General features: G+C 48.0%; 2 protein-coding genes, 1 long non-coding RNA gene and 1 pseudogene across 4 annotated transcripts; 3 read left to right on the plus strand and 1 right to left on the minus strand.

Annotated features, from left to right (window-relative positions):
* The first annotated feature begins 15,827 nt into the window (after positions 1-15,827).
* BAIAP2L1 (BAR/IMD domain containing adaptor protein 2 like 1) lies at positions 15,828-96,210 on the plus strand. The gene is made up of 14 exons (XM_003587844.5): positions 15,828-16,101; positions 43,154-43,229; positions 48,737-48,823; positions 75,485-75,546; positions 75,639-75,710; positions 75,917-76,054; positions 76,696-76,848; positions 78,991-79,158; positions 80,069-80,216; positions 83,385-83,592; positions 84,305-84,382; positions 85,746-85,926; positions 93,811-93,848; positions 94,357-96,210. The coding sequence occupies exons 1-14, from the start codon at positions 16,051-16,053 to the stop codon at positions 94,430-94,432; spliced, it is 1,536 nt and encodes a 511-aa protein (XP_003587892.2). The 5' UTR covers positions 15,828-16,050; the 3' UTR covers positions 94,433-96,210.
* On the plus strand, positions 20,719-43,140 carry LOC132343879 (small ribosomal subunit protein uS12-like; annotated as a pseudogene).
* Positions 96,118-110,261, minus strand: BRI3 (brain protein I3). Of its 2 annotated transcripts, none has more exon segments than NM_001040583.1 (3): positions 96,118-96,527; positions 102,083-102,185; positions 102,677-103,018. In NM_001040583.1, coding segments are annotated over 3 exon segments (375 nt in total). In that variant the 5' UTR covers positions 102,816-103,018; the 3' UTR covers positions 96,118-96,394.
* Positions 110,262-110,411: 150 nt separating this feature from the next.
* On the plus strand, positions 110,412-113,209 carry LOC132343881 (uncharacterized). Its single transcript, XR_009492889.1, has 3 exons — positions 110,412-110,660; positions 110,831-110,985; positions 112,714-113,209. It is a non-coding gene; the product is annotated as an uncharacterized lncRNA (long non-coding RNA).
* Positions 113,210-121,896: the final 8,687 nt, after the last annotated feature.

Below are 121,896 nucleotides of genomic sequence, written 5' to 3' on the forward strand. Positions count from 1 at the left end.
GCCCCCCCTCAATTAATTGATTTAAAAAATAAAGTTCACTTGCCTTCCCCTTGCAATACAACTTATCATGCTCAGCAGTTTCTTTTCCCTGTGGTTCTAATCTCCTGGCAATCTTTATAATTTCATCATGTAATTTACATACTTATTATTGTATCAATCAAAATAGACTGGGTTATGTTACAGTAACAAAGACCCTCAAAATTTCAGTGACTTAAAGAAACAAATCTTGTCTGTCCTGCTCTAGAGTCTCAGGGACCTAGGCTGACTACACAACCTCCATCTGCAATGTGTCCAGTTTCCACATCAGAGGGGAGGGAAAGCTCTGGGGGCGGGTTAGGGAGAGGGGTCTCACATCAACAACTAAATGCTCTGGCCCGGAAGTAACATCACGTCTCGCAATTCACTGGCAAACCAGCCGCGTGGTCTCACCCAACCACAAGACCAGGGAGCAGAATCTTACCGTGTGCCCAGAAGACAGAGAACTAGGACCATTTAGAGCAGGGCTCCCCGGCCTCCAGGACCTAACGCCTGATGAGCTGAGATGGAGTTGATGTAACAGTAACAGAAATAAAGTGCACAGTAAGTATAAGGCCCTTGAATCATCCCCAAACCTCCCCCTCTGTCCGTGGAAAAATTGCCTTCCACAAAACCGGTCCCTGGTGCCAAAAAGGTTGGGGTGATTTATTTACAGCACTAATAACCACTACGACTTTGCCTCTTTTTATCATTTGTTCCACACCACCCCGCCTCCCACCCCAGGACGTCAGCTTCACAAAGTATCTCTAGCACCTGGAACAGTGGTTTTCACGTAGTAGGTGCTTAATGAATATTTCTCGAAGCAATGGATGGATTACATGGTTAGATGCTATCTGAAACAAAGTGTATAACTATAAATCCCACATCGCATGCATATACTGCAAACATGCAGGAAAAGAGTTCTTAATCTATGCCTGGCCCTGTTCTGGAAGCCCATGAAATTCTTTTCAATTTTTTTTCCAAGGAAGGGTCCTATGGCTTTCACCAGGTTGGCAAAGGTGCCTTTAACACAGACCAAGAACAGGTGGCCCAGAAAGAAGGGATTTGGGGTATGTCGGGTACAAAGCCAGACCCCAGGGCCAATGTTAGTATGTTAAGGGCAGCAGGTGGGTCACCTCACCTCTCTGAGCCTCAGTCTCCTCTGTGCTTTGGGCCTGCAGTGGGGATCAGCTGAACAGGTGGTCTCCACACTGGCCAGCAATTCAGAAAAGCTGGGCCCTGGGAGGAGGGGTGGAGGGGGCACCATGCTCACCCGCGCGGTCAGTGCGCCATCTAGTGGACAGAGTGGGCAGTAAGGGCTGCTGGCACACACCTGGCCCTCCTGGATCCCAGGAGCCAGCTGGCGCTCAGGAAGGTTTGATGTCATGCAAAGAGTTGTGCTCTTTGCGACCCCATGGACTGAAGCCCACCTGTCTCCTCTGTCCGTGGGATTTTCCAGGCAAGAATACATAAGAAGGTTCATCTATGCACATCGTAGAGAAAGGCCTTTTGACTTTCCCTGCAGGGCAGGCTGAAACTCCAGGACTGGGCAGCCTGGGGCAATCATCTCCTCTATCTCTCTGACTCATGGGCAGCAATGGGAGATCATGCAGGAAGAACAGGACTGGACGAGTGAGGCAAAGGAGGCAGCTGACTTGGCATCAACCTGAAGGGAGCGCCAAGTGAGTCGGTGATCGAGATACCTTAATGCAGCATTTTAGAAAATCAAAATTATTGCAAAAAAAAAAAAAATCTATGATGAACAAATTAGCAAATCCTCAAATAAAGACAGAATCTGTTCTCCGGATCTTTCCATCCGCCTCGGGCTCCAGGAGGGCTCACAGGGCAGTTCTGTATCTCACCAGTCTGGCCCCGAGGAGAGCCCCGGAGCTGACCCAGGGGCACTGGCCACATCAGCCAGGGGCCGGGCGGCACGAGGACCTGGGGTCCAGAAGCAGGTCATCACCAAGAATTCCATGGCCCTGAGGAAAACGGCAAACTCCAGTGCCAACTGTGACTCCTTCAACCCCGGGGGAGAAGACTGGCTCACGCACGTTTCTCTGCCGTGATGGAGGTGGGCACTGGGCTGGGAACCCACCCTGCCCTCAAGGGGCCACCATCTTTGAGCTGAGGCCCATATGGACAGGAACGAGGGATTATGGGATTCTCTGGTTGGACTTCAAAGGAAAACAGTGACGCCAGGGGAGACTAGAGCTCAGCTTCAGAGCAGTGAATCAGGTGAAACAGGCCTGGCTGCTCCTGGGTGTTCTTTCCCCACACAGCCAAGGATGCAACTTCCCACCTCTAGATTCCTGAGCAACGTGACAGGACGCCCCCCGAGGATGTCTCCCACCCTGAGATGCTGGGGTCCCTCCACAGACATGTCATCACACCAAGTTGACACCCGGGGCTTGGCATCCTCCGCCTCGCCCACAGAAGCCCAGCTGGGGTGATGGGGTTTATCTCCAAGGCAAACAGAGCCACCCCCATTATCCATGACTGGCTGTGTTTACTGATGACATCACATCCATCCCGGGCTTCCTGGTGGTGACTCAAGGGTGAGCTGCTGGTCAAGATGAGTCTTGCTGGGACCCACCCAAACAGGCAAGCATCTGGAGTCACCCAACTGGAGTGAAACCCTACAGGTGAGACACGGCTGCTGATGTAAGGAAGGTCAGCGAGGGGGCATCTCAGAATACCCACCCCTGGGACTCTCTCTCCCGCGTGCATGCGCTCTTTTCTTTCTCTCTCTCTCTCTCACTCTCCTGCTATCATCTAAATAAAATAGAGCTATAAAAAAAAAAAAGAATACCCACCCCTCACTCAGCATTTCGTGGCAGCCTCTGTCCATGCCCTGTGTATAAAACTCACAGCGTCTCATTCCCCTGTCTCAAATGAGAGAGAGAAAAAAAAAGGCTCACAGTGGGCAAGTGTCCTGCCCAAAGACCCAGCCAGCAGGTGACAGGAGGGTCTGCTTACTCACTGGTGGCAGAGGCAGCCAAATCCAGCCTGGAGAAATAATTTCAAAAGGCAGAGAGAGCAGAGAGATATTCCACAGAGAGGCGGGCAGACCAGGTTGGAACAAATCCATCCGGGAACTGAGATCTCTTAGATGTGGGTTCAAATTCCAGCAGGCTCCCAGCTTCTTCCAAAGAAGGCTTCTCCAAACAGAGGCCCAGGAATGACGGCTTTCAGCCTGGTCATCCAGCCACTCTGTAGCTCATCCCTTTCTCTCCCATCACAATTGCTAAAGGTCACTGACTCAGATGGGTGGGCCATCGAAAAACCTAATAAATCTACAAGTGTTCACTCTGCTGAAAGTAATGATAACAATAATTAAATGTAAAATGTGTCTGCAGGGTAGTTGCACAACCTGTGAGGGTGTGGAAATTCCATGTCTTTCGACCAACCAGGCTCGAGGCCTGAAGGTGAAGGGAAAGAACATGCCAGCAGGTCTCTCTGTTGACAGTGGAGCCAAAACAGGCTGGAGATCAAAGGCAGCCTGGCAGGGGAGAGGTGGGGAGAGGCACCTGCAGCCCCAGCACGTGAACCCGTGACCTTCCTGCAGCCTGGGGGCCCTGCAGTCCCTGGACAGGGCCACGGCCAGCCCCACACAGCTGCTTCTGACTCCTGCGTATTTTGAGGGGGAGCCTGGCCGGATAGCTGCCTCCCTGGAGAAATGCCGTGAAAGGGGGCCCTCGCTGCCCTGGGGGTCATCTGCAGGACTGTCCACCCTCCTTCCAATTGATCAGGACCCGGAGGCCCAGGGACAGAATGTGACTTGCTCCAGATCACCCAGGGGCTGTCATCATTATACAGAAACGAAATTCACCGGGCCTGCCGTCCAATGCCCTTCCAGCCATATCGGGCATGCTCTGTCCCCTTTCAAGGGCAGCAGGAGACTCCTGTCACCAAGCCACCGTGGGGACGGGGCCCAGGAGCCTAGGGCTACCCCGATGTCGCGTCAGGAGACCACAGCCTGGAAACATCACAAGGCACCAATGCCATTACTTTTTCCAGCTGTATGGAGGAAGAATTCCACTAAGGTTACACCCAAGAGTTGACCTAAGAGCTCAACATCTATCTCAGTCAGAAGGAAAGGAAATACGCACAAATATTTGGTCTGCTTAATATCAAAGGTCTGAATGACCTCAGGAGTTGTGGTACTTCGTTCCGAAATCTCATCTCCTTTCATTTTTTGAAGAAAGCTGCTACTATAGGTCGGAGAAGGCAATGGCACCCCACTCCAGTACTCTTACCTGGAAAATCCCATGGACGGAGGAGCCTGGTAGGCTTCAGTCCATGAGGTCACTAAGAGTCGGATATGACTGAGCGACTTCACTTTAACTTTTCACTTTCCTGCACTGGAGAAGGAAATGGTAACCCACTCCAGTATTCTTGCCTGGAGAATCCCAGGGACGGGGGAGCCTGGTGGGCTTCCACACGACTGAAGTGACTTAGCAGCAGCAGCAGCAGCTACTATAGGTTAAATCCTCCAAGAATGATGAACTCAATTACAGGCCTAGAGATGGATCTCTTATTTTAGCTAATAATAATGCAGGAACACTTTCTACTCAGGGCCCCTGGGGACAGTGCCATTGTTTTTGTTTTTGTGGGAATGATGGCTGACTCAGAAGTGAAGCAGGTGATTTATCTCAACGAGGTTTTTATTTGCCAACTTTGAAAAATGATTCAGAAATATACTTCTTGGGAAAAAAAAGTGAGTATAAAATTGTGTTTTGATTTCAGTAAAATAAAAATGCTCTGGGAAAGTGGCCTAAGGATATAAACTCACAATAGGGGATTTTCCAAGAGAGTCCTAATTTTAATAACATTCTCCTCTTTGGTCTCCATAATCACGTTCTTATTTGACAGTTCATGGGTCTTTTTCATTGTATTTCCGAAATCTGCTTGTTCTCCAGATGAAGAAATGTAAATATATTGAAGGTTTCAAGAAGCCCTTTTTCACCATTTGGATTTTTCATCTGAAGATATAATAACTTCAACACAATCCCAAATTCTCCCAAATTTTAATGACAATATATATGTCACTTAGGGATGCTCTCAACTGCAAAGAATAGAAAATCCAGTGCTCACTGCCGGGGTCCCATTCATTCTCTCTCCATCATTTGTTGATGTCACTCTTGTTTGCCACGTTGAGCTTGCAAGACGGCATCGCTGATGTCACACCTGCTTTCTGGGAAGTTATCTGGGCGCCAAGCAATTGGCTTCCTAAACCCCCAACTGTTTTGTTTCTTCCCCCAACCCCAGTAGATCTTTGTTTACTTCATTTCTTTGGCCAGAACTGTGTCTGTTTTGGCTTTCCCAACTCCAGCCCGCATAGAAAGCGTGCCCTTCCGTGCCTGCTTCTTGCCTTACCAAGGTCATCGCAACTGTGGACTTTATTTATCCGTCTATTTAGCTGCGCAGAGTGTCACTTGCAGCATGTGCAGTCTAGTTCCCTGACCAGGGATGGCACTCGAGCCCCCTCCCTTGGGAGTGGGGAGTTTTAGCCACTGGACCAGCAGGGACTGTGTGTGTGTGTGTGGGCTCAGTCGTGTCTGACTCTCTGCAGCCCCGTGGCATGTAGCCCGCCAGGCTCCTCTGTCCCTGGAATTTTCCAGGCAAGGATACTGGGGCAGGTTGCCATTTTCTGCTCCAAGGGATCTTCCCAACCCAGGGGTGGAACTCAGGTCTCTTACATCTCCTGCATTGGCAGGCGGGTTCTTTACCACTAGCACCACCTGGGAAACCCACGAGGGACTTCAAATACCTCTAAATATTAATACAACAGAGAAGGCCTAGAATGCAAGCTTTTAATTGGTAAGTGCATCCTATGGAGAGTATTAAAATAGCAAAGCTCTTTCCACCATGAATTTGGGCCCCAGGTACTGCCTGACATCATAGCCAACGCATCCTAAAAGTTTTATAGTCGTGGGGTACTCAGGGGACGTTACAAACCAGCTTACATGGCAAAGTCTGCCTTTAGGGCTCAGCAGGGTTTCCATTGATCTTCAAGCTTTCTTGTACTTCCTGGTCAATGTCAATAGGTTGGGGACATTTTTAACGAAACACATAAATTACTACTCAAGGTCTTTGCTAAATTATTTATCGTTGTATGCATTTGCCTAATGGAAATTTTCACTTTGTGCTGAATTTCAAGATCCCCAGGGCTAATACTTCCCCTTTTAGGAAAAGGTTGCATTCTCTCATTGTTTATTACTCTCACAGACCCGTGGAAATTCAGAGTCAGAGCAGAGGCTCTGTGTAGACAGAGGGAAATGTTACAGAAGGTCTGAGTTGTTCTGAAAACAAATTACTGAAAATGTCAGGGCCCAGCGCTGAAGGGGCCTGCATGGTGAGGTGGCACCTCGCAGGCGCACGGATCCAAACACGGGTGTGTGACAAGTGGGCATGCAGAAAAAGAAAAGTTCATCAGAGACAGGCTTCTGCTCTCCCTGAAAGAGAATTAAAACGTTGAAAGACATCATCCTGGTGGAAGAGACTATTATATCACACCCCTCAGCGCCCCCTGCTGATCACATTGAGGAACTGCTTGACAATCAGGTGGTGTGGCTTTCCTGCTGTGACGGCAAGGTCGTTGCTCAGTCACTCAGTCGTGTCCGACTCTTTCACGACCCCATAGACTGTAGCCCGCCAGGCTCTTCTGTCCATACGATTTCCTACGCAAGAATACTGGAGTGGGTTGCCAAGGACAGGAAAGAAAATGAGAATTGCTTATCTGGCTTTGTAGACTTCTGTAAAAGCATCTCAGAGCATCTTTCTCCAAGTTTTCTCTCTCAGAAAAAGCCCTTGGTGAACGTAAAGTTGTTCTAGAATTTATTGCACTTGTTTATCAAGGGAAAATATCAGGTATACAGGGCAACACTTTATTAAGTTCGAAGAGGAAGTTTGCAGTTGTGGTCGATGTTTGGAATTTGCTAAACACAGAAAACAAATCTGCTTAGGAAAAGACAGTCTGGAACTTTTTCTGCTGATACTTTCCTGTGGAAAAAATCAAGACAAGCAGAAGAAGATAGGCCAGGCAGATCCACTTCCACAGACTGGCCATTTGCCCGTGATGCCAACTCATAGTGGTGTCTTCAGAACAACAGACCGCTGTCCTCCTTTCTGCCCTTGGGCCTTCTCGAGTAAAGAATGCTCAGGTTATCTTGGCCTCTGGCAGAGTCTCTCTTTATACAGGCCAGCCGCACCTGGAGACATCTAGACATCTGGACAGAAGTTTAAAAAAAAAAATCAGACAATTTTAGAACTAAAACTAACTTGAAGACCAACTACCCTATTTTCAGAGGTGGAAAAAAAACAGGCCGAGAAGTGAAAACTGCCTTGCCGGGTCCTGCACACGGACAGACAGACTGGTACAGAATCCTTCCTCCTCCCCCAGCCCTTATCTCTCCACGAGCAGTCTCACAAGGAAACTACAGAGGCGGTTTTAGGTTTCCAGCTGACTGGACTACCCAGAATTTCTCCAGTCACAAATTCCTTAAAGGATAGATAAAACGTAACAAGAATATATAATACACAGCTGAGTTTGCAAGAAAAGAGACACCAAAAACACAAAGGAGGAAACCAAGCCCCGGGACAGAGGGTATGGCCACCCTTAGGGGTGTGCATGGACGTGTGGGAGCTGGAAACGCTCCCAGGTGTTTCAAATGTGAGGTGTTTTATCTGTACGCTTCCGTGCTAAGTTGCTTCAGTCGTGTCCAACCTTTTGCGACCCCATGGACTATACAGCCCACCAGGTTCCTTTGTACATGGGATTCTCTACGATAGAATACTGGAGTAGATTGCCATTTCCTCCTGCAGGGGATCTTCCCCACCCAGGGGTTGAACTCTCGTCTCCTGCATTGCAGGTGGATTCCTCACCGCTGACCCAGCGGGGAAGCCCATTTATCTGTGCAAGAAGGAGAGCAGACGCTGAGACCCATTCATACAGTGGGACCCTCCAAAGACCACATGTCAGTAAGAGGGGCATTTGAAAATACTTATTGGCCCCGGTAAGGAGGACAGAGGAGTTTTACTTAGTTGGGGTCTTTTTAAATTGATTGTATTGATAAAGATAGAATGAATGTTCTTTCTTATTTATTCTTTTATTTTATTTGTGTATTTGGCTGTGCCGGTTCTTGTGAATAACTGCAGCACGTGGAATCTTCGGTCTTCACTGTGGCACGCGGGACCTTTTAGTTGCAGCACGTGGGGTCTAGTTCCCAGACCAGGGATCTAACCCGGACTCTTGGCACTGGCAGCACGGAGACTTTCCTGGACCACCACGGAAGTGCCTTAAATGGGGTCTTAAGGAGAAAGAAATATCCTAAGAGCAATCAGGAGCCCAGGCCTGTGACACTGGGCAGGTGCAGAGCCTGAATTTTACCTTTTTCAGTGGTGAGCTGCTTAGAGTGCCTAGCAGGGACATGTACAAAAGTTTCCTGGAGGAGAACTTTACAACTCATCCCACCTGGGCTTCTTAATGACAAAAATGGATCATTAGTGAAGATGACCCCATAATAAAACATTACCAAAATAGATAAGGAATTGATGGAGCCTCCATGATAGACAATCAGCAGAATCAACCATGCTGAATGAAACAAAAAACAACCAAACCAGGCAAGATTAAACAAGCAAAAACCACACAGAACTATCTGGTAGAGACTATAAAGTAATACTGTAAATGATTCAGAGATGAAGGAATAGAAACCTAAGGAAATAACACTCTGCAAAAAAAACACTGGAAGATCTATGGCAAGAGATTGGATTAGTAATTTTTTAAATTCCCACAAAGCAAAGTTCAGACCTCAGTGGTTTCACTGGTAAATTCTACTAAACATTCAAAGAAAAATAAATACCAATTCTTCATAAACTCTTCCAAAAAATAGAAGATGAGGGAACACTTCCCAACTCCCTCTATAGTGCTGGCATTATCAAAATCAGTCTAAGACATCAGAAGAAAACAATACACCAGTATTCCCTATGAATGCAGACATAAGAGCCATCAACAAAATACTAGCAAACTGAATCCAGCAACAAAAAAGAAGTATTATATATCATGACTGAGTGGAAAATTTCCCAGGAATGCAAGGTGGATTCAACACATAAAAATCAACCATTGTTGATTATTTCACAGAATAAAGGTCAAAAAACACACGATCATCTCAATGGACACAGAAAAATCATTTGACAAAATCCAATGCCCTTTCATGATAATAACTTTCAACAGACTAGGAATAAAAGGGAATTTCCTCAATCTGATAACTTCTAGAACTAATGAACAAGTTGAACAATGTAGTGAGTTATAACATCAAATAACAAGAATCAATTACATGTCTGTATACTTACAATGAACGGTCTGAAAATGAAAAAGCAATTCCATTTACAATAGCATCCAAAAGAAAATACTTAAGGAATAAACTGAGCAAAGGAAGTAAACTTATACTCTGAAAGTCACAAAGCATTGTTTAAAGAAGAAAAACCTAAATAAATGGAAGGACACTCCGTGTTCATGGATCAGAAAATGTAATGTGGTTAAGATGGTAATGCTTCCCAAACTGATTGACAGAATCAATAAAAACCCTTATTAAAATCCTCAATGCTTTTCCTGCATAAACTGTTAAGCAAATCCTAAAACTGATATGGAAGTACAAGACACCCAGATACGGCTTCCCTAGTGGTCTGTTGGCTAAGAATCCACCTGTCAATGCAGGCGACACAGGTTCAATCCCTGGTCCAGGAAGATCCCACTGGCCACGGTGCAAGTAAGCGGCTGTGCCAGAACTTACTGAGCCAGCGCTCTAGATCCTGACAGCCGCAACTACTGAGCCCATGCGCTGTAGCTACTGAAGCCCGTCCGCCCAGAGCTCATGCGCCACAAGAGAAGCTACCGCAATAAGAAGCCCACGCACTGCAATGAAGAGTAGCCCCCGCTCGCCGCAACCAGAGAAAGTCCGCTTGCAGCCACAAAGACCCAGCACAGCCAAAAATTAAATAAATAAGCCTTTAAAAGAAAAAGACACCCAGAATAGCCAAAACCATCTTGAAAAAGATTTAAAAAAAAACAAAGCATAAAAGACAAAATTAGAGGACTCACACTTCCTGATTTCAAAACTTACCACAAAGCTACAATAAGATAGGGTGGCAGTATAGTGGTAGGATAGAGCAATTGAGCAGAACTGAAAGTCAAGAAATAAACCCTTACAGTTTATCAAAGCCACTGGGGAAGCTGACAGTGGTGGTCAAGTGATTTTTTTACATGAGTGCCAAGACAATCCAATGGGGGAAAGAGTCATCTTTTCAGCCAATGGTGCTAGAACAACTGGATGTCCACAGGCTAAAGGATGAGGTTGGACCCTTTTGCTACACCTCAAAATTAACTCACAATGAATCCGTAGACCTAAAACTATAAAACTCTTAGAAGAAAATATCGGGGTAAATCTTTGTGACCTTAGTTAGGCAATGGTTTCTTAGATATGATACCATAATCAAACGCAACGAAAGGAAAAAATAGGTAAGTCTTAAAATTTTTTCGTGCTTCAAAGGACAATATCCAGGAAGCTAAAAGACAACCCACAGAAGAGTGGAATATAATTGTCAATCCATATAGCTGACAAGGGACTTGTACCCAGGGTATATAAAGTATGGTGACAGCTCAGTAAGAAGACGAAATACATTCTGTTCATGCCAGTGCTTTGTTACCTATTGATAGCTGTGGAATCTAGAATCTGTATATTCTCTTCTAGACTTCAGACCCATGATTTGTTTTGCAGTGGTCTATTTTATTGGTTTTTTTTTTTTAACTGAAGAAAGCAAACTCTGATGCAGCTGATTTCTCATGAAATGAAGAGCATCTTGGCTTTCTGATAAACTCATCCTCCTAACATTTATTGAGCAAAAGCTATGTGCCAGGGACTGGGCAGCCTGCAATGAACAAGTCAAAAATCAGCCTGCCCTTGGGGCACTGAAGGGTGTCTTAAGTTCTTCAGATGGGTTGTGGGTGGGAAGAGACAATCAACAAAAAGACTAGCTAGTGTCTTCGTTTCCTGTTGCTGTTCAGTTGTTCAGTCGTGTCCAGCTCTTTGTGACTCCATGGACTGCAGCACGCCAGGCTTCCCTGTCCTTTACCAACCCCAAGTTTGCTCAAATTCATGTCCTTTGAGTAGATAATGCCATCCAACAATCTCATCCTAGGTCACAACCTTCTCCTCCTGCCCTCAATCTTTTCCAGCATCAGGGTCTTTCCCAATGAGTCAACTCTTCGCATCAGGTGGCCAAAATATTGGAGCTTCAGCTTCAGTATCAGTCCTTCCAATGTATATTCAGGGTTGATTTCCTTTAGGATTGACTGGTTTGCAGTCCAGGGGACTCTCAAGAGCGTTCTCCAGCACCAAGTTCGGAAACATCAGTTCTTTGGTGCTCAGCCTTCTTTATGGTCCAACTCTCACATCCGTACATGACTCCTAGCTCCTGTAACAAATACTACAAATTCAGTGGCCTAAAACTGTACACAGTTATTCTCCTGAAGTTCTGGGCAGATGTCTGAAAAGTCTTGGCTGAAACCAAGATGTCAGCAGGGCTACTGCCCTCTGGCCCTAGTTCCTCTGAAGGGAGAACCCACATACTTGCCTTTTCCAACTTCTAGTGGCCTCCTGTGTTTCTCAGCTTGTAGCCTCCTCATCCCTCTTTAAAGTACATCACTCCAGTCTCTTACATCATATTTCCTCCTCCTCCAGCTTCTCATGTGTCCCTCCTGTAAGGAATTTTGTGATGCTAACTGGTCCATCCAGAAAATCCCAAACAATCCCCTCCTCTCCAAACCCTTACCTTGATCACATTTGCAGAGTCCCATTTGTCATACAAAGTAGCACTGACACGTTCCTCCGAGGATTAGGGCTTGAACATCCTGAGGAATCTTTATTTTAGCCTACTATAGTGAGCAATAGGGCTTCCCCAGTGGCTTGCGCTAAATCCCTTCAGTCGTGTCTGACTCTGTGAGTCCATGGAATGTAGCCTGCCAGGCTCCTCTGTCCATGGGATTCTCTAGCTTAAGAACACTGGAGTGGGTTGCCATTTCCTTCTCCAGGGGATCTTCCTGACCCAGGGATGGAACCCGCTTCTCCTGCATTGGCAGGTAGGTTCTTTACCACTAGCCCCACCTGGGAAGCCCCTGTGGCTCAGTGGTAAAGAATCTACCTGCAGTGCAGGAGATGCAGGAGACACAGGTTCGACCCCTGGGTGGGGAAGATCCCCTGGAAGAGGGCATGGCAACCTATTCCGGTATTCTTGCCTGGCAAATCCCATGGACAGAGGAATCTGGCAGGCTACAGTCCATAGGCTTGCACAGAGTCGGACACGACTGAAGCGACTTAGCACAGCATGTAGCACAGCTAGCTAGTGGCAAGCACTATTAGAATTAAAACAGAATGCTGTGTTAGAGATGGCTTGGAATACTACTTCAGGTCAAGGAAGGTCCCTCTAGGCCGAGCTTCACATTTCCAGGAAATACTGTAGTGGGGAGAACATTCTAGACAGAGGAAACGGCAAGTGAAGAACTCTACAGCAGGGGAATTCCCCAGCAATCAATGGTTAGGACTCTGTCCTTTCACTGCAAACGACAGGGTTCAATCTCTGGTTGGGGAACTAAGGAAAAAAAAAATAAGGAAAAAACTCTACAGGAGAATCGATTTGGAATGGGGCAGGAGTCAGCGCTGTTTGCATTGGAAAGGTAAGGGAATTTTCAAGTCACATTTGCTTTTTCAAAATAAGAACACTTAAAGCCCCATCCCCTCTCTTGGTCTTTATCACGTGTGTGTGTGTGTTCTTTCTTGCATTTTTATTTTTAATTGAGGATAAGTGCTTTACAATGCTGTGCTGGTTTCTGTCACACATCAGCATGAGTCAGCCACAGGTATACATATGCCCCTCCCTCTTGAATCTCCCTCCCACCCCCCACCCCATCCCATCCCTCTAGGTTGTCACAGAATGTTGGGTTGAGCTCCCTGCATCATACAGCAAATTCTCTTGGTCTTTAAATGGGAATTTGCCCCAAACTGCTGTTATTGGCAGGGACCTCTTTGGTCACAAAACACAGTACAATCCTCGTGGACACCCCAGAGCGCCCATCAGGGCAGACAGCCCTTGGGCAGGCTGTAAGCTCAGCCACAGAAAGTTCAGAAGAAGAAGGCAGACACCCCAACACAAGAGCCTGTTTGGAGTGTGGCTTTCAGAATCTCATTGATACTGTCACCAGCAATTGCATCTTGCAACTTTCATTAACGTAAACAGGATTTTTGGTTATTTAAACTCAAATAGGAGCCAAGAGCGGAGAAGGCAATGGCAACCCACTCCAGTACTCTTCTTGCCTGGAAAATCCCATGGCCGGAGGAGCCTGGTAGGCTGCAGTCCATGGGGTTGCACAGAGTCAGACATGACTGAAGCGACTTAGTAGCAGCAGCAGCAGGGGCTAAACGAGAAAACCTTGGTTGTCTGCCCCTGGGGAGGTGTGGAGCTGATTTCCAGTGAGGCCAGGCCTGCTCTTCAGGCCTGGGTTCTGGGCAATTGGAGAGCAGCTACAGTGCTTTCTCAGCAGTTACAACTGGCTTCTCACCTTCTCCTGTGTCATCCCTTTCCATTGATTCACTTCACTTCACATTGAGCATCATTAAACCTCAGAACAACGAAGACTGTGGGTTTTCAAGTTTGCATGAAACCAACACACACACCTGAGGAGCCTAACATATGTGGATTTTTGAGGGTGTTCTCGTCTTTGTAGACTTATAGTACATTTGACTGTACTACAGCGTTCGTTGCAGTCCTCCTTAAATTCTACTTCCTGCACTTGTTTTAAGGTCTTGAGTCAAGGCCAGTACACTTTGTACTTCACTATGGCCCTCAGCAGGGCGCCTGGCACAGAGCAGATAATCAATACTCATTTGTTCTTGGGGACTCAGCGGCACCAGTCCTAATATTGATACAGACCAAGAGCTGACCATTCTCTAAGACTTCTAAAGGAGCAACCAGGAAATTATTTCCATAAGGGAGATTTCATTAATATAGATATCTGTTAGAAGGTCTGCCTACACTTGTGAACGTGGCCCTTCGATCAGATTCCAGTCTCAACAAACAAACTGGGCCATCTGAGATGTGCTGGTTTTAAAGCAGTTTGTTAATTGCTGTCTCTTCCTAGCTGAGCTGTGGGGTGTTAAAGGTTAAGCCTCTGCTCTCTTTCTGGCTCCTCGGTTGACTGCCTTGCAGCAGAGGGTGAAATGATCCCATTCATCAGAAGGCCTGGAGGGAGGTTCTAACACAAAAGGTGACCGACCCGCAAAGTTAAGGAAGCGATTTTCAAGTTTAAATGAAAGCTGACAGACATCCTTGAAGAGCCCAGTACGCAATGCTGATAATGGTAAGGTCATCAGTTCACTCAATATGGTAAATAAGACCCACCAGGCAAATCTCATGAGTCAGATGCTGGAAATCTGTTGAGGAGAGGTAGCTGCTTCCACTGCCCCAAACCTAAGGGCTCCAACACCCAAGGATCCATTACCTTTTGGTTCTCAATCACAGTACGCTTTATAGCTTGGAGAACACGATGACCTTGTCCCGGAATCCAAGTGGCTGATTCTGTCCTAAATCTAGCTGCATCTCATGCTTTCATATTCCCATCTAGGCCAACACAGTGCTTTCTTTGTGTATGTTTCCCAGTGAATTTTATAACGGGAGCATTTAGAAGCTTCATCATAGCCCATAAAAGATGAAATTCCACCCAGATAGAAGTTTTTTAGATACAGAAGATCTCCTGCTCTGGCTGGGTGAGGATCTCAGATACCAAGTAGTGTTTCAGGCTGGGAGAAGCCTGTTTGGGGTCCTCAGGCTGGGGTTGAGGTGGAGATAGAACAGGGAGCTTCAGGAGCCACCCTAAGGAAGAGCATTACCTCCACTATACCTGCGTTCACTGCTGCTGCTAAGTCGTTTCAGTCGTGTCCGACTCTGTGCGACCCCATAGACGGCGGCCCACCAGGCTCCCCCTTCCCTGGAATTCTCCAGGCAAGAGTACTGGAGTGGGGTGCCATTGCCTTCTCCAACCTATAGTAGTAGTGAACCTGTGTTCATTAGGGGCTTCTAAATCTTTTAACGATCTTGACTAGCACGGTTACATTGCACTAATTTAAAAGTCCTTTTTAAATCTAAGTTTGAAAACGTACTGCCATTTCTGTAACCAGACCGTGGCATTTTATTGATTTTTTTCACATTATCAGGAACTTCCAAAAAGGATTGCAAGCGGCTGCCCCTTTCCCCCATCTATGAGAGCCTTTGTCCTGAGGTCCCTCAGATCTCTGAGGTCGGGGATACGGGAGGGCAGGAAGGGGTCAAGAAGGGAAATGAGTACAACTGGGGGACACAGCACCCGCGGAGAACGTGGGCGTCAGGGCCCCTGTCGCCAGCACTGCGAGGGGCACTAGAGAGCTCTAGGGCCACAGAGGTGTGACCGCCTACGGTGCGGGCTGAAAGCGGAACAGCTTCTCGAGCCCGCCATGGACCCCTCACGCGGTCGGGGTCCCAGCTTTCCAGCGCCTCAGGTGGAGACGCCCCGCCCACTTGGCCTGGCGCGCCTCCGCCCCGCCCACACGGGGCTCACTGCCCCGCCCACCACGGCTCGGCCCGCCTCCTCCCCACCGCCCAGGGCGCCTCAGGTGGGGCCGCCCCGCCCGCCCGGCCGCCCCGCCTCGCGGCCGCCCCGCCCACCCCGCCCGCCTCAGGTGGGGCCGCGGGGCCCGCCCTGCCCGCTCCGGCCGAGTCTGGCCGAGTTTCCTCAGCTCCTCGCCGGCGGCCGCGTCAGTAGCGCTTCAAGTTTTGACGTTTTGGCCGCCGGGTCGCGCGACTTGCACTTCCCGGCCGACAGCTGTGGAAGCAGCCGACGCTTGAGGGCCCCTCAGCCGCGCCCCGGCGCTCCACAGCCGCCCAGGGTCGGGCGGCCACGAGGCCCGGCCGCGTCCTCCCGCGTTCGCCCGCCCGGCGGCTGCAGCCATGTCGCGGGGGCCGGAGGAGGTGAACCGGCTCACCGAGAGCACCTACCGGGTAAGCGGGCCCGGGACCCTGGGGGAGCCGGGGTTCGAGGGCGGGAGATGCGGGGACTGGGGAGTGGGGGGCCGGGGGTTCGGGGGCGAAGAGGCTGGGACCGTGGGGGCGTCGGGGTTTGAGGGCGGAAGACTGGGGCTCCAGGGTTCGAGGCTGGGGGTGCGGGGAGAGGTCCGGAGCCTTGGGGGAGCCGGGGTTCGGGGTTCGAGGCCGGGGAAGCGGGGACGCCCCGCCGGCGGCCGGCAGTCCTCGCCCGGGGGAACGGTCGGGATCCTTCACCTTCGAGGTGAGGAGGGGACTTTACACGGGAATGTCCTCCCCTCCCCCTCCTTTCTTTACCCGGTCCCCTCCTCTCCCTCCCGGCGCAGGAGACGCCCGGCAAATTACACATTTCACAACCAAACGTCTTCGGGGCGGGAGGGTCCTGTGTCGCCCCTGGGGCGCGTCTTCCCCACATCTTCCCCTCGGGGTCGGTGGCCTCGCCGGTGCGGCTGCGGCGCATGACTTCTCGGAGAGCCGAGCTTGAGTTTCCTCCGAGAATGCAGGGGGAAACTCCCAGGTAATTAGCCAGCGCCAGGTGAGCGGGGCTCGGCCCTGGGGCCTGCGGGGGGCGCCACCGGCCCCAGAACTTCACTGGGAAGGTTTGAGACTCGCTCCCTCCTAGAGACCCTGCCTCACTCAGCTTTACGTTCAATTTGGCTTTCAGATATCGATTATTTGGGGGAGGTTAATGGGAGTCTAAGAACGTCCGAGGTTTGAATAAAGTTGACCCAACCTTAAGCAATGCGTTGATGGTCATTCTCTTAACTTGCACTTATTACGAGAGAATGTTTTCAGAAACACAGATTTAGGATTAGTGGCCAGTTTAGTAAGTTTAAGTACGTATAAATGAATTCCAGTTTGAAATAAGATATGTGTTTAATCATCTGCTATTAATAGAACACAAAACAACTTTTGTTTTAATTCGGCTTAGGCTCATGGAACCCAAGTTCTCCGAATGCATTTGTAGCCATTTTTAAGACCCACAGTTGGGTCATTTGTATAGATTACTTTTTTTTTTTTTTAACCCTAAAATTTAGTTCCTAGATTTGCGATTGAATTTGCAAGTGAATTCCTGAAATCAGAGAGGTTTATTGACTTTTGTTGGGTAAGAATAAAAGCATGAAAATAGGTTCATAATCCTTTGTTCAAAAGACTGGTTCCCTTTGTTTGAATACACAAGTCCTGTCACATATGGACTATACTGCATTCACACTAAACACAGTAGATACAGTTGTCATAGCATTCTCAGCTAAGTAACCGTGACCAAAATCTGGTCCTTATTCATGTTTCCTTAGAAGAAGGCAGGTTTTAGAAATCCCAGAAATTTGAACGTTAAGATTTTACCTTTCTGTTGAGATTGTTTAGATGATCCTGAAGATGGTGGGGGTAGGAATGTGTGGGCTGTTGACTGTGTTAATATCATGTTGTTACTCTTCGACTTGGGAGTTGTGGCTATTCTGATGACTGTCAATAAAGGACAGTAAAACTGTACGTTATTGAGGAAAGGAGATCATTGCAAATTTGAGTAGAATTGCACACACACACACACACACACCCTGCCCCCGCGCCTCCAAGACACAGGCTGGTATATCTTTCCAATCTGAGATGAGATATGACTCAGGCATCTAATCCTGAAGTCACTCTTCTCTGCTTTTTCTCCCAGTTCTTCTTCACTGTCACTTTTAGTGGTGACTCAGCAGAGGGGCTGTGCTCAAGTGAATTACAATCCCACAGATATCAATTTTGCATTACCCAAAGAACTGAGGCAAGAGGAAGAAGGTGTGGATTTCATAGTTTGGGTTATGCATGTTTATCGGCACTGTTGCTTAGTCGCTAAGTTTTGTTCAACTCTTTGTGACCCCATGGACTGTAGCCCACCAGGCTCCTCTGTCCATAGGATTCCCCAGGCAAGAATACTGAAATGGGTTGCCATTTCCTTCTCCGTAAAACATTGTAAATCATTTTCGTATTTTGAAAGGCTGTGATACCCTGACGATCAGAGACCTGTACGTTATTGCTTTCCATTCCCAGGTGTCTTAAAACATACTAAAAGCTCACAGATGTTTATTGACTGACTTTAATCACCATTTCCTCGTTAATGTTTTAGGGTCAGGTTTAGGTTGGGATGGCGGGATAATAATTTACAGCCCCAGACAGCAAGTTTATATATAATCTATAAAGTGAATGCCACTAGCTCATGCCTTGACTATGATAGAAATGCACAGTGAAATTTCACAGATCTGATTGAAAGCCCATCATCTTTTCACCACCTCCTCTTCAGGTTCTTCCTCCCCCAAACCCCTCAAAACCAAACCTGAAAACAATTTAAGTTTAATATGGTAAGAATCTCCCAGCAATGTGGATGAACCTGGAAGAGATCTTGATGTTACCTGGCAAGTTAGAATGTTTTACTAATAGAAATGCAGTCTAACCAGGTGCATTTACAAATGCCGCCTACAAATGAGATTTTATGACTCGCATGGGTTTTGATGTTTTTTAATACTCAAATTTCTTTAACTTTGAAATAAAGGAATAAATTCTTTAGAGAAAAAGGGGGGTTTTGAAGTAGTGTGATCCTCTGTATGCAGTATCAAATATCTTTAAATATTTATTTAAGCATTTGCTGAGTTTTTTTCAATGTGTACTTAGACAAATGGTTACCAGAGAACCATACTAAATCCCAGGAGGATGTGTGTTTTACGACCTTACGAGCAAATGGCAGGATAGTAAGCCCCAAAACGTCAGGTAGTGTCACTGGTGCTAATTAGAATTAAGCCAAAGATCCCTCCCCACACTTCAGTCTATATGACACCCATAATTTCCCTCAGCAGCTTGCTTGTGATTTGGCATGGGTTTTCTGATGAATGCATGCTTTAGTGGTACAAGGAAGAAGTAAAGTTTAAAAAACAAAAACCCTTAATTAAAAGTAACCACACACACACCGAAGTAACCACAGCCTTGCTCGAAGTTAGACCTGTTGGTCTGAGGAAGTTAAGGAGGACTGGATGTGATGTCACCCCTCCATTAATCTTGCTGAAGCAGCAGTGATGGGGGGAGGGACACAGAGGTCTTTGTTTAAATGTCACCTCCTCCGAGTTCCACTCAGCTTTAAAATTGAAGACAACCCCATCCGTCTCCCAGCGACCCCCACACTCACACCTGTAGTGCTCACTGCCTTAGTATATATTGTTGTTCAGTTGCTAAGCCTTGTCTGACTCTTTTGTGACCCCATGGACTATAGGCCACCAGGCTCCTCTGTCCACGGGATTTCCCAGGCAAGAATACTAGCATGGGTAGCCCTTTCCTTCTCCAGGTCATCTTCCTGATCAAACCCGAGTCTCCTGCATTGGCAGACAGATTCTTTCCCACTGAGCCCCCAGGGAAACCCTTAGCATATAATATATATTTATTTATCATGTATGTTTATCTCTACTCCAGCTCAAATGTGAGCTCCCAAAGGAAAGCAGCTTTGTTTGGCTCTGAGCACCTAGCACACAGTTCCTGGCACCTAACAGGTGTACATACTTGATGAAGAAATGAGCCTTTAACTGATTTAGTAAGCTCCTGTCCTGTGCCAGGCTCCCCCCTCCCTCCCTTGACACTTCATAGAGCATTTGTTTCATTCTAATTACACATCAGCCCTCTAGGTGGGCCTGTTTATTTACTGTTGAGAAAGTGAGGCCCAAAGTCTGAGATATCAGTGCCCACAGGCCAGTTCCCCTGCCAGCCTCCATCCCCATTCCTTGGTATAGGAATTTAGTTTGTGGTAGCCAACAAATGTGCAAACCAGTTACATTTTCATACTTTGGTGCCTAAGGTGTCACCCAAAGTTTGTTGTGCTAACTCATCATCAGCAGCATATTGTGAACAAACCTTCAGGTAAGAAAATGAGGGACTTTGGTTCTTTCACTGGGTAAAGCAAGCAGTCTACACCTGTGTGCTCAGTTTTGCTTGTGTAATGGTGGCTTATTTTCTTAGCTTGGGTTTAAGTGGGGATGTTTCAGTGAAAGTCCTGCCTGGTTGGCTTCCATTGTGGCCTGTGGCATATAGATCTAGCCTTTGAAGCTGGTGGTTCAGACAGTAAAGAATCTACCTTCAATTCAGGAGACCCAGGTTCGATCCCTGGGTCGGGAAGATCCCCTGGAGAAGGAAATGGCTACCCACTCCAGTATTCTTGCCTGGAGAATCCCATGGACCAGAGCCTGGTGGGCTATGGTCCATGGGGTCACGAAGTCGGATGAGACTGAGCAACTAACACTTTCACTTTTTTTTTTGGAAGCTTTTGGTCGCTGTTTATGTTTATGGCCATTGCTGTGTTGGCTGCTTGGTATCTTCATCTGTTCCCATAACACTGCTTGCTTCAGGTATGCTGAAGATAAAATAGCATCTGCAGAAGCTTAGACAATTTGGGCTCCATGATGACTAAAAAAGGGAATTGTAAGAATAAGGTGCCAGGTAGCAGAAAGGGTTGCCAGGTATCAAATATTAAACCGCACAGCCCAGTGTTATAACATCTTGTCTGTAAACACAAAGCCAAATAATGAGTGTCTTTTCCTGTCATAACATCTCTTTTTTTTTTTTAATTTTTTTTTCATAACATCTTTTCTTGATTGGAAAGAGGTTTTAGAACTATGATAACATTACTGTGCGGACAGAGCAGCATCCTTTATTAACAAGGCTGGGGCCACTCAGACTTGTGACACCATGCACAAGTTCCAGGTTGCCTCTGACTTTACATGTATGATGTTATTCCAGGCTTGGGTGTCAGTTCTTACCCTGCACTTCTGTCATAATGAACTGCACACAGACCTGCAGGGGAGACTGATGAGTGTGCAGTTGCAACCATTTGGATTGCTTTTTCCCCTCAGAATTCCACACAGCTATTTATTCTATTCAAATGTAAACTCATTATAAAAGCAACACAAATATTCGTTGAACTTACCTATTTACATTTGGAAATACATTTTTATTTCTAAACCTTTATTTTTTATTTTTACTGAAGTACAGTTAAAGATTTACAGTGTGTTAATGTCTACTGTATAGCAGTGATTCAGTTATATATATATGTACATTCTTTTTTAAGATCCTTTTCCATTATGGTTCACAGGATATTGAACATAGTCCCCTATGCTGTACAGTAGGACCTTGTTGTTTAGTAGGACCTAAAACTTTTTATTGAACTTTAATCTACATACTGAAAGGTTTGCTTAGGCTTTTATAGCTCACTGAATTGTCACAAACTGAACCCACATGTGTAACCAGCACCCAGATCAAGAAGTAGACCGTGACCAGCCCCGAAGCCCCTCTCATGCCCCCTTCCAGCCATTGTACCCACTCCAGGATAGCTACTCTCCTAACTTATAGCAGCACAGGCTAGTTTGGCTTATCTTGTCTGCCTCCTTTCACTCAATATGTTCTTTGGATCCATCCATCCATATCATAGCAGTAGTTGCCATTAGTTTTTCTTTCACTGTGTAGTATTACAAGGTGTGACTGTATCACAGTCTGTTCTTCTTTGAGGGGTGTTTGGATTGTTTTCAGACAACTCAAGGATATTATGAATAGTACGAGTCTGGTGGGCATAGGCCCTCATTTCTCTTGGGTGTCTACACAGAGGAGTGGAGTTCCCGGATTATCAGGTATTTAAATATTTATTCAGCTTTGGCAGAAACTGCTAAGCTGTCTGCCAAAGTGGTTGCATCCGTTTACATTCCCACCAGAAGTGTGTGAGAGTTCCGGTTGGTTGCTCTACAACCTCACCAACAGTTGATATTTTCCTTCCTTTTCATTTTGGCGGCTCTGATGGGTATATGCAAAAGTTAAAGAAAAAATAAATTCAAGGTGAAACAGTTTGCCCCAGGCTTGCTGGTTGGAGGTCTGTAACCGCAGCAGGAACGCCATCTCCCTGGGGGATTCGAAGACAGACTCAAAGACAGAATAGAGACATAGGGATCAGATGCCTGAGAGAGGCATCAGTGGTAGTGTTCAGTAGAATAAAAGATAAATTTCAGTTTATGGACTCTCAGACTCTCATAGCTGAACACATCAAAAGGTTTTCTTGTGGGCTCAGGCCCGTGGCACCGGCAGGATGGACAAGTGTTGCAGTCTTCATACTGCCAGGAAGCTCCGTAGTCACCGACGAGACCACAAGTGGCATGATGAACAGTACAAGAAAGCCCATTTGGGCACAGCCCTGAAGGCCAGCCCTTTTGGCGGCACTTTCATGCCAAGGGAATTGTGCTCAAAAAAATAGGAGTTGAAGCCAAACAGCCAAATTCTTCCATCAAGAAGTGTGTCAGGGTTCAGCTAATCAAGAATGGCCAAAAAAAAACGGCTTTTTTACCCAATGATGGTTGCTTGAATTTTATTGAGGAAAATGATGAAGTTCTGGTTGCTGGATATGGTTGCAAACAAATGTCATGTTGGTGACATTTCTGGAATCCTTTTTAAGGTTGTCAAAATAGCCAGTGTCTCACTTTTGCCTTAATACAAAGGCAAGAAGGAAAGACCAAGATAATAAATTTTGGTGACGAAAGCACGGTAGTAATAAATTCTCATATACCAAAAAAAAAAGTTTTCTTGTGTAAGAGGTTTGGGAGGCATAGATGAACCATAATTAAATGAACTAGACTGCTGGGGGTATAGAATCAGAGTTATTTGAACTTTCTAGTTAATTGAGTATTAAGAGTTATGACCAACGAAGATCATGGCATCCTGTCCCGTCACTTCATGGGAAATAGATGGGGAAACAGTGGAAACAGTGTCAGACTTTATTTTTCTGGGCTCCAAAATCACTACAGACGGTGACTGCAGCCATGAAATTAAAAGGCGCTTACTCCTTGGAAGGAAAGTTATGACCAACCTAGATAGCATAATCAAAAGCAGAGACATTACTTTGCCAACAAAGATTCGTCTAGTCAAGGCTATGGTTTTTCCTGTGGTCATGTATGGATGTGAGAGTTGGACTGTGAAGAAGGCTGAGCGCCGAAGAATGGATGCTTTTGAACTGTGGTGTTGGAGAAGACTCTTGAGAGTCCCTTGGACTGCAAGGAGATCCAGCCAGTCCATTCTAAAGGAGATCAGTCCTGGGTGTTCATTGGAAGGACTGATGTTGAAGTTGAAACTCCAGTACTTTGGTCACCTGATGCGAAGAGCTGACTCATTTGAAAAGACCCTGATGCTGGGAAAAATTGAAGGCAGGAGGAGAAGGGGACGATAGAGGATGAGATGGTTGGATGACATCACCGGCTCAATGGACATGGGTTTCGGTAAACTCTGGGAGTTGGTGATAGACAGGGAGGCCTGGTGTGCTGTGGTTCATGGGGTCGCAAAGAGTTGGATATGACTGAGCGACTGAACTGAACTTTTCCTTTCTGTGTGACTTTTCTTAAAAACATACTTTACTGTTACAGGCACAATAGATTAGTTTTTAAAAGCATTTCAGTGAGTTACAGCTAAGAGGCTTCAAGACTAGTACTTTTTTCTAAAGGAAATGTTATTTTTAATTTGGGTCTTCTCCACACTAGATTGTTCATGCTTGAGAACAAGTCCCCCAGATTAAACATCTCTGCATTTCCCACAGTTATCCATGTTTTATTTATTTGTGTGTGCTGGTTTTAATCTTAGAGGCTCTTGAAAACTGATATTTTTATATAGATATATATATAGAAATAATATAGAAAGTATTGGGGAAAAAAACTATATTTTACTGAGACCAGAGGATTTCCAAAATTTCTGTGGATATTTACACTTAAAGTAAGTTAGCCAGAATCCCACACTACTAACTCGTACTGTCACTCTTTCAGATATTTTTCAGTGCATCTTTCCATGTCAGTCAGTATTGTGTGCTTCATCATTTCGAGGACTCTCCATTCTTCGTCAGAATTTATTCATCCACCTGCCTCTTCTTGGATGTTAGGTCGTTGCCAATACCTTGCTATTAAAGTACTGCTGTGAACACCATTGTAGGTGAAACTTGCACAAATCTGGGATCTTTTCCTTAAGCTAAATCCCCTGCAGGAGTTTGAGGGAGGGGTAGTCAACATATTTGCTATACATTGCAAAATGCCCTCCAGAAAACATCCCAGGCCATGCTGTAATCTGGTTGTGTGAGAATGTACCTTTCCTGAACCTCAACCAAGTAAGTAGATGTTTTAAAATGGCTTCCTTTATATATACATATCATATATATATACATATGATATGTATATATCCCATAGAGAGTTTTTAAAAAAAAAAATAGTAAAACATGTATAAAACCTATAACAGGGTAGTTTGTGGACGTTGGCCGGGAAAACACCCGATATTTCATGTCTGGCAGTCATGGGTGTAATTTCCCCTATAAACTTTGTACTTGATATGTCTGCAGTAATTACAGCTCTGCAGCCCTTGAGGCCTATATACTTTTGTTCTTACTTTCCTCAGCCTTGATTTTATCATTCTCTTTACATTTTCCAGACATTGAGTCTGTCTTTCTGGTTTATCATTATTTTAAGGACTGTGTTCTGGTTATAACTCAAATCTTGTGGATAAAGGTGAGACTTGTGGAAATGAGGTGAAATGTTGTTGGTTTCTCTCTCCTTCGAAAATAAATGAAAAATATCACGAGAATGTGTTCCCAATCCAGAGAGCAAACTTTAAAAAAAAAAAAAGCATCCCTCGGAGATGTAAGGGATTGCTCACAGCACGGCTCAGAGCTATGTGCTGAGAAAGAACAGCTGGTGAGTGAGGGTGCCCTTATGTTTGTTGCTTAAAATGGTTTTATTTGTGTGGTACGTTGGAGGTTAAAAGTCCCTGCTGCTGCTGCTGCTAAGTTGCTTCAGTCGTGTCCGACTCTGTGCGACCCCATAGACGGCAGCCCACCGGGCTCCACCGTCCCTGGGATTCATAAAAGTCCCTAAACGGTAGCAATTCCTTCACTAAAATACGAAAGGATCAGTTCAGTTCAGTTCAGTAGCTCAGTCGTGTCTGACTCTTTGCGACCCCATGAATCGCAGCACGCCAGGCCTCCCTGTCCATCACCGGGCCATCCAGCCATCTCATCCTCTGTTGTCCCCTTCTCCTCTTGCCCCCAATCCCTCCCAGCATCAGAGTCTTTTCCAATGAGTCAACTCTTCGCTTGAGGTGGCCAAAGTACTGGAGTTTCAGGGCTGATCTCCTTCAGAATGGACTGGTTGGATCTCCTTGCAGTCCAAGGGACTCTCAAGAGTCTTCTCCAACACCACAGTTCAAAAGCATCCATTCTTCTGCACTCAGCTTTCTTCACAGTCCAACGCTCACATCCCTACATGACCACAGGAAAAACCATAGCCTTGACTAGATGAACCTTTGTTAGCAAAGTAATGTCTCTGCTTTTGAATATGCTATCTAGGTTGGTCATAACTTTTCTTCCAAGGAGTAAGTGTCTTTTAATTTCATGGCTGCAGTCACCATCTGTAGTGATTTTGGAGTGCAGAAAAATAAAGTCTGACACTGTTTCCCCATCTATTTCCCATGAAGTGATGGGACCGGATGCCATGATCTTCGTTTTCTGAATGTTGAGCTTTAAGTCAACTGTTTCACTCTCCTCTTTGACCTTCATCTAGAGGCTTTTTAGTTCCTCTTCACTTTCTGCCATAAGGGTGGTGTCATGTGCATACCTGAGGTCATTGATATTTCTCCTGGCAATCTTGATTCCAGCTTGTGCTTCTTCCAGCCCAGCGTTTCTCATGATGTACTCTGCATATAAGTTAAATACGAAAGGATAGCTGTGGTTAATTCTAGGATAGAGGAAGAGGGGCTTTTTATGTCTGTCTTACACTCTGCCTTCTGGAGTGTTTTATGTGAGTGGATTATGTTTATAATATTTAAGCTTAAAAAAACCCTTAGAAATTGATAAATCTATTCCATATTAATGGATAAAAAATTTTAAAAACTAACCTAAAATGTGTCGCTTCCTCTGTTTTGCAAACTGACTTTCTAAGGGTAAACCTAACTTAAAATCTTACCATTTTCTCTTTACTTTTCTTTGTGGGGAGCACGTGTTTAACTTTTAGTAACCTGAAACTATGAATGCAGCAGAAGAAAAATCCAACAACTAGAAAAATTCTAGTTCTTACAACTGTCTTTTCAAACTCTTATGCCTGATGTTGCAAGCAAGCAGCTGATCCCCTTCAAGGTGCAGCTGTATCCGTGAACAGTACAAATGCAGGAAGAGATGTGTGCCAGGAAGAAAAGGTACGAAAGTAGGATCAGAAACCTGCCAACGCTAGAAGGGATAGAAGTTCAGATGATAACATACTGCCTGTAGTAAACCTGTAACAGACTGGGACTGGACGTCAGGACAGATCTCAGCTTATGAGTTCAGCTACAAGCCACCCTGGCCCCTCCTGAGTTACAGGGAGGGAAGCCCCGGTCTCTGGGGAGAGGGGAGAGGAGGACCAGAGACCACCCTGGTCACCTGTTGGATTCAGATGCCTGAGGTCTAAGCTAACCAATCCCTTTCTGGCCACAAAAGTTCAAAGGACAAAAGAAAATCAGGAAAATGATAACTCTTTATATTTAAGTGCTGCAATTAAAAAACAAAACTTTAATGGTTTCAATGGACCAAATGGTTTATTTTTTCCATGGCTTCGTCTTACACTTGGAGTGCCAGACACAACTATGTCTGATGGTACAATCTATTTCTAAGTGCATAGACACTTTAAGCATACAAAACGCTTGTTCTTATATGACATTCAGTCCCACTGCTGTGCCCCTAGGACTGACGACTTCTACAGCGAGCCGACCCATCCTTTGTGTTACCCCAGATTCCTGTATGTGCTCGATGATGTATTCCTCTGTTTGACCTTGCCTTCGGTTTTCACCCACCTCATATGACTGTTGTGTAGATTATATGGATACCAAAGTTGTTAGGACAGTGTGTTAACTGCAAACAGTAGTTATTTTTTGTTTGCTAGCCCATAACCACCCTACCTGTGTTGATTTTCATCTGTCTTGTTTACTGCTTATCCTCAGCATCTAGCAGAGTGACCAACACATAAGTGGATAAATGAATAGTGTTGATATTATTGGCACAAATTTTTCTCTTGGTCAATGAGCTGTACACTCCTTGAGGATTTTTTGAAATCTCTCATCTTGCTGATGGCACAGTAAGAACTTAAAAATATTTGTTGGGTAAATACAGAAGTTGTGTGCTCATCACACAGTTGTAATGAAACCCTCACCTGCTCCGTGGTGGGTGGAACTGCAGTTGCACTGACGATCACAGCTACCATGTTCCAAGCAACTGTTAGGGATGCGCCAGCTTCCCATCTACATTCATTCCTTCAGCAGCTCTCTTGTGCACCAGGCTGTGCCAAGCACAGAGGTCACCCATGGGAACCACCCTGGAGAAGAAACAGAGCCTGCGCTGTTCTCGAGTTTATAGTTTATGGCAGGACAACAGTGCCCTTCCCTTGGCCTCAGCCTGCGCGGGGCCATCAGTTCCGCCGCCTCGTGCCTTCTGCACTTGCGGTACTGGAGGTGGCCTACTTTTACCGGTTCTGTTCTTCGGACTTGTTTACTTTGTCCTAGTGTTGGGAGGAAGGAGAAAAAGAGGGATGTGTGAGCGAGTTAAGTTCAGGAGGGGTTTCTTAGGTAGTTTGTAAGCAGCCTTGGTAAAGCTGGCTGTATGAGGGAAGGTGAGAAACAACACATCGCAGAAGTTCCAGAAGTTTGATTCCCCTTACCAGCAACAGAACTATATTTAAAACAAGCAAGCTATTTTTACATTATTTTGAGTTTGTGAACTCTTTCTGATTGCAAGGGCTTGGATTTTAATGCAAAGCAGAATGACCCGTCTCATGGGCTCTGATTGAGGGACATTCATTAAAATTGTTCCAGGTATCATGTAAGAGTGGTGTTTGGAAAGAACCAGTAAACTAAAAAAAGGAATATCGCTGGATATTTGAAATCAGTAATTTACCGCTGACCATTGAACAACACAGGTTTGAACTTTCTCAGGTTCACTTATACTTGGATTTTTCTCAGTAGTAAAATCAGTATTGCTGTATTGATGGAATCTGTGGATATGGAGGGCCGACTATACTCATATTTTCAACCATGGCGAGAACGGGTGCCCCTAACCCTCTCATTGTTCAAGAGTCTACTGGACTTTGGTCTCGTAAAGTTCCTGTTGCTCATTACATATCAATACTTGGGGACTTTCTGAACAAACACAGCTCAGCACATAAGACATTCTTCCTGTAGTTTCATTGCTTTTAACTCCATGACACACCTTTTTAAATTAATAACTGGGCAGACAGGAACACTTAACCAAATGGTCTAGCGCACCCTACAGCCTTCAAAGTATGTGTCTGTTGACAGCTATTTTAAACCTAGTAACTAATCAGTCACTGTTTCCTTAATAGATACCATCTATCTTGGTAAAGTCATATACTTGTAAATGATACTCAAGTTATATTAAAGATATTTGCATTTCTTATTTTTACGATGTCAATCTAGATTGCCTGGGAATTTTTTTCATTCCTGTCTCCTTCAGACTCTGCATTTTCAAAGTCTAAGGGAGCTTTTCCTTCAGTCACCTTTAGGTCCTGTACGTCGAGCATAGGGCCAAGCTCACTGTATGTGAGTCGTAAGGATTGACCAAGGCTATTGTTTCAAAGGCCCAAATATGAAGACTTTACAAAGTTGTGTGTATGTTAAGTCACTTCAGTTCTGTCCAGCTCTTTGTGACTCCATGGACTGTAGCCCAACGCTCCTCTATCCATGGGGTTCTCCAGGCAAGAATACTAGAGTGTGTTGCCATTTCCTCCTCCAGGGGATCTTTCTGACCCAGGGATCAAACCCACGTCTCATGTCTCCTGCATTGGCAAGCAGGTTCATTACCACTAGTACCACTTGGGAAGCCCCTGAAAGTGTGTCGGTCATTCAGCTATGTCAACTCTTTGCTGCCCCGTGGACTGTAGCCTGTCAGGCCCCTCTGTCAGTGGGATTTCCCAGGCAAAGTGAAGTGATCCGTAAGTCCACATTATCTAGTATCTATCATTGCCATGATAGATTGGTCTCCCCACACACACATACACACAAATACCAGAAAAGAAGGTGATCTCCAGATTCTGATTGAAAGTTATGCAGTAGTTGTCCTGGCACTGTGGCTATAGTAAGGATTCTTTCCCTTCTTTCAAATAAGAACATGGACCTCTAGGAACCAAGCGAAAATGGGTACTAGTATTATCATAGCTGGAATTTCAAGAAGTAATTCTTTTTTAACTTCTGACGCTCAGGTATTACTTCCTTTGAAGTTAAAGGTCCAAAAGTTGCTTAAATTCTGGGGCAATGTCCCCGGATCCCCTTGCTGATGGAAGCCAGTATGGACCAGGCATTGCTTCCGCATCCGATAACACTGGCAGTTGGCAAGCTGGGATTGCTTGCTCTCGGTGCTGCCCTGAAATTCATGCAACTGTGTGGAGTCACAGTACTGGCTGGACCTTGGACCCGGTATAATCATCTACACTTAAAACCACAAGGAAAAGTGGTTTCAGATGATTCCACTCACAGACAGATGTGAAACTTTTGTCTGGTGTTTACAGTAAAATGAAACTTTATAGTGTTGAATAGGGTTCAGGCTGTTGGGTTTTCCCCACATTATGTTACCAGAGGATCGTGAACACTGATTGCCTATAACATGATTCTCCCTCCACAATTTTCTTAAAAGAACAACCATTGAAACCTAGTGCCGTAGTTTACTGGGCGGGATAGCCCTGGGACATCATTTTCTTGACGGGTTTGATAATTTTGTCCAAAAGATTTGAACAGTTACAGAACCCACTTCTTTCTCACCCCAGTGTGTTGGGACCTTTTTATTCTGCTTAATTGTGCTTGGCTTCAGAGCAGTTTTGGTGGCCTAAATGAGTAGGGAAGGTGGAGTTTTGTTACAGAACCCTGTGTCTTTAAACAATGAAATAAAAGATCCCGGAGATGTGACTGCTTCTAGTTAACAGATCTTAAGAGGTAGCAGTACATACCTTTCTGGTTCAGGTCACTCTGCTTCGCATCACTTGATTGGTTCTTAAGGAGCTTAGGACCTACCAGGTTCTCTGAACTCTCTCAGAATGTTCTAGGAGAGGCTAAGCCCAGAGAGCTGGCCCTGTGCTTTACTAACCACTGGCCCAGTGGCTGCTTGGGCAGAGGCCATGTGGCGGGGGCGGAGCCTGGGACCCTTGGCACCTCATGGCATCATTTCTAGCATGCGTTTTGTCCTCTGAATGAAGGACCGACTTGGCAGAAGTAATTATCTATAAGCCAAAGCCTGGTATGGATGAAGAAAGGAAAGGAAAAAGGAAGGCAAAACAATGTTAAAGTCAAAGTTTCTGAAGCTGTCCTTTGAGAGGGACACAATAAGGATTTTTTTGCCTGGAGAAGCTTTGCCAAACTCCTTCCTCAATGGTAACTGGAGAGACAACCACTAATCCAGCAGGAGATTTGTCTCCAAATGGCTGGGTTTTCTTTTTCTACTAATGGATCTGATTGATTGAGTGGCGAAAGTTGCTGCTAAAGCTACATGGGCTTAAGTGCTCTTCAGACCAGGAGCATCGTTCCGTCTGGTCCTGGACCAGTGTTCACAGAGGACAGTAGATGGCCTGCGTCTGATCACATCTGACTTTTCGGTGTGCAGGAGGCTAGTCAGCAATCACAGCTCTGTAGCCTTGATGAAGGTTACAGTCTTCCCAGGTGTAAGGACAAAAGTCTTCCCAGGTGGCTCAGTGGTAAAGAATCGCCTGCTGGTGTAGGAGCTGAAGGAAATGTGAGTTCAATCCCTGGGTCAGGAAAGATCCTCTGGAGGAGGAAATTCAACCCACTCCAGTATTCTTGTCTGAAAAATTCCATGGACAGAGAAGCCAAGCGGGCTACAGTCCATGGGCTCACAAAGAATCGGACAGAACCGAGCGATTACGTGTACACATACACCCTGAGCAGCCCAGGATGTTGAGAAGAGCTGTCAAGGATTTTTGTTACTGTTTGTTTTTTGTGTTGTTTTTTTTAAAACAACTATAAAACAACTATAAAATTCACTCATTTTAAATGTACAATTCAATAATTTTTTAGTCAATTTACAGAATTGTGCAGCTATTACCACAAGCCTATTTTACAACATTTCCATCATCCCACAAAGGTCTTTTGTGCCCATTTGCTGTCATTTCTCATTCTCAACCCCAGCCCCGGGCAATCACTAAAATATTTTCTTTGTCTTTTCTAGATATTTCATAGAAATGGAATCATACAATAATAGGTAGTCTTTTGTGACCAGTTTCTTTCACTTTTGGATAATGGAGTTTATCCATGTTGTACTTTACTCATTTTTTATGGCATTTTTATTCCATTTATGGATGTATCATGTTTCTTCACCTGTTCACCAGTTAATGGACATTTGAATTGTTGCCAGCAAGGTATTTTTTTGAGAACTATATTATCACCTAAATATTTAAAAAGTAATTTAAATGTCAACTTGGAGAAACGTAGAGTTGGGAAGCAAAATTCACAAGGAAAGAATGGCATTTATAGGCTTTGTAAGCCTGTTACAGGGCTTCCCTGGTGGCTCAGTGATAAAGAATCCACCTTCCAATCAATGCAGGAGACATGGGTTCAATCCCTGGATTAGGAAGATTCCCTAGAGGAGAAAATGGCAACCCACACCAGTATTCTTGCCTGGGAAATCCCGTGGACAGAAGCCTGGCGGACTCCAGTCAGATGAGACTTAGTGACTAAACAACAGCAAAGCCTGTTATGACTTAATAGGTAAAGGGCAGTGTCTTGCAGCTTCAATGAGCCTCAGGTTGAGCTAATGAAGCCACGAGCAGTGCATTCCCTCACTCTGGGGATCCTGGCCATGGCTGATCAGCCCGCCTAGTCATTGAGTCTGTGTGCCCATCAGATGAGCTGAAGGCACTACATGCAGCCGGCTCATCCAGGAGCACACACAGCTGTTACATCATTCTAAAAGAATTCAACAACTGCCACTGTGAGCACAGCTTGGGCATTAGACGGTTCAAGCCTGTGCTTGGTGCTGGAAGTGCAGTGATCCTTGACCTTAATTCATTTCCTTAGTTTTTACTAGGGAGACAGAGTACACAGGTAGTATCCTGTAAGGTAGAGAAAAGCCTGTTGAGGAAAGAGAAGCAAGAAACAGACCTGGAAAGAGGAGGAGGAGGAAGGTCGAGGAAGCGTCTCTGAGACCAAGGTGGCCGGGTGTCCAGGAGAAAAGCCTGCAGGCAGGAGAGCAGGACCCTCGCTTTGGCCTGTTGAGAGCACAGCCCAGAGGCCACTGCGTCTGGAGCACAGCGATGGGGGTGGGGAGGGGTGGCGGCAGCCCTTGATTGCGGGCCATAGCCATGCTCTCCGTGCCTGGTCCTACCCTGTGGTGAAAAGGACAGAAGTCACTCTTGACTTTCCTCCATGGTAGACTCGGGCTCTCTGTGTGTTCTCTATGCTTAGTCATGTCTGACTCTCTGCGACCCCACGGACTGTAGCCCTCCAGGCTCCTGTGTCCATGGGGATTCTCCAGGCAAGAATACTAGAGTGGGTTGCCATTCCCTTCTCCAGGGGATCTTCCCAACCCAGGGATCAAACCCAGGTCTCCCGCTTTGCAGGCAGATTCTTTACCAGCTGAGCCACCAGGGAACTACCTTTATGTCTCTTCCCCTGCTTAGATAGTTCAGTCCTGGGTCCTTTTTTAATGCTGACAAGGGAAACAGTTTATGGTACTTAAACAGTACTTTTCACCTATCAGGCAAAAAAGTGTGATAACACCAAGTGTTGGTGATCATGGCAAAATAGTACGGTGGTTGTAGGAGCACAGATTGCTGCAGCCACTTTGGAGAAAGTGTTTGACAATATCGAACAAAAGTGAAAAATCTATCATGTACTCTGTGCCCAGTGATTCTTTCTAGGTAAATTCTTCCCCATGTGCACAGACATGGACAGCTTCTTGCCAAACAGTTGGTGTTAGCAGTAATTTGTAAGCCCTCTAGATGTCACTTAGACGAGGAAGTCAAAAAAATTGGCTTATGTGGTTGTGGGGGTCTGGAAAATCTGAAATTATAGGGTAATCCAGCAGCTGGAAGTCTATGAGCAGAATGTCTTCTTCCTCAGGGAAACCTCAGTTTTATTCTTAAAGCCTTTCAATGGATTGAGTGAAGCCCACACAGATTATGGAGGATAATCTCCTAAAGGCTACTGGTGGTTAACCACATCTTCAGAAGTCCTACACAACAACACCTAAATTAGTATTCAGTCGACTAACTAGGTACGGTAGCAGACACACAAAATTAGCCATCACAAAGGGATACAGAAAGAAGTTAAATAGGAATAAACTCAGTTAACACATATCAAGGTCAACAGGTTTCTGAAGTATAACATTGAATATTTTTAAAATAAGATGTGACAGTAAAATTTATTATATGATACTATTTATTGAATTAAATGCTCAAGCAAAATTACCAATCCTGACTAAATATATGTGTGTATAAAGTGAGTTAGAAAGTTTCCAGTCAATTAGCGGTTCCCTGTGGGTAGGTAAAAAAGATATGAGACTTGGATGGGGTGGTTAAAACACCTTGTAGTTTTGCCATGTAGTTCTGTAACATTTTAATTCCTTTTCAGCAAAGGAAATCAACATGACAGAGTTAACCATTACTGATTCCTGGGAGGACTGCAGGTAGTTGGAGAATCTTCTTTTTCTCCCCTACTCCTTCCCTTTTTTTAAGGGAAAGAAAAGGAGAAAGTCAGAAATATTTGTTTGCCTGGGTAGAACTTGTCCATATCGTGTAACTATTAGAAGATTAATTATATTCATCTAACATCAAGAGGAGTTTCCCTGGTGGCTCAGCGGTAAAAGAATCTGCCTACCAATGCAGGAGCAGGAGGTGTGGGTTCGATCCCTGGTCAGGAAGATCCCCTGGAGAAGGAAATGGCAACTCACCCAGTATTCTTGCCTTTGCCTGGGAAATCCCATGGACAGGGGAGCCTGGTGGGCTACAGTTCATGAGGTTGCAAAGAGTCAGGCATGACATAGCAACTAAACAACAGCAACAAATCAAGGGTAAGATTCTTCCCCAAAGAAAATATTGTAGAAACTTGCATAATTTCTTACCCTAAAATAGTGATCTCTGTCATAAAAGCATTTTTTATCTCACTTTATTGCATAATCCTCCTCAAAGAACTTATCTGGAGGCCTGAGGGGTGAGTGCAAAGGTTAGTGCCTGGGCCTGATTCTACCTATGGGACCTTTGGGGAGGTTTTTATATTTCACATCTCAAAGTTTCATGTCTCATCTGTAAAATGGGGGTGATAACTATTGTATTGTTAGGGTCTGAAGAGAGAACCCAAGTGAGGTGCCAGGCCTAGAGCCTAAAACATAGACTCTGGAGCATCAAAATGCATCTCAGAAAGAAAAAAGGAATCGAGTTTCCAACTGGATAGAGCAGATAATAATTACACCTCCAGTTTTCTTGGTACCGCCTGCTTCTGGAGGTTTCTGTACTCATGGTCTCTCTCACCCTGACGTGACACTTTGAGGCAGGAGAGCCCGGATCATTTGTTTTCACCTTTCTGAGAGGAAGCGGTGGTGCCTGGAGACTTCTATGTAAATAGGAGTGCTCATCCCTCTGAAGAGCAGACTAATACTTCCGAGCTCCTGTCTTGCAACGTTAATTACTGTAGTTGATTCAGTGCACTAGGAGTCAGGTGCCCTGAAGAGCGCACAGTAAGTATTCCATAAATGTTAGTTATTATTTCACGGAATCCTCATACCCGTCATGAGGTAAAAATGAGTTTTTGCCACCTTACAGAGGAGGAGACTGGGGCTCAGCAAGGATAGATGTGATTTGCCCAAGGATTCGAGGCCATAGTGTTTTTATGCCATGTTCCCCGACCCCTCATGTTCATTGCTACTGGGATGGCATGTTACAAATTATTTGTTGTTCAGTTGCTAAGTCGTGTCTGACTCTTTGCAACCCCGTGGACTGCAGTACACCAGGCTTCCCTGTCATCCACTATCTCCTGGAGTTTGCTCAAATTCATGTCCATTGAGTCTGTAATGCTACCTAACCATCTCACCCTCTGCCATCCCCTCTCCTGCCTTCAATTTTTCCCAGCATCGGGGTCTTTTGCAATGAGTCAGTTCTTCCCATCAGGTGGCCAATGTATTGAATCTTCAACTTTAGCAACAGTCCTTCCAATGAAGATTCAGGGTTGATTTTCTTTAGGATTGACTGATTTGATCTTCTTGCTGTCCAAGGGACTCTCTAGAGTCTTATCCAGCACCACAATTTGAAAGCATCAGTTCTTCGGCACTCAGATGATACTAATTGATCTGTGATACAGTTGATAGCTGGTAGCCTAGACAGATCATACAGACTGTTCACATTCGACTGGTGGGAAGCATTTTTCTGTATTTATATCTTTGAATATAAATACTTTTTCTCTAACTTAATATTTCAAACAAAAACATCTCAGTTTCTAATTTTCTTGGCTTCTGCTCCCCGTTCAAGATGGGCATGAACACATGGCTCTTCAGACCATCAGTTAGTCCACAGGCATCTGCCCTTTTGCCAGATTTACTCACCATTACTTTCCCTAAGGGCTCCCCAAGGTGGCTCAGTGGTAAAGAACCCACCTGCAATGCAGGAGGTGCGGTTTGATCCCTGGGTCAGAAAGAGCCCCTGGAGAAGGAAATGGCAACCCAGTCCAGCATTGTTGCCTGGGAAAGCCCATGGACAGAGGAGCCTGGGAGGCTGCAGTCCATGGGCCACAAAAGAGTTGGACACGACTTAGCAACTAAACAACAACAGCTTTCTCTAAAGGCAGGGGATGTAATCATACTGATGATGTCAGTCTAGAAACTGCAGCTTCCAAAAACACCTGGAAGAAGGAAGTGAGATTTTCTATTAATACAAATGACTTCTATCTAGAAGTAATCTCAGTTAGCCCTGTTGTTGTTGAGTCACTCAGTCATGTCTGACTCTTTGTGACTCCATGCACTGCAGCACATCAGGCTTCCCTCTCCTTCACCATCTCCTAGAGCTTGCTCAAACTCATGTCCATTGAGTCGGTGATACCATCTAACCATCTCATCCTCTGTCACCCCTTCTCTTGCCTTCAATCATCCCCAGGATCAGCATCTTTTCTAATGAGTCAGCTCTTCACATCAGGAGGCCAAAGTATTGGAGCTTCAGCATCAGTCCTTCCAATGAATATTCAGGATTGATTTCCTTTAGGGTTGATTGGTTTGATCTCTTTGCAGTCCAGGGGACTCTCAAGAGTCTTCTCCAACACCACAGTTCAAAAGCGTCAATTCTTCAGTGCTCAGCCTTCTTTATGGCCCATCTCTCACATCCATACATGACCACTGGAAACTATAGTTAGCCCTTATGAACAAGTATTCATGTCACATGAAATTAAAGGGTACCTTGTTTAAGATTTGTGACATTGCTAGATTAATTCACATGAGATTATTTAAAATAAAATATCAAAAATTTCAAAGATACATACAGTACCTGAATCAAGTTATAAAAAGCTCCATATTAGAGATTCTTAAATCACTTTTAAAGCTTATTCTAGTGTAACTATAACCCACACTTTTCAACTGAGAAAAGTTAAACAGCTGAAATATCAATTTGTCCTTGGTCTTGTAGAGAATTGATAAAAGAAATGGAAAGAGAAACTACTGCTTAGGAATGTAAGGTCAGCTCAGTTTAACTATCTGTCTAGTCATATTTGTATTTATGCTTTATAAATATCCTGTAGTTTCATACTGGTAAAGGTAATACTTTTTAATAATGAAAGAAAAATCTAAATGGTGAGAAAGTTGAAACCATCATAAGATTGTGTAATACCTTTTACAATTATGACCTGTAACTATGAGCTAAACGGAGCAACTAGAAATCTGGTGGGATGTGCCTGTAGGTTCTCAGTGGCCTTTTCCTCAGTGGCTGGGGACTAGCTAGGGACAAATTCCCTAAGGCCCAGAGCTCTTGTGACAGAACCAACCCTCTTCACTATGAGGTGCAGCACAGGTACAACAGAGATGTTGCCAGTCGTCTTTTTTAGCCTAGAAGATCCATGTTCCTCCTTGAATAGAAAGGAAACTCATTTTGGTTCAGACTGCTTTGACACATTATCCCCCTCACTGAGCAGTAACTGTTGGAATATTTCCTAGGCTTTTGTTATTGATGGTAACAAAATAGTGATTCTTGGCCCAATAATGCCTTTTATAATGTATTTTGTTTTTATACTTGGAATCTTAAGCCTTTTATTCTTTGTGCCAAACTTAAAATGGATTTGTTCATTACTGCTCTTGAGTCTAAATTTGAGTCTCTATAAACAATTCAGGTCTTGGCAAGCCTTGACACGCATGGCCTTTGACCCAACTACTGCCCTCCCCCTCAAAATTTAGGACTTGTCCAATTCACAAGGACATTCATTGCTATGATAAAAATTTTGCAGATTGTGAATTATGACAGCCACACTGCTTTTCTGTTCCTGAGTTTAAAAATACATGTACTTCAGCTAAAATAGCTAGATTAATGGCCAACAGCCAGTGGAGAAGTGGATTTTCCACTATTCAAAGAGGCCAGAATTTCCAGGGGAACCATTTCTGTAGCAAAACCTAAAATAAAGAATTGAAGTATATCTTGATCTTCAAGCTTAAAAATTCTTGTGTTTTTTTCTCACAAGAGAGTGGTGGTCTCTTGCCTTAGTTGAACTTTTTTCCAGTTGAATCATTTGGATAATGGTTTATGCTTGGTATTAACTTTGAAAGTTCTCATGAATTCATTGTTTTTGAAATTTTAAGAGAGGAGTTATACGTAAACAGTCCAAGAATTCTGTCAAGAAATCAAATTCTATTTTGAACTAAGAATAATTTTAGGAAAGAACAACAGAGCTTAGCTTCTTTTTGTGACTGCTTGTCTGCTAGAAGGCAGGTTGCTCTGTATTGGTATCCTTGTACATATTACCATCTAGACTCAGGCACATAAGATTATTGTAAGAATAATAAATAAGATTATTGTAAGAATTTTAAATGATGTTTCAAAATAGTTTTTTTATTGGAAAGCAACCATTTTCTAATGAAGTTATTACATTTTAAAAATTACTGAAATCTCATCCATTGCCTATGGGAATGTAAAACAGTACAGCCAGCTCTGGAAAACAGCTTGGCAGCTCCCTGTGAAGTTACACACCACCTCCTGTGTGACGCGGCGGTTGAACTACCAGGTGTTTATTCTAGAGGTAGGAACACTTACGCTCACTCACAAGTTTGTACGTGATTGTCCACATCAGGGTTATTTGTGATTGCTGAAAACACCCCAGATGGTCGATGGTGTAGTGGATAGACTGTGATACATCCATGCCCTGGACCACTGACGGGAGAGAAAGGAATAAGCTGGTGATACACCCAGCAACCTGGGTGGTTCTTAAGGACATTGTGCTGAGTGGAAACATTAGTCTCTAAAGGCCACATACTGTACAACTCCACCTATATTACATCCTCACAGTGACAAAATTATGATGATTGAGATCAGTGGTTGCCAGGGGTTAGGGTGATTGGGCTTTATTATAAAGGGGTAGCATCCTGGAGACCTTTGTGTTATTGGAAGAGTTCTGTATCATAATTGTGGTGACGGTTATACAAATCTATACGTGTGATAAAACTTCATAGAAACAAGGCACACACCCTGCAAATTAGAGGTATAACAACTGGTAAATCCAAATAAGGTCTGTAGTTTAACTGTGTTGTACCAATGTTGGTTTCCTGGTTTAGATGATGTACTTTGGCTGTTTAAGTTCCCATTGGTGGAAGCATACATGGGACCTTTTATACAGTTTTTATAACTAGTTGTGTGCCTTAAGCTATTTCAAAAGTAAAAACTTAAAAGAATTAAGGAAAGATGAGAGAAATAGCAGCTATGGCAACAGGTCCCTGTGATCAAGTGCTAAGACTGACTGGCTTGCCAGGGGACTGGTGAGAGGGCAGCCTCGGCTCTGGGGCTTCATGGCTCTGCCTGTGAAGGAGGCTCAGCTGACTGGCTCCAGCAAGACAAGCTAAGTGGACTTCCAGTTAAGCGTGGCCCATTGACCTCATATGTTTTTCTTCTTTTCCGAGAATACATTAAAATGATGGCAAAGGAACTTAACCCCCTGTAAATCCATAATGTAGATACCTGAGAAAGGAAATATCTATTGACCAAAAGCCTAAAGAAATTTGGGGTGATAGAAATGGACAGAGGTACGATAACTGCCTTACACGAACCGAAAGAGCCTGCAGAGAGGAGTGCCGCAGAGAACTGAGCCCTTCACCCCAGAGAGCCCCCCGGGCTGCAGAGCAGGCCCCACAGGAGGAGGGAGCCGCAGGGCTGGGACAGGCGTGACACAGGCGGCTCACCTCCAGGCCCCCTGGCTGCCCCAGCCACCACTGTCACAGCTGCTCCCTCTGCCTGGCAGCCAAGGTGCAGTCTCAGGATGTGTTACTCAGCGCTGCTCTCGACTTGGAGACCCCAGCCAAGGGACTGAAACTCAGGAAGAAGTCAGCACAGTGAACTGTGGGATACCCAACGGCCTTCCAGACCTGGGAAAGCCGGCTCCCTGGTGACTGCTGTTTCCACCCCCTGCCCACCCCCAGGGATAGGAAGTTAGAAGTTTCTCTGGAGAGACCCATTGGCCCTTGGCTACTGTCTCTTGGCCAGTTTCTTTACAGCTGACTCGCTGTCCAGTTGTTTTGAATGAAGCCGCCTAGTCAATAGCCACCCTGAATGCACATGCGCACACTTCCAGCCAGCGCTTTAGGGCTTGATTCCTAAATACAAACTGATAGTCAAGGATCACCAGACACGTAAGGAATGCCTCCAACATGAAAGACCGTTAGATACCCAGCAGTAGGGGACTGGCAGGTCATAGCCCTCAAATTAGTTTATTCAGATAAGAGATGATACCACATCCATAAAACAAGAACAGGATGCCTTTTAAAAGGAATAATCAAAAAACTTGAAAGAGCCCAAAAATATATCAAAAGTTTTAAAAGCAGAAGAGTTGGAAAGTAAAGTTGAGGCTATCTGTCAGAGACAGAACAAAAAACGAAAAATCAGAGGAAAAGGGTAAGATGATTAGAGAATAAATCCAGGTTATATGAAATCCTTCTCAGAGTTCCAGAGAATGAAGAGATGAGAATCAAACAGAAACGTTTTTCAGCCCTGAAGGATGTACTTTTCTCTATGGGTAGGGTCTGCTTGAGTGCCAGTAAAGTAAATTAAAAAAATACCCACACTGAGACAGACCACTGTGTAGTTTCAGAACACAGGAATAAAGAGAAGGGTTCCAGAAATAAGCCCCTTCCCCTGCCCCATCTCATCAAAAAAAAAAAAAAAAAGTCATATACAAATGACAGCTGACTTCTCAGGAGCAAAACTGGATATTAAAGACAGTGGAGGGCTTCCCTGGTGACTCAGTGGTAAGGGGTCCTCCTGCCAGTGCAGGAGACGCAGGTTGGCTCCCTGGATCCAGGAGGCTCCCACTTGCCTCAGAGCAACTAAGCTGATGTGCCGCAGCTGCTGAGCCTGTGCTCCCGAGCCCAGGAGCCTTGGCTACTGGCACGCCCTAGAGCCTGTGCTTGCTGCAGCTAGAGAAAAGCCTATGCAGCAGCAAAGACCCAGCACAGCTGAAAATAAATAAAATTATTTTAAAAATAAAGACAGTAATATATAAGGAGCAATATCTTTTAAATCCTATGGGAAAATCACTTTCAACCTGAAATACTCTGCCCAGCGAAATACCAATCAAACATCAAGGTAAATATAATTTCAGACACTTGGGGACTCACATCTACCTCCTATGTCATTTCTCAGGTCATTCTTAGAGAATGATCTCCAGCAAATAGGGATAAATGAAGAAAGAGGAAGATGTGGAATCCAGCTAATGAGACTCTCGTCACACGGGAGACCAAAAAGGGACATGTGAGGGCGACAGCGTGGCGGGAGACGGCCAGGCCAGGCTGAGCGAGGACAGAGAGTGCTTGGGGATGTTCTGGGAGAAAAAAAATGAAGATTAACCAACAACTTCGGCTTGAAAGATGTCAATAGGCTTCTGTTAGATCTCATGGAGTATGAGGAAGATGCATGGAAAAATCTAAGGAGGCATTGGAATGAGACTTGTTAATCTCAGGAGAAACAAAAAGGTGTATCAAGAAAGGAAGCACCATTCTTGGTACATTCCTTACATTGTAGTGACCAGTATTTACAAAGTCATAATAAATATTGACTATTGATTTTCCAGGAAACTGCTGTTATGTAGGGAATACTGGAAACAAGGAAAGTAGAGTTGTTTACTGTAGCAGGAGGCCAGTGGTTATTGTCCAAAGTCAAGAAGTCAAGAATATTAATCAAAACTATGGCAGTAAATACAGAAGAGCACTTTCAATGGAGTTGTTACCTGGGAGTGAGGCCAGGGGTGCAGAAGGGTTGAGGCAGGAATTATTTTCCATTTTTTGTCTAATAAAATAAAAGCTGATAAATAAACTTTTAATAATATTAAATAAAAGTTATAATGTTCTTTAACAAAGAACAGTTATAATAAAAGTTATTATGTTCTTTCTCCCCTGCTAACATGTAATGGAGAACCTCTTTATCCCGAAAAATACATGTGTCATGTTTCTGCCCCTTTGAAAGTTGTGTGGTTTTTTTATTCTTTGTTGCTTGGGCCTTTACAAACAAGGTACACATTTTGGTTGAGGTGGGCGGTAAAGAGATTTGACTGGTCTACCTGGAAAGATTAATATTGTGAAGCTTATTGTTTGTAGGTGGGACAAATACATTCAGTCACCAAATATATTCAGAGCCTCATAGGAATGATTTCTTATCTGTAACATCAGATTTAGGATAGCGTTTTAAATTTAGACTAGTGTTCTAAATAGTTGCCTGTCTTATACTTGTCATAGCGCTTCTCTCTCTGTTTATGACCTTCTATTGATGTTGAACTTACACTTTTAAAAATGAAATCCGTGACATCTGCAGAGATAAGAGCATCGTGAAGCCCAGAATGGGAAACCACATCTCCACCTCCACTGCTGTGAGCACAGGCCCTGGTGCACACTCCACAAATATGTAATGAATGAACTGATGGCCAGGAGAAAATGCCAGTGGCCACCTACAAAGAACGTTCCCGGCTGTCCTGTGTCCTAGAGCCATCCACACCCATCCCTCTCCTAGTAATTGCAGAGCAAAAACAGCTCTTAGAAATGTCTGTTCCCTTGCTCAAATTCCTGTCCATTGAGTCAGTGATGCTATCCAACCATCTCATCCTCTGCCACCCCCTTCTCCTCCCGCCTTCAATCTTTCCCAGCACCAGGGTCTTTTCCAGTGAGTTGGCTCTTCGCATCAGGTGAGGTAGCCAAAGTATTGGAGCTTCAACTTAAGCATCAGTCCTTACAACGAATATTCAGGCTTGATTTCCTTTAGGACTGACTGGTTGGATCTCCTTGCAAGGGACTCTTAAGAGTCTTCTCCAACACCACAGTTTGAAAGCATCAATTCTTTGGCACTCAGCCTTCTTTATGGACCAAAAATCTTCTTTATTGATAGCCAAAACACTGTCCATATACTTAAGTTCCTGTCATGCACCTGTGTTTCCTATCACTAGTGTGACAGCCATTAACTTACCTAAACCCAAAAGGAGCATTGGCTTCTGAACTGACAGCCCCCTGCAGGGTGTGCTTTGTGGGGACTGTATGTCTGCTGCAGACTCCATTTACAGTTAGTTCTAGGCAGCTCCAGGGCAGGCGTGGCCAGGGTCACATGGCCGCACCAGTTCCCTCAGTCAGGATGGACGTGCTCTTTCCTGCTTTTGAATCAGCATCCATGACTTTGTGGACGGTACCACTGGGCACACATGGGGATCCTCGGCTATGCAGTGGCGACCTCTAAAGGTTACTTACTCTAGTGGTCACTTACTTTCTTAATTTGGTTTTTTGTTTGTTTTTCAGAATGTAATGGAACAGTTCAATCCTGGGCTACGAAATTTAATAAACCTAGGGAAAAATTATGAAAAAGCTGTTAATGGTAAGTGTCTGTTTTCTAAATTTATAAATATAGAGGGCGTACAATTACTCATTAAATATTTTACTTAATTATTTGTAAATACTTGTTCCTGAATTTCTAAAATATCTTTAAATTGGTACAGTTTATAATTAATCTACAGAACTTTGCAATGGTAGGATATTAGTTATTTGAAATGAATGAACTGAATAATAGACTACTATAAGTGACATATCTTAAACATCAGATTTTGCTTCTTGAAACTGCTTAATCTTTTATATCATTAAAATATAAACATGTTTTCTACTTTATACACCAAATTCTTTGTAAGCCAATATATTAAAGAGGTAGTTAAAATGTTAGGATCCTAAAGCATAGGAATTACTCTCCTTTTTATTTATATAGAAGAATTTCTGATCTTTGTATCGTTGGGTGGGGGGCGATGTATCCCTTTTGCTAGTAATATGAGAAATAAGATGTTTAGCCTAAATGGAAAAACATCTAAATTAAAAGTTGAACTTAGATTCTCATTTAAAATGGACTCAAGCATTGGCTTTTGTCTCTCTGTGACCTAGAGTCAGTTGCTGGTTTGAACAGATTTCGTTTGAGGAAGGTGATGTGCGTCTACACATGCATTCCCTCCCCAAGGCGGGTGTTGTCAGTGATCGTCTTGAAAATAATCACCAAATTCTAACACGGTCAGAACCGTTCTCCATAGGTAGCACGTGTCACCCACCCGCCAAACATTCAGATCCCAGTTTCACCATCTACCCTGATTCACTGGGACCAGCATGTAACATAAGTAGAAAGCTTAGTTTCCAACAGTAAGATTTGAAGAAGCCTTCAGGTCAAGCTCTGTGTCTTTTCTCCCCGTCTTGCTTCTGTCCTTCACAATACGCCCACCTCTGGCTGCTCCCTGGTGATGTTTTGAAAATAAACCTGCGCCCTCACACCCTCAGCCTGGGCATGTGCCAGGAAAGGGGAGGTTACTGGCAAGACTTGGGACGTTGGATGACAGGCGCTCTGCTGTTGCAGTCGCTGCCGCCATAAACCGCTTGTTGACTTTCCTCTGGATCTTGGTGCTCTCGGCCAGTGTCCAGCGTCAGGAAGTGCAGCAGACCTGGCCTTTTCCTCCCTCACACCCCCGGCAGTATGGATAACTTCTGTGGGTGCCCCCTCCCTCTTTTAACAAGCTGGAGCCTTGTTTTGCAAGCTGACTCTCCCCTGATGAGGGGGTGGGGGCCTTCCCTGGTAGCTCAGAAGCTAAAGAATCCACCTGTAATGCTGGAGACCCCAGTGTGATCCCTGAGTCAGGAAGATCCCCTGGAGAAGGGAATGGCTACCCACTCCAGTATTTTTGCCTGGAGAATTCCATGGACAGAAGAGCCTGGCAGGCTACAGTCCATGGGCTCACAAAGTGTTGAGTGTGACTGGGCGACTAACACTTTGACTTTTTACTCCCCTGATGATCACACCTAGTCACAAGAACACAAAGTCGTCACCTTATCCATCACCATGAAGGAGAGCACTCTGACCTGCAATTGTTTTTTTCCTTTCTAGCATGAGCTGCCTCTCTGAGACAGAAATTTATAAAGTGAAGCAGTGAACAGCCCACAGCTTAGCCTCCTGCTAACAGGACTTCTCCCCAGAGGCCTCTTATCACTTTAATACCTCCTGGGGCCTATTTTGCACTTCATAAGGTGTTTCCAGAATTTCTGCAGGCCATCTGTTTTTAGCTGAAGCCATTGAGAAACTTCAATGAAACGTGTCAAGTCCTTGGTAAGAATCTGTAGTACAGTCAAGGAGGCCACGTGTGCAGTGAGGCAGCAGGCACTGCTGATGAAGAGCACAGTCAGGGGGTCTGAGCGGGAGGTCAGGAGAGCAGGCGGGAGGCCGTGCGTGGCTGAGCGGGCTGACAGGGGCAGCAGGCAGCCGCTGCTTTCTGGTGCTGCATACAGAAGAGGCAGCCTGCAAGCCGAGCCCCGGGGTCCACACTCGCGTGGGAGCAGAGCATGGGGAGTAGAAAACTTAAGGTGGAGTGAGGTCCCATTATTAGCGCATCTGGATGCAGCGTCGGTTACCTGTTGCTGTGTACACGCCGCCGCTGAGTTTGATGGCTTCAGATGACAGTAGTTCGCTATTTCCCATGGTCCTGTAAAGGCGGTACAGTTGCCTGTATGCCCGAGACTCTGCATTGCAGTCAGAATCAGCTGGGGCCAGGGCTGGGCTCACCTCCTTTCTCAGGCCTGGCCGGCGGTCCCAAGAGTACAAGCCCCGAGGGAGTTATGCCTGCTTGTACCCCATTGGCCAAAGCAAGTCACATGACCAAACCACTCCTCTGTGTCCTGGACACCACCACCAGCTGGGAGGTGTGATTCATTGAAGGCCACAATTATAAAAATCCACGATGAACTCTGTGGAGTGAGACAGGCTCCCCCTGGGCAGTGGGAGGCCACTGAAGCTTTTTGAGCAGAACTGTAACCTAGTGAAATCATATTTTAAGGAAAATTTTTCTGGTGGAAGTGTGTAGTTTAGGTTGATGAAATAGCTGGTCAGCCACTAAATGAGAACTAATGAGCGTCATTCCTTAAAACAGTAGCCTGTATAAAATCTCTAATATATTCACAAGAGGGAGTACAATTATGAAAATACCAGTTTCTTTTTTTTTCTGGATAATTTTTACATTAATACAGCTTTATCATAAAAGCAGGATATTTTACTAGACTAAGAAGATTTAATAGTTTTAAACATAAGTCAACAGTTAGTGAAACTGGAAAAATTCGAAACTGTTGTAATTGAAAAAATTTCAATGTAGTATGTGGATACAGACCAAAAATTGTTTGTGTTGTGTAATCCTGTATTACCCTTCTCCTGCTAATTTGCTTTGCAGCTTATCAGTACCTCACAATTTTAAATCTTCCCACTAAAATATATATACATTAACTTGACAGCTTACTGGCTATAAGCCTTGTTTTTAGGTGGAGGCACCTCTTTTTCAGTGCTAGCTGAGACCAAAGAGTCAAAAAGCACTGTGATTTGAACCGAGGAAGTGACCATGCCAGCTGGCCTTGCGTGCACTGCCTCTGTTTCTTCACTGACCTTAGGTCTGGCCCAGAATGTCTCTGCTCTGCTCCCCTTCATGAAACAGGGTGTTAACATCAGCACCCTGGGTCTTAATGCCGTCTGGTAGATTAATTAATTTAAGTGGCGAATTGGAAAGTCTACCTAAATGCTATTTGTTGTTGCTCTTTTTTTATAATTATGCTTTATGGTTATCCTCAGTTCAGTTCAGTCACTCAGTCATGTCCAACTCCCTGCAACCCCATGGACTGCAGCATGCCAGACTTCCCTGTCCATCACCAACTTCCAGAGTTTACTCACACTCACAATCCATTGAGTCGGTGATGCCACCCAACAATCTCACCCTCTGTCGTCCCCTTTTCCTCCCGCCTTCAATCTTTCCAAGCATCAGGGTTTTTTCAAATGAGTCAGTTCTTCGCATCAGGTGGCCAAGGTATTGGAGTTTCAGCTTCGGCATCAGTCCTTCCAATGAATATTCAGGCCTGATTCCTTTAGGGTGGACTGGTTTGATCTCCTTGCAGTCCAAGGGACTCTCAAAAGTCTTCTCCAACACCACAGTTCAAAAGCATCAATTCTTCGGCCCTCAGTTTTCTTTATAGTCCAACTCTCACGTCCACACATGGCTACTGGAAAAATCATAGCTTTGATTAGATAGACCTTTGTTGGCAAAGTAATATCTCTGCTTTTTAATATGCTATCTCGGTTGGTCATAACTTTTCTTCCAAGGAGTAAGCATCTTTTAATTTCATGGCTGCAGTCACCATCTGCAGTGACTTTGGAGCTCCAAAAAATAAAGTCTGTCACTGTTTCCTTTGTTTCCCCATCTACTTGCCATGAAGTGATGGGACCAGATGCCATGATCTTAGTTTTCTGAATGTTGAGTTTTAAGCCAACTTTTTCACTCTCCTCTTTCACTTTCATCAGGAGGCTCTGTAGTCTTTTTGCTTTCTGCCATCCTCAGTCTTATGAAATAATACTGTAGTAGATCATTACATTTCCTAAACTTATTTGTATATATGTATGAAGTAAAAGCTGTAACTTTTGTAATTTTTTAACTCTCAAGACCTGCAAAAATAGATTCATCTATTTGCCATGAAACTCCTACTTTTTTGGCAATGGCAACCCACTCCAGTGTTCTTGCCTGGAAAATCCCAGGGACGGAGGAGCCTGCTGGGCTGCTGTCTATGGGGTCGCACAGAGTCGGACATGACTGACACGACTTAGCCTCAGCAGCATCTTCAACCGGACTTGTAGATTAATTAAGTCTATGACCTCTTCCACCTTTTTTCAACTTGAAATATCTTTTAAAATCCATCTTTGAAAACAATTCCCGCTCTACACGGAGGCAGAGTGGCTGGTGTGGCCTCAGGTTTTCTTCTCAGTGAGAGGAGATTGCTTAGGGATCTTTTATCTCCAAAATCCTGTGATTTCCAAGGCTCCCAGGCAAAGTGAGGTCTCTGTAAGAAGCCAGCCTTTGAGCAAGATAAAATATTTTCTCCAAAGTCACACTAAATAGCCTAGGTCTTATTGAAAATCTTGCTTACTGCATACCAAGAGTCTCCTGAAACCCAGCCTGCTGTAAAGTAAAAGAAGGGATTGGTATTAGCAGCTTCAACTAGTTTGTCCAATACACATGCTATTATGGCATTTTTAGATTAACCTCCTTTGTTTCACTTGCCCACCAAGGTCATGTTAGTTAGTTGGAAGTAACAGTGGAATTCAAACCCAGATTTGTCTTGCTTTCGACATGCTCTCCAACCACCGCCCACCCCCCCAAAAAAAAGGAAAGAAAAAGTAAACCAAATCAAAAGCAGATTTCTATACCTTATAATGTAGTTTTAAAGGAGAAATGTGATTTTTAAGATAAGTTTTCCTGTCTCTGCCAAAAAGGAGGGGAAAGAAAAGCAGAGCATTCGGTTATTTTTCAGGTAATTGCGTTGTTTTTTGAAATGATAATGCATTTCAGATTTCATACACTTTTCTCCTGGCAACAATATGGTAGTTGCTTGTGCCTTAGATTATCTGTTTCAACAGGAAAAAGTAAAATTGCCGTCAAAGGCCTGGGTGCCTAGGCCACCCCATACAAGCCCCTCCAGCTAACAGTGTTGCAGGCTTGTGTTGCTGTAAGTGACCAGCTGGCTGGAGTGGACATGTCCCAGCCTTGAGCCTGTGTTAGGAACACAGCCGCTCTGGGACTGGCGTCGAGAGCAGCTCCTCTGGGCCTCCAGCCCCTGTGGCTGAAGGTTCCCAGGGCTGGTCAGAGGCAAGGGTGCCCTGGGTGCCATCCGGTGGGGGGGTCCTCCACCTGGCAGAGCTCTCGAGCACCACCCCTGCCCTCTCAGCCATACTCGCCTTGGCCACAAGGGACTCAGGTGTTTGGAAGGAAACCTGTATCACTTCCTCCTTTCTGTGTGTAAGTGACTATTCTGTGTGCCACCTTCCCTCTCTAGCTATGATCCTGGCAGGAAGAGCCTACTACGATGGAGTGGCCAAGATTGGGGAGATTGCCACCGGGTCCCCCGTGTCAACAGAGCTGGGTAAGCTGACCGTCCATTACCTGTCCACCTAACTTGAGCCGCGGTTCCTGGGCTGCCGTCGTGCGAACCCGGAGAAGAGCACATGGAGAAGTGGCACAAATGCAAAATAGAAAGGGGGCACTCGGGTTCCTTCGCCTCTGCGGTCTGTCCACAGTGGAGGCTTAGATGAGGGCAGGCCACTGGGAACTGGGCTTCTGCCCCTGAGGTTTGGGCCCCAGGTCCCCCTTGAAGCATGAAGCCCGGGAGCCCTGACCTAGATTCCTAACTGGAGGGGTGAACACCAGGCCTCCCGCCGCTGGCAGAGCATTTCCTGTGAGTCACCCCGCAGAGTCCGGCTCCTTTACGCTCTGCTCTTGGCCGTCGCTGCTTCCCCAGTCGCCCTCGGTTGTGATTTTTCCGGTTTTGCTGGTATGAATGGATCCCCTGTGCACTCGCAGAGGGTGCAGGCAGCCACACCCGGGCGCACCGAGGCTTCTCCATACAGACCTCTCTCACTGTGCCGTCTCCAGAGCCTCACACAGAAGCATCATTTTAAAAACTTGTTGAACACATCTTACTTGACAAAGGGTAACATTTGCGACTTCACAGTGTGTGTCAGAATTTGAAGGGTTCAGAAAACCAGAGGAAAGGATTGGCACAGTGTGTGCTTCCTTTTTAAAGAAAAGTGCGCCCCTCTCCAGTTAAAAAGTGGACCGGGAAGCAGAGGCAGGGCAAAGGAGCATGTGTGCAAGGTTCAGATAATGGGTTTCTGTGCTAAGTGTCTTGAGGGTTTTTTAGATACGGTGTTTTTCCACGATCGCTTGGAAAGCTCTTAACTGACCCATAAAAGCCATGGAACAAGTTCGAGGTGTGGTGACGGTTCTGGGGTTGGAGGCTGGGCTGCTGGGTAAGGCAGTGGATGTGGGCCCTTGTTAACATTCTCTGACAACTTCTGTACTCAAAGAGTTCATAGTCTTGAAACCTGTAGCCAAAGCCTGAAGTGATGCTGAATGATGAATAAGTCAGTACTGCGATATGTAATAGAATCGGTTACATGCAGAAAATTTTCAAAACCCTGAGTAGTCTTCTGTTGGTGCCATAACTTCTGCATGCTCTGGCAAGATCTGAATTCTAGTAACCCCATCCAAAGTGGATGAATTTAATAAAATACAGTGTAAAAAAAAATTACATGCTGTTATGTAGACAGAAGCAGTAAAATTTAGGACATTTGAGGGATGATTGGACTGATTATAGGTTCCAAAAATAGAACTTAATTCAAAAGAAACATCCTATTTGTGTCAGGCGTCAGGCAAAAAAAATGCCTGATCCTTAGGCTAAAACATACGGTGCTTTGACTCACCATCATTCAGTGTGCCTTTTTAATGTTTTATGGTTCTTGCCACTGTTTGAATAAGACTTCTGTTCCACACCTTACTTGATTCAGCTGTGAGTTCATACTGTTGAATCAACTGTTTCCACAGCAACTGTGTTGTTATAAACATAGTCTTAAAACTTCAGCTTCAATGAGGAAAGCCTTCGTGCGTATGTGTTTCATTCAGAGGGGATGGAAATTACTTGCTATGTTTCATTTTTGTTCCAAGTTGCCCTTTTCACTTATATTCACTGTATCATATACTTAATTTTCTACTCGCAGCCATTCCATGAGAAAGTTCTGTCCTTGTTGGAGGTGCTTTTGGAGGCCTGACATGTTCGGCTTTTGATTCACTTAGTTTATCTTATTGTTAATGTTTAGACTAAAATACTACCCTGTTTCTGTTTAAATTCCTGTATGGAAGAGCAGAGGACAATTCATAGGAAAAAGAGAAAGACCTAAAGTAGATTGTGTCTTTCTTGTTTTTCAAGAAGATTCTCTTGTCTGGTTTCTGACCGTGTGGTATTGGTGTTAAGACCTGCAGGGGAGTGTGTGCCCGACCACACAGTTAGCAGGTGGTCCGACTTGAGAATCTGGGCTCCTTACCTCCGCACTTGACTGCGCATCCCTGCAGCCAAGGGAAAGGAAAGAGGCAGCCAGTCAGGTCGCTGAAGAGGAAGAAAATGGAAACCACTCGGTGGGGACCTTTTGGAGGAGATGACTGAGAGGTGTCTGAGCAGCCAAAGCCTAGGGAGGGGCGGCACGGGTGCTGTTTCGAGCTCAGTGGTCTAGGGGCCCACCCAGGAACACCAGGTGTCACAGGTCAAGGAAGATGGAAATACCAGAAGTGTTACAGACATGATGTTTGGCTTCTTAACGGCTGTTGCTTAACCTTTGGACTGCTGTGCTTCGTGTAGAAACTCGGGTCTTGGTAAGTGTGTGCTGTGAGCACATTGCCTCGTCTCATCCTCGGGAGTCCCGGCGGTGGACGTGACCTCTCAGGTCTATTTCCCAGGGCGGGCGCTCAGCCCGCGTTTCCTCGGGGAGCCCATAGACTGGAAGAGTCAGCCTGGCCGTCACGGCTCCTGCACGGGCGTGAGATAACCTCTGGGGGCAGCCATATGCGCGGCCGCCAAGGAAGGCAGCGGGGGCTGTGAGGTCATGACCTCTGGGCGAGGGTGGTGGGCAACCCAGGTGCCGTCCAAGAACAACCCTTGAGCAGGCCGGGAGGCCTGCCAGGTCTTCCTTTCCCCTGAGGCTGCCCACCGCCTGAGAGAGGCTCAGCGAGGCTCGCGTACCTCTGCAGGCCACACTCCCCCTCGTGAGTGGGGGCAGGACCGAGGGAGCGGGCGCCGACACATTCTGGGTGGCCGGGAGACGGAAGGAGAGAGTGTGCTCTGAAGTCTCTTAGACCAGAAAGATGCCTCTCTCGTCACTTCATACATTCACAAGTGTTTGAGAACTCAAAAATCTGTGTCGCTTGTTTTCATCGGCATTATTCTCTTCCATGAAGTGGGTGATATGTTCATAAGAATACACATTTTGCCTTGATTATCCTTGATTCCTCATGAACAGATTTTTTCAATTCTCTCTATTGTATCTTCATTTTCTATTTCATTAATCTCTACTCTTACCCTCAGTTTCTTCCTTGTACCATCTTTGGGATTACTCTACTGTTCTAATTTCTGAAATGATACATTTAACTCATTAATTTTAAATATAGGTAAGACCACAAGATGGCCATACAAGTTAAAACTATGCAAAGCCATCTTAATCAGTGGGAGAAATTATGATTGTCCTGTGACCTTTAAAAATGTTTGTCAGAAACACTAAAAACTCTCTTACTGTTAGTTATAAATGGATAAGGAAATGGAAAATTGACTTGGAACTTTAAAAATTTCTGTTAGCACTGTTTTGTAGGTTTTTTTGTAGAAGTCTTATACATTTTTATATATGCATTTTTATATACTTATGGTGTTTTTGAAAGGCCTACTGTATACGGCATTTAAATTTTTTTTCTAGTCAATTCTGTTGAGTTTTTAATTTCATTCTTTGTCATTACTATCCAAATTAATTTTATCATATTTTTATAATTGTTTTATTGAGATCTAATTAATACATAGTACAGTTCACCCATTAAAGTCATATAGTTTAGTGATTTTTAGTATATTCACAAAGTTTTAAATTATCATCAGAGTCAACTTCAGAATATTTTTCTCACTCCTAAAAGAAATCTCATACCCATTAGCAGTCACTTCCCATTCACCCCCAACTCCAGCCATGCTGCTGCTAAGTCACTTCAGTCGTGTCTGACTCTGTGCGACCCCATAGATGGCAGCCCACCAGGCTCCCCCATCCATGGGATTGTCCAGGCAAGAGTGCTGGAGTGGGGTGCCATTGCCTTCTCCAAACTCCAGCCATATTTAACCATTAATATATTTTGTCTATTATAGGTATGGTTTTGCTAAACATTTCATATAAATGGAATATTGTATAGATCTACCACATTTAATTTTATCAGTTGATGGACATTTGGGTTTCTTCTACCTCTTAGCTACTAAAAATACTGCTACTATGAACATTTGTGTACAGATTTTGTGTTTACCTACATTTTTCCATCTCTTGGGTATACACTTAGGAGTAGAATTGCTGGTTCATATCCTAACTCTAAATATAACCCTTTGAGGAACTGCCAGACTGTTTTTCAAATGGAGTGCACCATTATACATTCCACCAGACTTCCCAGATAGCGCTAGTGGTAAAGAATCTGCCTGCCAGTGCAGGAGACACAATAGATAGGGGTTCAGTTCCTGGGTCAGGAAGATCCACTGGAGTAGGAAATAGCAACCCACTCCAGTATTCTTGCCTGGAAAATTCCATGAACAGAAGGAGCCTGGAGAGCTTCAGTCCTTGGGGCCACAAAGAGTTGGACATGATGGAGCACCTGAGCACATACATTCTACCAGCCGTGTATGAGGGGCCCAGTTTCTTTACATCTTGCCAACACTTGTTGTTGTCTTTTTGTTTGTTTGGTTGGTTGGTTTTGTGTTGTAACCATCGTAGGAAGTATGAAGTACTACCTCATTTGGATTTTGATTCACATTTCCTTAGTAGCTACTGATATCAAGCATCTTTTCACATTCTTACTGGCCATTACGTATCTTCTTTGGAGAAATGTCTATTCAGATCTTTGCCCATTTTTAATTGAGTTAGTTGTCTTTTAGTTATTGCATTTGCTGGTCAACTTTTAAAAAAAAATTTGTTTTCTGTTTTGATCCTTTTTATTATCTATGCAGTTTGGGGTTCTTGACAGTCTAATTCTGCTGGTGCTTTGTAGCCTCTTGATTATCATTCATGAGAGAGTCTTTCTGGAAGGGGTTTTTTGTCATCTCATTGTTCTCTTGCATGTTGGGGTCACCTATGGAGGTATAAAGGTTTGGTCATTGAAAGTCACCAAGAAAAAAAAAAAAAAAGAAAGTCACCAAGAAATGAAAAGTAGAAATGCCAAGTAATAGTGGTGCTTCTCTGATTTAAATTATGTTTACTTCCTAGAAAATAAAAATAATTGATATAATAGGACTTACCATTTGATAAAACTCTTGTAAGATATTTAGAACTGCAAAGCAATAGAAATGCTCCTTTATTTTCTTCATATTCATACAAAGTTATTCTGCCAATTTTATGGGGAAGTGACTCAGACTTTATAGAAAATACTTTAAATATCTAAAATTTATAAGCTATTCTAATTGTCTAAAACTTAAGAAATAACAGCAGGTTTTAATTATCTGTAGGTCAGAAAATTATATATATATATATATATATATAAATATATATATATTTTTTCTTTCTATATATCCTTCTCCCAAGGAAGTCATTCCTGATGGTTTTTTCTTGAAACTTAAAGGTCCCTTATGAATAAAGTCTGTTCTCCTATTGTAGAAAATATTGAGAAAATGTGTCATTACTTTGTCCAACTGTAATTGAAACTGATAGAAAAATATTTTAATGATTCAAGAGAAATGCCAACTTTTAATCATTTTTGTGCTAAATGCTATCACTTGAAGATTTCTAATAAGAATTAGCATATATTTTGAAATTACCTTCAAATTAATTTTACTGAAGCCTCACCTTTTATCAGTTGTACCTTAACTGAGCAAACTAGAGCCAAGGGGCTGGCCAGCACCGACAGGTAACTGAAATTTGAGTGGGACCCGGCCGTGCCCACTTGTTCGTGGTTGTCTGCAGCTGCTGTCAGGCTGCAGAGGAGTTCGGCCTCTGAGACCTGAACTGTCTGTGGCCTGGCCCCTGGCATGCCCTTATCTGACAGTGGAAGGCCTGTAGGGCCATCCTGTTGCTTAAGTCAAGACCAGCGACCATGTGAGGGGTTTAATATCCTTCTCTCCAAAGAAAGAGCAGCTCCTTAACCACCTGGGTTTAGGACTGCACTTTCTGGGATTGTTCCTATAGACTGCTACTAAGTGCTTGGAGTTAACACACATCACAGCACAGTCCTAGGAACCACAGCGGGCAAACAGCTCAGGGGCAAAACTGCCTTGCCCTGTCAGGAGGGAGGAACGAACAAACAAACGCAAAGCCAAAGACCAGAGCTCTGCAGTCAGGATTTGGCAGGTAAAATATTTTAATCCGCTGTGTTTGTCAAAGAGTAAGTCATATGAATAATGTTCATGTGACTCAGGTCGTCAGGGTGTGTACCTGGAACTGTGCACATAAATCTTTATCACAGGTACACAGTTCCACTCTAGGAACAGTGCTGGTTTAAGAGAGGAAACTGAAGTTTGTCTAAAACTTCCAGTTTTGTCTTTAAATCAAATGACGTTTATTTTTAAAAACTTAGAAAATATGGGAAAGGTTGGAAAGGGAAAACAGAAATGATCAGGGGAAAATATTTTGGCAAAATATTCAAAAGAAACTGAATCTGTTTTTTCATCTTTAAACCATAGAAAAATAAAGCTTGTTCTCATTTATTTCTCAAGGAATAAAAGGGAACTCTGCTTTGGGGAAGGGCTTCCCTGGTGGCTCAGAGGTTAAAGCGTCTGCCTGCAATGCGGGAGACCAGGGTTCGATCCCTGGGTCAGGAAGATCCCCTGGAGAAGGAAATGGCAACCCACTCCAGTACTCTTGCCTGGAGAATCCCATGGAGGGAGGAGCCTGATGGGCTGCAGTCCATGGGGTCCAAAAGAGTCAGACTCGACTGAGCGACTTCACTTTCACTTTCACTTTCTGCTTTGGGGAGCTGACAGATTTCCTGTGAGGTGTAAGAACCTCAAGGTCACATCATTTAGACTATGTTGCTAAGTCACTTCAGTCGTGTCTGACTCTGTGTGACCCCATAGACGGCAGCCCACCAGGCTCCCCCGTCCCTGGGATTCTCCAGGCAAGAACACTGGAGTGGGTTGCCATTTCCTTCTCCAGTGCATGAAAGTGAAAAGTGAAAGTGAAGTCGCTCAGTCGTGTCCGACTCCTACGGACCCCATGGACTGCAGCCTAACAGGCGCCTCCATCCATGGGATTTTCCAAGCAAGAGTACTGGAGTGGGGTGCCATAGACTATGTTACTTTGCTCCAATTCAGCCAGCTATTACATTATTCTGAAGCATGTATTAAATTGTTTAGGCCAATTTCCTAAATTAAGCACAAAACAGAAGATTTTATCTCTTCAGCATCAGGGAACCTAGACAATCATAGGTTTGCTTTTGTTATTGATATGCAGTTTAAAAAAATGTTTATTACATTTTGTCTTGTTGATACTCAAAATCCAACCTGACAGTCTTCGGTCTTAAAAATAAGAGCATGGGGAAAAAAAAAAAAAAAAAAAACCTGAAATATTTTTAAAGAAATGTTGTTTATTCAGAGAAGTATCTCAAACAGATTCCTAAAATTTAGGTAAAATAGAATTAATACCAGAGGCAATGAGAAAGCTAAGTTGAGCCAAAGCAGTTGTTATTGATCAAAACCATTTATCTTTTAGTTGCAGGTAAGGCTCACTTTAAAGAGATTAAACTCCTTCCCACAAAAATAGGAAAGAGTTAATAAGGAATTTATTTTATTTGCTTAACTTTGTGCCTGCCAAATGCATATGAACTCCTTTGCTCACTGTGATAATTCTCTAAAGCAGGTGCTATTATTATTTTCACTTTACAGATGAGGATACTGGTATTCAAAGAGAGTTAGATAACTTGCCAAAGTCACTTATCTGGTTAATGGCAGGTTAAATGGAGCCCAGGAAGTCTGTCAGCGGCTCAGCCTATTATGCTGATTTAATTTTCTATGCGTCGAAAAGAGGAGCTTTTTCTGAAGTGATTAATTTTATGGTGTCAGATCGTCCTGTCCATTATAGTTCAGATAAAAGATTGTGTAAAACAGTAAAACATCATACAATCTGAAACTGATTCTTCATGCAAGAGTCTGTATTTTGTGTTTTCATCAGATATAATCAAGGCTTTGTATTTCATATTAGAAACATTACATGACCATTTATTCCAACTTTGTAAATGACTTACCATTTCAATTTTCAAGTGGCAATTGCACCTCTTTTGAAGCAAAAAAGGTCTAACTATGGAGAAAGATGGGCTTACAATTTGTGAATGTATAATTTATAACATCTATAAACACATACCACGGAAGTCCCTATATCATCTAGGCATACTGGTATGCAGAGTCGCTTCAGTCATGTCCAACTCTTTGTGACCCCATGGACTGCAGCCCACCAGGCTTCTCTGTTCATGGGATTTTCCAGGCAAGAATACTGGAGTGGGATGCCATGCCCTCCTCCAGGGGATCTTCCCAACCCAGGGATTGAACCCTCGTCTCCTGTATTGCAGTTGGGATCTTTACGCTGAGCCACCTAGGAAGCCCTCAGGCATATTGATATCAGATCAGATCAGATCAGTCGCTCAGTCGTGTCCAACTCTTTGCGACCCCATGAATCGCAGCACGCCAGGCCTCCCTGTCCATCACCAACTCCCGGAGTTCACTGAGACTCACGTCCATTGAGTCAGGGATGCCATCCAGCCATCTCATCCTCTGTCGTCCCCTTCTCCTCCTGTCCCCAATCCCTCCCAGCATCAGTCTTTCCCAATGAGTCAACTCTTTGCATGAGGTGGCCAAAGTACTGGAGTTTCAGCTTTAGCATTATTCTTTCCAAAGAAATCCCAGGGCTGATCTCCTTCAGAATGGACTGGTTGGATCTCCTTGCAGTCCAAGGGACTCTCAAGAGTTTTCTCCAACACCACAGTTCAAAAGCATCCATTCTTCAGCGCTCAGCCTTCTTCACAGTCCAACTCTCACATCCACACATGACCACAGGAAAAACCATAGCCTTGACTAGACGAATCTTTGTTGGCAAAGTAATGTCTCTGCTTTTGATTATGCTATCTAGGTTGGTCATAACTTTCCTTCCAAGGAGTAAGCACCTTTTAATTTCATGGCTGCAGTCACCATCTGTAGTGATTTTGGAGCCCAGAAAAATAAAGTCTGACACTGTTTCCCCTGTTTCCCCATCTATTTCCCATGAAGTGGTGGGACCGGATGCCATGATCTTCATTTTCTGAATGTTGAGCTTTAAGCCAACTTTTTCACTCTCCACTTTCACTTTCATCAATAGGCTTTTGAGTTCCTCTTCACTTTCTGCCATAAGGGTGGTGTTATCTGCATATCTGAGGTTATTGATTTTCTCCCGGCAATCTTGATTCCAACTTGTGTTTCTCCTAGTCCAGCGTTTCTCATGATGTACTCTGCATAGAAGTTAAATAAACAGGGTGACAATATACAGCCTTGATGTACTCCTTTTCCTATTTGGAACCAGTCTCTTGTTCCATGTCCAGTTCTAACTGTTGCTTCCTGACCTGCATACATATTTCTCAAGAGGCAGATCAGGTGGTCTGGTATTCCCATCTCTCTCAGAATTTTCCACAGTTTATTGTGATCCACACAGTCAAAGGCTTTGGCATAGTCAATAAAGCAGAAATAGATGTTTTTCTGGAACTCTCTTGCTTTTTCCATGATCCAGCAGATGTTGGCAATTTGATCTCTGGTTCCTCTGCCTTTTCTAAAACCAGCTTGAACATCAGGAAGTTCACGGTTCACATATTGCTGAAGCCTGGCTTGGAGAATTTTGAGCATTACTTTACTAGCGTGTGAGATGAGTGCAATTGTGCGGTAGTTTGAGCATTCTTTGGCATTGCCTTTCTTTGGGATTGGAATGAAAACTGACCTTTTCCAGTCCTGTGGCCACTGCTGAGTTTTCCAAATTTGCTGGCATATTGAGTGCAGCACTTTCACAGCATCATCTTTTAGGATTTGGAATAGCCCAACTGGAATTCCATCACCTCCACTAGCTTTGTTTGTAGTGATGCTTTCTAAGGCCCACTTGACTTCACGTTCCAGGATGTCTGGCTCTAGGTGAGTGATCACACCATCGTGATTATCTGGGTCGTGAAGATCTTTGTTGTACAGTTCTTCTGTGTATTCTTGCCACCTCTTCTTAATATCTTCTGCTTCTGTTAGGTCCATACCATTTCTGTCCTTTATTGAGATCATCTTTGCATGAAATGTTCCTTTGATATCTCTGATTTTCTTGAAGAGATCCCTAGTCTTCCCCATTCTGTTGTTTTCCTCTTTTTCTTTGCATTGATCGCTGAAGAAGGCATTCTTATCTCTTCTTGCTGTTCTTTGGAACTCTGCATTCAGATGTTTATATCTTTCCTTTTCTCCTTTGCTTTTCGCTTCTCTTCTTTTCACAGCTATTTGTAAGGCCTCCCCAGACAGCCATTTTGCTTTTTTGCATTTCTTTTCTATGGGAATGGTCTTGATCCCTGTCTCCTGTACGATGTCACGAACCTCCATCCATAGTTCATCAGGCACTCTATCTATCAGATCTAGGCCCTTAAATCTATTTCTCACTTCCACTTATATAAATTCCTAAAACTGTGAGAAGGTGTTCTGGATTGTAAATTGTACCTCTCTACAGAGAGGTTATAAGAAAGGTATTCCTTCTCCCAGCTTTGAAGTAACCGTATGTGCAGTGATGTATTACAATTAGCAAAAACAACAGGTATGAAACTCCCCTGGTGGCTCAGACAGTAAAGTGTCAGCCTGCAGTGCGGAAGACCCAGGTTCAGTCCCTGGGTCGGGAAGATCCCCTGGAGAAGGAAATGGCACTGACTCCAGTACTCTTCCCTGGAGAATCCCATGGACCAGAGCCTGGTAGGCTGCAGTCCATGGGGTCTCAAGAGTCGGACACGACTGAGCGACTTCACTTTCACTTTCACAGGTATGAAAGGGCTTCCCCGGTAGCTCAGCAGTAAAGAATCCACCTGCCATGCAGGAGATTCGGGTTCAATCTCTGAGTCAGGAAGATCCCCTGGAGAAGGAAATGCTGCTGAAGAGCAGCCGGTCAGGGGCGCCGCCATTGTCCGGCCTCCACCAGGTGGGGCAGCCCCGGGGCACTGCCTCGTGACAGCCTCGTCCCTTTCACAAGAGCCACCTGTGCCCTCTCCCAAACCCTCGCAGGTGACTTCCTCTACTCGTGGCACTATGCTCGGCCTCAAATTAGGAGGCAGAAACAAAAACACGAAGTGCTAACGCAGAAGGAGGAGGCGAAGGGACCTTATGCCAAGGAAGAGTGGCTTTGGTCAGAAGCGCCAGACACGCACAGGCTGTGGCCACTTTGACCGGCTGAGGAGGCCCACAGGGGTCAAGGGAGAGGGACACACCCGAGACGGGAGCGGCCAGAATCACGGTGTGGGTGTGGCCTGCCCTGATCCTGCTGGACACCTGTTCTCAAGCACACTGGGGGCGCTGTGGGGGTCATAGTCCGTTCCTTGTGAGCCCAGGAGGGGTTCTGAATGTTTCTGGTCTTCAGCCATTTGGAAGTAAATGCATTTCCTCAGGTACTCTTTCCTGGTCTGAATGACTTAACAGAATTATTAAAAGTAAGGAGGCCAGTGCAAATCAACTATCCCTCAATTAAAAAAAAAAAAGGAAGAATGCCAAGGAGCACATGAAAAGATGCTCAACATCATTAGCCATTAGGGATCTGCACGTCGTAACCACAGTGAGGTACCACTCCACACCCAACAACAGCTGTAATTAAAGAGACGCCAGCATGTGTTGGTAGAGAAACGGGAACACTTGCGCTTTGGTGTTGGGGGGGGATGTGAAATGGAGCAGCTGCATTGGAAAAGAGTTTATCAGTTCCTCAAAACAGGAACTTATGACCCAGCAAGTCCACCCCTTAAAGGTCCACTCGAGACAAATGTACGCCCACACAGGACTTTCACGTTATTCCCAGCAGGCACAAGGTGGAAACCACCCAAACGCCCAGTGGCTGATGAATCGATAAACGAAACACTGTGCATCCACGCTATGGAATGTTTAGATCAGATCAGATCAGTCGCTCAGTCGTGTCCGACTCTTTGCGACCCCATGAATCGCAGCACGCCAGGCCTCCCTGTCCATCACCAACTCCCGGAGTTCACTCAGACTCACGTCCATCGAGTCAGTGATGCCATCCACCCATCTCATCCTCTGTCGTCCCCTGCTCCTCTTGCCCCCAATCATGGAATGAACTCATGGAATGTTACTCACACGTAAAAAAGCATGACGTCTTGACGCGTGCTGAAACATGGACGGAACTTGGAAACATCCTAAGTGACGGAAACCAGATTGAAAGGCCACATATTTAAGATTCCACTCATTCAAAAATTCGAATCAGCAAGTCCTTACGAGAAAAAGCAGATTGGTAGTTGCTGGGGGTTGAGGGAGGGGACAGTGGGGAGTGACTGCTCAATAGGTACAGGGTTTCCTTTTCAGGTGGTGAAACGTTTTTGAACTGGATAATTGATGGTTGTACGACATTGTGAATGTACTTAATGTCACCATTGGTAAATTTAGATTATGTGTATTCTATTGCCAAGAAACATAAGTATGCCACTTCTGTTAACTCTTCAGTATATGGGGTGCCCTAACTAATTCACACTAAAAACAATATAATAGACATTGTAATAATTTGAGAGGCTAGTTGTGCACATTTCCCAGCCCTCTGTGAAGGGTTTTAGTTGGCCCCACCCAACTCAGAATGAATAACATGGTAAATGAATTTTGAGTTGTAAAATGAGTGAGTCATTGGCATGTAATGTACATACAGCAAGATGACTATAGTCAATAATGTCATCATGTATATTTGAAAGTTGCCAAGAGAGTAAAACTCCTTATCACATACACAGCATTTTTCGGTAGCACTGTGTAGCAGGGCCGCTGGCCTTCTCGTGGTGGCCGCTTTGCGGTGTGTGCAGACATCACAGCGTCACGTTGCACCCCTGAGACTAGTGCGGCATGACATGCCAGCTGTGCCTCAGTGTGAGAAACCTCTGGTGGACTGTGTTGGCATTAATGGAAATTCAGAAGTCTCACTGAATTCTCACAGCAGTCCTCTGAGGTGGGAGGTATCGTTCCCACTTTTTATAAACAAGAAAATGAGAACTTAGGTTAAATAGTCTCACACGGCTAGTTAGTAGTGAAGCTGGGGTTTGAATTCCAGTTGGCCGATTCCCTGGTGAATGAAGGGTTTTCTATAGACTTCAGGTCTCAGCTTTAAGGCCTCTCAGTTTCATGACATCTTTAAAAACCCTGTTGGTAATTTTGAATTTGGAATTTTCTACTCCTTAAAGCAGATCTGACAAAAGTTGGATTTCTACGCAGAAAACGAATTACAAAAGTAGTCTTTAAACCCTGGAAGCCTGGGTGTGTACCAGAAGATATACACATACTGTTCCTGAAATCCATTGGAAGCAAGTCCCAGGAAGCCCGCACTTGGTATTTTCTATACACTTGGCTGCCCCGGGTCTTAGCTGCAGCATTTGAACTCTTAGCTGTGGCATGTGGGATCTAGTTCCCTGACCAGGGATGGAGCCCTGGCCCCTGCACTGGGAGCTCAGAGTCCTAGCCACTGGACCACCAGGGAAGTCCCAGGAAGCCAGCATTTTGCTCAGTGTAGAAAATGGCCTTGGCACCAGTCCTTCTGTAAAAACCTGCTAAGGAGTTGTGAACAGCTGTGCTTACAGTAATGTCTCAGAGGATTCTGAAGCTGGGTATCCTGATGGTAGTCCAGTGGTGTCTGCTCCAGGGAAAGTCCAGAGCAGGAGGGAACTGCAGCTACCGCAGGTGTGGCACCTCTGCTCCCACAGCGAGGCAAGGATGAGAGAAGCAGGCTCCAGGATGAGCTTGGAAATGCTTGTTGATGGACTGAATGAGTGTATCAGATAAGGGTGTTGGGCTCCTCCCTTTTGACCCTATGAATCACGTTTCTCTAGGCTTTCTTGAAACCATGACTGTCATTTACAAGCTTAGTAAACTTGATCCCCACCTTCAGGATATCTACAGCTTAGTATGGGAGATTATGAAAATATACACACACACATAGCTTTAACACAGGAGCAAGGGCCAAGAGTGAAAGGTACAAAGCTACAGGATTCCATGGGAGGGGGTGATCATATCTGCGGGCGGAGGAGCTGCTGAGTCAGGGGGTGCTGTAATCCTGTGGTCAGCCCAGAGACGGACGGGGTGGGTTCTGCCGGAGGGAGCAGAGGGACGGGGCAAGTTCAGCTTGCCAGGATTCAGGGCTCGTGGAGAGGATCATGGGAGATTTTGGATATACAGGTTAGAGTTATTATTTTGAGTGATAGGCTACAGGTTCGGTGTTCCTATGTCTCCTTTCAAATTGAAATAAGGGCATTATTAGGTCTAAAAGGTTTCTGCATGATGAAAAGCTGACTGATGTTTTAGGAGCATAAGTTCAAAGATTAAAAATTATGAGATGACTAAAGAGGCAAACTAAATGGCACGCTCTTTACAACTAAAAACTGGACTCTTGATGCCTGGAATAGGTCTGTTTCTGTAACTGTTGAGTGTAGTAAGACGACACACACATATACATGACTCAGGTGTTTATAACTCAGAGCCGTGGCTGATAGCAGCTTCCATTTTTATAACAATAGAAATTTGTGACATACTAAGTAAGGTTTCTTTTTTTCTCTTCATATGTATATGATTGAATGTTTTAATATTATCTCTTATTCTTTACTAGATCTCGCCCAACTTTCCATTTTATATTAATATTTAAAAACAACTTATGAGTCCTCTAGGAAGTTTAGAAACCATTTGATAATGACTATGAAAATACACTTCAAGTTTTTTAAAAATTAATACTTTTACTGAAAAATGAACTTAAATAGTTTTGATCTTTATGCTTTTAAAATAGCTGTTTTAACATAATTAAAATCTGTGGTTATATAAACTATCTTGGGCACTGCTTTTTTTTTTAATCTAAGTATAGTTGATTTACAATGTTGTATTTGTGGTGTACGGCAAAGTGATTCACTTTATATATTATATATCTATATATTCCTTTTCAGATTCTTTTCCATTTACTACAAGATACTGACTATAGTTCCCTACACTATACAGCAGGACCTTACTCATTTATGTGCAGTAGTTTGTATCTGCTAATCCCAGACTCCGAATTTATCCCTCTCCCTGCTCTCCCCTTTGTAACCATAAGTTTGCTTGCTGTGGCTGTAGTCTGTTTCTGTTTTGTAAATAAATTCATCGGCACCTTTTTTTTTTTTTTAGATTCCACATATAAGCGGTACCATATGATGTTTGTCTTTGACTTACTCCACTTAGTATGACCATCTCCAGGTCCATCATGTTGCTGCAAATGGCATGGTTTCATTATTTTTTTGGCTGAGTATATGCCATTGTGTATATGTGTATACATGACATCTTCTTTATCCATTCATCTGTCGATGGACACTGAGGTTGCTTCCATGTCTTGGCTAGTGTGATTAGTGCTGCTGTGAATACTGAGGGGGCACTGCTGTTTTAATTGAGCCTTTCACGTGTATTTCTTTGAATTCATAAGTAATCCATGTGATCATCATTTTGATGGCTGCCTCCGTCTCACTCCGTTCAGTTTTCCTCTGTTGGTACCGAGGTAGAGCCCCTGTGCTGGGGAGGAGGGTGAGCACGGTAGTGTTGGGATGAGGACAGGGTTTGTTTCTTCTTTGCTTTCATGAAAAATTGACCTTTAACAACAGGAACAAAAAAAAGCCCTTCTATGGTTTTCTGAAAAGTACATAAAACCCAGTATTCAGTAATCAAGGGATTGCAGTAGTTTTTCTTTCCTCATTTAAATATCAGTATGTTCAATTCAGTGAGCGCTCAATTGATAGGCGTTGTTCTGGTCACTTAGGCATAAATCAACAGGTAAAGGTCCCTGCTCTTGGGAACTCGCGTTCTATGGGTGGTAAACAGGTCTGATTTGCCAGGTGGTAATAAGGTGAGGGGCCGATGAGTGATGGAAAAGAGGGATGGGATGTAGCCAGTTTGGGTAGGGGGTCAAGGAGGTACGGGCTAGATGGAGAGTGGCAGGCAGATGTCCAGGGAGAGTAGTCCCTTGGAGGCTGGAAGTGCAGCGTTCCTGAGGCCTTGTGAGTTTGGGTCGCAGTTTGGAAGCCAGTCGGTAGAGGTGCAGTTAAGGCTGGAGAGAGAGGGGCTGAGGGCTGGAGAGGGGCTTACAGGGGTGGGACAGGTCCCGTGGGGCCTTGTAGGTCATGGTAAGAATGTTGTCTTTTAACCTGAGGTGGGGGTGGGGAGCTTCTGGAGATTTTGAACCCCAGAATGAAAAGGTTTGACTTAGGCTTTAAAAGGCTCTCTCTGGCTTCTGCCCACAGAAGAGACTGTAGAAGGGTGGGAACAGGGAGACAGGGTGGGAAGCTGTGGTACCAGTGCAGGCGAGCAGGAATGCTGGGCGGGACTGGGCATTGGCTGCCAGGGGCGGGGTCAGGGTGGCTTTCCAAGGTCTCAGGTTTGGATGCCTGCTAGACCCAGAGGAAATGTGAGTCCGGAGTTCCCTGTGGGAGCGTGTAGTTCTCCACCCCCGTGGACAAGACGGGCCCGTTTGCTCACCCAGGATCACTGAGACGCGACAGTGTGCCCTGTGGCTTCCCTCAGCTGGGAGGAAGCCAGCAGTTGTGAGCATCACAGCGTGCCAGATGCTTCACTTCTGTGTCCTCGTCTGAGTCTCACCGGGTTCTGTCAGGGGCTGTTTGTTTACACGTCCACCTCACAGACGGTCCAGGGAGGCAGGGAGCAGCCCTCCCCACCCCCAGAATGCCTCACAGCGCCAGGAACTTGCCAGTAGGGACCCTTTCCAGAGTTCCCTTCTCCAGTGTGAGCTGGGCTGCAGGCGTGGGGTCCCTGCCATTTGCGATGGGTCATTATCTTTTGATGGCTCCTTTCCTAAAGCATTTTTTGTTTCAAAAAGTTCAGGTGCCAGAAGCAGGCTGGCCACTGACTGCTCTGTTTGGCCACTTGGGCCTGTGTGTGTGTGTGTTTGGGCCACGACAGGTGTGGGAGGCCGGTTGTCACCTGTTGCCCTGGGGAGGCAGTCCTGCCCCTTTAGCTTTACTTCCTGCATAACCGACACATTGAGCTGAAATGGCTTCAAGCCGCCAGGCCAGCCCTCCCCAGTGCATCCGTGCCTCTGTGGTGCCAGCCACACACCGCCCCACCCACCAGGCAGCTGTTCCAATCAAAAAAAGCCCTACTAATTAAAGCGTCCCAGCAGATGCTGGGAGACTTGCCTTTCCCTGTATTTCACACGTGCCGGGCAGCATTCTGTCCTCGGGGCCCAGTGGGAAAATCCAGGTCCTTTCTCATGCTGGAGTGAGGATGCAAGGGGGTCAAGGGCGCAGGCTCGGGGTCAGACATGAGTCCAGATTCCAGCCCCACCGCCTTTAGTGCTTGTGTCATTTGGGGAAGTCCTCCAAGGCCTCTGTCTGAGCTCCCACCTCCGCTCAGTGGGTAACAGAGCTCCTCCCTCTGAGCTGGTGAGGACTAAGCGAGGCCATTTCTGTGAGGCAGCCTGCACGTGCTGACCCTGTGAGCATCAGAGATGTGCTCTCCCCTCTGAGCTGGAAAAAGGTAAAGAATGCTGGACTGTGAGAGCACCGGGTTACTCTGCTTGTTCTTACTCTGCGTTCCTGTTGTCTCTGTGGAGTAAGAGAGAGAATGAAATGGATTCTGGATTTTGTGGAGTCTCCCTTAAATTCACATCATAATAGAACTAACCAACATGCACCTGGGGTGTGTGGTTTTAGATTAATGGCCTTCCACTGGGAGCAGAAGCTTTGTTTTATTTCGTGTTTTTAAACTTGCCTAATTAGAGCTAGTTGCTTTAAACTGAGACAGCTGTAGTCTTTTGAAAAAACTCACTCAAAAATTTTAAGGTGGTTTTTACTGTTAATACTGAATTGAAACTGTTTCTCAGTGACTTTTCTCTGTGTTGACCTCATTGTTGTGTTTCAGGGTCCTGTTTTAATTATTTTAAATAATTTGCATCTTTCAGGTGTAGCATTTTTAATATTTAAATGAAAATGCCTACAGTTCATTAGTGACTCTGTAAGAATAACTGGTTGTCACCTTCATTCATTATTACTAATGCGCTTGCTTTCATTTTTACTGGCTTCAAAATGGTTGTCTTTTAGCCTTAATCTACTAAGCGATGAGAAAGGAAAATGAATAATTAATGTTAATGTACCTCACGTGATATAACTAATCTTTTAATGCTGTATTTTGCATTCACATGTAAGAAGACAACTGCTTGCAATCTGTATATGGATGCAACACTGATCAATTATCTGATATATAATATATACACTTGAATAAACATTGTTCTTTTAGCTAAAATAAGAGTAGTGCATTAACATCCAACTTTTAATATCTTCATTACAAATCCTGTACTTTAACTTGACAGCACTTATTTACAGCAGGTAGGCTAAATTATTTTAATTGCTAATCAAAATGAAGTAGAAAATGAACATTCAGTTTGCTTCCTGAACCAATCTAATGACAGAATTATCACCTAAACCCCAAATCTCTACCCTACTTAAAAATAATACTTAGTTAAAATCTTCTGAATGGACATCTTTCCTAGGTATTACCTTAGGTATTGTAAGACTAGATCTCTGATATTGTAGGATTGCATTTGCTCTGCACCTACCTGAAAAGACTTGATTCTAAAATATCCAGAAGGGTTTCTAATGATAATTCCCATTGAGAGTTAAGTCCTGTTATTAGAATAATTTGTTGTTGTTTAGTCACTAAGTCGAGTCCGACGTTGCAATCCTGTGGGCTGCAGCACACCAGGCTCTTCTATCTTCCACTATCTCCCAAGTTTGTTCCAATTCATGTCCATTGAGTCAGTGATGCTATCTAACCAGCTCATCCTCTGTTGTCCCCTTCTCCTTTTGCTTCAATCTTTCCCAGCATCAGGGTCTTTTCCAATGAGTCGGCTCTTCGCATCAGGTGGCCAAAGTACTGGATCTTCAGCATCAGTCCTTCCAATGAATATTCAGAGTTGATTTCCTTTAGGTTTGACTGGTTTGATCTCCTTGCTGTCCAAGGGATTCTGAAGAATCTTATCCAGCACCACAATTTAAAAGCATCAATTCTTCAGCGCTCAGCCTTCTCTATGTTAGGATAATAGTAATATTTTATCTTTAAAAGCATTCTTACATAAGCTTAAAATTAATTCAGCATGTCAGTCCTATGGGGTTTATTAGTTTCCATTTATTCTTTCTTCAGACCTTATTCAGAAAAATGTCTCTTAAAAAAGAAAAAATGTTTTAATGTTTCTTTTTCTAGCGACCTCCTTAATCCACTTTTCTTTTACTGCCACACTTCCCAAACAAGTAGTTTATACCAGCTTCTCCCTGCCTCTCCCAATCTTTACCAGAGGTCAGGAAGCTGGAAGGTGTCAAATACTAAGTGTCTAGTATGTGTCTTGCTCATGGTACGTTTCCCTTATCAGGATACTTAATCCTCACAACTCAGGTTGCCAGGTGTCTGGCACTGAACCCACGGAGTCTGGGATTGTAGCTTCTTGCTTGGCAAACTGAAAATTTTATAAACAAAAATGTCTCGTTTTCTTTTTTTTAAATTATCTTGTTTGTGGCTCAGGAGCCTCTGAGACTGGACCTCAGTGTTACTAAATCTTGGTGATAAGAAACCAAAGATGCCAGGAATTTGCTCCTGGAGGCCCTGTGGGTAGAAACAGCCCCAGGTGACAGCCGGCTCTGCTGAGGCTGCAGATGAACGCCCAGAGGTTAGGACCCAGGCATGTGGGTTCCACCAAAGTCATTTTTCCTGTAGGCACTTCTGTAACCAGGATGCGTATAGCAGTAGAATCAAACACTACAGATGCCACCTTCTGAGGGGTCCAGCTTTCACTGGTTTTCTTCTCTTGCCATCACTGAACTTCCATGCTTTACTGCAGTCAGCCTTCCATGCATTGATTCAGTGTATTCATTAACGACCAGACTCTTAAGGCCTGTATGTTCCTGGCGGGCACCTGGGTGGGGGGCCGGCACACAGGTAACGGAATCGGGAGATCCACTTGTCTTCCATGTGTAACTGCCAGAAGCTTCCGACGCCGCGTGTGTGTTCCTCCCAGCGAGGGGCTGGTTCCTAATCACTGCAGGGCCCACGCGACTGCCGCAAATTTATTTTTAATTAATAGGCTTTATTTTTTAGAGTGCTTTTAGGTTTACACAGAACTGCGAGACCTCACAGAGTTGTCACCTTGCTCTCTCCCCTGCTCACTGTTTGCTCTGTTTTTAAGTCCTGCACCGGTGTGGTGCATTCGTCACAAATGATGGACCAAGCCTGGCACATGATTAACTAAAGACCATAGTTTACACTGGGCCTCTATGAGCTTGACAAATACATAAAGTGCACCCCTACCAACCTTTGGCAGTCACTGATTCTTTTTTTTTTCCCATCAATGTTTCTATAGTTGTACCTTTTCCAGAATGTCATTTAGTTGGAATTGCATATTAGGCAGCCTTTTCAGACTGGCTTCTTTCACTAAGCAACATATATTTAAAATTCCTCCATCTTTTTGTGGTTTAACAGCTGGTTTCTTTGGTTTCTTTTTAGTCCCTGAAGAACATTCAGTTGTACACACGTGCCACAGTTGGTTTATCCACTGAGTTGGGTTGTTTCCAGGTTTTGGCAGTATGAATAAAGCTGCTTTAGGTATTCACATACAGGTTTTTCCACAGACGTAATAATTCTAGGCATTTGAGTAAACACCTAGGAGTACAATTACTAGGATAAGACTAGTTTTGAATATAAGAATAGTTCGAATAAATTGAGGAAGACTGTTTACCTGGGTAAGAAACCGCCTGCCTTGAAGCCGCAGGAAGCTCTGCGTTCCCGCCCGTCCTGAATGAGCGCTCCTCTTGCTCCACAGCGGCATCTGGTGCTGTCAGCATTCTGGGTTACAGCCATTCTGACAGGTGTGTGCTGGTATCTCGTTTTAATTTGTAAGTTCCCATATGACATGGAGAGCATCTTGTCATATGCTTATTTGCCATCTGTATAACTTACATTTTAACTGAGCTGTTTTTGTTATGTTTGAGCTTTAAATGGTCTTTATTATTTGGGATACAAGTCCTTTATCAGATATGTGTGTTGCGGATATTTCCTCCCAGTCTGTGAACTTGTCTTTTCATTCTACTAACAGTAATTTTTGTAGACCAGAAGTTGTGATTTTAATGAAGTCCAGCTTGCCAGTTTTTTCTTTCACGAATCATGCTTTTGGCGTGATAGCTAAAAACTCAGTGCTAAACCAAAGTCATGTGAATTTTCTCTGGCTTTATCTTCTTAAAGTTTTATTGTTTGGCATTTTACATTTAGGTGTGTGCTCCATTTTGAGTTGCTTTTTATGAAAAATGTACGGTCAGGCTCTAGATTTGTTTCTCTGCAAGTGGGTATCTAGTTGTTTAGCACCCTTTGCTAAAAGGACTGCCCTTTCTCCATTATTTTTGTCCCCCTCGTTGTCTTTGGGTTGCTTTTGAAAATCCTCCTAAATGGAGTGTTATAACCCACTGTTATTATCCTGGAGTCCTGTTGATGGGTGACGTGGTAAAGTATTGGAAAGGAGGAGCATCCTTTATAATCCCATGTTTAAATCTCCATTTTGGTTGTTTTGTGATGTATTACTGGTTTTTGGTGGGCCACAGTATGGGGGTCATGACCTTCCGAAGAGTTTCTCAGGCTTTTTTCCCCTCTCCTTACTTGAGACAGGAAAGCGAGAGGGGTTGCAGGTAGCTAATTGTCCTTCCCCAGATCAGATAAGGCTTAGAAAAGTGTTTCCCTGGAGGGCTAGCCTTCCTTACTCAGAACAGAGCAAGAACAGGATAACTGAGCAAATTTCAAAACACTTTCCCCTCCCCACCACCAGAAGCCCCAGAGGAATTTTCTCCATTCCTTACAATACAAACTTGGTTGGGGGGTGGGGGTGCCTCCTAGAGACAAAACTCCTGAGAAGTGAGCCTGCGTTGTTTTTAACTCTCCACACGGAGCCTCCACTGATTCCTCATTTACCCCTTGCGTTCCTGGCAACCGTGGCTCCAGCATCAGTTTCTACTCCCTGTAAACTCTGATTTTCCACATCATTCTAATTCTCTGATGAATCTGAGAGTTGTTTTTCAGTGTGTTTAGCTTGTTTTTTGTTGTGAGTAAGGGAGTGACAACTTCAAAGCTTTTTATGCATTGGAGCAGAAGCCAGAAGTGCCCTTACAGTTGGTTCTAACCAACAGGAGTCAGGTATGCCTGTTTTCATAATGGATGGATCCTGATGGAGTCCCTTTAACTACAGTATTGTGAAAGGCTGTGAGGCGGAAGAAAGTGGAGTGTAGTCTGTTTGATGGTGGGAGATTGAAAATTTTCCTTTGGGGACCCTGGGAATAAAGGGGGGGGGTCAATGAGAGAGGAGATGAGCTTAGAAGAGTTTGGTGTCTATTTCTCTCATTCTGTAAGTCTTAAGAGTTCTTCCAAAGCATTTAAAAGATACACACACACACACACACACACACACACACACACAAACATATATATATATATAACATATAAGGCTTACCAGGTGGCGCCAATGCTAAAGAATCTGCTGCTGATGCAGGAGACATAAGAGACACCGGTTCGATCCCTGGGTCAGGAAGATCCCCTGAAGGAAGAAATGGCAACCCACTCCAGTATTCTTGCCTGGAAAATTCCATGGACAGAGGAACCTGGCGGACTACAGTCCACGGGTCGCCAAGAGTCAGATACAGCCAAGCACGCACGCCATATTTGTATAAGGAGCAAAAAATAGTAAAACACGGTGACTAGTTACAGGTTGACAGCCTCATACGTGGATTTTATTTCGGGAAGATGAGTGCTTACCCAGAAAATGGCTTGTTGAGTGGGGGGGTTCTGTTGGCGTATGTCATGCATTATGGGGCTCACTTGCTCCTCTGCCTGGGCACGCACACCTTACCAGCCAGGGTTTCTCTTCAGTGTTCAGGACAGAATCACACCCACCCAAGCCTGTGAAGAGCATGTTCTGGTTACCACCTGCTCGCTCCTTTGGCATCGTGCCTGTCTGCACGTTGTTTATTTGCACAACTTCCACAGTGACGAGAGAGGAGCCCCTCCATCCACCTGCACCCAGGGGCTTGGGTGGACAGCGCTGAGAGATGTTCTGAGACGCTGGCAGGTTGGGTCGCCTGTTGCTGGTTACTAACGACGGGCTCTGTGCTAACTCAGTGTTGATAACCCTGAGTGCATCTGGTTTTGTTTTTTTTTTTTAACATCTCCCACCTGTGTATAATTTGCTTTTACTTTCATTATATTTTTTCTGCATCACATTAGGTATTTGGAAAACTCTCAGGAAAAGTATGGCCTTTTTACAGTAACTCTTTATTGTAATCACTTTTCCTTTAATTCATACGGTGTAACTTTAGGCCCATAGTGGGTTGGCTTCCACCTTGTCATTTTATTGTCCGATTCCACTTGAAGTCACATGGAGGAAATAGCGTGTGACTCAGTCATTGCTCTGCACTCTCCAGAAATAACAGACGTTGTGAGTATCCATGATCAAATATAAATGAGAAATAACACTTACGCCTACATGTTCTGTGTCCCCGAAGTCTGCTAGTAGTTTCCCTCTGGCTCCTCTAAACTTGCACCATGAACTGATGAATAATTTCCTAGTTGAAAATATATTAATAGTGCCATGACTAACCCATGTTTCAGATGAAAACCTTGTGTTCATACAGGTAATACTTTTCAAAATTTTGTTTTTTAAAGTCCATACTGTCTATTGGCTAAACATGTGTATCTTCATACAGTATTGTCCAAAATGTTAGATCTGTTCATGGTTCCTAGAATTAGAGTTTACCACCAATAGCTATTATTTGTATGAATTTTAGAGAAAAAATTGATGGTAGACATTGACTTTTTAGTTGTATCAACATCATGATTTTGAAAAATAAGTATATATTTCAATTCCTTTAATACTGCCATTTAAGAATATAATTTATTCAGACTGGGTCACATTACTGTACTTACTATGAGTTTCTTCCCAAAATATTGACTCAAAACCTAAAAGGGACAAAAAGGAAATGACTGATCCTGTACATACAGTGCTGTAGTTCCTGGGACCGGCACGTAGACTCCTGTTGGGGCGTTTACTTAGTTTTGCTCCACTGGATTCTGGGCTATGCTTTCTCAACTGCTCTTTCTTTTTTCAAAACAAGTTTTTTCTTCCTAAATGTAATTTATGAAAAAGTAGGTTATGGAGCTAAGGGTAAAACATGTGTGATTCCACATCTCAGACATAAAGTAACACTTGCTTTATTAAGAGTAAACTTCTGTACATTGAACATAAAGGCTATTTTCATTTTCTGTTCCAAGATACTCTTTGGGCAGCTTGCATAATCACAGGAAAGATGCTTTTTAATCCTTTTTATGCCTGAGGACTCAGAAGTTGCTGCTCTGAGGTCGGCATTTAAATTCCACCAACAGAGAGGGACTTAGCAGGGGTAAGGTTAGGTGTTCCGTTCCTGCCCACAGAGTGAATGGTCTGTTTCACTGGGCCCTTCCATCAGGCTCTGCAGTGGGGAGGGGGCGTGGGCAGGAGGGGAGAATGAGGAGGGGTGCAGGCAGCCGGGGCTCTCAGGTCAGGCCGAGCACCCGCTTCAACAGTGCTGGTGTTCTCACAAGCCCAGACTTATGGCAGCACATATCTCGGAGGTCGATGTTATATAAGATTGTAGAAATAAAGTTCTTGACAACATGAAAAAAAAAATTGTGAACACTTTCCTCCTAGCCTGAATCATTCTGACTGATTTAAGCAAAATTATTTTAAGTAGATCTGATTTGCTCAGAATAGAGTGCTTGATTTTCAAATAATTGGTTTTTGTTGTTTATTATTCATCTCCAACTGGGAGTTATTTATGGGTTTAAAATAGATGTGAAGTTTATTAATATTTCACCTCAGATTATTTCAATACATGAAACGACATTAATGTAATTATATTCTTGGTCAGATAAAGGCTTCCTTTGTGAAGAGCTTGGTTTGTGTATTTGTTTCATGGTGAGCTTTAGGAGAACGGAATCACAGGATAAATAGAGTCAGGATCACTGAAGATGCACAGTGGGTGCCTTGATACCCTGGCGGGGGCCCTCACACTCATACTTATCCAGCAGCAGTTCTTGGAATCACATGGTGCCTAGGGGCTTCCGTACCTCTAACCTATTAACCCAGTTATATCCTTCCAGGAGATTCTCTGCCCTCACCACCTACCATGGTCATTTTCAGCAACACCGTTCATGGTGGGCTTCAGGCTGAGGAGTTGGTTTATCTGGGACACCATGGGAGGGAGTGACATTTTACATGTAGAATTGGAGAGCCCCCTGGCACCTGGGAGGAAGAAGATCCAGAAGAGAACGGGCTGGGAGTCAGGAGAAATGAGAGCTAGAAAGAGGAGGGCAGCTCCTCCGAGGTCCAGCTGGCAGGTTGACACGTGTGGGGCAGGGGCGTCTGGGGAGACTCCCCCACCTCTGCTGGAGCAGGTTGTCTAGCGAACACGGACGTCCCATGTCATCCCCATGGGCCGCCTCTGCTGGGCAGGGGAGGGCTGGCACGTTTGTCACCCAAGGAAACAGGATGAATCAGGGCGCGGTTCCACCCCCAAGCTGGCCCAAGCGATGGCACCAGGGAGTGAGTCTTTGTCCGTGAGTGTGACACACGGGCGGGGCGTCAACCCCTAGGACTGGCTGGCTTGCAGCCCGGAGCTGGGGTTAGAGAATATGGTGAGTGTACTGGTAGGCATGCTGAACACGAGGTGCCCGATGGGATGGCAGGTGGGCGTGTTCAGGATGGGTTGAATTTCTGAGTCTGAAGATGAGGGAGGAGCCTGGGCTGGCTCTCCTCGAGTCAGATGTTCTGAGGTGTCCCCAGAGCTGGGCACGATAGAGTCCTTTGCACAGAGGTGCTCGCCGAAGCCCGAGTCCAGTCTGCAGTCTTTCCCTCTTTCCCCACGTCTGCCGTAGTCATCCTCTTCATTCTCCCTCCTCAACAGCCGTTCAGTTTTGCCCAAAGAGTTCCTTTTCACCTGCCCACTGAACTGTAGGATGGTCCCCCCGGCACGTTGTGTGGTGTGGTATGACTTGGTGGTGGTCCTGACGCTGTTGCTCCCAGTTCTTGGATATCAGGCCCATTTGGTTCCTGTAGAGACCTCCGTTGGCAGAGGGAGGCTCTTGTTCCCTTCCTTCTAGAAGCCGGGAGGCAGCGCTCTGCCACACGCTGCAAGAGATGCACCTGGAGCATCTAGTTGCTTTTTGGAGCAATAACTCCTTTGTCCTGGAATATGTAGCCCCAGGAGACAGAACAAGGTCCCTGCTGCAGTTTCCCAGATTTTTTTTTTTTTTTTTTTTAGATTTTCCAGAGTGATAAAAGAACTAATATAAGAAAAAGAAAATAACCTTTATCTTTTATGCCTGACAGATAATCAGATTACCCAGGGGATTAGATCAAAAATGAGTCATTTGTTCCTATAATTAGTTACTATAATGACCAATAATCTTTTATAAGAGAATTTAACAATTAAACCGGATAAGTAGGCTTCAGCTTAGGAAATGGGTAAATAGCGAGAGGACAAGGGGAGTTTGAAGGCAGAGCTGGCGGGCGTTGTGGAGTGTTGTGTTGTGGTGGTGTTGTCATCGGGTGTCCACCCCTGCTGTTGGGCCACAGCCAGTGTTCCCAGTGCCCCGGGGCCTGGTGCCCACCTGCCCTGGGAGCAGCTGTGGACTAGACCTCACCCACCAGTTTACTTCCTCTCGTATCTTTACAACACACCACACGGTGGCTTTTCATCCTAACATCCCTGATTTTGTTCACAGGCCATGTTCTTATAGAGATTTCGAGTATCCACAAGAAACTCAACGAGAGTCTTGATGAAAATGTATGTGAACAGTTTTTCTATTTACCAAATATACTTATTTTATTTTGCTTCAAGTCTCAAACCTGGTCTCAACTTTTCACTTGTGTTCACAGTTCAAAAAATTCCATAAGGAGATTATCTATGAGCTGGAGAAGAAGACAGAGCTTGATGTGAAATATATGAATGTGAGGACCAGGTTTTGCTGCACCTGCCCTGGGTGGAGGGCGCCCGGGGAGGGGAACCGAGTTTTCAGGGAGGCTGCGCTCGCCTGATGGCTGAGCCTAAGGAGAGCTTCCCCATGGTTGAGCTGGCGGGGCAGTGAGTATGAAGGCTGCAGTACCCCGTTAAAACACAGCCAGACCGGAAAACAGGTACAACGTTTACCTTACAGGCGACTCTCAAAAGATACCAAGCAGAACACAGGCATAGATTAGATTCTCTGGAGAAATCGCAAGCTGAATTGAAGAAGATAAGAAGGAAAAGTCAAGGAGGACGAAATCCATTCAAATATGAATGCAAAGAGATTGAGGTAAACCTTTCAGCACTGTGTTACTTTATTTTGGGGTGGATGGTTTATACAGTTAATGGGAGGCATGCTTATCTCAGTCAGCCTATACTTTATCCATCAGATGTGCTGCTGCTGAAAGTCAAAACTAAGCATTTTGACTTGGTGGGAGCTGAAGGCCGCAGAGTTCCCCAGAGTTAAGAATAATTAGTCAAGAGCACTGGTGTTTTCTCCTGACTTTGGGAGAGTGATAAGCATTGTGTCCCCATTTTACAGATGGGAAAAGTGAGGCTTCGGTTAACTCACATGGTTGGCACTTGTAAATGTGATTTGATCTTGAACTTTCTGGTTCCAAAAGGCGTTATTTTCCAGTGAAACATGATCCTGTCCCTGAAGTAAAAGTAATGTTTTATGCAAATTGCCAAGTGGAATGTAGGGCCTTTGGCAACCTCTCTCCAGGCATGGGTCAGGGACCTTAATGAGAATGTTGATACCTGCTCAGATCAGGTTAGGGCTCTGTTGGTCTGTCTAATGTTTATCTGCCTTCAGCATTCACTCCATTATCAAAATAAATCCTCTGTAAAGATGGCAGGAGATAAGTGTCAGGCTGGGTAGCTGTTTGGTTCCTCATGTCATACTTGTATAATTATTATTTATTTTCCTAGTACGTAGAAACCATTACTTCTCGCCAGAATGAAATCCAGAAATTTATTGCAGATGGTTGCAAAGAAGCCCTGCTTGAAGAGAAAAGGCGCTTCTGCTTTCTAGTCGACAAGCACTGCAGCTTTTCGAGTCAGATACACCATTACCACATGCAGGTGGGCACAGCAGCAAATGTCTTCCTCACATTTAAACGCCCTCGACGTGCTTAACCTTCCATAGGTGCCCAGTATAAAGCAAGGGGCTCATTTTGCCAAGGAAAGAATTCTAAGGAAATCATTTTTGACCAACTTGAATGAGTAAACTTTTAGAAATGTAGATGAAATGGTCAAATGTTTGCTTATCATGTTGAATTTACTAACACCCACTCATATTTAATCAATGGCTGAGAAATGGCACTTTTCCCCTTTTCTCACCCATGAGCCAGCCTCTCTCAGACTCTCCCTGATGCATCTTCAGCATCAGTGTCTTCACCAGAACCACGGGGTGAGTCCCGCCAGCCCGGACCCCACCGGGGTGGTCTGAGAGGCTCGCCTGGGGGTCCGTGTAGACGGTGTTGCTGGATATCCTGCCCTAGACCACAGACCCCGTCACAGCTTCAGGACCGCTGGATGGGGTCCTCTGTCACTCTCCTCAGGGTGTGTGTGCTCCTGACGCCATCAGCCCCGTAACCAGCGCTGTCACCCTCCTTCAGCACGTGCAGTTGTGAGGCCGTCCTTCCAGGAGTCATCACAAACTGTGTCCTGGATTTCCTTCCCGCCTTTTTTTCTTTTTTTAATAAAACTATGGAATCTATTTGGCTTCTGTAAGCATCCAAAACTAGCAGTGACTGAGGTCAAATATTCACTGTTATTCACGATGAAGTAATTTAGAGAGCACTCCATCATGTGAGAAGCGTTCTAAAAGCTTGGATATCGGGCTGCTTCCTTTTGGGGGGAACCTGGCCTTGTATGCATGCATATATCATAGTTACGTACTCCATAAACTTGAAGGAACATTCAGCTACCAAATCTAAATAGCCAAGGTCTCCAACTGTCACAGAAAAGAAAAACAAACCTGCTGCATTCGATGACGACATCTGTCCCCAGCACTTCTGTAGTAGCTTCGGCACTGTTTCCACGGTGAGGGTGTCCACCAGTGGGGGCCGGAAGCAGCCTTGAAGCTCTCTGTGACGACAGCCCGCCTCCCCCAGCAATGGGGCAACTTGATCTATTTCCAGAGAGCTCTGGTAGTTGACAGAGTCTTCCGCACACTGAACCTTGGGTCCCAGTTACGTTTTACCTCGTGACGCGAGCCAAATTCCCTTCTTTCTCTACCAGGAGTCTCTTTGGAGCCTTCCCTGGCCCCAGTGCTTTCAGTGGCTCCTTGGACACAGTAGCCAAGGCCGTTGGTCCCTGGCGTGTCCAGGCCACAGGCAGGGGACAGGAGTGGGGCAAGGGGCAGGGTTCAGGATTCGTATCGGCACCCCCAGACCATGCCTGATGAACACAGAGTCTACATGAAAACAGTACAGTTGTTACGAAAATAGTTCCACAAAAGATGCTCTACTTCCCTCTTTCAACTAAATTGCCGCCTAGAAAGGGGGGTCTTATAAGGGCTCCTGGGAATCCGGGAGTCTAGTCAGAGGAAGAGCCAGGCTGTGGGAGGCAGGACAGACACCTCCACCTCTAGGGCTGGGCAGTCTCAGCGCTGTCTTCCTAAGCCTCTGCACCCAGCTGCTGCCTGCCCGAGGGCCCGGCCGGGCTGTGGTCAGGACTGCCACTCAGCACTGCGCTGACTCCAGAGAACTACCACGCTCTGCCTCTGGTCCCGCCGTCCCGTAGAGCACCTTCTCAGGACAGATCTGAGTCGCCCTCCAGGGCACCAGGCCTCTTTCTCTGGAGTTAAGTCCACTCCTGGTCCTCTTGCTCCATCAGAGGCGCTTCTCATGGAAGGGGTGGGAGGAAGACACAGGGGTCGGCAGTTCTCGGGCCCCTGAGAAACATGGGGGTTAACACAGATTGCTCCACCTTCGGTGTTAGTTCTGAACTTCTGAACCATCAACAATCCTTGTATCAGCCTGAACTCTACCCACACTGAGGGAGACAGGAAATCCCTTTACAACAGGAGCCTACGTGCTCCTCAGCAAATAAGACACAGCAGATCCTCACAGATGCTTCAGCTACTGCTGAATTTAACTCCTCGCTCCCACACTTCCGGTGGTAAGCCAGGAATCTGAGTAGTAGTAGTTACCGTTTGTGTCAGTCTTTCTAACAATACACGTTTGTTTGTCTTTGGTTTTGTTTCTTTTGAATTTATAGTCTGCAGAACTGATCAATTCCAAACTGCCTCGGTGGCAAGAAACCTGTAGTGATGTCACCAAAGTGCCAGAGAAAATCATGAACATGATCGAAGAAATTAAGACCCCCATCTCCACCCCAATGTCCGGAACACCCCTGCCTTCACCCATGATCGAGAGAAGCAGCATGGTAAGAGCTAGTCATCACCTCAAGATTTCAGCCAGATTTGCACAACAGAGCAAGGCTGCCTTTGTCAGTGGAAATCACGGGCCACCCGTATCATTTCCAGGGCCTACCTTTCCTCACTGCGACTTCACCCTTCCAGCAGTGCAAGCACCAGACGTGGCCCCTCTCCCTCCCCGAGGCTGGGCCTGTCCCCAGACCCACGCTCTTGCCTGCCACTTCTCCCCCCGCCCAGCGCCAACCGCTGTGCGTAAGAAATGACCTTGACAGTCTGGCCTGTTATGGAGCAGGCAGGGTGATCCTGGCTGGATCGCAAAGGCCAGAACCTCAACAGGCAGCAGAATGTTAGCAACAGAGGATTCTGAAAACTTTCAGGGAGGGGAAAATGGATTACTTATTACAAAGAAAAGAGAATCCCACTGAAACCAGACTTCTTTTTAGAAAACTAGGTGTCAGAAAGTAATGGACTAATGCACTCAAAATTCTGTGGAAAAATACTTTTAAATGGAGAAGCCTCGAGCCAAGCAGCATTTAAAAGGGAGCCTCGAAACCCACAGAGACAGAAAGTAGATGAGTGCTGTTCAGGGGCTGGGGGAATGGGGAGTAACTGCTTTAAAAGGTGGGGGACTTCCCTGGAGGGCCAGTGGGTAAGACTCTGCACTTCCACTGCAGGGGACGAGGGTCCAGTCCCTGGTCAGGGAACTAAGATGCACGGGCAGGCCAAAATAAATAAATAAATAGACAAAAGAAGGGGGTATTCTTAAAATAATTAAAAATGGGGCATTACCCTGCAAACAAGAGAATTTGGGGAAGAAAATGGAATCTAAAGCATGTAATACAAAACAGCCCTGGGGACCGATCTCTAATGCCATTGCTGGGTTATACTCGGATTAAACTAATAAGGGATTTTTTACAGGTTGGGCAAGATTGTGACAGCCTTTCTAAATACCCACCAAAGATCCCCGCGGCTCCTTCAGCCAGAGCCTTGACCAGCCCTTTGATCGATCTGTTTAAGAACCCAGCCACAGTCGCACAGAACTCAGAAAGAAAAAATAATTTAACAGGTGAGCTGTTTAGTTGAATTTCCTTTAAAATACCTTTAAATTTCTTAAATATTTAGGTAAGTGTGCCTTGAGATCTACATCCCATGAGTCACAAAGAGTCGGCCATGACTGAAGCAACTTAGCCCACATGCACGTCGTGAGCTAGAAGTAAATCCACGTGTGTGGTAGCACCGGTCCACACTGGCTCAGGGGAACTCACACCTCCAGACAGGGTCCAGGTTGATTCTAAAACTAAAAAAAAAAAAAAATAAAACTCAAGCTGAAACTCTACCGGTTAAGTAACATCCCTATTTCTTCGTAACCTGTATTTTACTTTCTTTCTCTGTGAATTTGCCTATTCTAAGAACTTCATAAGAGTGGAGTCAAACAAAAATAAAATAAAATAAAAAGTAAAACTGTAGGACGTTGCGTCAACAGATATGACTTCTGTATGCTGACAGATGTTTCCATAAACATAGTATTGAAAGGTGTTACATTTTCAATACATGCTTAGAAGAGAGCCTCACGCTGTGTTCCATATCCACTGGCAGCTGAGATAAAATCTCTTTTCAATGAAAGGACGAAACAGATGATAGAAATTCACATATCACAGTTGTGGTTCCTGGTCTCACCGGTAGGCTGCGATTGAATTATACTCAGTGTTTTTCATCATCACTAACAGAGCATGTCAAAATTCTCCAAGCCAGGCTTCAGCAGTACGTGAACCGTGAACCTCTAGATGTTCAAGCTGGTTTTAAAACCAGCTTGAACATCCGCTGGATCGTCGAAAAAGCAAGAGAGTTCCAGAAAAACATCTATTCCTGCTTTATTGACTATGCCAAAGCCTTTGACTGTGTGGATCACAATAAACTGTGGAAAATTCTGAAAGAGATGGGGATACCAGACCACCTGACCTGCCTCTTGAGAAACCTATATGCAGGTCAGGAAGCAACAGTTAGAACTGGACATGGAACAATAGACTGGTTCCAAACAGGAAAAGGAGTACGTCAAGACTGTATATTGTCACCCTGCTTGTTTAACTTCTCTGCAGAGTACATCATGAGAAACGCTGGGCTGGAAGAAACACAAGCTGGAATCCAGACTGCCAGGAGAAATATCAATAACCTCAGATATGCAGATGACACCACCCTTATGGCAGAAAGTGAAGAGGAACTAAAAAGCCTCTTGATGAAAGTGAAAGAGGAGAGTACAAAAGTTGGCTTAAAGCTCAACATTCAGAAAACGAAGATCATGGCATCCGGTCCCATCACTTCATGGGAATTAGATGGGGAAACAGTGTCAGACTTTATTTTTGGGGGCTCCAAAATCACTGCAGTTGGTGATTGCAGCCATGAAATTAAAAGACACTTACTCCTTGGAAGGAAAGTTATGAGCAACCTAGATAGCATATTGAAAAGCAAACATACTTTGCCAACAAAGGTCCGTCTAGTCAAGGCTATGGTTTTTCCAGCGGTCATGTATAGATGTGAGAGTTGGACTGTGAAGAAAGCTGAGCGCTGAAGAATTGATGCTTTTGAACTATGGTGTTGGAGAAGACTCTTGGGAGTCCCTTGAACTGCAAGGAGATCCAACCAGTCCATTCTAAAGGAGACCAGTCCTGGGTATTCATTGGAAGGACTGATGCTGAAGCTGAAACTCCAGTACTTTGGCCACCTCATGCAAAGAGTTGACTCATTGGAAAAGACTCTGATGCTGGGAGGGATTGGGGGCAAGAGGAGAAGGGGACGACAGAGGATGAGATGGCTGGATGGCATCACCAACTCGATGGCCATGAGTTTGGGTGGACTCCGGGAGTTGGTGATGGACAGGGAGGCCTGGCGTGCTTCGATTCATGGGGTCGCAAAGAGTCGGACACGACTAAGCGACTGAACTAAACTGACTGAACAAAGCATTTCATGCTTTCTGGAGGCTTCAGTTTCAACTGTTAACATTTCTTAACCCAGCTGACACACTCTGAGTAAATCAGGAACACGTCTTGTCTGCAGGCATTTCTGATGGCTTCAGCTAGGCTCCACTCTTGCCTGCAGTTTGGCGTCGAGGACCTCAAGACTGTGGTGGCACTGGGCGTGTGGGGGTCTCACAGGCCCCTTGGGGGTGAAGGTCATGGCAGTCACACAGGGCACTGCTAGCGAGAGTCCACAGGCTGTCCACCGCGTGCAGCTGTTGGGGAAGAGATGAGACTTTCAGAATGTCAGCTGCAAAGATGACACTGTAGTCACTCACCTTTGAAGACCGCGAGTTCTGTACATATAATATAGGGTGAAAGCATACAGCACTGCGTGCCGCCCGGCCACTCACAGGACTCTTTGGTTCTTGTTGGAAAAGCTAAATGAAAATCACTGGATCCGGCGCAACCTTGATAATTAGAGTAGGCGGCATGTCAAGCAGAGAGCAGAGTTTACATTGTAGTGTCAAAAATTTCCGAGGACGATGAAGAAAGAGATTCTGCATTGTTTTATAGTAAATAGTAGGCTAGCAAAATTTGAGTGGAAAAAAGATAGCTGGAAAAAAATGTTTCCATTCCATTTTTTTGCAGGCGTTAGGGTGGGCTGGTAAAGGCCAGCCCGCATTTGAGCTGAGACCTGACTGCGCAGCGATGGCTGTGGAGCCTGGCCGCCCGTGTGGGGCTTGTCTGGTTCCCGGGTCGGCCTGGGTGCTGAGGGAGGGGTCGGTCCGCGGGGGGCGGGGTCAGCACGTGCTGCCCAACTCGCGGCTGAGCGGCCACGCTGTCCCCAGCGTCCTCCTCTCTCATGGCACAAGCTCTGGGCAGTTTGGTCTGAGCTGGTGCCTGACAGCGCTTCCACGAGCTGTGGTGGGTGAGCGGGGCGGGGAGAGGTGCAGGCTGGGTGGTGTGGAGCACTGGCCTCTATGGGCCATCCCGAGAGACTCCGTGCGGGTGAGGCTGGGCCACACGGCTTTATCCTCTTGGTCTGAAGAGCCTTTGGCCACAGGCTCCTCCTCCAAGAGGCCTCGGGCCAGGCTTAGGCGCTCTCCCTGTCTGTTGCTGTCTGTCCAGCCACAGGTGGAAGTGTGGGGATAGAACCAATTGGCATCTCAGTGGAATGAGTGCGCTGGTGACATGGGGTGGCCGGGTTTCTGGGGTGGGCACCTTTGAACTCGCCCAGTCATTCTTGAAAAACTCATAGCTGCCCTGCTTGCTTCCCACAGGTTCTTCCGTTGACCCCAATTTGCCGCGATCGGTTTCCATGGCCTCCGGACTGAACATGGTGAAAAAGCAGAAAGTGAAAACCATCTTTCCGCACACGGCCGGTGCTAACCAGACCTTGCTCAGCTTCGCACAGGGAGACGTCATCACGCTGCTCATCTCCGAGGAGAAGGATGGCTGGATGTACGGGGAGCACGACAGCACCAAAATGTGGGTCCCGGGTCGGGCCGTCCCCACCCCGAGGGCTCCCGTCGAGGCCGTCCTTGAGGGCAGTTGAGCGCCTCCGCCCCAGCGAGGCCACACTTCAGTGACAGTTCTAGCCTAGTTAGCTGCCATTGTCTGTCTGCGTTGTTCCCAAGCTGTGTTCTGCATGTGTGTGCATATAGAGATAAGTTTTTAAAAAATTTTGGCCATACTGCATGGCACATGGGATCTTAGTTCCCCAACCCGGAACTGAGCCCCTGCCCCCTGCACTGAAGCATGGAGTCTTAGCCACTGGACCACCAGGGAGTCCTGTAGATTTGATGCGCGTACAGGAGTCACCTCTGAAAGTAAAGGCACTCGTTGGTATGTGACTTCAGATTTCTCAGGATAACGCTGTATATGAGATCTGGCACGTGAGTTCGTGTGAATGCCAGTGTCCTCATTCCAACTGTGTGTGCACAAGCCTTCCTAGAAGGTTAAACTGAGTTTCTGTGTAGATTATTCAGGTACTAAGTTTAAACCGAAATGGAAACAAAAGACACAAAGGGGATCCAAATAGAAATGACGTGTAAGACACCTCTGATGGGATGGGACGCAAGTGGCCCAGCCGACCCCACCACCCCCGGCCCCGAGCGGCCCCCAGGCTGTTGCAGGCATGTCTGTGGCCTGCATGTCGGCCACCCCAGCAAGGTCGTCTTCCCCCCGCTCTCGCCTGCAGGAGGGGCTGGTTCCCGTCGTCCTACACGAAGCTGCTGGAGGAGAACGAGGAGGAGGCCGCGAGCGAGCTGGCGCCAAGGTAAGAGCGCCTGCAGCTCGGCCGGCGGGGCTCGCCGGGACCCCGGGTCCCCACGCACATGGGGGTGGATCTGGACGAGCGGCAGAGCCTGCGGCGACGCCACGGCCGGGCTGGCGGGTGCGGGTGCTGCTCCCTGCCTGTTCCTTCCCGATTTCCTGTCGTCCTGGCGCTACCCTCTGCTAGGAAGAGACGCCCCCTTCCTGGCCCACGGTCCCTCCCAGTCCCGCTGCCCACCACAGTGAAGCCCCAGGCCACGCGCCTGGCCTGTCTGCCCTGGTGAACACGTGTGCCGGAACATTCTCCTGCATTTGCCCTCTTCTCTCTTTCCCTCGCCAGCCACCTGTCTTCAGTCCCCTCTCAGGCCTTTCCTCTGCCCTCTGCTCAGACGTGGGGTCCTTGGGACCCACCCTCGTCCTTTTTGCTTCTCGTGCTCCCTGAGCCACCGTGTCTGCTCCTGTGGCTCGAGTGACATCAAGGGGCTCCACTCAGCACCTCTGTGTCCCACCCAGGAATGACTGGCACTGCTGCTCAGGAGCTGGCCATTTGCACTGCCAGGTCGTTTCTTTCTCACACGACCTTGTGAGGTGGGGCCCCTGTTGAAAATTGAGGAAACGGGCACAGGGAGCCAGAAGTGATGGAGCCAGGACGAGACTAATGTAGGCAGGTCTCTCCCGGCTGAAACAGGAAGATCTCTGTGTGAGTTAGCTGGCTGTCCCTCGGGTCCTCAGAAACATGTCCCAACAGAACGTGGCATCACCTTGACCACAAACCGCCTCGGCCACGGTGTCTGCCGTGTCAGAACAACCCCCCGACCCATCCCGCTGTCCCCGGGACCGCAGACACTGCCCCAAGTCCTTCCGTGACCCTTGCTCACGGCCAGCTGTGTGTCTGTCCTTTGCAGAACAGCTCAGCTGCCACTGGCCAAGAAACAAGACTGAGTGTCTTCAGGGTGCTGAAACTCTGGCGTGCTCAGTGCTTTCGCTATATTTTCTTAAATTGGATCAAGAGTCAGCCTCTAATGGAGCTAGTTTTCCTCTCCTTTTGTCAGGTCTCTTAAAGAATCTCTTTTGAATGTACATGTGCAAGCCAGCAGAAACACTGGCACACAGAAACACTGACTGTTGCCTGGGAAATCCCTTGCACAGAGGACCTGGCGGGTTACAGTCCACGGGGTCACAAAGAGTAGAACACGACTTAGCGATTAACAGTCAGTCGAGAAACACTGCAGTGCTGTGTGTGTGGTAATCTCTCGCCCCACCACTGTGGATATCTAATCCACACAGTTCCTGCCAGAGGAGACGCAGGATGCCTGGGGTGCAGGGGCAGGTCTCCTCTAACCCACGTCCTCCATTCCTGTCGCTAGCTTGGCGCCTGTCCGCAGCGTGAGCACCACGAACTTGGCGGAAAAGAGCAGTGTCGTGATCCCCCCGCCGGACTACCTGGAGTTTCTGTCCACGGGAGCAGCCGCCGCTGAGAGAGAAGACATCTCCCAGAAGGCTTCTAACCATAAAGCCCCGGTGCCCAAACCAGAAAGCACGCCTCCTGTGAGTAGGTCCCCGATCTGCCGAGCGGGCCCTGGGGTGCGGGGCCCCTTTCCCTCCGAGCAGGAAGGGGGTGACCCTCGGGCGGGGCACGCACTTGCTCCCAGGGCCTGCAGATTCTGTCTGTCACGCAGCCTTTCAGCCGCCTTAACTTCTGTGCCCCTCTTGTTTTTATCTCATCTGTAAATGATGGCTGGCACCTACGAGATCCATCGTTTCCCAGACTGTGTCCGGTTTCAAGCTCTCCTGCTTTTGATCATGTCTACAATCCTTTCGTCCGCTAATCACCTTTCTCTGCACTTTCTTCAGTTTTCATATTGTTTTCTGGAGGAAGACTGAAGGTCCACAGTAATGATCTAATCACCATGCCTTCAGGAACTGTGTCCCGGGACTGGGACAGAGGCCATGAGTCACTTCATCCATCCCAGAGACAGTGACTTTGTCTTCAAGCCAGGCCCGGTGGGCTCTGGAGGAGCTGAGATAAACAGTCCAGCTCTGGCTCTGCTGGAGCTTAGGCTCTAGTGATAAGATAAGCAGCAGACAGTGAGAGATAGACAAAAATGTCAGAGCTGGGAGCTCCGTGGGGGAATGGAGCCAGGTGCCATGAGGACAGGGGGTGCAGCGACAACTTGGATGGAGGTCAGGGGTCAGTTTTCCTGGGATGCTGACTCAGTGATGAGGTGGGCTGTGTCCCCAGCTGTGGAAGCATCTGGAAGGCAGAGGCAGCCCGGTGCCCCCACTAGCCCCGCCAAGAGCTCTGGGCCAGGACCTTAGCTGGGGCGATTTCCTGGGGAGCGCTGCCCACTGAGGCCACTTCCGCAGCCAGAGCCGTCGTCCTGAGGTGGGTGCAAGCCCCGAGACCAGGAGCCAAGAGAGGCGCCTCCCAGACAGGAGGAGCCAGAGTTTACAGCTCCAGTGGGGTGTACTCGGCAGGAGTCTAGAGGGGGTTCTTGTCCTCTTTTCCCACAATATAGATTATACAGCAGAGAAGGCGGAGAGGATGGAGGAAAAGGGGGTGACTGAGAAGGAAGGGGCTGGCCCGCCAGGAGCAGGGACGCGGGTTCCCTGTGCCAGCGGGGAGGGCAGACTTGGGGCGGAGTGGCCAACGTTTGCTATCTCAGTGCCAAGGGAAAGGTGGCCCTCAGGGCAGGCGGAGTGGCGCTGATCAGGTTTGAAAGAAGAGACTCTGTGCCGTAGCTGTTTCTCAGAGGGAGACGGTGAGTGTGCTCCGGAGACGAGGGCACATAAGCGGTTGGTGCTGTAATAAGCCTGGGCCGCTTCGACCGCTTCTTCTTTGTCATGGGTTTGTTCTTTCTGTGGTGCTTGCAGGAGCCATGCACCCCCATGGGGTGTCACCACCCCCGGGGGCCTCTGTTCGCCTCTGAGTGGTGCCGGGCAGAGTCGGTTACAGGGAATGAGGCTCTGAAAGATGGGCCCCAGGTACGGGGGGACCATGCCTGCCTCCTCGCAGGCTGCAGTGCGGATTTGGGTCCTGGAAATGCCACTTTGGAATCTCATTCAGAAATGTCTTTGGCTTCTCTTCCTAGATAAGCACACTGCGTGACTCCTTGTTTTCACTGTCATCACTGCAAATCACTCCAGCTTTCTAACTCCAGAAATTACTTTCAGAAGGATAGGGAGCTTTCCCATTTTGTTGGTGAGAGATGTCAAAACTGGAGATGCTGCTTGAAAGGGCAGATCTGAAATGCTATTTCATTAAAGGGCCTGGTATATTTTAAAACAATACTCAAACTATTTGGAAATGATCTTAAGGCATTTCTAAAAGCATAAAAATTCATTTTGCTGAAAAAAAAAATCAACTTACAATTTGCATGTCACAAAACTCAGGATCCAGGCGCACAGGTGTGGGCCTGCTGGTCTGCAGTGTCTTCTTCTGGATTTGATTTTCAACTTTTTTTATGGAAAAATTCACACACACGTGAAAGTGGAAAGAATAATCTACTGATTTGGTCCCCCAGATTTACATATAATTCATTTATAAATCTTGCTTCGTCTCCTCCCTACACATTCCCAGATCAGCAAAGCCAGTTCCAGACTTCATATTATTTCATCTGTAAATACGTTAACGGTCCTCTTTTCTCACAAAACCAACTATCGTATCGTTTAAAATTGCATTAACTCCTGGATATCATCACCTGGTCACTTCAAATTTCTGATTGTCTCATTAAAAATTTCTTGATGGTATCGTTGTTCGAATCTGGACCCAGGCCAGCTCCCCACACCATCGCTGGTGATCTGGCCAAGTCTCATGACTCGCCTTTCCGTACCTAGAGATCTCTGTGTCATCTCTACGTAGAAAACCCAGGTTACTAGTTCTGGAGGGTGTCCCCAGTCTGGATTTTGCTGCTTACGTCCACATGGTGTCCTGTATTGAGTTCCCCTTTCTCCCTTGTTTCCAGCCGGGGTCAGAATCTGCCATTGTTGTCTGTTGGCCGGTTTTGTGTGGCGGGAGCATTTCATCTGTGGTGGTGGCCAGTCCATCTGCGGGCCAGTCTGGTGGTTTCCTTCTGTGATGACAACCATTGATGATAATGGCCACACAGTTCTGTAACTTGATAAAGGTTGCACAGACAGGCCTCAGATGTAATGGGTTAGCTTCCAGACCGTCTCGATAAAGCAGGTCCCATGAGCTTTCTGGTTTCCCAGTGTGTTTAAGAGTTATGTTTACATACATGCAGTCTGTTGGGTGTGCAATAGCGTTGTGTCTAAAAAGGCTATGTATATACCTTAATTGAAAAACACTTTGATAAAAATGCCGATTAGCTGAGTCTCAGTGCATTGTAGCAGTGACACAAAAGGCCACTAATCAGTGATCACTGTGACTGTGATAATAACGAAAAGCCTGGAGTGCTGCAGCGCGCGACACAGACATGACCTGAGCAAATGCCACTGGAAAAATGGTGCCAGCAGACTTGCCACAAACCTTCCATTTGTAAGGGGAAAAAAAACCCAGTATCTGTGAAGCACAGTCAAGTGCAATAAAATGAGGTCTGCCTGTATACTGCCTTTTAAGGTAAAAGAATCTTGCCCTAAAATCGTAGCTAACACTGGAATTATAAATGAAAACACATTTTAGCTAACAGCACTGAATTCAGAAGAAAACATGTTTTAACTTTCAGTGTTTTTACCACGTGGGTGAAGCTCAATGAAGAAGGCATCGGTGTGGTTCTCACCACACTGAATGGATAGAGTGAAAAAAAATCCTGGCTTTAGATGTCGGCACAGTCCGTGATGATGTTCGTTATTAAGCATTTGGCAGTTTAAATGAGCTCTAACTTTATTTTTAAACCTCCCTGTTGGCTGGATCATAACAGACTGTCAGCACCAGGAGGCTGTCTTGGGAAGCACAAGGACCAGCTGGGCAGCCTTGTACACTGCACCCACCTTTTTATTCCTTCCACTTCCTTGAGCAGCAGAGCCTTAAGTACGTCTCTCTCCCTAGGCCCAGGGTGGCCTAGTGGCCGCCTCCCCACCCCCGGCAAGTCCTCGTGGAAGCTGCTGCCCTTCCACCAGGACCGGGTGTGGGGCCTAAGCTCAGCCTCTGGGCTCCTGTCTATGCAGTCCTGGCGGCCCCCAGGCAGAAGCCTGCTCCCCACCGTGTCCTGTCGCCCTCGAGTCAGTAACTTAAGGTCTCCTAACAAAGCCTGTAACCCGATGGCTTCACTGGTGAATCCTGTGAAACGTTCAAAGAATGAATGCCAGACCTGCTCCAACTGTCCTTACAAGTAAAGAGGAGAGAAGTCCTAACTCATTGTGTGAGGCCAGCGCAGCCCTGGCACTCGGGTCAGGCCCCCTTAGTTCTGTCTCACAAGCCGGAAGGCCTTTTTCAGTCTTTGATTTTTTTATGATTAGTGGCCTTTAATTTTTGATTTCTTGGAAGAATATTAACAGCCCTACCTATCTAATGAAAAGGACCCCCTTGTGTGAGTTCCCATGGTGATTGGTTGTCGCTGGTTTTGCAAATGTCAGAATGAGTGTTGATGAACACTTTGCTTCATGATAAGCGAAACCTTCCATGAAAAGGGAACAGGCATAGAGTTGATATCTATAGCAAGGTCACAGCGACGTTAGCAGCGCACATTTCCACGGCATCAGACTCCGCTGACCGACTGAAACCTTCGGGAACATGGCCACCCGGCACGCGAAGAGGGCCTGCAGGTCCCCCGGCCTCGACTGGGGCGTGTTCCCTGACGAGCTGATCACAGTCCAGGCCTGCACCAGGCTCCAGGGAGACAAACCAACCCAGGAGTCCAGTCCAGGGAGCAGTGATGCAGGGGCCATGGAGGAAGTGTGGGGGCAGGAGGCGGGGAGGGCTCCAGCTCCAGGGTGGGGCATCCAAAGTGGCTTCCTAGGGGCAAGCACATGAGCTGAGTCCTGGAGGAAGAGCTCTGAGGAAACCCAAGGCCTGCGGGAGGCAGCACAGGCTCTGGTGACTGGGTGATGGCTGACTCCTATTCCATTTCTATCGCTTCATCTCAGGAAGTAATATTTCACGATCCTCTGCAAACTGCCGGAGGTGAAACTGCACCTCTGTCACAGCCTTCGACACCGCCGCCTCTGCCCGCCCTGTCCTGTCTGTGAGACGAGCTCCTGCATCTCACTGGTACTGGGTCGAAGCGGTACCGGGCCAAAGCGGCAGTCAAGCTGCAGGGCGGACGGGTAACCGGTGCTGCCCCCAGGAGAGCCCCTCGGGGCAGGTGCAGATGCCCGTTTTTCACCGGGTCCTGGTGGCCTCTTGCAAAGACAGGAGGCACAGAGTCGAGTCATCTGTGCGTCAGTAAACCACCCAGAGAGTTGATGGGTCAGACAGAAATGTTCCAGAACCAGGCAGGCCAGCAGAGTGGCCACTGGACACGGGCTGCTGAGCACTTGAGAAGTGGAGAGTGCAAAGAAGGAACCGAGGCTCGGATTTTAAATTCGTGTTAATTAGTCACATGGCAAGCAGCCGCCATACGGGACAGCCTGGTAGAGCTCACTCGAAAGAGAACGAGATTCCATTTAGAAACCGATCCGGAAGGTGAGGGTCAAGGAGCAGGTCCCACGACAGGCCTGTCCAGGAGCCCCGAGGGCCGGAGCCTCAGCCCTGGGATTCCATATCTCAGAGGTTCTCAGGCCCAGCAGGGCTGGTAATTCCTCTTCCTTAAGCTGTTTACAGCAGCTGATAACGCTGCAGAAAACCAGGGCCAAACGCTGGGGTCCAGGGAAGCTGGCACAGCAGCTTGACGTTACAGCGGTTACGTGCAGACTCTGCATTCACACAACCACCGAGCACGGTCAGTCACCCGAAGTTTTGTTTGAACACCGGGATGCTTAGGGTACCCCGGGGGCTGCCTCCCAGCTGCTGTGTCCTGGTGCTGTGAATGCTGGGGTGCGTGCAGCTCTTTGAATTACATTTTTTTTTAAATTTTATTTTTAAACTTTACAATATTGTATTAGTTTTGCCCAACATCGAAATGAATCCGCCACAGGTATACCCGTGCTCCCCATCCTGAACCCTCCTCCCTCCTCCCTCCCCATACCCTCCCTCTGGGCCTTCCGGACATATGCCCAGGGGTGCAGTTGCTGGATCAGAGGGCAAGTCTGTTTTCAGTTTTTCAAGGACCCTCCACACTGCTCTCCGCTCTCCACAGTGACTACACCATTTTACATCCCCACCAACAGTGTAGGTGGGCTCCCCTTTCCCCACACCCTCTCCAGCATTTGTCATTTGTAGGCATTTTAACAATGACTGTTCTAGCCGGCGGGAGGGTTGTACCTCATCGCAGCTTGGATTTGCATTTCTCTAGTAATTAGTGATGTTGAGCACCTCTTCATGTGCGTGTTGGCCATCTGTGTGTCTTCTCTGGAGAAGTGTCTATTTGATAAGTCTTCTGTCCACCTTTGGACTGGGTTGTTTTTGTTATTGCATTGTACAAGCTGGCTGGGTAAGTGGCTCAGACAGTAAAGAATACACCTGCAATATAGGAGACCTGGGTTCGATCCCTTGATCAGGAAGATCCCCTGGAGAAGGAAATGGCTACCCACTCCAGTATTCCCGCCCGGAAAATCCCATGGACAGAGAAGCCTGGCAGCCTTTAGTCCGTGGGGTCGCAAAGAGCTGGACACGACTGAGCGGTTAACACTTTAACTTGTGTGAGCTATTTGTACATTTCGGAAAGCAAGCTTTTGTTGGCAGAATCATTTGCAAAGACTTTCTCCCAGACTGTAGGCTGTCTTTCCGTGTTGTTGATGGTTCCTTCGCTGTGCAAAAAGCGCGTAAGTTGGACTAGGTCCTATTTGTTTTGTTTTTGCTTTTACTTCTATTGCCTTAGGAGACTGAGCTAAGAAAGCACTGCTGCTTTTTATGTGATTGATGATTTTTATGTCAGAGATGCCTTGCCTGACAGCCCTCTTGTTAGGACAGGGTGCTCCCAGCGCCCAGCTGGTGTCTTGGTGCCCGTGTGCGTGTGTGTGGCTTGTACCAACTGGAGCGGGCTCGAGGGGGCACGGGATGCACACCAGGGCTGGTGGCTTCAGGCGGCCCGTTAAGAGTCATTTTGCCCTCCTTCCTCACGGCACAGGCTGTTACTTCTTGCCACTTCCCCACCAGGGCTGGACTTGGATGCATCTACTTCACCATCTTGTTCTTTGAGTGTCGTGTCCCCAGATGACACAGCTCGTGAGACCCCGACTAAGCTCGGTTCACAGTTCAGTCGAGCTCCAAGGTTTCTGCCTCGAGGGCAGCGGGGGTGCCGACATTCAGCAAGCAGGGGCCTTTTCTAAGATGAGGGCACACAGGGGAGGGGGGACAGTGTCCTGCCCTGGGGACGGGCAGGAAGGGAGTTTCCGTTACCTGCCCTGCGGAGGCCGCATCCGGGGTGGAAGTCTCAGCAGGAAGAACGCTTCCCAGGTGGGAGGACACACCCACCACCCCTGAGCCACAGCCAGGACTCAGCCTCCCCACCTGGCGCCCTGAGCACACGTGGGGCTGCACAGCAGGCATCAGGGAATGTCTGTAGAATCGTAAATGAGCCCTCCATCCCCCGTAACACAGGAACAGCCTACGCCGAGGCCTGCTGAGCATGCCCTGTGGGGACAGGCCTGGGGTCATGCTGACAAGCGGGGCAGCTGCTCTGGGCTTCCCCCCGAAGGGGAGACAGGGAATCGGGGTGCCAGGCTGAGTGCCCTGGCGGCGAGGTGCCCCCTCAGGATGAGCTGGCTGGCCCCGGGTCCAGGCCACGGTGTCCAGAGGCCCAGGCCTGCAGGCAGAGGTCTGAAAGCAGCCCGGGGCCCCAGGCCCTCTGCCTCGAGGGGCTATACTTCTGGCACCACGCAGAGCCGCCCAGGGAGCGCTGGTCACCCGGCGTGACACTGCTCCCTCCTGGGCTGCCAGCTCCGACAGCGAGCCCGTGCGGGAGCCAGAGCAGAGGTCTGGGGGGTGAGGACACACCCTCACCTGGCCCCTGGCCACGTGGGGACCGAGCCCCGGGAGGGCCGGGCGATGCCCCAAGGTGGAGACGGCGCCTGTGCTGCTCCGTCCACCCCAACCCCCACACCGACAGGACTTCCTACGAGCTCAGGTCTCTGGCTGGCCGTTGGCACCAGTCTGTGGGCAGCAAAACCCAACAAGGCTTCCTTCTGACTTACTGCTCCTCACGGCACCTGTCAGGACCACGCTCCAGGAAGCCACCCCTAACCGCAGGCAGACCAGGCGAGCAGCAGCGCCCAGCGCCTCCCGTTCTGGCCCTGATCCCTCAGGGGACTTAGATGACTCCTCCCCAGGGAGTGGAGACGGGGCAGCTCTCTGCTCTGCTTTCAGCAGCACGTGGGCTTCAGATGTCTGTACCCTCAGGTCTTATGAAAACGTCCTCTTTCTCTTTCCCACAGAACAATGCAAATGGGTTTGCAAAGCCTCCTTTCCTCAGGTAAGTTAACTTCCTCCCTAAGGGCCTCTACTCCCAGCTCAGCCCAGGCGGCCTGGGCTCGCGACCTTAGTTCCCGACCAGGGACTGAATTTGGGCCCTTGGCAGTGACTGTGCTGAGTCCTAACCACCCAACCGCCAGGGAAGTGCCCACCTCTGACAGAGGGGTGCCCTCCTCTCTGTGGTCCTGCCTAGGGTGCAGGGGAGGGTGGTGGTGGGAGAGCCTTCCAGGACAGGCCCTCCCTTTGGATCAAGGCAGAAGCCAAGCCCATCCAGCGCCCGACCCACAGGCCTGAGGCCTCGCGATCAGTCCCCTCCAAGTCCAAAACAAAACAAATCAGTGCTTGTAACAGGTGGCATGGAGAGAACCATCCCAGAACGAACTGTATAATATTCAGAAAATGCCTGAAATTTTAAAGTGTGTGTTACAGAGCAAGGGTAGTCATTGGCTGTTTTCACATCAAATCCCTGTCTTGGAGTATTTCTGCCAGCATTTTTTTCTCCCCCGCAGTGGAGAGAACCCCTTTGCTACTGTGAAACTCCGCCCGACAGTGACGAATGACCGCTCAGCGCCAATCATCCGATGAGAAGGCCGCTCCAGCATCCTCCTGGTTCCCCGCTGGGCCCTCGCTGGGGAACGATAGGTTTGTGTGTGACAAGCGCCGTCCAGGTGTAAAACTTCACCAGAGGGCGTCTGATTTTGCGTGTATTCTACTTGAGCAAATCAGCACATTTTCTAAGTTAACATAGTTGGGTTTACACATTTCTTTAAGATAAATCATAGTTTAGTTACAACTCAATCATTTAAAAGTTTTTTCCTATTCTGTTCAAAAATAGTAAATTTGGTTCTAATCCTTACTGTATCACTTTTTAATATTCTGATTATTAATAGCCAGAGTAAGGGACAGTGGATGCTTTTGTGACTGGCTTTCTGCACCCAAATGCAAATGAGATCACAGTTTTATAAAGCATGTGTTCTTAAATAGCATTATGTTCAAAGAAAATACTATATAAATTTGCATCCTAGCATGCAAATAATCTTAAGCAATATAAATTATGAGGATATTGTACAACACTTAATTCTTTTAACTTAACTTTAAAATTTCTGTTTACTATAGCCCTAGCCAAGATGAAGCATCCCACAGGTTCTCACGATTTAGACAGCTCTAGAGCCCTGAGGATCCGCCTGGCCCTGTCACAGCTGGGGTCTTAGTACTTGAGTAGTTCTCAGAGGGACTGAGCTTGGTACTGTTACCTAACTAGAATGACCCACGGAAACCCGCCGGGCTGTGCCTCACAGGGGCCTGGTTCACAGGGTGGCACCTGCCTCGGGAGACTCCACGGGCGGGAACCAGATGCCTCTCGCTAAGCTAGTTGACCAAAATTATCTCCAGCACTGTTTACTCCGAAACCTCTCCGGGTGCAAGTCTCTCTCCTTTTCAGTGGGTACTGAGACGGCCAACAGCCCGAATAAAGCCGGCCGGGGGGAGCATTCCAGCCCAGGCCCACCCTGCGCGCGGGGGCCCTGCAGTCACGGCAGCGCTGGGTTGGCTCTGCTGTCAGGCCGGCGCCACCTGGAGGAGGGGACGAGGGGCAAACACACACTCAGGCTGGGCGCCGCGGGGTCTCGCTCCTGATGGCGGCTCTCGGTTCTGCTGTGATGTCGTTCCTCTCTAAGCGCGAGAACAACTGAGCGCAGGTAGACAGTGTGAGGCGTGGCGCTCCCGAGGCTGGTGCTGTCCTCGCGGCTGGTGGGCCACGCAGACGACCCCTCGGTGGCGGGGGTCTGGGGCCGCGTGAGGGCCCTCGGGGCAGCTGTCCAGCAGCAGCCACCGCGTCCGCCAGCCAAGATGCTTGGGTCCATCACGGGCCCGGCTCCTCTCCCTTCGTGGGGCCGTTTCCTTCCCACCATGGAGGCAGGGAGGCATAGTGGGGAGGCTCTGGAGGCTCGTGAAGGGGCGGGGGTCCTGCACCCGCTTTGGCGGTCATGCAGCTGTGAGGCCGCGGCACAGGGGGTCTCGGGACCTGGGGTCCCCAGGCCGCACACACCCCCCTGCTCACAGGACAGAGGCCAGGCGGTGGGTCCTGAGCATGGGCCGCGTGCTCTGCAAATGTCAAGGTATCAGGCTTCATTGCAAGAATAAAACTTGAAAACAAGCACTTTTTGAGCTGTGTAAGGGAAGGTCACCCGACCTGGACGGTGTTGGGGGGGTCAGGGCTGGGGAGGCTCTTTTGTGACAGTGTGCATACACTGAATAAGCAAAACCAGGTAAACAATGGTATGGATCTCATTTATTTAAAACAGTATTTCTCCCCTTTCTCAAATTGAAGACTGCGAAAAATAAAAGCAGTGCTTTATTGAGCATCGTCGCCTGGGAGCGGAGCTGCCCACGTCCTCACTCCGACTCCTCCCTGTGCCCCTCCTCGCCCGCCCAGTCCACCCGCCTCACTGTACAAAACAGTCCAGGAGCTTCATCAGATAAAGCTATTGTACACGACATTTACATTAGAAAAAGCGGGGTGTGGGAGAGCCGGGTGTGCTCTTCCCTTTAAGTGAAGTTGGCTCCACAGTTGGGGCATCTTCGCTTCCTCAAGGCGAAACAGCAGATGAACCCAAAGGGGAACAGGACGATGGCCAAGAAGATGCCCAGGAAGGTGAACGAGTCCTCCAGGACCCCGACCCTGCGGAGACAGGGGGCGCGCGGTCAGGGCGCCGCTGCAGAGGAGACGCGGGGGGCGCCGGCGGAGCGCTCGGCCATGTGTTCTCTCAGACGAGGAACGAGCACCAAGTGCTGGTTCCCATAAACACTTACATCCTAAGAACACGAAACCCAAGCCACTGTACAGTGTTTCTCCCACTGCTGGAAAGTTTTAGACTTATTTTTCCACTCCCTAGAGGGAAATTCCGGGACAGTGATAGTTTGGATTGTGTGTGGCTTTTACTGTGGGAGGAGGGGGCAGAAACCACTCAGGTTCACACCACGTCACTTACCTTGGGAGGTTTAATCTCAAAACTCCTCTTTGGAAAATTTGGAAAAAGTCACATTAACCCTCCATGTGCCCAATGTATGACCCCCAGGACCACGAGGGGCCAGCCCCCAACCACATCCCCAAGAGGTCACCACCCAGGGCCGGGGTCCTTCTCCAAGGCCCCCAAGGCGGGTGGAGCAGGAGCTGCCATGTGCCCTGACGGCTGCAGTGAGACGCCTGATGCCAGCCCCCATCCCCAGAACCGCTTCCCTCCCGCCCCGGAGCTGCGGGGGGCAGCGCTGTGGGAGAACAGGGACCCACCCACCCCACGCCCTCCCCATCCTCCTGAAGCCCCAGCGCCCACAAACGCCGGCAGGAACTGCCTCAAGGAAACACGCACACTCTCCCTCCAGCGCCCCAGGACGCTGCAGAAAGTCAAAGGGGGTTCTCGGGAAACCTCCGGCTGTCTGCCCTCCCCTGGAGACCTGCGCTGAGTTCAGGAAAGGTCCAAGCAGCTGGGCAGTAGCCAGGCCCACTCCAAGGGGAAGCACAGGGCTGGCACCACACCTCTGAGCCCCTGCCCGCCCAGGCTGCACCTGCCTGGCTCCAGGGCCCGCAGCCCAGGAGGCAGGAGCCCCCGCTGAGAAAGCACCAGAGCCACGCTTGGGGGGCTGGGGGATGCCACCGCCAGGGCCCCACGCAGGCGGGGATGCCCCTCAGGCCACTGGAGCATGGCTGGGGGGCCAGGGCCCCTCAGGGCACCTATCCCACCTTCTCTACCTGTGGCTGAACCCAAGTCAGTGGTTTGTCTGCTTGGTCAGAACATCCAAGGGGGAAATGGGGGACAAGGGCCCAGGCCTCCTGCTGGGTCAGCTGCACCAGTTGAGACCTTTCAGGAGAGGCCTGCCCCAGGGTCACTGGGTGCCTCGTGCCCCTCCAGGAACAGGGGGACCCAACGACAGACACTCCCCAAGCACCCACCCAAGCTGGACGCCCTGTCATCTCACTTAAGGCCCAGACTGCTAAGAGGCACAGCCTAGAACCCTGTGCGTCCCCTCGGGGGCTCCAGGACATGAGGGGCACGCCAGGCTGGAGAAACCTGGAGGCGTCCACCTCCCCCCAGGGCATGGGCAGGGCCGGCCCAGCCGCCCTGTCTGTCCACACAGACAGCCCCTCTGGGACGTCTCCTGGCCTCTGGGGTCAAGGGTCAAACAGCAGCCCCACCCGACACCCAGACCCGGTCTACACGGCACAGGGGGCAGGCTCTCATCGGGCCCCTCAGCGGCCTGAGGGCACAGACGTGGGGGCCCTGACCGCCCGCCCCGCGCCCCGCACGCCTCAGCCCGCAGACCTGCGGCGCGTTCTGTGCAGATCCTTCCCTCCAGCCGGAGCAGAGGGCAGCCCTTCCCATGCCCTTGGTGGGAGTCCGGGTTTGACGGACGACTCCCCTTCACCTCTCCCCCAGGGGGGGCCAGGCCACCCCCAAGTCTCTGGGGAGGTGCCGGGTCGCTCCCCTTGGGCAGGGAGGGAGGCTCTGCTCACACCCTGCTGCCCCAGGGACCAGGAGCCCACGAGCTTCACCTGCACCCTGAGCCCACACCTGAGCTACAGCCTCAAACACCGAAGGCTCTGAACGCGGGACTTTTTAACAAAGCTGGTAACACACTCAGCTCACAGCCACTGTGACCTCAACTACCACGCGGCCGTTTACAGTCTCAACGTGTCTGCTTCACGCGAACGTATCCTGCTGCAGAAACGTTCGCTGCTGACAACGGGTGCTGCCTGCCTGGACCTGCAAAAGCAGAGTGGATGTGATTTACTTTTTTTAAACTAAGAAACTCAGCCTGGTCTCTAGGCCAATCCTGACACAGCAACAAGCCCCAGAGTACAGACCACCCAGTCCCTGTGGGCCCCCCCACCCATCCTGCCAGCCCCTCCTGAGCAATCTGGTGTCTCCTCCTCCAAGCCCCTCAGAAGCCCCGATCAGCTCAGCTCTTTACCAACAGCTTCTGAATCCAGACTAAGCAAAACCCTGTCCGTGTTCCTCCTCAACAGAGGTGAAAAAGATATGGAAGCTGGAAAAATCAGGTAACTGAACACACGCATCTCGCTGCCTCTGACCTCATAGAGAAGCTGGGCGCTCGGCCAGGTGGGGCTTCCTCCCCAGGAAGCTGGACCAAAACCTGGTGGGGCCACGAACAGCCCAGACCCAGCCAGGGGCCCTGCTCTCTGAGCCCCCCGCCCTCCGAACCCCAGTGGCGGCAGCAGCACCAGCCAGCCTCCTGGGCAGAGGCCAGAGGACTCCGCCTCCTCCAGGAGCCATGAGCCTGGAGCCAGGTGGGGACAGGGCAGGGCACCCCAAAGCACTGGGCAGCCCCCTTCAGAGACCAGGTCACGTCTCGTCCCCTCAGGACACATGTGCCCCACCCGGGGTCCCAGGGCCCGACTCCAAGCAGGCCTTCCCCGGGGCAGGTCTCAAGAGCTCCGGGGAGGCGGGTAACAGGGGGACCCGCCAGCTCTGCGCACCCCGCCCACTGCGGACCATCAGGCCGGGGATGCCCCTGGGCAGGGGAGGCTGGGGCGCTGGCCTCCTCGCTGCCCTGACCTGCGGGCAGCATCTGCCCCCCCGCGGCTTTCCCCTGCATGCCCGTCTCAGCTTCCAAGACCCCGGCCACCCTGGAGCCCCCTCACCGCCCGGTCACCCCAGGACCAACACCGAGCGGTGCCCAGCAGGACCCTAGGCCTGGACTCACCCCTGGCTTCCACACCGGGCCAGGGGCCCTGTGCACAGGCCCGCCCCCCGCGTCCCGCATCCTGGGACAGGCCCCGCGCCAGGGGAGGACCACCTCAGAGCCGGGGCCGAGGCCGAGGCCAAGGCCTGGGCCAGGCGGTGCACGGCCCACAGGGGCCGAGGGCGGCCAGGGGCGGTGTGCGCACACTCGTCTGCTGCTGCTAATGAAAGGCGACGGGGTCGGGCTGCCCACGCGGCTCCGACGGTGGCCGAGGAACAAGTGGCAGGGGCCTTGCTCAGGGAATCACGGGCGTGTGACTCCTGCAGATGCCCGCCAGGCTCCCAGCGCAGAATGGCCAGGTGGGGGGGCTGGGAAGGAAGGAACACGGTCACAGGACAAGCTGCCTGTCTCCCAACCCACCGCTGCCAGACGGGCCAGCCAGTCCCCGGGGGACCCTCCCCAGCCTCCTCGAGGTGCCGACTCCCCAGACCCACAGAGGCTCCTTGGACACACCTGGCCCCTGGCCTGTGGCAGCAGGGGGCCCTGCAGCGGGGCAGCACCCTTGCGGAGTAGCCCGGCTGCTGCCCTCTGTTCTCTGACAACATCAGGGCCGCGGAGGACGCGCCTCAGAGGCAGCAAGGGGGTCAGGCCCGACCGAGGCCCCAAAACTTGTCCTCAGTATGTGCGCTCCCCTCTCGCTGCGCCCACTGTCCCGAGGCCGGGAGGACTGCGACCCCAACCCAACGAAGGAAGCCTGTTCTGGATGCAGGGCCCCCCCACCCCAGCCTTCGTCAGCCCCAAGCCCAAGCCCTTCCCCAGAAGAGCAGAGGGACAGGGCTGAGAGCAGGAACCAGGGTCCCACCCCATGGGAATCTCCCGTCCTGAAGAGCCTGGGGATCTCAGCCCCCAGAACCTGTTGCTGGTCTCCCCTCCTCCATCCAGGGCCCGGGGCCAGCCAGACCCTGGAGCATCCACCAGCGTCCCCCTACCCAGATGGGGCACCGGGCCCGCCAGCAGCTGGCACGGCCAGGACGGGAGCCTGGCTCCCAGAAGGCTGGGCCCCGCTCTGAGACGCTGAAACCCCAGGTGGAGGGCTCCACTCCAGGGGCCTTCCTCAGACTCCTCGGCTGCCAGCCTGACGCCCTCCTTCGACTAGGAGATGGCTTGAGGCTGCTCATGCCCAAAACAAGCCCCTGGAGTCAACCAGCTGTGCCGCACACACAAGCCTGAGCGCCCAGGACCCATCTGGAAGCCAAGCACACTGGTTCCCTCTCCCCACCCCGCTGTGCCACTTCCCCCGATGGCTCTCTTGGCCACGACCAGCCTTGACCCATGCCCTGCCCTGCAGCTCGTGACCAGCCTCCCGGGCCACGCCTCCCCACTCCAAGCCCATCCACGTGCCTCCAACCGATCGGCTCTGCCACCCACAGGTGCCTGGGGCAGGGAGCGGCTCTGGAGGTGGCCAGTTGTCTCCCTTCCCTCTTCACGTTCTCCAAAGGCCAGACTGTCGCCAGCCGTGTCAGAAGACACACCTGCTTCAGGTCCGCCACTCAGGATGCCCCGGCCACCGCAACCCAGAGGGCTCTCCCCTGCCCGCCGGCCCCTCAGCAAGCGCATGGCTGCCTCTGGGGGTCCAGTTCTGCCCCCATTCCTAGGCGTCCTCCTTCCCCAGCCCTCCAGGCCTCCCCAGACGGCTGATGCCCAAAACTCAAAACTGTTAACTTCCCTTGGACGCTGCTTGGGGCCTTCCTGATACACTTTTGAAACTAAGGAAACCAGAGTTTCTCAATTCCATCTCACCAACTCTGACTTCCGCACCCACACCCCCACCCCTACAGGCTGCCCCCTGGCAGATGGAAAACCCGGTTCTGGCTAAATCTGCCCTGACTTTTGGAACCGTCCGTGCACTAGAATCCACCAAGGACAAGAAATTTGAACCCTCAGGACAGCATCTAGTAGCTATGTCTCAAGCCCTATAAAACCAGAAGATTCTGGCGGCTGGACTTTTAAGGACATAAAATACCGCTCCCACCCAAACAAAGAACCTCGGTGTCCCTGTCCTTGCACAGCTGCCGGCCAGATGTGGATGGAGCAGCCCTTACCCGTCACCCCCAACCCTTCAGCTCCTCCAAGACACTGGTCACCTGAGTCTGGACTCTCCTGCCCAGCTCTCCAAACGGACCCTTCCCAGGGAAAAGGGAACCTCTGGCCACCTTCGAGAAGCAACCACAGAGCCACCCTGCAGGTTCCAGAACCAGGGATAGCAGGCAGTCCGTCCAACTGCTGCCATTTCTGAATCCCATCCCCATGGGGCTCAATGGCCCCAAAAGCACAGCAACGGGGGGAGAGGGACGGACACCCAGTCCCCTCTGCCACACGAACCCTGGATGGACCCAAGGACCACCGGCACGCTCTCTCCCACGGCTCAGGTCAGCAGCTTGGCCGGAGACTGACCACGTCTCCCCCAGATCCTGCCTTTATGAGGCTGTGAGCGTGTCCTTAGTGACTTCTGGAGCCCCCAGGCCAGGGACATACCTGCAGACTGGGCAGCCTCCGACCACAACGATGGAATTGGCAGGGTACCGGGTGACATTCCGACTGTGGATGTTGTAGACCCTGGGGTGGTGGGTGGGTATCCCTGTGGGCAGGAAGACACATCAGAAGAGGGCAGGGAGGAAAGAGGGTCTGAGGTCCACTTCTCCTGCCCTCCCCCCTCCCCACCAAATGCTCGCATCCTTTTCAAAATTAGAACGACAGCTGCGTCCACTAAATGCCCACTATAAGCTTTAATTAAACGTTAACTTGTGGACAGCGTCTCCTTAATAAACTTAAAACTGCAAAGAGATGGATGTGCTTCCTAGGAAGAGCGAACTGGGCGCGAGCGACCCGCAGATGGGCTCAGGGCAGTCGGGCGGTGCCCAGATTCGGGGGCCCGACCTCCAGTTCCCAGGACGGCGTCGTCCCCGACCCCCTGCACGGTCCGGACCCCGGGGTCTCCCCTCGACCGCGCCCCCCGCCGCCGCCACGTCCGGAGAAAAGTTGGCTTCGGGGTTAAAGGTCGCGGTGGAACTCCGCCCGAAGTTCGCTCCCAGGCCCCCGGCCCGCGCCCCGGGCCCGGCCCCGGCCCACCTGTGACGAGGTAGGGGTAGGGCGGCGGCGGGGCGGCGGCGATGGCGCCGTAGCCGTGCGGGGCGCACGCGAACTCGCCCTGGCCGGCCTCCAGGTTGTAGGCGGGCGGCCGCTCCTGCAGCAGGGGCTTGTGGTCCATGGCGGGCGGCGCCCCCCGCGCCCGGCTCGGCTCCCGCTCGGACTCGCCCCGGACTGCGGCTCGCTCGGACGCGCGGAACGCCCGGCGGCGGGACCCGCAGCTCGCGGGCGGCGGCGGAGGCAGCGGCGGCGGAGGCGGCAGCGGCGGCGGCGGCGGCGGCGGCGGCGGGGCTGGGCCCCTGGAGGCGGGCGCCGCGGGCTTCCCCCCGCGCCTCCCCCGCCGGTCACAAGACCCGGGTCACGTGGCGCGGCTCCCGCGGGGGCGGGGGGAGGTGCGGGGGGCGGGGCCGGCGGCGCTTAAAGGGGCCGCGCCCTCCCTCGGCCGCCCCGCGGGCCGCTAGTCAACGGAGACCCCGCGCACCTCCCCGCTGGGCGTCCCGCGGGGGCGGGAAGTAGGGGGAGACGCAGGGGGCGGGGCCGGCGGCGCTTAAAGGGGCCGCTCCCTGTTCGGCCGCCTTGTCGATGAAGACCCGGCGCGCCTCCCCAACCGGGGGCCCCAACTCCACCCCCGCGGCCTCGGGCCTCACACCCCGAGGAGATCCCCCCAGACACACGAACACGCAAGACTTCCAGAGGCGCCGCGCCAGCGCCGTCACCTCATGGCCTGTTGGCCGCGTTCTCCCAGCGCCAGGTCCTGATCTCGGAGGACGGAGACGCCAGGCCCGCCAGGCGTCCGGGGGCCCGAACCCACCCGTCCCGGAGGAGGGCCGGGGCCCATGGGCAGGGGCGGCCCGGAGGACGGGCCCGGCGGCTCGGGTCCCCGGGCCGCCCCCTGGTCGTCTTCGCCAGGGGCGGAGAACCGGGGACTCAGCCTCCAGAGCGACCCGGGTCGGGGTCGGGCAGCACCCAGGGTCAGTGGAAGCTGCGGCAAGCCGGGCCTGCTCGCGCCTAGCTGGCGTTCAGTGCCTCGGTTTTATTTTGATAAATCGGTCATGTATGGGGTTGTGGCCTCTGATTACAAATACTGCACTGCTGGGGACGGCGGGCGCGGCCCCCTGCTCTTCCTGGGTTCACAGTCTTCCCAGCAACTCGGGAAGTACTGACCCCCGGTCCACAGTCCGGAGACAGCTCAGAGAGGAGGGACCTAAACGGGACCTCCAAGGCCTCTGGGCCGCACGCCCTCACGGAAGCCCTGGGCCTGTCGCACCCAGCGCTTAATAGTTTGGTAATAAACTTGAACCTGACAGACGTGCATGCTGGGGCCACACCATGGCTCCCCCTGCACCCATTCCCCGCCTTGTGCAGCATTTGGGGTTTCCCAGCCTTCTCACCTGACCAGCACCTTGATCTAGCTCAGGGACAGCTCTCAGACCCCACCTCATTTTTAACTTTTCATAAGACAGCATCGTGATTCTTTATCAGGAGTGTAGCTCCTGGGACCCCATCCACACCTGTCATCCCAGTACTGCTCAACTGCAGGCCTCCCCACAAGCCTGTGGGGAGGGACAAGGGGCAGCCAGATGGGGGTGGGGAGGGCTCCCAGTCCAGAATGGAGGCTGGACTCGAGTGGCCAGCGACTTCCGGACAGAGAGGTCTAGGGAGGCCATGCCTTCCCAGAAGTCTGAGCTGTAACCAACCACAGAGTGACAGCAGTGAAACGAAGAGCCCCCCCACCCCCCCGCCGCGCCCCAGGGAAAACTGAGGGTCAACCCAAAGCCTCACCAAGGAGAAAAAGTAGGCTCTGGGCAGGCCCCCTAATACTGGTCAGCTGCGGACACAAGGTGGGGGGCATCCTTCCCCCGTCCCCCCCTCCCCTAAGCCTTTCCTATCCAACTCCAGTTAAGTTGGCAGATGTTCGTTCCCTCAATTTCAGGGTTAATTTTCCCTTTCTCCAGTGTCTTTGTTTACAGATCAAACTCCACAGAACCACAGCCTTTGGCTCCCTTCTCTTCCTATAACAGATTTCTACCCCCAGCGGTGCCTCCACTGGAGCTTGGAAACCCATATCTGTGAATGAGAGGACGTGGGGTTTCCCAACAAGCAGGCCCCTCCCCATCACTGAGCCAGGTGATGGGAACCTGCTCTCCCAGCTCCGCCTCCCCACCCGAGCACAGATTGCAAGGGACAAAGATAACTGGTCAGGGACGCAGAAGAGAAGCAGCCAGACAGTAAAAACTCACAAAGGCAGTGCAGCGAGGCTTGAGCGGTCATTTAGAGGTGCCCATGGGCCCTGGCTGCCTCACCTGGAAGGAAGGCCTGGGGACAAGCATGCCTGGAAGAGTGAACTGCGGTCCAGAGAGCAGCAGCCACTACCTGCTGAGACACCAAGTCACCTGCCATGGCCGGAGCCCCTGGGGGAGGCCGAATTGCTGGGAGCAGAACAGGGCAGTAGGAGCATCAGATTTACTACTAGGAAAATGACTGGCAGCAGCGTGGAGTGAAAGGAGGCTGGGGAATCAATGGGGAAGGGACAGCTGGGGAGACAGGAGAGTCAAGGTGTGAGGGAGGTGGAGAGCCTGTTAAGACCCGGCAACTTCCAGAGTGGATATGGGAGACTCCGGATGCTCAGGTTTCTGGCTCAGGTGATGGTGGTGGCTGTGGATTGAGAGGAAGCCAGCAGAGAAGACACTGCACTCCCAATGCAGGGGGCCTAGGTTCGATCCCCAGTCAGGGAACTAGATCCCACAGGCTGCAACTAAGGCCTGGCACAGCCAAATAAATGATTTTTTTCTTAAGGTATCAAGAAAAAAAGGGGGGGAGCCCCAGGGTGGACAGGTAAGGAGGCAAAGGAGCCCAGCAACACTTGAAATTTACATACCATGGAGAGAGACTGAGCAAAGGAAAGCATGCACATCTGAGAGGCGCTGCCCTTCGAATACAGACCTGAGACCATCTCAGTGACCGCTCACCCCCAAGTGTTCTGGAGCAGACACTCTGCCCCAGGAGGCAACACCACCAGTGACTGCCCAGCTCATGGAGCTGATGCTTTAATGGGCCGGGGCTGCAAAGCGGTAGGTGCTGGGGGTTGGGTGAGCAGGATGGGCCGTGTTACACTGGTATTCAAAGCAGGCCGGGCCGGAAGGTGCGCAGGTATAGAAGGAGGTGGGAGAGTCTACCCACAGGAGGCCAAAAGGACCAGCTCTTGTGTGTTGTGAGTTTGCAGGTGTTTGAATGGAAGGGGAAGTAACAGCAGGTTTGTAAGTTGGTGGGAACAATCAGATGCTGAGGGGGAGTGGGAGGAGGGGCTGGGGGAGGGGGAGAAAGGGGATGGGGTCCCTGGCGGGATCCTGGAGACGTGGGTGCCTGTGCAGGTGGCACGTGGGTGCCTGTGCAGGTGGCGCGTGGGTGGAGGGGACACTTTCTTCCAATGGCCTCTGTGTGAAACAGGAAGCAAGACCCGCTTCTGGGAGTAACCTCACCTCCAAGCCACCTCCTACCTCAGCTCATCCCGGGGCCATCCCAAGAAGTCCCCCAACCACTTAACGAGGAAACCTGGGCAGAGAGGTGGCAGGGCCTTTCCACGGTCCCCGAGCCACAGAAGGTGGGTCTCTGCATCCCAGATCCAGCACTCCTGACCCGAATGAACCGGGCCTCCATGCCAGGTGCACCAGAGAAGCCAGCCACTGGATGCTCATTTTAACAGAAACATGTTCTTGAAGAAGACTTGGCAACATACCTCCTCAGGCTTCCCAGATGGCACAGCAGTAAAGAATCTGCGTGCCAGTGCAGGAGATGCAGGTTCGATCCCTGTTCCCAGAAGATCCCACGTGCCGAGAAGCAACTAAGCCCATGTGCCACAACTACTGAGCTTGTGCTCTGGAGTCCAGAATCTGTGACTGTGCAAGCCTGCAGGCCCTAGAGCCCGTGCTTCCGCAGCAGGAGAACCACGGCAGTGAGCAGCCCGTGTGCTGCCAGGGGCCACAGCTAGAGAGAAGCCCGCGCCGCAGCGAAGACCCAGCAAAGTCAAACATTTTTAAAAATAGAAAAAAAAAAAAAATACCTTCCTCCTGTGCATATTTTTCAGATTGCTGAAATTCTGCTCCTAATCCACTTTTACATCATGAGTACATTAACCAAAAAAATATATATCTTAGCATTGCCAGTTCCACAGAAGTGAGAATATGGTTTTAACTGGTATGTGTGCATGTTTTTGCTGCGAGCCCTCAGCAGGGCACGTGGTTGGGTCCACGTGGTCAGGTAGTGGACGCGCTATCCCCTGGCTCAGGAGGAGGGTTTTGGCGGGGCGGGCAGAGAAGCTGCCACTGTCCTCCCTGCAGACCTTGACAGTCGCCAAGAACTGTCCTCAGCTGTAGTCAGAGAAAACCAAAACCAGGATGGTGCCCTTTCTGGCAGGCTTTGAGAAGTGCTAACAGCCCATCACATGGGCTGCTCACACATTCAAGAAGTTACAGTCTCACATGGTTGGGATTGTGGCAAAAAAAAAAAAAAGAGGAGGAGGAAGCAAATATCATTTCAAAATCCAAGACTGTAACTGATTACAGACTGCCTGCCTCAGAGAAAGCCCTTACCAAATATTTGCTAAATGTTTCTCTTAGATAAACATCGAGTTTTCGGTTTGATGGTAAGCCTGTGGCAAGCCTTACGGTTCTACTAGACAAATCTTTCTAAATGTTTTATAAATTAAGCACAGATGCTTTTTATACCACACAGGCGACAATTTTATGCAAGTCACGTGGTGAGTCTTACTGAAAGTGAAGGCAAGACCTCGTCCAGTGCACTTTGCAGATACTGCATTTTTTTTTTTTTAATTAAAGAAAGTGAAGCCCATGGCAAGTCTGTCAGAGCCAGTTTTACAGCAGCACATGCTCACCTCGTGTCGGTGTCACATTTTGGTAACTGTCCCAATATTTCAAGTTGGTTCATTATTATTACATTTGTGATGGTGATCTGTGATCAATGATCTTTGATGTCACAGCTGTGACTCACTAAAGGCTCAGGTGTTGGTTAGTATTTTTTAATAAAGTATCTTTAAGGTATGGGGATGGGGAAGGAGGTTCAAAAGGGAGGGGATACATGTATACCTATGGCTGATTCATGTTGAGGTTTGACAGAAAACAACAAAATTCTGTCAAGCATTATCCTTCAATAGAAAAATTAAGGTATGTATGTTTTTTAGACATAATGCTATTAGACCACAGGGTGTTGTAAGCATAACTTTTATATGCACTGCGGAAAGAAAAAAAATTGTGACTCACTTTATTGCGGTGAACCAAAACCCAAAATACCTCTGGGGTCTGCCTGGATGTATTACTGTATTTAAATCCATACTGGGACTTCCGTGGTGGTTCAGTGGTTAAGAATCCGCCTGCCAATGCGGGAAACACGGGTTCGATCCCTCGTCCAGGGACGAAGGTCCCGTGTGCCATGGGGCGACTAAGCCTTGGAGCCACAACTACTGAGCCTGTGCGCTGTAGAGCCCGCGTTCCCCGAGAAGAGAAGCCACCGCAGTGCAAGCCCGCACACCGCAACGGGAGGAGCCCCCATTCGCCTCAACTAGAGAAAGCCCACTTGCAGCAACGAAGACCCACTGCAGCCAAAACTACATCACTTAAAATAAGATCTAAAAGTAAAACACCTTCACACCCTTCGTTCTCTCAGAGGTGGGCCTCTCTGCATAATCCTGCCCGGAGGAACGCATTCAGTCTTGCAGTGGATCACAGAAATCATCTCTTGAAGTCAGAATTTCCTAGTAATTCTCACAGGAACAGAGCTAGTTGTGGATGGCAAGTGTCTAGCTAAGTAAGTTGCCAAGCAGCTGTACTCAACACCTCTGAGCAGCCCTACAGTACCAAAAGATGTCACTGGCGTGTCTAGACCAAGCACGGGCTAAAACACAAGGTCCGCACGTTTGTGGCAACCACACGCAAGGCGAACCGAATGCCTCTCGTCACTACTGCGTTCAGAGGAGCAGAGCAGGGTGCTTCTGCGGGAGGAAGCGAGCTCCGGTCCCCGCTCTGCCTGTCCCACACGCTCCCCGTGTGACTTGAACAAGTCGCCTCGCCTCTGGAAGCCCGGCTTCCTTACACAGAGACACTGCACATCCCTCAGGATTATAACAGTGTCCCCCTCCTGGGGGCAGGTTCACCTCACTTTCCACGGCATAATCGCCGTTTCAAGGGCGTAGTCCGTGTGTCCCACTCGGAGAGCGGGTGGACACCGCAGGGGCCCCCACTTCGTATCAGGGCTGTGATGCTTGGGCACCACCCCAACCTGGGGAGACGGTTCATCTCCCCACTGAGTCGGGTCCACTGAGCCCCTGGTGTCTTATTTCTGCACCCCAGTGCCTGGAACCTGCCGGATGTTCCATGAACATGTAATGGAGCTCAAGGTCGCCTGCCTGGGAGGGGTCACACCTAGGTCCCTCTGCTCCAGAGACCATGAGGTTGTGCCCCTTGGGCTAGAAATAGGTCTGGATCATTCCCGAAGGCCACTCCCAGTTTTACAAAAGCAAAGGACCCAGGGACTTCCCTGGTGGTCCAGTGGTTAAGACTCGACCTTCTAATGCAAGGGAGGCAGGTTTGGTCCCTGATCCAGAGCTGAGATCCCACATGCCTCGTGGCCAAAAATACAAAACACAAAAACAGAAGCAGTGTTGTAGCAGACTCAATAAAGATGTAAAAATGGTCCACGTTGAAAAAGTCTTAAAAAGCCAGTGTCCAGATAGTAGGGAGATGCTTGTTAAGACGACACCTGCTCTTTGGGACCCGCTCTATTTTCTGTGATGACAGAATTTCCACCCTCTGCCAGATGTTAGTGAAAGGTACTCAGACTGACAGAAGGGATTTCTCTCTGAAATCTGCCGCCGCACGGACTTGTGACACTTGACCAAAGCAGTGAATTTGGTGACACCTGGGCACCTCTCTGGCTGGGGGCAAGTGAATGACCACTCTCACGCCGAGAGGAAAGGGCACAGCCTGGGGTCAGGAGGGGCCCTCTGTGGGCCACCCCCCAGCACGTGCTCGCTCAGGGCCCTGCAGGGTGCGGGAGGGCCTCGATCTGCACTCTTGGTCATTATTCTGTCAGCGAGCCCTACAGCTCGTTTTTCCTGCAACCGCAGAGAGAAGCAGAAGAAGCCACACAGCCCTGGCTTTGAAAACGGGGGGGCCTGGAGGACTGAGGAGGGCAGGGGTCCTCAGGAAGGAGAGGGGACCCTCTCCCCCACCCCCTCCATCCCCGCTCCTACCTGCCGCCTGCACGGTGGACATGGCTGGCTTCAGCAAGGGGCCCCTGGGCGGGAGGAGGGAGCCCGCGGATGGGGCCAGGAAGAGCGCCCTTACGCTCCAGTAGAAGAGAGCAGGAGGCTGGGGGCGACATGAATGAGGGACACAGAAGGCCCCGGGGCCGGGGCCATTGCGGGCAGAAGGCCGGGAGGAGTGGGGCAGGGTGGGCCGCGGGGGCATAGAATGCGGCCTCACAATCCAGGGTTCTCAGGTTCTGAGCCTGCAGTCGCCACCGCTGGGAAGAAGCCACAGTCCGGATTCCACCTCTGGCAGCTGGGGCACTCAGAGAGGAGCCCGTTTAATACCACTGTCCAGGGGATCCTTGATAAAAGCCACGACTTAGGAGCGGTATTCTTGCCTGGAGACTTCCGTGGACAGAGGACCCTGACGGGCTACGGTCCAGGGGGTTGCCAAGAGTCAGACAAGACTGAGCAACTAACAAAAACGAGTGGTAGGGGCTTCCCCGGTGGCTATGCCAACGCAGGAGACGTGGGTTCGATCCCTGCATTGGGAAGATCTCCTGGAGAAGGAAACAGCAACCCACTCCAGTACTCTTGCCTGGCAAATCCCATGGACTGAGGAGCCTGGCAGGCTACAGTCTAGGGGGTCACAGAAGAGTCTCGGAGACTAAGCAGCAGAAGCAGCCCAAGCCCCAGAGCAGCCAGGTGAGGACCCAAGGGGGCAGGCTCTCCCGTCCCCCAGGGCGGCGGGGAGGACTGTCAGCAAGCAGAGCGCTGAGGCCCCAGGAAGCAGGCGCCCCTCGAATGGGTCCACCGCTCCCTACTTTGCTTCCGTGGTGGCTCCCCTTGCTTTCTGAGGACAAGTTCCTTCCCAGTTTCCAGGGACACCCAAGGAAAGGACGGGGGTTCTGCAGCTCCGCCAGGAGGAAGGGCCCAGGGTCTGTGCGTGGAGCCAGAGAGGAGCCCAGAGGCGTGCCCCGTGATCACGACCATCAGTACTTTCAGCTGCTGCCGCGAACAGTGCTAACAGGTGTGGCCACGTGAAGGGCTCCGGGGCTCCTCGCGGGCTGCCCTGCCGGAGGAACCCGCTTCCAAGGCTGGGCTTTCCCTGCAGGTCACACGATTACAGTCAGCTGACCTGGACGCTGCAGCATAGGACTGGGTCTTTGGTGCCTCCCACTAAGTAGCCCTCACCTCTCATTTAGAAGAGGCGCCCTTTCCTAAAACGGTCTCCTTCTGTCTTCCTACCTGGCGGAACCAGGGCCTGTAGCCTGTTGCAGGTGTTAACAGTGTGGTCTCTCTTTTAAAGGGGACACAGCCTGCTCTTCCATCTCGGGGCTGCGTGTCCTGGCCCACTAAGGAGGAGCCCACTTGTGACTCAGTTTCCTCACCTGTAAAATGCGGTCAGTCAGTTCAGTTGCCCAGTCGTGTCCAACTCTTTGCAACCTCATGGACTACAGCACACCAGGCCTCCCTGTCCATCACCAACTCCCCGAGCTTGCTCAAACTCATGTCCATTGAGTCGGTGATGCCATCCAGCCATCTCCTCTGTTGTCCCCTTATCCTCCCACCTTCAATCTTCCCCAGCATCAGGGTCTTTTCTGATGAATAGGCTCTTCACATCAGGTGGCCAAGGCATTGGAGCCTCAGCTTCAGCATCAGTCCTTCCAATAAACACCCAGGACTGATCTCCTTTAGGATGGACTGGTTGGATCTCCTTGCAGTCCCAGGGACTCCCAAGTAAAATGAGGTACTTCATCGGATCTCTGTGAGGGGACATGGCTGAGTGGGCGGCCGTCAGCGGAGTGTGGGGCTGCCTCGGAGCCCAGGCGCTGCTGGGGGCCCCACGCGGACGTGGCACACACAGCACCGACTGCGTGTGCAGCCCGCCCGCCCCCCCGCCCCAGAAGTTTTGGCGAGTGGTTTAAGGTGGGAATTGTCATCGCTCTTGTTACATGTATATGCGAGGCTTCCCAAGTGGCTCAGTGGTAAAGAATCTGCCTGCAATGCAGGAGGCTCAGGAGATGTGGGTTCGATCCCTGGGTCGCGAAGATCCCCTGGAGAAGGAAATGGCCACCCACTCCAGTATTCTTGCCTGGAGAATCCCATGGACAGAGGAGCCTGGTGGGCTGCAGTCCATGGGGTCACAAAGAGTTGGATAAGACTTAGCGACTAAAGAAAAACATGCATGCATGTAATTTGACAAGGGTTGACTTTTTCCCCACATGGGCTCACCTTTCTGTTTTGTTGTGCAATTTGCTTTTTTCCCTGGAGAGCTTGGCTCCTCCTCCGAGATCCCATGATCTCCATCCTCCGTCTGACCAGTGTGTATGCCCCTGCTCGTTGAAAGGCCAACCCCCCTCAGATCAGACTGCAGTCTCCTTTCCCTTGTTGATGATTTCCCAGGACTGCCCGTGCGCCGTGCACTCTGTTGAACTCAATTCATGTTCAGTGAACCAGATTTTACAAATCTCTCTTTTTTGGCACATCTAAATAACAATTACAAATACATTAAAGTAGTTCTCTTATTAAACAATGTAACCTGCAGTTATAAGTGTGGCATGGTTAGATTCTTTTGAATATTGCAAACACCTCAGACAACAAATAAAGCATATATTAATGCAATGATTACCAAGCCAACCTCTTACTCCAAGTAGCAACATCATGGATTTAACTAACATCTTCATTATTCCCTCTCTTTTTTTTTTTCAAATACCTTTTTCAGGTTACAGCTATTTTTATTTTGATACTTTTCCAGGACTGAAGCCCCCAGAGAAGAGGAACACCATCTCTCATCAGCTGGATTAAGGCATTTTGGTTATAGATGGAGGAATTCCTGGATGCAGCCGGATCTGGACTGCTCTTCCCAGGGCCATCAGACTAAAGATGCTGTTTATAAGTAAACATCATTTGCTGCATCGATCAGATTTGAAAGCTTAAACCCTTCACTTAGGTTTCAGTCCTTTTCCAGTTTGTTTCTCCCCTAAAACGATGCCATCTGTAGTCCTGCTTGATGGTATTCTGTAACTTCTTATAGAAAAAGCCAAGCGAAATTCTTGGGCCATTACATAATCCATCTCTGGGTTTTTATGTTTGACTAACGCAGTCCTGTCATTATGAATTAGTGACTTGACCTGTTAGCGTTATTAAAGAGTTATGTTTGCTCTGTTAGTATTGTGTGAAAATTAACAAGGCTGCCTAATTAAATGAAGGGTTGAGTCCGCCTGGACACCTGGGGAGACGGCTGCAGGATCTGGGAGCACCCTGCTGAGCCCACCCCTTCCCTGGCTGCTCTGTGCGAGTGCTAGGGCAGACCCCTCCTGCTTCTCGAGTGACCACCAGTGTGGACACTTCCCGCTTTCTGGGGGGCCAGTGGCTTTGTCCCTTGGTCCATGCGGTTACTGGTTTCTACTTCGACAGAAACAAGTAAGCAGCATCACTTTATAATGGGAGGAGAACAGCACAGCTCTATGCTAGCAGCTGCCCCTGGATTAGCTTTCTGTGCTGCCCAACAGAAGACCACAGACTTAGCAGCTGAACACAGCACCCCATCAATGGTCTCACAGTTCTCGGGGTCAGGAGTCTGGGCTCAACTTCACTGGTCATCTGCTCGGGGGGTCTCACAAGTTTGCGATCGACTGGGCTGCAATCTTACCTGGAGGTCTAAGTGAGAATGATCTGGTCTCAGTCCACGCAAGCTGCCAGCCGGATTCACTTCTTGGAAGCTGCTGACGGAGGGCACCGGCTTCTTGACTGTGGGCCGCCCTTGGATTTAGAGGCTGCCCATGGTCCCCCAGGGGCTGCTCACAGCCTGGCTATTTGCTTCCGCAAGGCCATCAGGAGAGAGAGTTTCTTGCCTCCAAGAGTGAAGTCCCTCTGCAAAGGGCTTTTACATAAATAAGCCAAGCTCACCCAGGATAATCTTCATTCTGAATAACTCAAGACTCAACTGATGTGGTATTGGAATTACACCTGCAAAATCCCTTTCTCTTTGCGTTATTCTGCCAGCTAGAAGGTTGTTACATGTCAGCCCCCATCCAGGGAAGGAGTTTTATGGGGGGAGGGGCAGAGACCTCAGGGACCACCCTGAGTAGATGGTGAAATCAGTGAGAGCTAAACACAGTCTGTCACTCCCCCAGCTGCCCAGGTGGCACCAGCGTGAAGAACCCTCCTGCTAACGCAGGGGACAAGAGAGACCTGGGTTTGATCCCTGTGTTGGGAAGATCCGCTGGTGGAGGGCATGGCAACTCACTCCAGTATAGTGTCCTTGCCTGGAGAATCCCCGTGGCCAGAGAAGCCTGGCGGGCTACAGTCCATGGGGTCTCAGAATCTGACATGACCGAAGCGACTTAGCATGCACACAGACACATTACTCCTCCACTTCTGTGTTACAACCACCCTTGTGCACCCTTCACAGTAACGGGTCCCTGCAGAGCATCAGTATGAGCTCATAGGTTCGCCATGGCCCCAGAGGCCACCTCCCTCTAGGCCGTCTTTGCCCTGGCTACAGTCAGCTGGCCAAAGTCCCTGCTTCCGGGCCTTTGCACTTGACGATCGTTTTGTCCACTTCCCTCCCCCGCATCCTCACACCTTCACTGTATCCTGGCCTTGGCTAAACTACCGCCCCATCAGAGAAACCCTAATGCCCTGAAAGCCGCACTACACCCCTCCTGATCAGATGGCCCCCGGAGCTCCCAGGGGCCCTTGGCTTCTGCCTGTTTTCTGAACTTGGTTTGGCAGCCCGGTGCGGACTCCACAAGCTAAACAAAACCCGTCACCAGGGATCCTCTTTTATGGTTTGGTTTGTGACCCAAGAATCCTGAGCGGCCGTGTGAACGTGGACAAATTACTCTCCCTCGGGGAACCCAAGGATGCTGTCAGGCAGGGCTCAGGGGCTGTGTGAACTCAGAGGACCTTCCTCTTTCCCCAAGATAAGTACCTGCAAAGATGGGGTTCACTTGGGCTCAGTTTTTTGAGGATGAGAATGAGATACATGCCTATAATATTTGCTAACTTGGCTTCAGGTACTTATTTTCAAGCCACATTTGGGATAAATTATTATCTTGAAAAAACTTTTCTCGCTCTTACTTTTCTGGAAATGACTTTTAACTCAAGCTTCTCGTCATCTTCAACGTTGGTGTCACTGTGACCCCAGAGTTCTCTCTCTGCCTCAGATTCCCAGCTCACCTCGTCTTGTCTTATCTTCTGGACTGTTCCAGCCACGGCCTTTTTAAAAATCACGTGTGGGGGACTTCCTTAGTGGCCCAGTGGATAAGACTCCACCTCCCCAGTGCATGGGACACAGATTTGATTCCACAAGCTGAGAGTGAGGCCAAAAGAAAAAAAATCAGGTGATGCTGTCATTGGTAAGTCATCCCACTCATGCAAAACTAGGACAGTCACTTTTACTATACATCCTTTTCAAAAAAGAAAAGGAAAGACCTTTTTAAATTGTAAAATATAAAACACAGAGAAAAATATAGAAGATGTAAATGTGAATTATTTTAAAGCAAAACATGTAATCACCACATGGGTCAAGAACTGGAATGTTGGCAACAATCCCAAAGCCTCAGTATGTCCCTTTAGTGCCACCAAAGGCGTCTACATCCCGGTTGCTATGGTGACATTACGGTACTCACTGTCTTGATGCTTTGACCATTAAACGTACATCCCTTGATGTTATAATTAAGTTCTTGCCTATTTTTGAGTCTCACCTGTAAAAGGATCGTACAAGGCTCTCTGGGGCTCTGGCTTGTTTACTTGGCACGTGTTTAAGATTCACCCACGTTGTTGCACTGTTGTGCTTCATTCTGTTTTTGTTGTTACCAATAATATCCCAAATATAAATAAATAGGCCACATTTATTCATCCATTCTACTGGTGATGGACACTCGGGCCGTGCCAGACACGGCTGCTGAGAACGCTCTTGCACCCGCTCCTGCTGTGTGTACAATCTAAGGCGATACTGTCCCCGGGCCAGTCCCAGCTTCGGCGTCAGAGATAAGTGATGATGTCAGACCAGTTTCCCCAGTGACAGCGTCAGCCCACAGTTCCATGTGGCCTTCCTGGGGGGTGTCTCATTGTGGGTTTTATCTGCATGTCTGTGCTTGCTGAGGTCGAGCACTTTTCCCTACACTTACTGACCATCCATATTTCCCCCTTTTTTTTTCTTAAAAGTTGATTCGAGTCCTTTGCTTTTTTTTTTAAGTGTTTGTCTTGTTCATACTGACTGACAGGCGTTGTTTTGATAATCTAGATCTTGGCTCTTTGTTGGCAACAGGTGTTGCAAATATCTTCTCCTGCTTGGTGGTTTGCCATTTGGGGGTTTGTTTGTTAATGCTATGCTATGCTAAGTCGCTTCAGTCGTGTCAGACCCTGTGCGACCCCATAGACGGCAGCCCACCAGGCTCCCCCGTCCCTGAGATTCTCCAGGCAAGAACACTGGAGTGGGTTGCCATTTCCTTCTCCAATGCATGAAAGTGAAAAGTGAAAATGAAGTCGCTCAGTCGTGTCCGACTCTTAGCGACCCCAGGGACTGCAGCCTTCCAGGCTCCTCCGTCCATGGGATTTTCCAGGCAAGAGTACTGGAGTGGGTTGCCTTGTTTGTTAATATTTTATTTATTTAAAAACTTTTAATTTTATATTGGAGTATAGCTGATTAACAATGCTGTGATAGTTTCAGGTGAACAGCAAAGAGACTCACCCATACACGTATCCACTCTCCCCTAAACTCCCTTCCCATCCAGGCTGCTACATAATATTGAGCAGAGTTCTCTGTGCTATACAGTGGGACCTTGTTGGTTATCTATTTTAAATGTAACTGTGTATATGTCGATCTCAAGGTGGTTTGCCTTTTCACCCTCTTAATGATCAACAGAAGTTTTCGATTTTAAAGTACTTGAAGGGGGAGAGACAAACTGGGAGATTGGGACTGACATACACACACTACTACATGTGAAGCAGAGAACTAATAAGAACCTACTGTATAGCACAGGGAAGTCTATGCAATACTCTCTAATGTCCTGTATGGGAGAGAATCTAAAAAAGAGTGGATGTATGTGTACGTGTGTGTGTGTGTATATATATGTCATGCCCGGTGGGGCCACCCAAGACGGGCGGGCATGGTGGAGAGGTCTGACACAGTGTGGTCCACTGGAGAAGGGAATGGCAAACCACTTCAGTATTCTTGCCTTGAGAACCCCATGAACAGTATGAAAAGGCAAAATGATAGGATTGAAAGAAGAACTCCCCAGGTCAGTAGGTGCCCAATATGCTACTGGAGATCAGTGGAGAAATAACTTCAGAAAGAATGAAGGGATGGAGCCAAAGCAAAAACAATACCCAGTTGTGGATGTGACTGGTGATAGAAGCAAGGTCCGATGCTGTAAAGAGCAATATTGCGTAGGAACCTGGAATGTCAGGTCCATGAATCAAGGCAAATTGGAAGTGGTCAAACGAGACGGCAAGAGTGAACGTCGACATTCTAGGAATCAGCGAACTGAAATGGACTGGAATGGGTGAATTTAACTCAGATGACCATTATATCTACCACTGTGGGCAGGAATCCCTTAGAAGAAATGGAGTAGCCATCATGGTCAACAAAAGAGTCCGAAATGCAGTACTTGGATGCAATCTCAAAAACGACAGAATGATCTCTGTTCGTTTCCAAGGCAAACTATTCAATATCACAGTAATCCAAGTCTATGCCCCAAACAGTAACGCTGAAGAAGCTGAAGTTGAACGGTTCTATGAAGATCTACAAGACCTTTTAGAACTAACACCCAAAAAAGATGTCCTTTTCATTATAGAGGACTGGAATGCAAAAGTAGGAAGTCACGAACCAGCTGGAGTAACAGGCAAATTTGGCCTTGGAATACGGAATGAAGCAGGGCAAAGACTAATAGAGTTTTGCCAAGAAAATGCACTGGTCATAGCAAACACCCTCTTCCAACAACACAAGAGAACACTCTACACATGGACATCACCAGATGGTCAACACCGAAATCAGATTGATTATATCCTTGCAGCCAAAGATGGAGAAGCTCTATACAGTCAACAAAAACAAGACCAGGAGCTGACTGTGGCTCAAATCATGAACTCCTTATTGCCGAATTCAGACTTAAATTGAAGAAAGTAGGGAAAACCACTCGACCATTCAGGTATGACCTAAATCAAGTCCCTTATGATTATACAGTGGAAGTAAGAAATAGATTTAAGGGACTAGATCTGATAGATAGAGTGCCTGATGAACTATGGATGGAGGTTCATGACATTGTACAGGAGACAGGGATCAAGACCATCCCCATGGAAAAGAAATGCAAAAAAGCAAAATGGCTGTCTGGGGAGGCCTTACAAATAGCTGTGAAAAGAAGAGAAGCGAAAAGCAAAGAAGAAAAGGAAAGATATAAGCATCTGAATGCAGAGTTCCAAAGAATAGCAAGAAGAGATAAGAAAGCCTTCCTCAGCAATCAATGCAAAGAAATAGAGGAAAACAACAGAATGGGAAAGACTAGAGATCCCTTCAAGAAAATTAGAGATACCAAGGGAACATTTCATGCAAAGATGGGCTTGATAAAGGACAGAAATGGTATGGACCTAACAGAAGCAGAAGATATTAAGAAGAGGTGGCAAGAATACACAGAAGAACTGTACAAAAAAGATCTTCACGACCCAGATAATCACGATGGTGTGATCACTCATCTAGAGCTAGACATCCTGGAATGTGAAGTCAAGTGGGCCTTAGAAAGCATCACTATGAACAAAGCTAGTGGAGGTGATGGAATTCCAGTTGAGATATTTCAAATCCTGAAAGATGATGCTGTGAAAGTGCTGCACTCAATATGCCAGCAAATTTGGAAAACTCAGCAGTGGCCACAGGACTGGAAAAGGTCAGTTTTCATTCCAATCCCAAAGAAAGGCAATGCCAAAGAATGCTCAAACGACCGCACAATTGCACTCATCTCACACACTAGTAAAGTAATGCTCAAAATTCTCCAAGCCAGGCTTCAGCAATACGTGAACCCTGAACTTCCAGATGTTCAAGCTGGTTTTAGAAAAGGCAGAGGAACCAGACATCAAATTGCCAACATCCGCTGGATCATGGAAAAACCAAGAGAGTTCCAGAGAAACATCTATTTCTGCTTTATTGACTATGCCAAAGCCTTTGACTGTGTGGATCACAATAAACTGTGGAAAATTCTGAAAGAGATGGGAATACCAGACCACCTGATCTGCCTCTTGAGAAATGTGTATGCAGGTCAGGAAGCAACAGTTAGAACTGGACATGGAACAAGAGACTGGTTCCAAATAGGAAAAGGAGTACATCAAGGCTGTATATTGTCACCCTGTTTATTTAACTTCTATGCAGAGTACATCATGAGAAACGCTGGGCTGGAAGAAGCACAAGCTGGAATCAAGATTGCTGGGAGAAATATCAATAACCTCAGGTATGCAGATGACACCACCCTTATGGCAGAAAGTGAATGGGAACTAAAAAGCCTCTTGATGAAAGTGAAAGAGGAAAGTGAAAAAGTTGGCTTAAAGCTCAACATTCAGAAAATGAAGATCATGGCATCCGGTCCCATCACTTCATGGGAAATAGATGGGCAAACAGTGGAAACAGTGTCAGACTTTATTTTTTGGGGTTCCAAAATCACTGCAGATGGTGACTGCAGCCATGAAATTAAACAATGCTTACTCCTTGGAAGAAAAGTTATGACCAACCTAGATAGCATATTGAAAAGCAGAGACATTTCTTTGCCAAAAAAGGTCCATCTAGTCAAGGCTAAGGTTTTTCCAGTGGTCATGTATGGATGTAAGAGTTGGACTGTGAAGAAAGCTGAGCACCGAAGAATTGATGCTTTTGAACTGTGGTGTTGGAGAAGACTCTTGAGAGTCCCTTGGACTGCAAGGAGATCCAACCAGTCCATTCTGAAGGAGATCAGCCCTGGGATTTCTTTGGAGGGAATGATTCTGAAGCTGAAACTCCAGTACTTTGGCCACCTCACGCGAAGAGTTGACTCATTAGGAAAGACTCTGATGCTGGGAGGGATTGGGGGCAGGAGGAGAAGGGGACGACAGAGGATGAGATGGCTGGATGGCATCACTGACTCAATGGACGTGAGTCTGAGTGAACTCCGGGAGTTGGTGATGGACAGGGACGCCTGGTGTGCTGCGATTCATGGGGTTGCAAGGAGTCGGACACGACTGAGCGACTGATCTGATCTGATCTAGCAACTAAATAACAAAGTAATTGAGTATATTAATTTTTTCCTTTAAGGTTGGTGCTTTTTGCATCTTTTGTTGAAATCCTCCCTTCCCTCAAGATTGTTAGGATGTTCTCTTATACTGTCTTCATGATGCTTTGTTTGGTCTCGTACACTTGGCCCTGTGATTAGCGTGGTCACGTCTCGGTGTGTGCCCCTTTTCTTAGCATCTCTCCCAATAAGCATCGCTTTTACTCTCAAAAGTAAAAGAATTTACTGCAGAATTTCCTGTAGAAATTCCTGTAGAATTTCCTTAAGCTTTTCTTCCAGGGTAGATGATACTTGTGGTGCTGGCCGTGGGCAGGGCTCCGCTTCTATGCTAGAGGGTTGCTGATGGGGTCTGGGATGGGAAACGCCACTCTGGAGTAGCTTAGTGAAAAACTTCATCTGTAAATATCTTGACAATGAAGCACATTTTAGGTGCAACTGGTGTGCTGGGAAAATTATATTCCTGGAGTCAAATATACAGAACACGCCTTTTTTATGCAGGTCTAACACAGATCGCGGTCTGGTTTTGAATATTCTGTGAGACTTTGGTGCCATTTGACTTCCCTGGTAGCTCAGAGGGTAAGGAGTCTGCCAGCAATGTGGGAGACCCGGGTTGGATCCCTGGGTGGGGAAGATCCCCTGGAGAAGGAAATGGCAACCCACTCCAATATTCTTGCCTGGAAAATCTCATGAACGGACGAGCCTGGCAGGCTACAGTCCATGGGGTCCCAGAGAGTCAGACACGACTGAGCGGCTTCACTTCACTTCACTTAGTGCCATGAGAAGCTCCTCAAACTGCTCCTGACCAGTAGGCGTCACCTGGTGGGGTACAGGGTGAAGCATAAGGCAAGTGGAAGGTGGGCCCTGCCTGAAAGGCTTCTGGTGGAGAACAGATAGATATACAGACCTGTATTCCGACAGGTGTATAAATATTAGGGACTTGAAGGTACGAGTGCAAGTTTGTTTATTTGGCTGTGCTGGGTCTTAGTTGCGGCATGTGGGATCTAGTTCCCTGACCAGGGACCGAACCAGGGCCCCCTGCACTGGTGGGGAGTCTTAGCCACCAGACCACCAGGGAAGTCCCATGAGTGCAAGTTTTATGTTGTTTGTTGGAGTGTAGCTTATGTTAAGCATATTAACCTGGGCTTCTTGGTCCACTCCTGACCCTTGTACTTCACCACTGACCTCATCAGTTTATCCTCCTTAACCCTTGATTAGCTGCCTTTATACACCCAACTCAAATAAACCCCTACAGGTTACAGCCTTTTCTGCCTTCTCACCTATTTCTCTCTCCCTGATTGGACCTTTTCATCCAGATGAAGAGGTCTCTTGACCAATCTGAACCCCCAGTAGGGCCGGACACAGTGAGCACTCCTAAAATGTCTGTCATGTGAACGTTTGACTCGGCCGTGTTTACATGACTTTGCATGACTGGGTGGGGGTCAGGCAGCTGACAGTGACTGTCGCTGGCTCCAGGTTTAGCTCGCTGTTTGTTAGAGGTTGTGTAGGTTTTCTCTTAGATACAAAACATCCCCTCTTCACGTGAAGGCACGGGTGGCTGACGTTGGCTGTGTGAATCTGGACATGCACGTGAGCTGCACGTTCTACACAGTGTTTCTGCAAGTTTTTCTCTACCATAGATGGGGGAAATCCTACATTTTTAGCTGCTTTATCTCTTAAGTATCAAG

The sequence above is a fragment of the Bos taurus genome, chromosome 25 (genome assembly GCF_002263795.3).
Source record: "Bos taurus isolate L1 Dominette 01449 registration number 42190680 breed Hereford chromosome 25, ARS-UCD2.0, whole genome shotgun sequence".
In the NCBI taxonomy this organism is placed as follows: domain Eukaryota; kingdom Metazoa; phylum Chordata; class Mammalia; order Artiodactyla; family Bovidae; genus Bos; species Bos taurus.

Excerpts from the sequence above, each read along its gene's own strand:
- BRI3 (XM_024985035.2), bottom strand. The coding sequence starts at position 110,175 with ATGCCCCCGCGGCCCACCCTGCCCCACTCCTCCCGGCCTTCTGCCCGC. Across the intron at positions 102,186-109,958 it reads GTCCACCGTGCAGGCGGCAG|GGATACCCACCCACCACCCC; the intron begins GTAGGAGCGGGG and ends TCCTGCCCACAG. Across the intron at positions 99,916-102,082 it reads GGAGGCTGCCCAGTCTGCAG|CCCCCCCACCTGGCCATTCT; the intron begins GTATGTCCCTGG and ends CTTCCTTCCCAG.
- BAIAP2L1 (XM_003587844.5), top strand. The coding sequence starts at position 16,051 with ATGTCGCGGGGGCCGGAGGAGGTGAACCGGCTCACCGAGAGCACCTAC. Across the intron at positions 79,159-80,068 it reads TGATCGAGAGAAGCAGCATG|GTTGGGCAAGATTGTGACAG; the intron begins GTAAGAGCTAGT and ends GATTTTTTACAG. Across the intron at positions 80,217-83,384 it reads AAGAAAAAATAATTTAACAG|GTTCTTCCGTTGACCCCAAT; the intron begins GTGAGCTGTTTA and ends TGCTTCCCACAG.